The sequence below is a fragment of the Diplotaxodon limnothrissa genome, linkage group LG11 (genome assembly GCF_057381915.1).
Source record: "Diplotaxodon limnothrissa isolate DT_005_m linkage group LG11, D_limnothrissa_male_GT1.1, whole genome shotgun sequence".
NCBI classification, from domain to species: Eukaryota; Metazoa; Chordata; class Actinopteri; order Cichliformes; family Cichlidae; genus Diplotaxodon; species Diplotaxodon limnothrissa.
In genome coordinates, this window is record NC_140606.1 from 36825609 (window position 1) to 36969787 (window position 144179).

Sequence of the window (144179 nt, forward strand, 5' to 3'; positions counted from 1 at the left end):
CATTGATGTAGTGAAGCAGCAAAAGCAGAAGGCTGCTGTGATAGAGACTCCCTAAAGGGACCAGCTGAAAGAGGAAAAAGAAAATCTGTTAAGCCCTTTAATGACTTTCTTATTGTCTGCTTTTATGTCCCCCGAACTATAGTATTTTGTTCAGTCGCATCAGTCTCATTGTGGCGTCATCTGTAGCTAAAAGCTCTAAACACCTAAATGACAACACGAGGGATAAGTGACGATCAAAGCAGTTAGCATCTAAAGAGCTAGACATTTCCCTGAGGAGGTACTTTAAGCTACATGATAATTAAATATACTGGACTAAAATTGTAAAAAAAAAAAAAGTTAAAGAAAAACAACCAAAATTAAAGCTAACATTGTTTTATACATAACTTGATCTAATAAGGCGGTAATACAGTAGGGCTGTCTTGTATCTAATCATGAGTTACATGTTCATTTTTACTTGTTCGGCTGCTATGTCACTACAAAAAAGCTTTGACTTTTGTAACCTGTATTTTCACGGAGCTCGACAAATGCAGCTGAAAATCTCAACCACCAGTGTATGCTGTGTAAATGGTTTATGAGAACAAGACAAAGTCAAAGTTCATTTTTACTTTCATTAATTTCCTCACTTGTTCTGTCTTTCTGTGATTTATATCTGCATGCATGAAAAGGGCCAGGCCTGAAACTCTTTACTGAGCACACCCTCCGGACACTTGATATACCGTGTAGAGCAATGCATCTCCAAAACTAATATTGTAATAAATTGGATCTGTGTCTACGTGTGTGGCCCAACAGTGGACTGTTTGTGAAGATGTCCCAAAAGCAATACCTCCATTTCCAGAATCAACAGACCCCAATTTAGCATTCCCAGATCCCCTGAAATGAAACTTTCATTTTTTTCCCCACAACCATCATCTCCGGCAAAGCATTGCGAGGGAATTGGATCTGTCTCAGCACAACCCCTCTCCACTCAGATCTCATCAAGCGTGGGTTGGAGTCACCCCTCTCCCACGGAAATTGCTCTGAACGGCAGGAAAATGTACACCATTGAGGTGCCGACCAAAAACGGCTTCGCTCCCCTTCTCACACAGACAGCAGCCCCCCACTCAGCATTCGTCTTATAAATCCTTAAAAAGGGCCCTGACTCCAATGTATGGCAACACCATCAATATTGATGTGGGAGAAAGTTCTTCCAAAGCCGCCTCAGTCACAGAACATTAATATTGATAGTGTTGTGCACCAGCCCGGACGCTCGGTGTGACTCTAAAATGGTAATGGCATCTGGACCGAGGGTTAGAGGCCAATATCGTTGCTGAATATGGACATAGCTGTTTAGCTGCAAGCAGGACAGGAGGCCATGCCAATCACTGCGTCCTCTTCGTCAGCCTGACCAACCCAAGAAAACTATGTCGGGGTTGCTGACAAACTTTGACTTTTACTTCATTTGATTTTATTCTTCCAGCGAACTTTCACATCGTGGACAGGCCCTGTGGGCTTACAGATGTTTTTTCATAAGGGGGATTCAATTAAGGTGTTGCATTATGGCACAGGCATTGACTGTGTCAGTGATTAATTTACCTTTTTTCTCTTGTGGAGTGCTTCTAAAGCACACATGTTACTATGCACATGGAGTGTTTAAAAGGAAACCAGTGCAAAGGTACTAATGGGCAGTTGAGGCTGGGTGTAAAACTGAATTAAGTGTCACAGAGACCAACATACGATAGAATAGCTTCATATTGTCATTGTACATGTACAGTAAAACAGTGGGTGCTTCAGACTAGCTGTGCAGGAAATTTAGATTTAAAGCATTAAAATCAGCCTAGTATAAAAACGGTTTTCGGTTTTATGGATAGTTTCATCCTTCATAACAACTGCACAGTAGTTACATTTTTATATCATTTTATTTTTTACACTAGACTGTACCCGTTATCCTTGTATGCGCTGGCTGTCCGCTAGGTCGTACCTTTTCTAATCCAGTTCCAGCTCCAAGCTGTTACTCCATTCATTAAAGCTGCTGTCCCTAAAATAATCAGGGGTCACTGTCGGCCTCCCTGGCTTTTTATTAGAACTTCATGTGCAGCACGTCTTTAAGCTCAGTTTTTAAAACCATATGATGCAACTGCAGCTTGAACACTCACAGTTTGCCACCAAATATTTGAAAAGTTCAAAAAAGCTAAGTGTGATTTCAATGCGTACATGAAGCTCAGGTAGGATCAGGAATTTTTCATATGAATCATTCAAACCACACAGCAGCATATTAATGACTAACCTTATGTTAAGGATGAATCACTTCAGATGTTCTCGTGTCTGAAGTTTGGTCCATTTTCAGAAATAAAAGAAATTTGAACCCAAAAACTACTACTAATGAACTAATACTAATAAAATGCTAATAACTACTAATGACATAAGACTCAAGACGCTGGCTGAAGTCATTGAACTGGACTGCTCCAATCTCTCTTTGGTGTTTTTACATAATTATTTGACAAATAGTAAGACTAAGGGCAGCACAGTGGCATGGTGACTACCACTGTTACCTCACACCAAGAAGGTCCTGAGTTCGACTTTACCATCTCAGCAGGGCCTTTCTGTGTGGAGTTTGCGTGGGTTCTCTCTGGGTACTTTAACTTCCTCCCAAGTATTTGATTAGTCTGTTACCTAGCACTAATTAGAAGACATACTTAACCTACATAACCATGCACCTGCACAGTCTCTAGGTGCAGGTTGCTAATCCAACTTATTAACATTAGCGAACTTAGAACTGCAACTCCAGTCTAACGCGTCTAGCTCCAAATACAGCTTCAGTCAGAACACTAATGTTAAGACTTTAAAATGCACAATACAGAAACTAGTGGGCGAGTTTATGGATTTTATGCCGCTGTATCCTTTTTTTTTTAGCATTTGAAGATGCAGACTGAATCATGATAAATGTAGAGTGCATTTTCTTCAGGTTGAGCCGTTCTAGGGCTCTAAAGTCATAACACTATGCCCTGATTTTGGCAATTTGTACTTTATTCTATTCTCCTTTATTTCAAGAATGTAGGAGTAGTTATGGCTTGGGAGAGCGGTCATCCTCAAGTCAGAAGTTTGGTAGTTCTATTTCTAGCTCATTCAGTCTTCGTGTCGATGTGTCTTCGGGCAAAATACTGAAATTCCTAAAGTTTACTCCGTGTGTCAGTGCATGTGTGTTGTATATATAAAAAGTGCTTTATGAATAGTTGAATGTGACTTTGTAGGGATGCAATATCCTTTAATGTTAATCACTAGACGACCCTCTGAAGAACATTTTACAGCAAATACCTGATTTAATCATTCACTGCATGATTTTATCAAACTTAAATAATTGATAGACATGCTTTGTTTGCATGTGACTTCAGTGCATTTACCTGTGATGCATACTATTAAATATACTGTGCTTTTCATAATAAGAAATAGCCCACTGGCCCCAATGATATCATGGCTCCATGTTGTGTCCTCTGTTTGTGCAAACATTAGATTATGCTGAGGTTGTTTTCTGGGTCAGTAAGTTAAATATTTCAGATGGTTTATTTTTAGCGCCGTCTGTTTCCACTTTGTGCATGCTCTGCACGTTTGCGTGTTTGTGTGTATGCGTTGGTGCATCTCTTGCTCTGTCTGCAGGCTGCATTTGACCCAGTAAGTCATCTTCACGTGCCCCTGGGGTTTATCAGTTGAGTGTTGTATGCAGAAACAGGCCATCACAATTAGTGGCCAAATAACTGTTAACACCTCTGATAGGGTACAGTGGGGTAACAGAACTCTTGAAACATCACATAGATCTGTACAAAGCTACTTGTATTTATTGTTGTTCTGTTGCTTTCACCAAACTAGTGCAATCACAACGCACCTCGGTATAAAATATCCAGTGTGCTTAAAGCAGTGGGGAAACCAAATCCCATTAGATCACTTGTACATGGCATTGAACTGTCACGGTGCAAAGAGGGCACTGTAATTGCTGCACAGACGAGTGGTCATTGAACTGTAAAAAGCAGGGAGGGTTTTCCACAGATTATGAAAAACAGAATGATTGGAAACTGCCCAGAGGCAGAGCTCCCATGATAATTTCTGACCCTACCATGTATGTGGAATCAATGCAGGGCTCTGTTGTTGACCTTTGCTGTTCTCTGCAACAAATACCGTTGCTATGTTCTGTAAAGACAGCCCTCCTACAGTATCTCTCCTACTCCTTTCTTTTCTCTTCTTCAGCTAACCTTTCTCTGACTTTCTTTGTTTGTAGTTGCTTTGATCCTTTGATCTGTCTCACTTGAAACTTTGTGGAAATCAGGTTTTGTATCTCTCTGAAGTACACCTCTCTTATCTCTGTTCATTCTATTGTTTTTTTTTGGTTTGTTGGGTTTTTTGTGTATTTGCAGTGAAGGAAACAGTATTGTTTCTGTGGCTTAAAGTTCAGAACAATGTATTGATTGTGTTGGAATATTACTTAACAATTAGATTCTGCTATTGTATTTTTTATTACTGAACAATCTGAAAGAAAACACATAAATAAAAAGGAAAAAATGCTTTGGAGCAAATTTAAATGCAGGAGAATGACTTGATTTAAGGGCTTTTAAAAACACTATGGAGTTAAGTATGACAACACTGTATATTTGCAAAAATGTTTTAGCAGAAATGAGCATACATATGTTTTTAAAGGGCAACAGAAAAAGGTTGTTTGTCCCACATTTATTCTGGCATTCTCAGCACAGGTAATCCCTGAAGTCTACATCATAATTTGTTACTGTGACTTTATAACACTAACTGTGCATGATTCAAAGGTGAAATAATCCTGGGTGTACATCTTAACCATTAACAATCTGAAATGAGTTCCTCCTGCTTTCAGGTCACCCTCCCTTTACACCAGCTTTCATCTCATTGGCTGTGCTTTAAAAACAGAAGGATGAACAGCAGTTAGGTTTCCTGCTGTACTCAGAGAGAGATTTGTGAGATACCTGAGATAGCGATGTTAGCAATATATTTATTCGCTCTTATCTGAGTTCGTGCACATCTAAGAGTAGAAAGTAACTCTCTGAAACAAGCATTAAGAGCAGTCAAGCTTTTGGCTTCCAGGGATTGTTAGATACATAGACTTACCTCATTTTAAAGTTTAAATATCTTCCTTTGGCCATTTGTTACAAATGCAGTGAAATAAACTGATATCAAGAAACCTCGAATGAAGCTGTCTGTTCTTAAAAGCCCTGTTTCTAAAGTAGTTCTAGCTGAGCAGTTCTTCTGTGAATGGCCTTGCAGCCGTTCCAGGCGATGCCACAGGGCTCCATTGTGCCTCTGCCAAGCTGTGACAGAACCATGTCCAACTTCTCACCTGCAGCATTGTGCACCCGGAGAGCTCAGTGCAGAATAATTGGGAGCTGAGATTCCAGGACAAGTTCCTTTTTGTCCATTTTGTGGGAATTACTGACCCGGATGTTTGAGGTCACAGCTGTGGTAATTGTTGTTGGGTGATGCAGCTGTGTGTATCTGTCCCTACATGTGTGTTTGTGTGTGTATACTTCCATCTGTGTACTATTTTTTCTACATTACACAGGGTGTGTATGGACAGTATTAGCAATGCAGACTTTTTTTTAGATTGAGTTTTTCCCAGATTTGCTGCATCTGTCTTTAATCTGCAAAGATGGGAGCTGATTCTCTTTATGTGACATGCTACATTTTAAATTCAAGGAGAACCAGCAGCGAAGTAAATTTGTTCCACTAAATATGATGCGATGTACAACACAATCACTTCTTTATCCACTCAAAAGTGAACAGAATGATGAGAAATTAGACTCTTAATTATGGGGAAAATCAAAAACCGAGCCTGGCTCTTTTCCAAACGGTGTCTTCTCCATCTGCGCTACTGAGTGTTACTCTGCATGAAGTCACACTCGCAGCAGTGAAGGACACTCCAGATTAAGGTTAAGGGTATAAATAAACAGGTACTGTGGGGCACACTCGCTTACTATTCATCATGAGCAGGAAACAGTATACTATAGACATTCACGGACTCCTTGACTTTATTGTTATTCATTTTTTCCTGCTCATACATGTAGATTAAATGCAGGATAACAACATTTGGGGTTTCTTTAAATTTCTTGCACTGTACAGTTAAATGTGTTGTTGTTCTGCACTTTTAAACAATTTAAACTGTTCCTTAACCTCATCCTTAATTCCTTATTGTACATTTTAGTTTCCTACACTTGTTTGATCTTGTCAGCACTGGCTGGATATTTGTTCACACTAGTTTGGCAGTCTTTTTTATGAAATAGTGGCATTTTCTCTGACTGTGTCCAACAAAAGACATACTAGTGATGCACAAGTGTCATCAAAATCCCAGCTTGTTACCTCTAGTGGCCCTGTTATACTATTAGCACCCTTATTCCTATTGTTCAGACTTTGGTGCTGTTAATGTGGTACCTGATGTCATTAAAACTCCCCCGTGTTTGAAATAAGTAGACAAAAGTGAATAATCTCCATGATTTGCATGTAAGCAGCTTTAACATACATGAGACACATTGTAAAGTTGACTTTTTAAAAGTCATGCATTGTTTGCATCCAGTTATTGGCTTCCTCACCTCCTTATAATTATATATGATTAGATTTCTTGGCACATTACTGCCACAAACTGTCAGTCTGAGGAACAGCACAAGGCCAACATCAGGATTGGGATCATGTTGTGCTCTGGTCTCATTATGTTTGATACAAAGAAAACAGATTGTCCTAGCAAAAACATCGTTTGATGACATTACCAAGAGTCAAAAGGGTTATAGAATACCTTTAAATACCTTTCATTTCCACACTTTGGCAAAGTTTGAAAATTGATCCATGAAGACGCTGCAGCCAGCTAACTGTTTGGCATAAGATGGATGGCCAAAATCCCTGTTTGAGGAACTGGTGTGCCATCTGTAAAAGAGAAAATGGGGCCAAAGTAACATCATACAACAAAAAAAGAAATATACATAGACATATTCCAAATGATGAACAGATTAATTAATAATTATGGTGGTTTATGTGTTAAATCTACACAAATCAGAAAGTGTATAGATGGATTAGTGAAAAGTTTTCTATGAGAGCTGCATGGTTTTAACACAGTGGAGAGGTGGGTGGGCAGAGACAACCTCAAACTAGCCTCTCTCCAGGCCCCAAAGCATGGGACACCCTGGTTCTGTAGGTGCATGTGTACCACTGATGATATTGCTAAAGGTCTGTAGGTCTGGAAACAGACCACAAATCAACAGTAGGGCAAGTAGAAGCTGTCAACAAAAATTATACACATGCAATTGAAGCCATCTGTTAGCACAAAAATGTTGCTTGACGATGGAAACTTCTTGGACCTGGACGCACTGACCCCTCTTTGGCCCTGGAGGTGAAACCCCATCCCAGGTCAGGATAGCTGCTGCTGACACCAGCCTCCCCCCTGTCAGTCTACATGTAGCCTGGGTGTTCACTGCCTGATCTCCTCAGCAGTTGCTTGCATTAGCACGGCTTTGGGACACCACCACCTGTCATGACCTAGGGGAAAACTAAATACCGCTTTATTTTTAATTTCAACATTTTGCCTATAAACAAGCATCTCGCTATATGAGTGAGGCTTTGCTCTAGAGATGTTTACAGTAAAAATCTGATTTTACTTGATTCAAAAAGATCTGTTCAAAATCCTGTACTGAGAAAAAGACACGATTTTCTATGTATAGACTAATCCACTTTACATTATGGGATCAGGGTTTAACAGGGTATTGACCCGTGGATGGGTCAGTTTACCTCGAGCTGTCAACAAAGTTGCCAGGTCACTGCCACTGACAGGCAATCTCTGTGCTCTGTAAAGTAATAATGGAAAAAATGCTCAAAAAAAAGGAACCACTTTTTGAAAGGTTTCATCACATGATAAATCTGACCAGCCAAAACTATTTAATTTTGATCTGCAGTGACCCTTCCCTGTGCTATAGAAGTGGGAAATTAATTTCCCCACAGAGCTACAAGTACATGTTGGTATATGTTTTTCCTTTATTTTGACACCTATCTGAATATTACAGCTGCATCATGTTAAAATGTGGTGATTAAGAGCAGTGTTTATAAAGGCTGAGGTACTCACAACATGGTGCCAGAAAACAGTAACAAAAGAAAAACAAGGTAATTTTCTGCAGCAGAACCATCGTGATTACACCGAAGACAGAAAGGAAGAGGGATACTGATGTAGCACTCTCATGTTAATGGACATAATACATTACACAAAGGCTATTACGCATGACTGGCAATTTGAAAAGGGCATAATGTAGCGCAGTCAGAGGATTTTAGCTTAGTGCAGTTCACAAAACAAGGAAAAAGCTTGAAAATATACATTTTTATAGTTTCTGTTTTTTTTTTTCATGGATTCTGGGATTAATTCAGTTAAAATATTCATGATATGGTGCATATTTAAAAACACTTTGGTATTAGTATTGTAGCCTGTGGATCCACCGGGCATTTTCCCGGTGGGCTGACAAACTTTTGGGCCATTGGCCCGGCCCGCTGTGCACCGGCCGTACAAGCACTGACAGCAGCTCATTGGCTCATTTTTATTAGTGACACTGTATTCTCCAATCTGATCTCTTAATACGAACGGCCTCTACCCTGCCTGCACTGTGCACTAACACAGGTTGCAGAAAAGGTTTAATGTGGAAGAAGGTGGAGCTGAAAATCTGAGAAAAAACAATAAAAACTAAAAATAGATGCAGCAAAATGTGTCAGATTAACAGACATGTTAGCTGTAGTAACAACAACAACTAGTAACCTCACAGTCACTGTAGGCTGCTGCTGCTGGCACCAGCTGTGGAGAAGTGAGGGAGATGAAATTAATGCAGTACGAAAATAGATGAAGGGACATAATCAGGAAGGGAGAGAGTCAAGAATTCAGGTAAAATGAGCCACTGCTAATAGCAAAAGTCTAGCTTTTAATTATTGTCACATGCCGCAGTGCAACTAAGAAATAACCTGAACCAGATAACTGTACCAACCTGATTAAAACCTGTTTCAATATGTGTAATCAAACAAAATGAAATATATACTTAACATGTGTCTGCATTATCTATATAGCATTTAAGGTGGGCCACCTGGACGGAAAATGCCAGGGCTCTGACACACACTGTCAGTCTATAAACAACAGGGTCTCCCGGCCATACCTCCAGGGATGGCTCGGTGACCTTTTCACATACAATGTGTGTAGTCGCACAAGTAACACAACTTGTTCTGGCAGAACTGATGGCCCCCAGGCTGGACACCAGCATGAGGTCCATGTGTGACACACACACACACACACACACACACACACACACACACACACACACACACACACACACACACACACAGACATGCTGTCACTGTCATCTCTGCATCTCTGGCTGACACACTCTGTGACCTTAGAGGAGACCAATGTTAATGCAAAAGACAAGAGATCAATGGGAAACAACTGTCTTAATAACCATGTGCACGAGTCTGAAATGCATAATATCCTTATGCTCATTAGATCTAACTAATATAATGTAATCTACGGTTGTCTAGACCACACAAACCCTTACAGTTTAATTAGCTTTGAATATTGTTGAAAAATGTGTGTCTGCTTCTATCTTAGGAACGCAGCCACAGTAATCATTTTGAATTGTTAGGTTTTTATTTTTGTTACTATAATTGTGTCGATGGCAGTAATGTTATTGCACATCTTAGATTTATTTCTCCACTATAGAGAAATATGTGCCATTTATTTGTCTAGTACCATAGATATCTGAAATGCTACACTCTAACAGTAAAGTGTTAGACTTCACAATTTTAAAAATGAAGCCATAAAAATTAATTTCTCATTCCTGGTGGACTCTTATTGCCCATCCTACTTAATTATTCACATTTATTCTTATTTTTTTTTTAACATATCTTTTCTAAAGTTCTTAATTATCTTGTTTTTTGTGTTTTATTGGTAAATCGTATGACAAAATAACTTTTATTTACATTATTTTCAACATTTAGCTTTTTGTAAAGTATATATTTTGTGTTTTCATTAATAAATAGATCCTAGGTGCATTAAGATACACTGACATTACAAAGATGTGGGATTAAATGATAGGTCAATGTTTTAATTAGAAAAAAATGAGGTTTAATCCAGTGTCTGTTCAGGTGTGTGCAGCGAAGTACAACTACTTCACATGTACAAGTAAGACAATGTAATTGAAAGCCATAATTCAATGGATGTTTATGTATTTTTGACTTCCTTAAAAAACATAAAATCAACCTTGCAGGCTGACAGAAGATGTGAGTACACCCGGAAAACAGCTGACTCAGACTCATCTGTAACAAAAGCAGAACAAAAAGCAACATTTTAAAAACAGGTGGCTGGGAATGCAGTTATTTTAAGCTCTTGCACTCTGAGTGCTGTATTTGTGCATGTTAGACTTCTCTGTTTCATGGGTAGATGTTGAAATGGCAAATACTAGAAAGCTGAAAACGCTCAGCGCTCAGCCATAAAAGCTATAAAAATAAAAGAGTTCTGAGACATTTTACTGAGCGTGAAAGCCCATCATTGTCTTTTGATTTTCCTGCAGAGCTGACCTTATCTGAAGCAGCTGGTATGAACATTAGTTAGTCCTACCCCCGGTTTCGTTAGTCTTGGAGTGATGGCACACAGATGGGATAAAGCCTCGATCGCCATTGGATTATTAAGGTTTAAATTCCAGACAGTTTTTATTTGCCCACAGGGATATTAACTCCGATAAAATTAACTAACTAATAATTTTTTTTTCTTTACAAAATAATTTTAAGACTAATCTGCCAAACCTATCTTGTCCTGATTGCCTTTCTTCCTTTTTATCTCCTTTCGAAACACTTTGCTGTGCTGCTGAGTGTTACTATTCAAATACACTTGCACTGCCTCTGCACTATAACCAAGGACATTATTTCTGTCTCTGGAACAGCTCTGCCTCTAAGAAATGTTTGTATAACTGAGATGCCAGTCTGCCCTTCGACAGCCACCATCAGGATGCCCTTGACCTGCCAGCTGCTCAACTGGAGCTGGACACCAGCCTGCAGTCGTGCACTGTGGTTGTACCGAGCAGCTCCCTGGAGTGAATTTGTGTAAATGTACCACTGCCAGGTATAGTGGTCCTTAAAATGAGCATGCATGCTTGAGAAAGCTGTTCTCCGGGTAAGGGTTGAACTTGAATTACCATTTCCCTTTAAGGTCCATTTGTTGGAATATATACCTCCACTTTCGTCCTCGAGTTGAACCTCCGGGATATAAAATCTGTCATTAGAGGAAAGTCTTATTTTGCCAGTCAGCTGAATACAAAAGTCAGGTCACTTCTTGTTTCAGAGAGTAAGGTGAGTCACTTGTATGCTGTAAGAGGAACCCTTTGATATATTGCCACATTTTCTTAAAGTTTGCTGTCTGTCAAACAGAGAAAGAGAACATACCACAGAGCACATGTCACAGAGTAATTTTAATTCAAAATATTCTAACCAAAATTATTTATCATTTATATATTTCTCCTGTACTTCTTATCTAATGTAGCGCCAGCATTAAACGTCAAAGATCTGAAAATAGTGGGAAAGAAGATTATTTATACATATCAGTTTTAATTAAGTAGCAATAATCTGATGCAGAATGTAATTTTTATAAGTGTTAAAACGCTACCAACAGGTTTTAATCAAGGAAAACAGAAGGTTTTTTTCTACCCTGAGCTATATTCATCACTCCTCTTCCTCCCTGTCTCTGTCTGTCTGTCTGTGTGCTGGGCAGAAGACAGAAGTGGGATCATTATATGGTGTGGTGGCCTGTCCATGACCCCACAGTGGAGTGCTGTGCCCTACTGGGTGTGCCACGGGGGGTGGTGGTTAAAGAGCCAGCGCAACCTCTGAGATGTCTGGTGGAGTGTTATGTTATATGTGCAAAAATGTGTGTGTGTACTTTTTTTTTTGTTTACACGTATATTTGTGCGTGCGGATCACACGTCTTTACGTTCAGTGTGTTACTTTTCTACAAGTTCACAAAGCCCTATGGAATAACATGTACCAGCTAAAAAAAAAAGGCATGCAGGGTGAAGGTCACGGCTAACGTGCGTGCAGTGAGGATCAATATGTGGATGTTTGGGGTTGTTTTTGTGCCTGTGTGCAAATTAAGTGGAACTGGAATAGTTTCAAGTGGATTTGTTTACGCTACAATGATGATGAGGATAGAATTATTGCTGGGTAACACTGTAAAGTGTGTGCGCTTATTGTCAGCTTGTACTGGATGTGTGTGACTGTTGTGTTGTGTGTGTGTCTGAGTGAGCATCATTCTGTGGGCTAGCTGCCGCAGTTTGTAGCTCCCAGGGAGATCTGTGATGCTCAAGTTTAGGGTTCATCTTCAGTTCAGAGAGAGGTTCAACTGCCGGTCAGCGGGCCACTGTTAAAGCTTGTTCTCTCTCTCTGCTTTGATTCCCTAATACCAACACCCCCCCCAACTCCAACACCACCACCACCACCACTGCATACTTTCTCTCTCCCTTTCTGTACATGCAGCTCTCTGTTTTATTCAAATTCCTCCCCTCTCTGTTTCTCTTATCCGATAATTTGCCTTCTGTTTGAACCAGGTTGAGGGCCAATCAGTGGGCAAACTAGCTCAACAAAAACAAGATGATGCATTTTGTTAGGCTACCTTCTTAGCTGAGATCCTAAATGCTGCCAGTTTGCTTCATAAGGCGATAGTCCAGATTTGCCTCGTCTTAATATAGCAAATATGGCTCTTTAAGAAAGCAAATATGTGCGGGTCTCATGCACAAAGTCCTTCACTGCCAAGTTATTTGGTAAATTAAGTGTATTTGTTCATGCCTTAACATGTTTTCACTCTGACTTGCCCTTTTCGGTACATAAAGCATAAGCATAAAAGCAAAGTGCTTTTCACCGAAAGCCAAAGGTTTTGATTTGTTGACTTGAATTGACTCAGCATTAATCCCTTTTTTCAGGTCATTTATCCACATCATACAAATGGACCTGAAAGCTTTTGTTTTGGTTTTATGATTGGAATTTTGATGAGGACATACAGTCCTTTTCTGCTTCACTAACATGTGCCGTGAGCCCGATGACCATTATGTCTGCAAAATTTAATCAGAAACCCCTTTGTCTCTCATTACAGGAGCTGACCTCAAACAAAGTGCAGCTGAGAGTGTTGAGACTCGATTTGTGGGCTGAGCCACGTAAAGTGGCTGACCGGAGCTGGCTCACAAGATTAAAGCCAAATGGAGCAAATCACTTTAAAATACTGCGAAACATTAAAATCTATTCAACTATGTGTTCTCTACTTATCTCTACTGATTCTGTTTTTCACTTTGCAGGGTGTGCTTTGTTGGTGTCAGAAGCTGAACAGGTGTTGCCCTTGTTGACTTTATCGGTAAAACAGACTGGTTTTCACCTATTTCTCCTCTTGATGTTAACGCAGCTTCTGCCCAAATGCAACCGCTCTATGTGCAATAACCAGGTTCATTATTTCACAGCAGCTGTTTCCAGTCTGAGCAGAAATGTTCGGACAATTGCCGTTATCTCAGACCCGAACACAGAATAAAGATTTAATCAAGACTATTGTTCCAAAGCATATAACATGAGAGCACTTACAGAACAGGACCCAATTAAATCATTTTAATTGGTCAGGTGTTTTAGAGATTACTTAAGACAGACGACCTAGGTGCGTTTGAATGCAAAGCCTTTTGGAGATTATCTATTATGTCCTGACATTTAACCTGTCATCTGGCCTTTTCTTTTGGACAAATTGAGCTCCACTATGTTGCTCTTGGGTGAATTTTATCACCACCCCTGCAGCTGAAAAAGTACTCAGTGAAGAACAAAAAGGAAAATCTAAATTATGTGTCTATGTTTCTCTTGTCAGTAGAAATGCCTTCCTTCTCTTGAATAGAAGAGAACTAGAGGTCTCTTCTGGTGCTTAACAAGTTTTCTAAAAAAAAATCCAAAACTTTTGTTGTGAGCAAATTTGCATAGGAACTATTTCCTTTCTATTGAACTACACCTGCAAAAATCCAGAGGTTAAGAGGTCCCTGGTTGTGACAAGATGTTTTAGAAATGTTTCACTGATGCTTTGAGCACAATTCAGGTGCATTATATTCAAAACTCATTCCTATCCCTGCCACCCCCAGTTTTTGCCTTTTGAGAAAGGCCAGTGCTGTTTCAGCTTCAGCAAATCACAGCTAGTATCACAGCCAGTATCACAGCGGGCTTTGCCATTACATACAGTGCATATTTGCTTGCTGTGCTCACCCTTCACCTCATCTCTCCACCCCTCCTGCCTCCTGCTTTTCTGCCCTGATGTGGCCTGGCTTGTTAAACCAGCCCACTGGCTTTCATCCAAGAGGGATAATGCCAGATTGAGGGGGTGAGAGGCAGGGTAAGAGTTTACCACATGATACAGCCAAGATGTGACAATGGACAAAACAAACCCAGTCTCACATTATTGGCTTAGTTAAGATGAGATGCTGGACTCTTAATGCAGCGCACTGTGGCACTAGTGTGCAAAACAAAGAGGGAATCATACAAAATATTCAATACACTGGTTTATTTTCAAAGGTAAGATATACAAACAACAACAACAATAACAATGCCCACCAAAATATAATATACATTTTGGCATGATTTTGAGTTGACAATTTTGAATTTTAATGAAGCATAACATTACATCAGCCAGGGCGAAAAGTCATCACAAACCAGCTGATTTCAGTGCATGCCAAAATCAGCTGACGGCTCAGCTACACATTCATTTAGCAACCTAAATGCTAACATTTGACATTGGTTCAACTTAAGTTGCTTTAATCTGCAAACTGCTTTGCAACCTACACCCACAAGCTAGTTCTGACTTAATGTCAGCTACACCACTGATCATTGATGTTTGGTATATCCTTTGCTCGTGCTGCAAACGATTTTTAAAATATTGAAAAAAAAGATTATTGATAAATTATTTTATGATAATTGTGCGGACAGACATGGAAACTTTATAGGGAGATTTCTTTAAACATACATTTTTAGTTCAGAATGAATATTTCAGAGTTTTAGGCATGCAGATTTTAGACAACATGCAAACATTATTCCAAGTCATTAATTCGACCACCTCTATGCACAGGCAGCATTTTGTGGGGTTGGATCAAACTATGGGCTCAGCATTGGCACCTGGCGATGGCGTTGAAGCCATCTTATCAGAGCCCAACCTCTGCTGCCTCTGCTCTTTGGCTCCCACCGTGATATCGTATTGCTGAGTCTCACTTTGCATGAGAAATCGAAGTGCTGTCCTGTTCTTTATGGCTGCTGCCCGCGACCTTTTTCAGCCCAGCGAATTAACCTAGAGGCGTATCAGCTGCGCTGGCCCTTTTCTCCTACAGCCCGTCCTATTAACTGAGTGAGCTGCACGGTGAGGGTCACACTTAAGTAACCTTATCTTGTAATTGGGTTCAAGGTTAAGTGACCCTGGAGCATGGAGGTCTGGGGGTTAAGGTCACAATGTCAGGCAGAAGGGGGAACTTTTAATCACTGATGGGGCTCCAAATCAAGACCCGGGCTTCTGCTATCTGGGTAAGCCTGACCTGCCACCCCCGTCCCCTCAAGCCTCACCCTCACTCACCCATGTCCCACACAAAGATGTCCATGCACACTGGAACAGGATGGAGTTTAGGGGGGTCGCACAGAGCAGTTGCCAGGCAACCCATATTTAAACCAAGGTCTCACAAGCTTTTAACCTTAGCGCAAATCGATATAGACAGCAATTGGTCTAATATTCATCGAGCAGATGGGAAAATTAGGTGCAAGTCTGCCTGCAGGAGAGGAGACATGCTGTCCACCCAACGGTCACTGCATCGTTCAGTATACTCAAACTGAATGTTTCTGCAGCGAAAGAAAGGTTTAGAAAGGATGACAGCATGAAGAAGATGTGACATGCTTTTTACATCTCATCGGGTTATTTTCTTTTTCTCCTAAATTGTCTTTCTTTTCATCATGCATATGACTTTTCTTACATCGCCCCTTGTTTCTCCCTCTTCTCTGCTGTTACAGCCTCATTCATTTTGTATTTCAGCTTTCCTGTTGAGATTCTATGAGATATCCAAGTTGTTCTTTTTTTCTCTAGGTGAAATTTTGCTTTTTCACAAAAATTCAGAAAGGATTAGCAATAAATCTGAGACTAATTAATATCTAAAACCCCCCTCATTTTTACGTGTTTTAGTTTTCGGTTCATTCTGCAAAATTGCTTTGTGAGTATCAGTCAACTGCTCTCTATACAACATTTCACAGCTGTCTTTAAATTTTTCTCAACCACACACTCGTCCCTCCTTCCCTCCCATACCTCTCACTCCCTGTCTTTTAAAAAAGGAGATGGATGACCACTGATGGAGGGGTTCATGCAGCGTGACCCACAGACCTATCCATTGCCAAGGGCGAGGAAATCGCCCAGATTAAAGAGCTTGTAAATAATGGCCCATAAACATCTGCCTGTTAGTTTGGCCAATCCATCTCCGTCTCCCATCTGGTCCTCTCTTTCTCTCACACTCACACTCTCTTTTGATTTCCTCACTGTGAATGGTCCACAGGGCAAATGCATCATCAGACCAAAGTCAGTCATATTCCAGTACAAACAAACACTGAGACTGACCCTGGGGTCAGGTACAGTTCACATCCCCACCAGTCGATGCACCCGTGACTCAGCCCAAAGATAACAACACAGAGGATTAGCTTTGTTTTCTTTCCTTGGATTTCCTGTGTATGTTGTTTTGTTAGAATAGCTCATATGGTAAACGTGGATGCATGCATGTATTTATGTGCAACTAATTATTACTGCATGATTACAGTTATTTTTTTAGTCCGCCCTACTCTTTGCCAAACCTTGACTGGAGGCCTTGTTAACAGGGTTTCATTAGAACCCCACCCTAATTAGTAATTAGGTATTGTTAATGTCTGGATCCCAACATCTGCCTCAAGGACTGACCACTTCACTCTCAGTTCACGATGCAATCTGGCTCGAGCTGTGTGAATAAATCCCCAGCACAGATATTAACTACCTCAGATGTGGCCCAACTGCAGGTGGCAAATTAGACCAAACAAAGGGCAGATTGCCCACAGACTGAGGCTGCGTTCCAGCCGAAAACCCAGTAAATGCTTCGCCTTTTCTGTTGCATACAAGTTCTGAACAGTTTCCCAGCTGATTCAAACATTGTGTTTTGTATTTTTGTTCAGCAGGGACTATGTCAAAACAGGCACAAAACACCAACAGCTATTTGAATTTTTTGTCCAGTCTTTATTGGGCGGGTAAACAGCTCCCTGTGGTACGTGTATGCTAACAGCAGTTGCAAAGGCCATTGATGCTTTAACAAATAAGTCAGCGAGGCTCGCATTATACTGAGCATTTGATTTTGTTTACAGATGTGCCAGTGGGTCTGTGGGGTTGTACTCAAGCACACCACTGACCTAAACGCCAAGGCAATGCTTGGATGTTACAACAATGACAATGATAACATGCTAATCTTTAGCAGGTGTTACATATTTTGGTTTATGGTTTTCTAACATCTGCTGTCTAACACGTAACACAGTATAACTGAGGGCGATTGCAGTTGATGGCATTCATTTTGCAGGTGTTTGTGGATCATAAACCAATGTGGGCAACATGAATGTCTGCTCCAAAGTTCACACTAATCCTAACAGATCATTGTAACACAATGCTGCAAACACACGGGTGTTTTACAGTGATATAGCATTATCTGATATTACAGTTCAGCCTATTTTAAAAGTGTTTGTTTGTAATCACTTATTGCAAACCACAGTATCCTTTTTGTAAAATGTAAAATAAGTTTCAGTTAGCTGCCACTACAACCTCAGCATTGCAGTGTCACAAAAGAAACTCATTAACATTGGGGGCCACAGAGACACACTGTCATCCTCAGTGGGACCAGTAAAACTCCCCTTTCTGTCAGTGTAAATAGGTTTAGCTGCACATTTAATCTCAGTAACCAAAAGAAGTGCAATTTCAACAGCACGCCTCCGTTTTACTACATGATAACGAAATGCTGCTCTGATGTTCTGGTAATTTACTGCCCAGAGAAAAAAATCTTATCTATTTATTTTACTGTGGACACATCATAAAACACTGAAAGTTGTGTTGAAAAAACATAATTTTTTCTGTCATTGTTTATCTTTTACACTGTGGAGTTGGAAAAGCTGTTAATTTGATCAAAATACAGTTAAAAGTCCAAAATGTATGCCCTCCACCTTTTCCAAAGGTGTCCAGTTTGCCGGGCTGATTCTGGCCCGCAGGCCTTACGCTTGACAACCCTATAATAGAGTAAAATCACATCCAAAGTCCTTTGACAACCATCTATGACTGCATCTGTGTTTGCAACAGTTCATGAGATATTTTATACTGGACCAAATAACCAGCCAATATTTGTTGCTGCTAGTGTGGTTGAAATTAAATACAAAGCTATAAATTAGTGGACAGTGTGTGAGATAAAATTTGCATAAAATACGTGTCACCTTACATCAGTGCCATGTGCATGTGCGTGCACACACATGCAGTTATTGTGCTTACACTGGCAAAGCAGCTCATTGGCATTGGAGGGGAGTGGTGTGGAAGTAAATGTGATCTGCAACGCATGCAAAATTGAAAATGAGTGAAATGCAAGCTTGGAGAATCATCAAATAATGTATTGATCTCACTGAACTTCTTAATTGTAAAAGAAGCAATCTTTTTTTTTTTTTTTAATGGCTCAGCAAACGGTGTTCAACTCAGTATTACATGTTAAAGACACTTTTTATCTGTCCTGTGGAAGAACAGTTATCTGACCTAGGCTAAATACATAATCTAGAATTAGATGTTAATTTCTGTTTTACTTCTGTTAAGGAGCTTAACAGGAACCATGAAACCATGTTTCACAAACACCCCTCAGTAGTTTTAGAAGAGCCAGCCACTTATCATTCTGCTCTCTGACAGTCAATGTCACAATTGACAGCACACACTTACCTCAACAAGACTTATAAGTTTGAATGGGAGGCAGATTTTCCAGGCAGGTGAGCTGCAACTAAAGCTTCATGATCTCACATCACTGAGGGGGACACTGTCCTTCACTTCTCAAATGAGCCCTCTAACCTCACACTGTCAAAATGACTGATATGGCATCTTAGCTCTGGGTCTCACCCAAGGTAAGGTGTCCAATGATGACATCTTATGTGTCTTGCCTTTATTCAGCTCAAAAACTGCACAGTATTCTGCTCCAGATAGTTTAACTTTTTTTTGAAACGTCATCCAATTTTTCATTGTGAAGCTGCTTTCTCCTCCAAAGCCCCATCTTCTCACTTCCCTCTTAAAGTCATGCTTAGCTTCAATTTATGAGGTGCCATTCGTGACCTAGTGAGTGACCCCACACCTTAAACACATTCCAAAGGAGCTAACACATTTATTTGGCAGATAAATCATTGCTTACCCAATGCTGGTTGTGTGCAAGGTCACAGTTGTGGAAGGGGATAAAAATGAAATTATAGAGACAGTAGGTCAAGCTGAGTGCCAATATCAACGTCCTATGTGTTGGTGCTCATAAACAGTTTAGAAAGAGGTTTGATCCTCCCACTCTTTTCTATGGATTTAAACAAATGAAGCTAACAGCGAGCAGGTCATGGTCGGTGTCCTGTTGTAGAACTGAGCTTCATACAATAAACGACTACCGTATTGATCTTGATTTGACTGCACGAAGCAAAATTAACACATTAATTCCTGACACAGGCCCATTTTGAATTTTCTCCTGCCCAACAGTCAATGTGACTGAACAATGGACTCTAACAGTAACTCTTTAGTCTGTTTCATATGAGAGCTATATATAGTTGTAATATAAAGACATGTAAAAAAAAAAAAAAACTCCAGATATTTTAATTAATGAAATTACAGGAGATATATATGTAATCAGGCACATAACACATAATTTCCAGCTGCAGCTAGGGCTGGCTCTTGAAAACTCCCAGTTTCAGCCTTATTTGCATTTTTCACCTTGGCTCTCTACCATCACCTGTCTTACTGATTAATATTTTTCTCGGTTGCCATAACTCTGGTACTCTGATGATTTTCTAATGCCAGTGCTGTTTCCTGCCGTGACTCAACTACCCCAACTTCTTTCTCAGTCATGAAGCAATTTCTGCCCTTCAAGGGAGCTCTGTACTCTATAATTGTTTGTAATAAATGGTTGGTTGTTATAAAGCGTCTCTGACTGAACTGTGGGAGGAGGTGACTAAGAGTTTGATATCTAACACATTACAGTTGCTGTATAAACTGCACTGTTTTTCAGTTGTTGTTCACAGAAGGTGGGCCTGGCCCAAAGCAAACACCTCATTATTATTTATTTGACTCTTAATGTTTACACAATTTACAAAATGAACACTGTGTTCTATTTAATAACATTTTAAACCAGCGACTGTCGTACATCAAGTAGACAGTAGGGTCTTTCCCCCATAGACTATCTCTTTTATTTGTGTAACCAAAGCCCCCCACCCACCCTGTTTGGCCATTTAAGGCACTTCCATTTTGGCTTATTGGACCTTAAAGTACTCGCTGTATTTAAAGCAAGTCACAAGCTACATAATGGGAGTGATCGTGGCTCAAGAGTTGGGAGTTCGCCTTGTAATCAGAAGGTTGCTGGTTTGAGCCCCGGCTTGGACAGTCTCGGTTGTTGTGTCCTTGGGCAAGACACTTCACCCGTTGCCTACTGGTGGTGGTCAGAGGGCCCGGTGGCGCCAGTGTCCGGCAGCCTCGCCTCTGTCAGTCTGCCCAGCTATAATGTAGCTGCCATCACCAGTGTGTGAATGTGTGTGTGGATGACAGGTTGTGTAAAGCGCTTTGGGGTCCTTAGGGACTAGAAAAGCGCTATATAAATACAGGCCATTTACCATAATCATCTAGACTTCTTTCCATAGCATTTTCTTCTTGTCATCATTTCTTCTCTTTAGAAATTTTTGAACTGATACTTGATTGTGAGCTTTACAAGACTGCTATGAAGCAATGCTAATTGAAAAAGACATTGTTTCCTTGTCATAAGCACAGCATTACCCATGATAGTAACTGGTTGCATAATTATTATGCAATACTTTTTTTTTCTCGAAGTCCCATGCTGTGGTTTGCGTGCTGTGGTAAGCTTATTCTGACACTTGTGAAAGTAGATCATCCTCTTCCAGGGACAGAATGACAAAGCGAGTAATCCTATAGCTTTATACATTATCCTGTGCTGGTAAAAACCCTAGACTACAAATAGTGTTATGTCTGAATGATTGTACCATTCTCGGTAGAGCTACAGATCAAGATCTACATGCATGAATCCACCTCACCTCATTCTTCCTGGGTGGCGGTTTGGGGCGGGATCACCAGTGAATGCTAATTTGATTTGTCTGACCAATCACCCGACAGCATGGCTTATCCATGACCTCTGAACCAGTGAGTTTTCCAGTTGGCTGATCACCCCGACAACCTTCACTTGACCCGCTTTAGCCTGCATGGTAAATGGTATACTTGGGGGAGGGGCACTGATCAAACTGGGTCAGTGCAGCAGAAGCTGAAGCCCAGTAGCATAACTCAATTTGGGAATGTCCAAGTAACATGATGTCTGAGAAAAGAAAACATTTTTATTAATCTGATTAAAAGAATTTCAAAGTGCAAAACTGCAAAACTATAAAATGATTACACATGAGACTAATATTAGTGATTTAAAAACAAATGTTAAAGAAGATTGGATATTTTTGCCATATGACATGCTGCAGACATCATGCGGAAAGTCCTGTTTAAATGCCAGCATGCTTCTAGTTTACGTACAGCCACAAGCAGCAGTTAATGACCAATCTGTAAACTTATCAGCTAATCAGCTGACTCAGCCTCTGGGAGAATGGCTGGAGAACAAAGAGTAAATATCCATTTCAAGACTTTCAGAATGCAAATAAAATGTAATAAAAGGCTAAATTGTTGTCAGACACTAGCTGATGGTTTCCAGATTCAGCAGAGACTCTGGCCAGAGTCATCCCTTGCACCTGATTTGTACTGGCCCTACAAAATGTAGCCTCAAAGCTAAATCCCCACCATGCATCTGATATTAAATGCATTAATGTAGTTTTTGTTTTCCTTTTTGTTTTACAATTTGTTTTGTTCTTTTTCATTTGCTCTTTCTGTTTGTTTTCAGTCATTTTTTCACAATAAAAAAAAGTTTTAAATACGCCCCTTCACAGAGGTCCCTTGCAAACCTCCACATATGATGAACTGGGGGTAGCAGACACCTTTCATTATTGCCACAACTTAATGTACATGTCAGCATCTGCATAAAAAGCAAGAATCTACTGCACAAAATACAGAGATGTCTACTGAGGCACTGGAAATGAGAACTGGCTGATGCAGGCTACGGTTAAAGCTACAATATTTTTTCTATTTGCAGAAGACTGTACTGAAATAGGGGAACTGCTGCATCCAACTAAAAAATACCAAAACATAACCATAACAAAAACACATTATATAGGCACACAATTGTAAGCACAGACAAAACAATGGATGTGTTCGAGGATGTGTATAATCCTCTGCCCGGTATCGCTGATGATCGCAGGTATACAGTAAGAGGGATTTCCTGGTCATAACTCCAAAGCCCTGAGAAAGCATGCACGGCTTTACATGGAAATGCTGCGATCAGAGTGCTGGCACTCAATTAGCTACTGTTGTGGGTGGGGGTGGAGAGTGAGCAGAGGTCCAAATCCTCTCTTGCAGGCCCAGCTGGGGGGATTAAGAATGGTTCCTGTCCCGTGGCTGACCTCTTCAAAGCCTGTGCAGATGTCTTGATCCCCCCCCACACACACCCACACCGCACTCAAAAAAGCCCTCTTCTTTAAGCTTTCCCTCGACTTCTCAACCAAAACAAGCACTCAGGTGACACCTCTTATCACCCGGTGTTTGTGTATCTAATATCTCATCTGCTCCCACATGTATCTTGCTCATCAGTTCATATCAATTTAATTCAAAGATGCTTTTTTGCCCGGGATGCAGACATTACATTACTAAATTAAGCATATAATATTTTATATACAATTAAGTAAAATATAACCAAAAATGTAGACTTGCAGTTGAAAGGATGCGAAAAGAAATAATTAAAAACAATATAAACACTGAAAATATGGAATTTTTTATGTATACAAACATATTTAATGATAGGGTTGTTGTTTGTTGTTATTTTTGTGTGTACAGTAAGAATGGCCATGATTGATTTCCACTTCTTACAGTGGCTGCACATTTCCAGGGTTAAACTGTTGAATAGTTTTTATTTTCATTTCCTATCAGTTGGCCTACCCTGAGCTTTCTCTGCCTGTTTCTGTCACAGCTTGTGTTTGGGAACTTATCACAATATCAATTGGGTAATTAAGTTGGAGACAACAAAGATGGACGGGCTGGGAGGTTTTTTTGGGGTTTTTTTTTTGGAAGTTTACTTTACTTATAGGTAACAACAAAGTTCTGTGTGATACAGCAGAGTAATCCAAAACACAATAAAATCCTAAGAGCAAATGAATTGAAAATAAATAAATAGATCTAGCAGCCAAAAACCATAAGAGGAACTCAAGAACAAGAAGCAGCTGACTAAATACACACACCAGGGAGTGGGAAAATAAGATATGGGTGCACTCGAAGTAAAACGGAACAAAGGAAGTAAAAACACAGAAGAAAACAAAAACTAAGACCTCTACAGAAATCCAAGGAGAGTGAGGAATTTGGACTGAATGTAAGAAGCATGAAAAAAATAATCAAATATCAAAAACACACAGATGATAAGCACAAGCAGTGGCAGTATTGGGTAGTTTTCCTTGTAACACATGGTTTCACTTCACTCTGAAGAAGTTCTTCTATCTTCTGACTTTTGCTATCTCTGCAGCAGGGGCTAAGGTAAAGGACCAAGCACAAACATATTTGGACACTGCCCCCGGTGGCAGTACACAGCTACAACATTGAGACAATGGTTTGCTAATGTCAGCAAAGGACAACAAACACACAACCATCACAGGCTCTTAAGAGTCTTTCTGCAGGAGGACGATTCCTTTCTTTTCAGTGAGTTAAATTTTAATTCTCTCTTTTGAAAAGGGTATTTAAAAATGTAATGGGAGTCAGAACTTTCAGTGTTCTGGCCCCTCTTAAAGATTAGGGTATAAACTTTCATTACTGATAAAGTTTATTGTTAGGATCGGCTCAGGTGACCCTGAATCCTCACTTAGTTCAGCTGCTATAGGCTGGGGGCTTCCTATGACACTCAGAGTGTTTCTTCTTCACTCACATTTCACTTTCACTGTGCCTCCCTGAGCCTGGTTCTGTGGTTTCTTCTTGTTAAAAGGGAGTTTTTCCTTCCTGCTGTCACCAAAGCGCTTACTCATAGGGAGTCGTATGATTGTTGGGGTTTTCTTCGTATTGTTGTAGGATCTTTACCTTGCAGTATAAAGCACCTTGAGGTGACTGTTGTCTGGATCTGGTGCTATATAAACAAAACTGACCTGAAATGAACTGAAAATGGAATTGAATCTGTATAACTTGTAGGTATTTTGTAAATTAGCTTGTGAGCCTCTGACCTTGCCCCCAAAAATAAAGGAAATGGAAACAGGTTCTGTGACTATACTCTAATGTTATAAGCTAGTTTGTGATATCCAAACTGATGATCCTTTAATCCAAGGATCAGGTTTTGTTAAAGTAGTACAAACTTTCTTTTTCTTGATCCCTTTTTGTCCCTCTCTTCCCAAAAGAGGTTCCTTCCGGCCTCAGCTGTCCTTTAATACTGAGCATGGTCAGATTTCTCAATGACTGTAGCATGGAAATGAGTCTGTCACTTTCAATACACTGCTGCCCTTTGGTTTAAGTGTGTTTTCAAAAAAGAAGCCAAGGTCAAGAGGCAGTGGCAGAAACACTGAGTGATGCTGAAGGGCACATCTAGGAAATAAACACTTTCTATGAAGGTTGCTGAGTGGCCCGCTGAGATCAGGGGCTACGGTCATATGTTTACCAAGATAATGACCACCCAATCGGAGCGCCATTTAACACTAAGACGGACACAATGAACAATGAATGGATTTAATCCCTTTTGGGTGGCGTGGGGGCACAATCCCAGATTACTTTAATCAAAAGACTCTCACAAATCTGAAAATAATCCAAATGTGAGATTAGTTATGTAGAAAATTATATTTCGTTTAAGTCCCTGCCTCGATGGGCTGAGACTTCAAAGATGGCGCCGGTGAGGTCGGCTGCCGTCACGACTGCTCCGACCACTTTTTCTTTGTCTTTGTTTTTTAAGTTAGTTTTCAGCGTTTCTAAATCGGCAAAATCACCACCATTGGGTACATTAGGTATGACAGTGACACTCTTGTTTCTATTGGTTTACAATGTACTCACAATTCGAAGTTTTTAACTTCGGATCCGAGCTGGCCGAGTGAGATCTTGAGGGAGAACAAAGGGAAGCGGCGGCGGCCTAGAGGGAAGCGAGCCTGCGTCAGGAACAGGCTGAGAGCTCGTGCACACCGCACACCTCTGCCTAGCATCCTGCTCGCCAACGTCCAGTCACTGGAGAACAAGCTTGACGACCTCAGGGCCAGGGTAAAGTTCCAGAGAGACATTCGGGACTGCAATCTCCTCTGCTTCACCGAGACATGGCTGAACCCAGCGGTGCCGGACCACGCCATCCAGCCGGCCGAGTTCTTCTCGGTTCACCGCATGGACAGGACACGGGACTCGGGGAAGTCAAGGGGAGGCGGCGTGTGTTTAATGGTGAACAACAACTGGTGCAACAGTGCGAACGTTGTTCCTCTCACACGCTCCTGCACACCAAATCTGGAACTACTGTCCATCATGTGTCGTCCTTTTTATCTACCTCGGGAATTTACATTGGTCATTATAAGTGCCGTTTATATTCCACCACAAGCGGACACGGTCACCGCCTTATGCGAGCTGCATGAGGCACTCACACAGCACCAGACACAACACCGGGACGCTGCGCTTATTGTGACGGGGGACTTTAATAGCGCCAACCTCAAACGCGCAGCACCGAACTTTTATCAACACATCACCTGCCCCACCAGAGGTGAAAGGACACTGGACCACTGCTACACTACGGTCAAGGACAGCTACAAGGCACAATCCCGCCCCCCGTTTGGCAAATCTGATCACGCCGCCATCTTCCTCATCCCAAAATACAAACAAAGGCTGAAACAGGAAGTTCCGGTTCAGAGGAAGGTCGCGCGCTGGACGGATCAATCGGTGGCCGCGTTACAGGACGCACTCGATGACGCAGACTGGGGCATGTTCAGAAACAGCTCCGATGATGATGTCAACGTGTTTACGGAAGCGGTTGTGGGATTCATCGGGAAACTAGCGGATGATACCGTGGAGACAAAGACTATCACAACGTTTCCCAACCAGAAGCCGTGGGTGGATAAAACCATCCGCGACGCTCTGAGATCCCGCACCGCTGCCTACAACACGGGACTCACGACGGGGGACATGGACCCGTACAAAGCCGCGTCATATAACGTGCGGAGGGCGGTGAAAGAGGCGAAGCAGCGCTACGGGAGGAAACTAGAGTCACAACTCCAACAGAGTGACTCTAGGAGCCTGTGGCGGGGACTAAGGACAATAGCGGCCGTGACTCTGGCAGACGAGCTGAACACTTTCTATGCTCGCTTCGAGGCTGCAGCTAAGGTCTCCAACAATGCTAGTGTTAGCGGCGCTAACGGCTGCAGACAGGAAGATACTGCCAGCACCGGAAACGTGCTCGTCATCTCCGAGCATGAAGTAAGGAGAGCCTTCAAGAGAGTGAACACCAGGAAAGCAGCAGGACCAGACGGCATCCCAGGTCGTATCCTAAGAGACTGCGCATACCAGCTAGCTCCTGTGTTCACTGAGATATTCAACATCTCTTTATCTCAGTCGGTGATCCCCACATGCTTCAAAGAGTCCATCATTGTTCCTGTCCCGAAGAAACCCCACCCTGCTTCTCTCAATGACTATCGCCCTGTAGCCCTCACCTCAGTAGTGATGAAGTGCTTTGAACGCCTGGTCAGAGACTTCATCATTTCTTCACTACCAGACACACTGGACCCACTACAGTTTGCTTACCGTCCAAATCGTTCCACAGACGATGCCATCTCTCATCTCCTCCACACATCACTCACTCACTTGGACACTAGAAGGGGGAATTATGTTAAAATGCTCTTCATAGACTACAGCTCTGCATTTAACACCATAATTCCCTCCACACTCACCACCAAGCTGGAGCATCTGGGACTCAGCTCATCTATGTGTCAGTGGATCTCCAACTTCCTAACTGGCAGACCACAGGCAGTAAGGATGGGCGGACATGTCTCAGCCTCCACCACTCTCAGCACTGGAGCCCCCCAGGGGTGTGTTCTGAGCCCCCTGCTGTACTCTTTGTACACATATGACTGTGTGGCCACTACCAGCTCCACCACCATCATCAAGTTTGCTGACGACACCGTCGTGGTGGGCCTGATCTCTGATAACAACGAGACGGCCTACCTGAAGGAGATTAAGAATCTGGAGAACTGGTGCCAGAGGAACAACCTCCTTCTAAACGTCAGTAAGACAAAGGAGCTGATAGTGGACTTCAGCACTAAGCAGGAGAGGAACTACCAGACCCCTGTCATCAACGAGTGCCCAGTGGAGAGAGTGGACAGCTTCAAATACCTCGGAGTTCACATCACGCAGGACCTGTCATGGTCCTGTCACATCAACACCGTGGTGAAAAAGGCCCGTCAGCGTCTCTACCACCTCAGACGCTTGAGAGACTTCCAACTGCCCTCCAAGGTGCTCAGGAACTTTTACTCCTGCACCATAGAGAGCATCCTGACGGGAAACATCTTAACCTGGTTCGGGAACAGCACCATGCAGGACAGACGAGCTCTACAGAGGGTTGTGCGGTCAGCTGAGCGCACCATCCGCTCCGAGCTCCCTGACCTGCACTCAATCTACAGCAGGCGGTGCTGGACCAAGGCCAGGAAGATCGTGAAGGACCTCAGCCATCCCAACAACAGACTGTTCTCTCTGCTGAGGTCAGGAAAGCGATTCCGCTCCCTGAAGACCAACACAGAGAGACTGAGGAGGAGCTTCTTCCCGCAGGCGATACGGTCTCTCAATCACACCACCACACAGTACTGACCCACACATACAGTTCTTACACACACACTGGACATTCTGGACATTGTTTTCACTTCATTACTTAAATCACGCTGCTGCTATTGTGTATATGCTGCTGTTATTGTGTATATATTTATTTATATTTCTTCATACATTCTTATATAGTTCTATATTGTGTATTTTGTTGTACAGTTATTTTATTTTCAACTTTAATTTATATATTTTATCTTATTCTCTCAGTTAAATTTACCCTTCATTCTAATTTGTGTTGTACAGTTATTTCATTTTTAACCTTAATTTATATTTTATTCCTTCCTAGTTAAATTTACCCTTTTTAATTTTTCATATTTATTTCCTATCTTATTCATAGCCTTTTCCTTTTTTGTTTTCTTTAGGTCACGAGCAGTTGTCCAAGCATTTCACTACATATCGTACTGTGTATGACTGTGTACGTGACAAATAAAATTTGAATTTGAATTTGATTTGAATTTGACTTTACCCCCAAAGATTCGATAGTTGGCAAATGTCAATACACGATAATTATACAAAATGTCAAATTTTGTGGTAACAGTGAAAAACCTGCAAAAAATGTTCACTTTCCGTCTAGTAGTGCATGAGATCTGTGGTTAAAGTGAGGGACATATCATGCTTATAGTTGAAAAATGCTGCAGTCAAATCGCATGTCATTACTTAATTGCCACTTGTAGAACTTTAAATTTAATTTAGGTCTTTAGTTTTTATGCTTACACTGAGCTATCTATACTTTTGCATCTATACTTGTTTAATTTAATAATTTGTGCTTTGTTTTTTATGAATTTGGATCTGTTCCCTACTGGTAAGCACCAGCGTTCAAGTTAAAAAAATATTAGTGAAGTCTGGTCATTGTTTTTAGTTAAGCTGTGTTTAGATTTTGATCGCTGTGAAGTGTGAGTGACTTTGTCACTGAGAACAGTGCTAAGGTTGATCCAAGTGACAGGCATAACTGTAGTTCCTCTAATGGCCACTTGAGAATTGGCCCAATTGTCAGTCATTTATCAATTCATCAATTTAGTATTTAAAAACTGTAACTCTAGATTATCCTTTTATATCCCATTTGGGTGATTTCTTTTTAACTGACCCGTTTTTTTAATGGTTTAATGTTAGGGTCATGGCCAGTATGACTGACAGGCTGACTTCTGCTAATTTGACCACTGTGGTGGTGTGTTTGTGTGCTTTGGAGTATTTTTTTTTATATAACTATATGACAAAGATTATGGGTTGCTATAAAGTACAGATCATCCGAGAAATTTACACTTCAGTTTTTGTGAGTGATTGTGGTTTCTGGCTCTAAGAAAAACAAATAGCCTGAGGCTTTAAATTGGTCATCCCATTTTATGTATATAGTCTGTGGGTTTAGCTAACGACTGGCAGCCATGACCAAGATTCTTGTAGTGACCTCTGGCCTGGTTTCCTATTTTGTGGCTATAGATCAAAAATTAATTAAAGCATCTCCATCTCACATTATCCCTGACATCCTCCTCTGCCACACCAACCCTCTGCATGTCCTTTGCTACAACCACGAAGTTTCTGTGGTTTCCTGTTTTCCTCCTTCCTGGCAACTCAATCACTTAATAACTCAATGTCCCTCTGCACACGTTCAAACCATCTCAGTAAAGTCAATATTATTTACTTAGTATGTTTAAAACCTTTACATTGAAAACAAAAATAAAAATAAAGACAACGCTATAGTCATAGTTTTTAGATGTAGACTACAATACATTAAAAATATTTAGAAAAAACTCTTTGCACCTTTGTCTATTTATGAGCAACGGTTTCTCAGGAGAAAAAGCCCAAATGAAGAGAAAAGACACTGCAGAATGTGGACATGACGGTGAATGCAAGGATGAGACAAAGTCTGTCCAAAAACAGTGACTCGCCCCCATCTCTAACAAAAAAGATGAAAGCATTAGCATAAGAAACACGAGTTCCTGCTGTAGTTGGCCAGTTTAAAAAGTAACAAGTGGGTTTTAAATAAAAGGTATGCAAACATCTCGTCTTAGTCAACTGCAGTAAGATGGTGAGTCAGATAACATGTTTGCTTTTAGTGTGTGGTATACTGTAACTAGCAGCAGCTATTACTACCTCCCACCTGTAGGTGGGGCAGTGTTATTGTATGTGTTCTGAGCTTATGGAGTAAAAGTCCGGACCTCCACCATAGCCTCGTCTCAGTCCTCTGTGCTTGGTCTAAAGTTATTATTGACCACAACCCACGCTACACGGGCAGTTGGAGCAACACTGCATAAAGTTACAACATAGTGTGCACTTCAGAAATCGTGTTGCCCTGAATCCAAATGATTTTTTAAATTTTAGTCTCTCTGTCATTTGTCCAATGTCAGAACAAAATCATGTGTTTTTCTCAAGGTTACGATTGACTCAGTCATTTTGATCATTCGCTGTCTGGTTATATAGTCTATAACCAGTCTGCCTTTTAAAAATGTTGTTAATGTCCCCCAGGGAGAGATCACATTCATGCATCACATTAAACGATCGTGGCTCAAGAGTTGGGTGTTCGTCTTGTAATCGGAAGGTTGTCGGTTCGAGCCCCGGCTCAGACAGTCTCGGTCGTTGTGTCCTTGGGCAAGACACTTCACCTACCGCCTACTGGTGATGGCCAGAGGGGCCGATGGCGCGATATGGCAGCCTCGCCTCTGTCAGTCTGCCCCAGGGCAGCTGTGGCTACAACTGTAGCTGCCTCCACCAGTGTGGGAGAGTGAATGAATAGTGGTATTGTAAAGCGCTTTGAGGGGTCCCGAAAAGCGCTATATAAATGCAATCCATTATTATTATTAAACATGTTTCACATCAATAAAAGCTTTTGTGTCTCAGCTCATGAACAAGGTGACGCTGAATCATGTGAGCATGTCATTTTAAGTGGGAGCAGATGGAGTTGGAAACACTTCTAGAATAATTTAGAAGTGCAATATACAGATCTCTTGAGTGCCTGTCTCTTCTCCTTCTGATCAGTCGTCAGCTGCTTGTTTCTCTTCCAATCTGTCCATCTTCACTTTCCACTGTCACTTGCGTGTTTGTAGCGTCTGCCGCTCCATCCGTCCATCTCTGCATTTTTCCTCATTCCCTCCATCTCTCCCTCCCACCCCTTCATTACCCCACCTCAGCACAAGGCTGTCAGAGTTTTAGGGATTCGGTGAGCTGTGAAATCGCACAAATTGCTGTTGCTTTGCGTCTGGCCCAGCAAGAGAGAGAGAGAGGGAGAGAGAGAGATTTTATGCTTCAACACTTCTGAACCTGAATCCCCCCTCCCTGGCTGACCCTTCCTCCCCTTATTCACTCAGACATGGACAAGCACACGCACAGCTGCAACACCGCGTTTCTGCCCACTACAACCCAAACACCCTCCCCCGGCACACACACACACAGTCAACTTCTTCACCCCACCATTACCACCACCTCTGAGCATGTAACAGCACCACCGCCTTTGCCACCCTCACGGTAAAGACACCTCCACCACTTTGCTTTAGTGTGCGGGTCACTTCACAGAACAACTCAACGAGAGCCTGCAGCCCTCGAGAGGGATAAAAAGCCTTCTCAACCTGAGGAGTGCTGTTTCAGCCACCTCGACTAAAAAGAGCAAACTCCCCCTCAACCTCACCCCCCAACACACACACACTGTGCCCCCAGGAGCACCTCTCAGATATGACAAAACTGACAAAGGTCACAAACATACATGTTGTAACTGTTTTTGAACTCTTTTTTAAATGATTTCTTTGGTTTTCTTGTTGCCATTGAGAAGTTTGTGCCACAGAATGTGGACGGGCATAACTTAGCTTACACTTTTTGGTCTCTGGTATTCTTTTGTTTATTCAAAATACTGTGAAGACTACTTTTAATTTACAGTGTCTTAGTTAGGTTACGTTTGACCTTGTGCAGCAGTGGTAAATAAGACACAATGGGCTCAAAGAAACAAATAACAAACATTACAATTCAAAGTCAAACTAAAGAAGGAACCAGCAGTTTGTGGATTGTTTTCATTTTTAAAACGTTTTGAATTAAAATAAACACCCCCCATAAAAATACTACATGAAGAACTTTTCTTGTTATTCACTAAAATAAGCACGGCGGTGTGCTGATTAGCACTGTTCCCTCACAGCAAGAAGGTTCTGAGTTGGACTCTCCCACCTAGCCAGGGTCTTTCTGTGTGGAGTCTCCATGTTCCCGCCATGCCTCCGTGGGTTCTCTCAGTGTACTCCAGCTTCCTCCCACAGTCCAAAGACATGCAATTAGTGGGGTTAGGTTAACTGGTGAATCTAAATTGCACATAGGTGTGAATGGTTGTGTGTCTCTTTGTGTTACCCCTGTGACAGACTGGTGACCTGTTCAGGGTGTACCCACCTCTCGCCCTATGGTAGCTGGTATAGGCTCCAGCCCCCCTACAACCCTGTTAAGGTTAAGGGGAAGAGAATGGTTGGATGGTAAGTCTTGTTTTCAGTATCCTGTTACTGAAAAGACACTTTTCCTCTGTTTTGGATCCCTTTTCACTATTCTGTGTGAAAAATGAATAAAACCTGAGTAATTAGTCACTGGAGCAAACACAAACTATTAAAATAAACAATTTAATTACTATCTGTGTGTATGCACAAAAAGAAATAAAGCTGTAAAACTACTTGTGGTTTTACTTCCCATAAAACAAAACTGTCTATACTGCCACCCAGTGGAAAAGGTTGTCTACTGCTCCAGGCGGAGATCTTGTCACACGAAACTTTTGCTTTATGGTCGCTCTGAAAGGAAAAGTCTGAAACATTTGAGTTTGAAATTTTTTTTATTATCTATCTTATTAACATTATAATTTATATATGCATATGCGTGCATGTATAAAATAAGAACTCTGCAGACTTCAGGAAAAAAAATTAATGAAACAATGAAGTTGATTAGACTTTCCAGGAGTTTCTCTGACTACTGTTCCGCATTTATCGTCATGAAAATATTTTTAACACCTCCAAATAAAAATATTTCAAGATTTTTTAAGAACTTCATAAACCTGCAAGTTTACATAAGTAAAATTTAAAGGGACGAGCAAAGGTAGATGCGGTTATTTGTAAGTAATCACTTTCAGGGACAAATGATGAGCACACATAACATAAACATAAACATAAAGAGCAAAAGCATTTTAACAGATGGGATGGTGAATTGTTTAAGACATATCTACTACCGAGATGCAATGTTCTTCTTCTTCTCGTGTATTATTAACAGTTTTGTCACATGAAAGTTTGGGGCTATCCAAAAACAAAGGGACAGAGAAGGGGAATAACATCGCCACAAAGGACATGTCACGAGTTTCCCTGTATGACTGGGCATCAATCTTTATTTATACAGGGAAAATTCCCAAACCATACTTAGTTTTCTAGTTTAATCTTTTTTTACTTTCTTTCTTCAGCAACTCTAAGACTGAGCTCAGCACTTTACCAAAGTGTTTTTGTTTTGTTTTGTTTTTACTATAGATAGAATCATGAAATGGAAAAATAACACAATGACAAAAAGTATATTGCTGATTGGTACACACAGCAAAGAGTGTTGCACTTCCACCGTGGAGGTGCAAAACTTGCAAAGTAAGAAGCAAGCTAGAAAGGAAAGGTGCAGCAGAAGGAGGAAGCTGATCTCAAGAGGTGAGGTCTGAGAACCTCTTTACCTCCCAAATACATGTGCAAGAAAAAATACAAATCATGACTAATATATAGTATAATATTATCAATTTTTGCTTCAGCACCACATTAACTTAGTTTAACTGACATATTAATTAAATGTTTAATAGACATTAAATATTAACTTTTACTAGAGTATTTTACATGCGTCTCCAGACATGCCAGAGCCTCCTGAATGTCTCTCACTAATAAAATCAAAGGTTGTCAAGTTGTTGCTGACTTATTTTGGCCCGTTTGTTACGGTGGAATTTGGTAACTTTAAGGAATGTCGTTGCTATAACGAGACTGGACCACACATGGGCGCTGTGTATTTCATATAGGGTCTGTAAACTGATAAACTGATAGGAAGGGGCTGGTACGTGCACCAAAGGTTCTCTTCCACTTTTTGGATTCTCAGTCTCCAAAAAAGTTTGGAGTCAAAAACGTCCCAGAGTCTCCCGGTAGATACAAATATCGTGTCTGAAAACAAGAGGTTCTCTTTAAAAAAAAAAGCTGCTAATAAATTGGTGAGTACATTCAACAGGTAATTACGTGAAATTACATGAATGTCAGGTGGTGGTGACGGGATGGGGGGGGGGGGGGGGGGGGGAGAGAGAGAGAAATTATAGAGCAAAATTTTAAAAATTAAAAAAGCAACGAAAAGAAAGAACTGCTGGGACAAAACGAGTCTCAACATGAGTCCACAAAGTGAAAACGAAACGAGGAAAACATCGTTGCGGGCTTCCCCGGTGAGTACATGAACCATATCCAAAATTAGGTCTGCGCGTACTGTAAGAGAGTGTCGCGCGAAAAAAAGGCCCGCCAGTAAAGTCACGCATGCATTAAAACAAAACAAAAAGAAAAACAGTTTTACATATTGTATTATTATTGTATTTAAACTGTTATAATATGATTAAATGCGATTTAACCGCTGGCTTTTACAGCCGTGGTTTGTGTGCTACTATTTTCACATCTCTGATAACTAACATGGTGGCTCTTTTAATGTGACTCCTGAACGCCTTTTATAAGCTATAAGCTGAACCTTTTATATTTGTTCGATAAAAACGCAAATGTCCACGTAAAAGCTGGGAAACGCAGCAGAAGCAGATTTCAAGTGTCGAATTATTTTAAAAATAAGCAGTACAAGTCTGAATTCACTGCCTTTGCTTTTTTGCACATACTCTCTAGTTTCTAAGGAAAGAAGAACCAGAACTCAGTTAATGTGTTGGTCAAATCAGCAGTTCACATTAAAACCTGGGGGGGCAGGGGGGTTTAAAGTGACGCTCATGTACAGCGCCCTCCAGTGACTATGGAGCGTTTGTGCAAGCCTCAGCAGCTGCGTGTAAACATTTCCTGATCAATCATTTTTCAATACAGAACAGCGGAGCAGTTTATTGGATTTAGGTTTTGAAATTTACAACAAGGTAAAATATAATAATTAAAGTATATTTTCTGACAGAGCAAAAATAGGAAGAACAACCTTGTGTCTCGTGTTACACTCGGTCACAGCCCAAGAAGAGGCGAGACCAGATAAAGTGGTAACTTCAAAAATGATACTTTGTAAAAACATATTTGTCAGTGGTGTAAAGCGTACACGTACACATGGCAGAGTGTGTCTAAAACACAGAATCGTGCTGTTGCTAAGCTGGTGAACATCTGAAGGCTGGCTGTCACTGCAGGAAGGAAGACGCTTTTATATTGCTGCTCAGTTACCTGCTGCAAAACAAAGCACAGAACACAACAAACGAAGTGGAGATTCCTAGAGATCAACACAGCTGTTATATGAATGTGATACTACCCGGCACATCTATATACTGATGATTTTCTCTTGTATCAAAAACGTAAAGCACTTCTCACTATAATGCAGAGGTCTGGGAAATCTAAAAGGCCAGCAGGCCCACTGCAAAGACAAATCAACTGTCTTTTAGATTTATAAAGAAAGCGATCTATGTGCAAAACACAACAGGATTGTCCTGTGTCTGAATTTTTATAAGTAAAAGGTCTAAATATACTATTCGTGTTGTGTGTTAGCAAAGAGGGCTGCACATCAGCTGGAAATTTGTGCCCGGTGTTTTCACTCCCATTTTCTCAGCTGCATGATTTCATAAGATTAAACTTGGTAGATTTTGTCTAATCATGCTGAGAAACATGTGGACAGACAGACAAACCACACAGGAATTACAGGAGCCATCGTCACTTCTTTTCCTATTTACATTTAGGTGTCTAACCGCTAAATGGTGGTTAGTGTTTTGTTTGAGAGTTGCACTTGAGGAAGAGGAAGACGAGCAGTGCTGCTTTCAGTGAATGCTCGGTTTGCTTGTCAAAGCTCCATTTTGCTAATAATTTGGCTTTAGCCCTTACTAACCTTTAGACTCTTCAGACAGAGTAATAAAGAAAGATATATGACTGTGCAAACGTATTGTTTATTGTATTATGCACGACTTCCCTTGCACATCTTTTGCATGTTTCTTTTTTTATTTTATTTGCCTGTCCTGTCCGGCACTGGAGCAATCAGAATTATCGTCTGAAGGCTTTAGAAGAAGTCATGGGGTGAAGTGATATTTTAAGCTTTGCTCTGTTCCACTGACTCTTTGTTATTTTTTTCACTTTTGTCTTTTAACCTAGTTAAAGACACTGCAGATGCTTGGCTTTGTGTAATTGTGTGGTAAAATGGCATTTGGATTTGACTAATATTGATACAATGACATTAAATAGACATGTCTGCACACCCACACGGTGATGTCAATCTGATTACACCCCCCTGATATAAAGCTTGATACTGTGCTCTTTTATATTTAAGATAATAAACTGTTTACACCTGGAATGCGACTCGAGAAAGCTGCTATTAAATGGGTGAGCTGCAAATATTTAGAGCTAATTTGATTACTGAAAGCGAGTGCCGAGGGGCTCAGCATCAGCATTATGACTCATATGGCTAGACGTATTGCAGTTTGCTGGAATCTTCTAAAAAAGCCCCAATTAAGTGTTATTAGGTGGTAAGTAGGTGTGTGATGGGGTCTTTTGGAAGGTGTCAAAATTATTACAGGAATGAAACATGTTTTGAACAAATGATGCATTATTAAAGTTATATTATTATATGATATTCTTCTAAGAGTAAAACATTTTACGACAGTCGGTAAAAGAATAAAATGTTCTGGGGTTCTAAATATGCTAAAATGGATTCACCCCTCGGTCTTCAAAAATCTATTTTTGTCCTGCTTTTTGTTAAAATTAGGTGACACAAATATGGCAGCATTGTCTTGATGATAATTTCAGTTTCCTGTTGACGTTTTCTCTCTAGTTGTCTGTTGCATATTCATAGTGGTGGGAAGCACCACACTGACTCTGCTCAAAGAGTCTGAAACCACATCCTTAGTCACGCTTGTGACTATGACGCCCGACAGCCTCAGCTTTGTTCCGCTTGGCGTGCTCACACAGACATCAGCGCATCTGTGACTCTGACGCTTCGCTCACCGGTAAAGTTGCTGGAGTTTTAATTAGAATACGGTAAGATCATAATTTATTTTTCTCAGTGAAAAACTGAAAATGCCAAGATTATGATCATCCAGTATTAATTTGATTATTTTTGGATTTAGAATTTGTTAAGAAAAGTATACGGTGTAGTGTTCTTGCTAAACCTGACGCTCATCTCGTCGGATATTCATTTTTAGCCACTTACTCACTTTGTCCAAGTTTAGAAGTCAGTTACAAAAAAGCTATTTATTTATATCTTTTTAAAACACTTTTTTTCTGCCACACAACCACAGCTTTTTCTAAATTCTTCTGTGTTTAATGCAGCTGTTAGCAGCGGGTGGCCCCATGGCTCCCCAACATGTGTTCTTTTTCTTGCTGTGGTGCCTCGCTCTTTTCCTTCATGGAGGTAAGCAAGCTCTTTGTAATCTTTTTGTTTTCTTACTTCATTGATTTCTGTAGTTATTGATCCATTTATTGTATTTCGGATGCGCTGACTGTACGCTGTGGGTTTGTCTTGTCGTGGTTTTTGTGGCTACATTTTTTATTAAAATTAATTTCTTCAATTGAGTAAAACTGAGTAAAACTGCAAAAAAAGAAATGCTTTGATTTTGAAGAATATTGTTAAACTGGAAAACTAATAAATGTTAATGTTTTTTTTTAGCATCTACATCATTTTGCAATGTCACCTGCTGGACAGACTACGATGAGTTGTTGAACTGTTCGTGCGCAGCCTCTGTGCCGATGAATCCCCTTAACATCAGTGTCATTTGCAGGTAAAAGTTGCAGTGTGGCTATTTATGCAAACACTTTGTGGAGGCTTGTTTGAAATGATTGATTGGTTTATGCATTACCAGCTTCAGTAACTTTTTTATGGTATAGATGTGTTGTCAAATCGTCCAGTTTTAGTGCATAAACTGATTTTCATCTGTTTGCCATAGTTGGCATGAGGAGCTGATCGACCAGTGTTGCATTTATACCAGTGTTTGTGAATTAAATACAACAATAATAGGCTATCTTAGACTTTATTTCTTGGTCAATCCAACCACAAGTGGACACATCAGAACTTTCTTGTGTCTATATCATTTGGGTCCAAAATTCCCTGACTTTTGGTGTCATTTCAACTAGAAGGTTGAGGATCTCCCCTGCACACTTTGCTTAGGGAGAATTATGCAAAAAAGTTTTCCCATCTAATGTGTGTGTAGCCCTACAGGCCACTCCAACTGGTGACACTGACATCGCAATTTGTGACTTGCAATAGGGTGCAGGAGATGCCAATGAAGGACCACCACGTCCTGCACTGATGACGTATTTTGTTGTTGGGGTCTCGTTGGGGACACATCAGGACACATTAGCTTTTAGTCTACAAAGCAACCCTTACTTAGCCTATTGGTGGTTGTTTACACTTGCACGAACAGCCGTCTCCGTGTGAACTGATTGCCCAAGATGGGTTTAAAACAAGTGTAAGCCTTTAATCGTTATCTGTATGTCACAGAAAACAGGTGGCACGAACAAACATTTTTAGATTTATGTCTCATTAAAGAGACAGTATGTAGCATACAGTGTATGTACCAGAGAGACAAACTGCACTCCCTGGCGGCGACACTGTTTCAACACCACTGAAGTTTTAATCGCTTTAGTTCATATTCATTATATTTATTAAATATTTAGCGCTCCTCAGTTGATCAGTTGATGCTTTTCTTTTTCATATATGATAATACAAATAAAAAATGTTTGGGTTTTTAAAAATCACTTTAAATATTTAACAGTGGGCTTCAAAAAATGTTAATGGGCTAATGAATATTTATGTTTTTATTCAGGTGTATTTTGCTTATAGAAATATTAGCGCATGACTGAACCACCTGCAAATCATCAGGACACCATTAAAAACAGTCAGTTTTGTTTTTTTAGGGGTGAAGATGAAGACGTTGATGGCAGCTGTGTTATCCGACCGCCTCAGTCCTGGTGTCAAATTGATAAGCCCTTTATTGATGTTGCATCAGTTGGAACAGTCTGCAGCACGACAGTCAGTGAAGAAGGCAGCTCATTCATAAATGAGTCATCCAGCTGGAACCTGAGTGAAGTGGGTAAGTAAAACTGATAACTCCTCAGTCTGACATTTCACTATTTGTCATCTCTGCTGAACACATAAAAAAGTCATCAAAACTGTTACAGAAAACAGCCTGTTGGTCCTCCAGTGACATTTCAGTCGCATCAAAATGTGTGTTAAAGACAAATTAAGGCATGTTAAATATGTTCCCTATTTTGGTTATTGATCACCCTCCATACATTAAACAATTTTCAACACAGATTGAGAGTTCAGAAAATCCAGAAGTTACAAGAATCATTCTGGCAACTTTCCCAATTTACCCGAATTGTTGTTTGCCGGTGAATGCCCACCTGTCTGTTTTATACTCGAAATTAAAACAAAAGCTAAAAATAATGTTCAGCTGCCATTTCTGGGCATGCACACATTTTCATAATATTCCCCTGGGGCTTTGTTTTCACAGTGAAACTTAAGCCTCCTTTAAACGTTCAAGTTGAAAACGCAGCGGAATTCTACAACATAACCTGGAGCCATGACAGCGCTGCCGCCGACCGCCTCAGATACAGAGTCCGCATAAGAACGAGCGAAAACTTGTTGAAGGTAATAGCAATATAAAAACCAATAACTTGGACGTGAGATTGAAAAAAACATTACTGTGAAATTTCTCAAAAATTCTCACAAAATTCTGATGTTTTTTTATTTTGTTCCTAACAGGATCCAGTTTTCTCCAAGGAAAGAGTGTCAGAAATGCAAATTCTGATAAACCACAATGAACTACAACCACATACCAATTATACTGTGGATGTTCAAGCCACATTTTGTCCTACATATGTCCTTCAGGGTCCATGGAGTGAATGGAGTTCCACTACAAACTGGAAAACAGAGGCGTTAAATGTCAAAGGTAGCCTTAATGTTCAAAGTAGCATCAATATTGAAGGTGAAAACTTATCCGAATTTATTTGAAAGTGTTTTATGCGTTTACGTTCTGCATGTGTCTTCGTGCATACACTTCAGTAACAGGAAGGGTGTCATTTGTTTGTCTAAGACTAAAAATTTTAAATGCCTTCTTTCCAGGTACTTGGTGGCACATCTTCCTGCCCATCATTATGGTCTTCTTTTTTTGCCTGTGTCTGTGTTATTCACAGAAAACGTAAGTATTTGAAACACTGTTTTGTTTGTCTTTTCTTTTTTAAACCCCAGCAAACAATCACGATTAAAAACGTAATCGTTTGCATTGTCAGATTTCCGCTGAAACTTCATTAATTGCACAAAAAAGAAATAACTCAGCAGAGTTGAAACAATTTAATACTGGAGGTCAACAGTAACGCTTCCAGTAAATGATTAACAAAGCTTTAATCTGCATTTTCCTGGCATCACCTCCCACATATAGAAAAACCACTGCAGCATGTACGTGTGCAGCTCTTGCACTGAAAAGGCTAGCAGACATAGGAAGTTATGCAGAGCATCAGTGTCAGAGAACCGAGAACACCTCGCTTATCAAGTGCACACGGTTACAAGAAACCTACACAAGTTCACAAAAGCACATGAACTCTGTGCTTACATTTGTTCTGTTTGTTTTTTTTGCTTTCTCTTTCTTACCTGTTTCAAATAATGATGATGAAATGTTCTTCTCAGTGGAGTGATCACACCTTTTGATATTGGGTTTTTGAAATTATTCTAACGCATCTCTCTCGGGTACAGATGAATGGCTAACACTGTGCCAGTGGCTAACACAGTGTTAGCCACTGGCACAGTGTTAGCCACAGCTGAAAGTGATTCTACACTGATAAACCTTGAACGATCAGTTTTAGTAGAAACTGTTTCAGGGACAAACTGTTGGATTCAGCTTTGTTTATTTTAAACCTGTGGCTTGTTTTATACCGAAAAATGCTCCAAGTGACACGACATGTGTCACATGTCATAATTATTGCAGAGAGCTCTATAATAAAAAAAGTCCTTTGTTATCATTCCAGCCCAGAGAATCATCTCAGTTTAGGCAACAAACAACGCTGAAACGTGCGTCAAAGTTTTCCTCGTCTTACGGCGGTAAAGAATCCTTTCAAAGAATAAATCTAAATCCAGACAAGGATTAGTCGGGTCATGTCGCAGCGCGGTTAACAACTTTCAAGTGTTCATTTCATAGAAAGGAAAATTTTCTCTACTACTAATAAACTTATCATTTTGTCTTATAGATAACAAATAGTCAAATAGCAAGATGTGACTAATGAATTCTGCTTAACTCTGTACAGTCTTTCACATGACATCTGTTGTGTTATCAGCATTTCTAGTTTGTAGCTGTTGCCTTTGACCACAGCTTCATAACTGCTCAGCTCACGTACTGAAAACGAAAATCACCTCCATAAGACGTGACACTGAGCTATAAATGTCATTTTCCCTTCTCTGCCTGTTGTTTGGTTTTAAAATCATTTCACATTTGTCTCAGGTATTGGCAGAGAAAACTTCAGGTGATTACGTACATCCCGAGGCCAGATGAGTTTTTCAAACCCCTGTATCACAACTACGAAGGGAACTTCAAGGTAAGACAGCAAAACAAGGTCACTCATTGCGTTTTTGTGTAATTTCCAAATTAAGCCAGCAGGTGCTGCCACAGGGGGGACTTTCTGCACATCTGGACCCTGTTTTGTGGGACTTTCCCCAGACTTCACACTAAGGGACTCCGTGATGTGAATGAGTCAGTGTGTAGGGGCTTCAAGAACCTTTTCAGATATCAGTATGAAATCTTGTGGGTTGATATTTGTGTATAAAAGTCAAACCTGTTCCACCCCAGTGGAAAATACCACCGGTGAATCTATTTTGATCTTTGATTTGACATAGTATTAGACTAAAAACAGCCTGCTCTTCACCTGAAAGGCACACAAGTGAAAAGGTTGTGGTTTGCACTTTTGAAATAGTTTTGCTGTTTCTTTATGAATCGCTTCATCTTCTATTACCCTGTGTATTTACCCTAATGTGATTTATGCTATTTTTCTTTCTAAGCTTAGGGAAATGTTGATCGTTATTTCTCCCTTTTCTTTATGTTAACTCATTTCAAATCCAAGCGGATAGAGTCTGCACTGTATTTCTAAATAGCTGGGTTAAAATGTCTCTTACATAAAGCACCTTATCATGTCTGCTTTTGCTTCTCATTTGCTGCTTCTTTAGAATAAAAACAATCCAGTACAGCAGCTTCACCACATCTCGCTTATAAAGGAGTGTAGAGCACATTGAAAGAACCTGCTAGTATAATTTAAACATACCTTTAAAATAGACCTTTTACCGCAGAACGGTTCTTCCATTGCAAATGTTCCACATCCCCAGAAAGTATAAAATTAGCCCCGCAGCAATCTTGGTGACAGACCAAAAAAAACCCACACCTCCGCCTCAGTTCTCACTCTAGTTGATGAATTTCACCCGAGTACGAGCAACAAGTTGAATTTATTAGCTTTGGCCATGAATGCAGTTGCACACATTGTTCAGTAGAGTGCGCTGCTGCAGCAAATGTCAGAAACAACATCAGGCAAGAGGAGATTATTCTTACTTGGTTTGATAAACAGTAATTCTTTTATTTAACTTTGAGGAATGTAGCTGATAACATACAAGATATAGTAGTTTAAAATTACAACTTTTAAGTTACTGATTTAAACCCATTTTTACAGTTACTTTTGTTTTGGAAACAGAGTCAATGTTGACTGCATACTGTCCCACTGTAACTCTTTATTTGGCACCAGTTCTTATCAGAAGGTGGCAGTATTGTTATTGGTAATTGAACCTTTTTCGGGGGGGCTTAAAACACACTTTACTGCAAACCACATTCACCTATTCCCACACGCTTTCATAAAGAATGCCTAGGGTGCTTTAAGCACCAAACAGAGTTGATTATTTTGCTCAAGGAACATTTGAGGAGTGGGGCTTTGCACTGCTTCCCTTCTAATTGTTGGGTAACCCACTCCACCGCCACTTACCCACTTTAAGTTCTTAAAAACAATCTTTGATTTTAAAGACAGTGTAGTCTTTTTCCTTTCTTTCCGTCCTTCTTTTTTTTGACTCTGTATTACGTCTTTCTCTCAGATATGGTTGTAGTTTGTTTGCAGTGTCTTTCACCCTTGTGGTGCAGAGTGCTTCCTTTCTCTCAGCGATTTTAAAAACATTGTTGTGCTGAAGAGCTTTTTTTCCAGGATGTGGTGGCCTATGCTTTGAGAAACTGATTCATGCTTATCTGGCCATCAGCTTGCTGCAAGCCAGTGGTAATTGCAGAAAGTTTACACCTCATTGCCACATATGGGTTGCTGTAAAGGAATGTGCATTTTAAGAAAGAGATATACTTTAGTAGTGCATTAAAGTAAGAATCACTAATATTTTCTTAGAGGATAGGACATATATGCTCCTTTTGAGCTACTCCTGCAGTCTTTCCACATGCGACTAGTCACAGCTTAATTCCTGTTTGTCTAGTTTGCTAAAAAAATAATGATTTCTAATGGCTAAAATGTCAGATATTTTCAAACTGTATTTGTATTAGTAGGAACAAAAAATTTCAGGACCTGTACCATTTTAACATTTCTGGTCCTGGCACTAACAGTTAAATCTTTTGATCCTGTGAAAGCCCCAGACACTTAGGTACTTGTCCGGATGTCTCAACCACACTTGCAAAAGAACCTAAGATAAGGACAAGGTTCTCAACATTAAAGCGAACTTGTTTTGCTTTTTTAAAAGGTGATTTTTAATTAAGTATTAGTTCTTTGGTAAAACATGGTAACAGTGAAAATACTGAAATCCATTATCTACCACAAAAGTCAAATGAACTGATATTTCCGCCAGCAGTCTGGCAGCTTTGCTCTCCTCTGGGACCTCCCCATCCTTCCACATACATACACTGAAAGCTGGAGGTGGGGAGAGAAACGGCAAGACCCCCACACATTAGAGCAATGATAATAGATATGATATTCAAATGCAAACACTTCCTGAGTGGAAAAGTGGATGTAGTGGGTTGTAAAGCAGCTTCTGCACGACCTTTTGGATGTGCAGAAGGGTAGCAGCATGCTTGGCAGGCACTCACACTGCAGCCAGTGAATGACACTGTTAGGAAAGAGAGAAAGACTTTTAATTCTCATGCAAATCATTTGGTGCACACTGTTTCCTTGAGAAGATGACAAAGCACACTCTTAAACATTCAGCTGACACTTTTTTAGCATTTCTTTAGTCCAGCATTTTGATGTTTCCCCCTTTTTTTTTCTCTTACAGGAATGGGTGAAGCCTGTATTCAGTGAATATGATTACCTGAGGATCAGTCCAAATGTTCAGATGATGAGTGAGAAGCAGCATGACATACTTCACTGGAGCGACGAGAAGCAGCGAGACAATGAGGACAACGAGACGAATCAAGGTGGCGACATCCACCACATGCTGCAGCCTCACAGCAACATGCTGCTGCACTTTCCAGACGGTGACAGTTCACAGGGCAACAGCCACTCCACTGGACACATCTCCATCCATACTGTAACCTTATCTGGAGAAGATTTTGATGAGGAAGTTACATCACAGAGCTCCCTCAGAAGTTACCAAGATGGAGCAAGCTTGGGTTCCTTTGAGGAAGACAACAGAGAGCATGCCAGCTATGCTTTAGAGGAGCCTCACATGTCCAGGATGAACAGACAAAGTGGGGTATTACCACAGCATGAAAACCGCATATCCAATGACCTACTAGTGGAAAACCTAAACTTCCAGCCTCATGATCAGTTTAATGAACCAGAGAGGGTATCCCTTGACTCGTTTGAGCAGTCAGAAGATGGCTACCCTCATGTGGACCTGGACACAATTGATAGTGGTTTTGGGGAGTGTGGCAGCCCCGGAGCATCAGACTCAAATACAGCAGATCAGATCAACTCTGATTTATTTCATCAGCACACGAACTCAAATTCAAATTATGTTAAGCAGTGGATGATAATGTAGCACTATTCAAGAAGACTCAAGCCACCTGGAGAATGAACTCCATGAATCACAATGATTCAAAGTCGACTGACTGCTACCGTTTCAGATTGTTGGGCTGTGGGGCACACGTTTATTTAAGACTTGGATTTGTTGATGATATTTGAATTAGAAAAAGAACCTAGTTGAGTGGTCATGCTGTAATGTTGTGTATTTTTTATAGTTGAATGTTTTTTTTCTTGCACTATAGTCTTGTTCCGTTATTTTAAAAGAACAGCTCCAAGGGAGAGGAGAGAGAGAGAAAGAGACTCTATGCCTGAAAATATCAGTAGATAAAAATAAATGAAATAAATAATATTTAATAAAAATACAGTGATTCTGTGAAATGCAAATTCATTTACATACATACTTATAAGTGTTGATTTAATTTAATAATAAAATGCTGCAAAAGTCTGATTAGTTCCATGCTGACTCAACAGAATTTAACAAATCCTCAATCAAAATTCTGCTTTGATTTAGATTGCCTGAACATTTTTTGAAATCCAATTATTTTCTCATGGTCATGCATGCTTTGTTAGTTTGTTACTATCAAAGCATGGTTTGTTAGCATGCATGCTGCCTTATCAAGATATTGATAATGTCTGTTTTCCTTGCAAATGCATTTTGGCAGAAACCACTGAAAGTCATGCTTTGTGCAATGTCAGACAAAAGTGCAAATTTGGAGCAAAATGTTATCTGAGGATGATTATTTCACTGGTCTTCATCTCATTCATCAGCAGGAAGGAGACAAATGCGTCAGAAAAACTTCATCTCCTGTTGTAAAGAGTCTGCTTGTGTGTCTTCTTTCTTCAGACATTGTGTTTCACTTGAAAGTGTTAAATGTAACTTCATCCATATTTAAAACAGTTTAAAACATTGATCAGTAAAATAAAAGTGTCAACACAATCAATGAATAATAGATGAGATGTTCTATGGTAAATGTTTTTGCATTGTTACGGAGATGTCATTGCACCTCAAAATTTAATATTGTGTCAATTTTGCATCATACAAAGTTTAAGCATGAAAGTGCAAATTTTCTCAGACATAAGTCTGAAAAAATTTGTAATACATGTTACTAAATTTTTTTAGTATCTTCTGCAAAAATGTATTGGGTTAAAGTAAATATCTAGATAAAGTTGATTAATAGTGCAAATTCATGGTTTGCAAATCACTGTGACATTGTGTAACTTTTAACTGATCAAGACGGAATCAAATAAGTTAGAAAGGATATTTAAAGATGAATTATGCTGCGATCACAATATTGCTTTAGCATGTCATCTTTTAGCATCCATATAATTTTCACATTCTATCAGTGATAGCCTTGAGGCGCTTTTTACTGTGACATAAAGACCCTGCAATATTAGAGAACAAGCCCCAACCATCAGAAGGTCCCCTATGAGCATCAATTAGAGACTTTGTGAAATAAGAACTCCTTTTTATTGACAGCATCTCCAGCAGCACCAGGCCAGAAAGGGCCAGCCAGAAAGAAAAACAACTTAAAACTAGAGAGTGAGATTATACAAATGCTACTGGCATGCAATAGTTGCATATAATGGGGCTACAGATGTAAGGTACTTGCAGTCATATAGCTCTTTTCTGTTCTTATTGACCACTCAATATTTGGAATGGTAAATGGACAGATTCTTATTTAGCTCTTTTCTACTCTCCCAGAGCACTCAAAGCACTTTATAACACATGCCACATTCACACGCATTCATCAGAGAGCAACTTAGGATTGCTTAGGTTAGTGACTTGCCCAAGGATATTTGGCATACAGACTTGGGGGAGCCAGGGGTTGAACCACCAGCCAAAGAGAGCTCCCGAGCTACAACCACCCCAGTGGACTGCAAGTCAAGGTGAGAAGGCTCCTGGTTTGACCCCGGCTGGGGTCTTTCTGTGTAGCAGTGGTACAACATTTTCTACCACCTTGCCACTCGAGAGGGAAGTAGGCATGAGTGGAGTAAGGCTTGGTGCATCATGGTCCCCAGTAACTGAGAAGCGTAACTTTGGGATGGTTCAGGGTCAGTTGATCCATTTACATATCTACTATTTGCTCGATGATATTCGAATGCAGTTAATAGGCTTGAAAACTAAAATAATACTTTATACACAGAGTTTTGTGTTGGTCATCCCATGAAAAACCTTTACAAGTCAGCTGATTTTTATTTAATGTTTTTGTACAATAGCTTTATTGAGTGTACCCATGTAAACATTTACCTCCACACTAAATATTTTGAGTTACAGGTTCTGAAAGTACATGTGAATGGGTCAAATTTTTAAAACAACTCTTGATAAGTACAGGAGACTTTTCAGGGCTGAGAAACACTCTGTTTAAAAGAAAAACAGTGCAACCAAATTTACACCCACTCCAAGTATCACAATCTGAAGCCAAAATCTTGTTTCTGTTCAGCACGATTATTTCTGTAACCGACACTGAGCATCAACATCATGTATATCATAATAGTTTCAGAATCAAAACATAACCAGTTTTTTAGATTTGTGAGGGGTGGACTAGCAAAGCAAGCACTGGTATTATAAGAGATAAGATAAGATAAGATAGAACTTTATTAATCCCTCGGGTGGGTTCCTCTGGGAAATTCGACTTCCAAAAAAGCACAGCAACGACCGAAGTTACAGTTACAGAATTGTTATATATATATATATATATATATATATATATATATACACACACACACACACACACACACACATATAAATACAGAGACAAATATAAATAAAATATACGAAGGGGATAAATAGAATAAATAGGAATAAAAAAAAAAATACAAGTGAATTGCACATTTCAAGTATTGAGTCTATTGCACTGTTGACTATTTACAAAAGTATTGCACAAGGTATTGTACAGTGAGGTGAAGAGGCACTACAGCTTAGTTGTTCCCCCCTCCTTTGTCCTCCTGTCTCCCCTCCCTCTCCCCTCCAGAGAGGAGTTAAACAGTCTGATGGCGTGTGGGACAAAGGAGTTTTTAAGTCTGTTAGTTCTTGTCTTGGGGAGAAGCAACCTGTCACTGAACAGACTCTTCTGATTGTTTATGGCCATGTGCAGAGGATGCCCAGCATTGTTCATAATGTCCATCAGTTTCTTTAATGTCCTTTTCTCTGCCACTGTCACCAGAGTGTCCAGCTTCATGCCGACCACAGAGCTAGCCTTCCTGATCAGTTTCTCCAGCCTGCATGAGTCCCTCTTTGCTGTGCTGCTCCCCCAGCACACCACAGCATAGAAAAGTACTCCAGCAACCACCGACTGGTAAAACATCCTCAGGAGCTTCCTGCAGATGTTAAAAGACCTCAGCCTCCTGAGGAAGTACAGTCGGCTTTGGGCTTTTTTATACAGGTGCTCTGTGTTGCATGACCAGTCCAGTTTATTGTCCACCCACAGCCCGAGGTACTTGTACTTGTTGACCACCTCCACCTCCTCCCCCTCTATCTGAACCGGCAGTGGACCTTCTCTGGACCTCCCGAAGTCCACAACCAGTTCCTTAGTCTTTGAGGTGTTGAGTTGCAGGTGGTTTGTGTGACTCCATGCGACAAAGTTCCTCACCAGACTTCTGTACTCCTCTTCCTGATCATCCCAGATACACCCCATGATGGCCGTGTCATCTGCAAACTTCTGAATATGGCATAATTCAGAGTTGTAGCAGAAGTCAGAGGTGTACAGGGTGAAGAGAAGAGGGGACAGCACAGTTCCCTGTGGTGCTCCTGTGCTGCTGACCACAGTGTCAGACGTGATCATTTACTGGAGCCGACTTCAAAAAGTGTATTTCTGAGTATGAGCATGTCGTACTTATATGTTACAGCAATTATATATGAGAGTAATGTTTGGTAAAGTGAGTACAAGAGACACCACCTTTAGCAAAAGGTAAGCCGAGCAGGTAATGAAGCAACAATTGTGAATTCACCATCTAATGGTGCACACTCTTCTGTGTGTTCAAATTGCATTCAGGATTTTCTCTGTGCATTTATCAAATCAGAATGAGTGATGGACATTAAAAGTGAAGTAAGTGAGGGAAAGGAGAAAACATGTGTGACCATAGTCAGTCTAATAGTTGCTTCAACAGGACTTTTGGACCTGGAATCCACAAGTGGGGATAGGTTAACTGCATCAAAACATCTCAGTTTAGTCTTCATGATTAATTTGACACATTACATCCTTTAAACATAATCTCTGGCTCTCTTCCACAGCACGTCTTCCTTCTCTCACCCCAACCGGTCGCAGCATATGGCCCCTCCCTGAGCCTGGTTCTGCCTGATGTTTCTTCCTGTTTCAGTTTCCTTCCCACTGTCGCTAAAGTGCTTGCTCAGAGGTGGTCTCATGATTGTTGGGTTTTTCTCTGTATGTATTATTACAATACACAGCCCCTTGAGGTGACTGTTGTGAGTTGGTGCTGTATAAATAAAATTGAATTGAATTGAATTAAACTTTCACCTGAGGCCACAAGTGAGTGAAGGATAATAAAACCAATAAAGATTCTGAATTATCATTGCCGTAATTGCACGTGTTTTCTTTATCAAACACCTGGAAAAATATGTGAACTACTGATATTTTTAAAAATGCATTTAAAAGTTGTTCAAACTTTACCCTGGAGGTTTTCTTTTGTTTTTTTTTAAAGAATGTGCTCACAGTATCTTAATTTTTACATTTAGCTGCATTCACACTGTTACTTCTGTTTATTATGAACATTTCTGACTTTTCAATAAATATTATTTACCTTTTATAACATAATGAATTAACAGCAAGGCAAAGAAGGCAAGAAGAAATTGTTAACAACCATCAATAAACAGCTGCTATAAGAGAGCTGACTTCACATTCTGATTCATGAACCTTTTTCTGAAAGAAAATCAGGAAGGAAAAACTGGGAAAGTGTGACTAATTATTAGTGCCACATTAAGAAAAAAATGTTGTCCCTTTTGAAATTTTAAAGTTAAACATGAAATGGTGTTTTCAGAGAAAAGAGGGGAGGCTATTTTGAGGAAAGAAAGTAAAAATATGGAGATTACAGTTGTCCTTTCAACCCTAACAAATGCCACGGCTTGAATAACCTCTACAAAAAGACTTGTGTCCATCTTATTGTGTCTTGTGATACATACATCCCCTTTATTTGTTGTTGGCCAGAGGGGCCGATGGCGCGATATGGCAGCCTCGCTTCTGTCAGTCTGCCCCAGGGCAGCTGTGCCTACAACTGTAGCTGCCTCCACCAGTGTGTGAATGTGAGAGTGAATGAATAGTGGCATTGTAAAGCGCTTTGGGTGCCTTGAAAAGCGCTATATAAATCCAATCCATTATTATTATTATTATTATTTATTGCACTAGGGTGTAACCATCAATATTAATGCAACTGTCCATTGTCAGCGACATCAACGCTCTCGTTCAGAACTGAGGAGAAAAAGTCAAAAATATCCACTTTTTGTTTTCTTCCACTGTAGGTCCAGATTTTCTGTTCCAACACATTTACAATGAAGCTGAATTCACTTAACATTACAGGAAGTCTGGTTCAGCGCTCTAATTAAAAAGTCCTATTCTGATTCTATGAATATTATGGCAACACAGAGTTTAGATGGAGCCTAAGGATGGGTGAGGGGATTCACCCAGTACTAACTACCCTGTTACCTACCCTGCCCCTATGGTAAAAATGAGCAGAGAAAAAGTCAAAAATAATAAAACCAACTTGTAGGTCCACTATGGTTGGGTGGTGGTGGCTCCTCTGGCACTACCTGTTGGCACTACCATTTCTAACTACGGACCTCAGGGACTGAATCTTCAGATGATGTCTTCTGCTCATCGCAAGAACTAGATGAAAAAGCACAGCAAATGCCCATTTGCCTCCCCATCTCTCTTTCCTATCTTGACGGTCACCGATGTCACCTGATATCCAGCCACACTCTATCATCACCTCCATCTTCGACCTTTCACTTCTAACTAAGGCAAAGGTTGCTTCATTGATATTACGTCATTACGTTTTACTCTTTTCCATGTTATACTTAACATAATTCGTCAAGTCAGTAACTATCAGTCACATATGAATTAGGATTATGTATTATCATTACAACACTTAATACCATTTCTCTTATTCAAAATCATGTATAATGACAGTTTGGCGACAAAGTTCTTATATTTTCACATTCCTGCAGACACACACAAATCTACCAAGGTCACAGCTGGATCCTGTCCACACACAAGATTAAGACATTAGAACAGTGATTTTCGCATTTTACATATTGGCCAAACTTACATTTTGATTATATATTTGATTAAGAATAAAGATGATTTACTATTAACAAATATGGTCGAGGTCGTTTTTAGCATCTGGTATCATTTCAAACATGAAAGTCTGGATGTTGTTTTAGACTCTTAGATGCAGGGAGAGGAAAGCTACAGGGCTTCAGCCACTCTCTGTCCCACCTCTCTCGATGACCTATCTGAAAGTGATACTTAGGTATTTCAGTGATGGAGTGCCTTCAAACAGTGATGTTGATAGCTTTGGTATGACGCTTGACCTTTGATTCTAGTCTAGTGTTTTGATTTTCTGTGGCTCATCTGCATGCATTTGCAAACATGCAAACAAAGCAAAGTTTTTTTTTACATGTACTGAGCGATGTCTGTTTACTGTGAATGTGTCTTTTCTCACAATCTGATGTCTATCAGTTTCCTCTCCATGTCTAGTTCTCATTCCTGGTTTGTGAATTGTTCAACAAATGAAAACCTGCTCTTTGTAAAGTGAACATCCAAGTCTAGAAATAATAAGAAATTAAAGGGAAACCAGTGGAGGATCTCAGTCATCTGTCAGGATTATATAATAAATAAAATAAAGTGTCTAATGTAGAGAGGAGCAAGTGTATTTAAACTTTATAGACAGTTAAAAGAGCTTTTGAATAATTTCCTACAGTTGCTTAGTGCAGCTTCTTTAGCTGTGGGGAAGTGTGATCCATTTTATGTGCTTGACAGCTAGAATCTAATTTTTGGGGAATGCAATTTTTGTTTTCTAACTTCTCCTCTCTACACCAGATAGTGCCAGATAAGTATTCCCAAGAAAACTTAACAAGAAATGCATCTTGGGACTTCCTGTTTACTTTTATTTGTGGTTGTGAAACGGGAATGTTGAGTTTAATTGTTGAATTGTTGTTAAATATGCACATAACTCATTGAAACATATTGGTATAATTGCAGTGCAGTAGTAAAACGTCAGTATTTTAACAAGATGATGTATTTCTGAAATGGATGATACAAAGGACCTGTATGTGCAGCGCGGAGCAGCCATTTTCTGGCGAGGTCATCTGTGTGTTCCGGTATTGCAAGTAAACTGAGATTGATGTGGAATATAAGTGTTTATAGAAAATGTATGTAACACTTCCACATTTTTTAAAGGAGCCTTGTGTGATTTAGCTCTTTGTAATTTGTTCTGCACAGAGAGAGGCCACTGCCGTATTTTTGTGTTTGTATTTTATTTCATTTCCCTTATTCCTCGCACTGGCGCATCTTTTTATTTATCGTTTATCCTGTTACTTTGCCACGTTACCTCTCATACTGTTGATGTTCAGTACAAGTCCATATGGCTGCCGTTTCACAAAAGTGAAGGTCAAAGGACATTTTTGTTTATTCAGTTGCCATTGGCAATAAAAACTGCACATTAAGAACCCCAGTAATTGTGTCCTGTGTGGCTAAGCATTTCCCAGGCTACATTTAAAGGACCTTGTAATAAGAATAAAAAAGAATCTAAATCTAAAGTCCCCGCCAAGCTTGTTTTTACAGTTTTTGCAAACAGCTGTGTTGTTCAAAACTTTTTCCACACCAAATGAGATTTAAATCTTGATAAGGAAAAACGTTCAGAGACAGCCATCCTCTCGAGCCTATCTCTATCAACTTGTGGTTGGTAGCTTCACTGAAGTGTGAGAAACCCAGCAAAAGTCACAAGCAAACCAGTGCAGTAGTTCTCAGATTGGTATTTGTGTTCAGAGCTGTGTCCAGGATCTTCACTTGTTCTAGTGCTTAATTATCATTCTAACATGAAGCATTAATTCTTGTTGGGTTTTTTAGTTCCCATTTATGGGTTTGTAATTGTTGAGCTTTGGATGCCCATTACTTTACTGCACCAGCCCTATTTTGGAGTCTTTGAGTATGTTATAGCTCCCTCATGGTTTCCCTCAGTGTTCTCTCTGTCTCATCTTCCTGCTTCCCCTCTGATGTGGTTCATTCATGTTTCATTCCTTGTTTCATTTATCTAAGCTGTTATTTTCTTGTTTATTTTCTGATAACTACTTTCCTCTTGTGCTTTGTTCAGAGTTTTACTGGAGGTCTGTGCCCGTTCCTTAATCACCGTTTGTGTGTACACCGTCCATTGTTTTATCCTGTTGGTTCTGTGTATCTTTTCTGGTTTGCTCTCTATATTTTGCTGAAGTGTTTGACTTGTTTTATTTTGTTTTTGGACCTTGGACTCATCCTTCAGCTTAATAAAAAGCTTTTTTTTCCTGCATTGGAGTTCCTTATTCTGTAACCTACAGCACACAGAAATTACTTGTTTGGCTCAATATTTGAAACCTTAAACAAGCATAAATTGTAAACTTGTTGCACTACATTATGGAAGACCATCAAACCACCAAAAAGTAAATACATTTAGGAAGAATAATTATCTTTTTTTTCTTTTTTGACAAAGTTGATTTTTAAAAAAAGAAACTTGCACGTGCACTAAAGCGAATAAAAATGCAACCCTAAGTGACATAAAACAATGTCTCTTTAGGTTTTGTATCACGGAAAAAAAAACTTTAAAGAACCGGATAATCTTCAGAGACTGAACAGTTTTATTAGTACAATGAAACTAAATCAAAAGCACGTGCCCAAACCAAGAAGGCAAGAGGGGGAAAAAAACCCAATGACGTAAAAAAAAAAAGACTTCCTGTGATGTGATTGATAAGTTTAAACCTCAGCTCTATGTCTCATTCACCGTCTGAGACATCAGTGGCACCACAGAGCTGAGGTAATGGCACATTTACTAAAATATCACTGAACTCATGTCAGCTGGTGAATTTATTCATTATGAAAAGTTATAAACTTGATGCATTTTATTTGTTATTTTCCTATGACAAGTGTAGTTTACGAAAAGATAAATTCTAATCAATTGTAATATAGATGAAATGGTACAAATTTCATAATACTGAAGAAATAGATACATTGTAATGCAAAATTCAAAGAGGCTTTAAACATATATGTTTTATTCATATCCACAGAACAATACCTGTGTTCAAAAAGACATGAAGTGCTGGCAGCTCCTGTTTGGGCTTTGGTGCTGCGGCATCCTTGCAGTGACCAGCGGGATCGAAGGTATTGCTCATTTGTATGGAGATGTTTTTCACTTAGCTATGGGAAGTCATTAGTAAGGCAGCTTATGGTTTATCTCATCTTGTGGCTGTATCATATCATCCTTTTCTTCCTACTATGATTAACTGCATAGCTTTTAATGTCATACATTCCAGTTGTCAGTAACAGTAGGAGGTTCAGAGGTTATGTTTAAATGTCAAATAGTCACACATGTTAGCTATCATCATATCACATGTTGTTGGTTTTGAGCTTTGATTAATATTTTGATTATTAAATATGGAAAGTAGCTTGATGTTTATCAAGTAAAATTGATTTTTATTTCTATTACTGTGGAGAAATGATGTACTTTTTTACTCTGCTACATATTTGACAGCTGGATATGCTGGTTATTTACCAATCAAGGTTTTAAATAAAAAAATAAATAGAGTGCCTTCTTAAGGATTGAACCTTTTAAGGGAGTGTGCACATGGGATGACTGAGCTGCTAGCAAGAGATTTACCCTCTAAACTGGTGATTATCAAAATTCAATCAATCAAAATTTATTTATATAGCACATTTTAAAGACCGAAGTACACCAAAGTGCTTTCCAGTAAAATCATGATACAGATAAAAAATCACAATATAAAATATAAATTACAGATATAAATAAAATAAATAAAATATAAAATAATTACATAATCTAAATGCAAAGCCAGATGTAAATTACCCTAATTAGCCCTGAATGCCAGGTTAAACAAATAAGTTTTTAGACGTGATTTAAAAGACTGAATGGAATCTGATGCGCGAATATGAAGAGGAAGAGTATTCCATAAGCTGGGTGCAGCAACGGCAAAGGCACGGCCTCCTCTGGTCTTCAGCCGAGACCTAGGTTGCACTAAGAGCAGTTGGCCCGATGATCTTAGTGCTCTCTGAGGGCTATACAGACAGAGGAGATCAGCTAGGTAGTCAGGTGCCATATTGTTTAGGATTTTATAAGTAAACAATAAAATTTTAAAATCAATTCGGTATTTAATAGGAAGCCAATGTAAGTTGGCCAGAACAGGGGTGATAGAATCATACTTTCTATTGCCGGTCAAGAGACGTGCTGCAGCATTTTGGACCAGATGCAATCGCTGAAGAAGAGAAGATTGGAGGCCCAAGTAGAGAGAATTACAATAATCCAGTCTTGAAGTGATGAAATCATGAATGAGTTTCTCCAGATCTTTGCGTGGTATATAAGGTTTAGCCTTAGAAATTAGGCGTAGTTGGTGAAAGCTGGTTTTTACCACAGTAGAAACCTGTTTATCTAGTTTGAAGGAACTATCCATGAAAACTCCAAGATTCCTAACAGCATCAGTGAGGTGGTTAGCAACAGGCCCGAGTGTGCCGGTCAGTTGTCCCAGAGGCATATTTCTATCAAAAACAATCATTTCTGTCTTCTTTTCATTTAAAGTAAGAAAGTTACGTGATAACCAGTCTTTGACATCCCTCAGACAATCAAACAGAGGATGTAGTGAAGATGAAACATCCCCAGTCAGGTGGAGGTAGATTTGAATATCATCAGCATAGCAGTGAAAAGAGACATTATGTTTTTCAAAAATGGAGCCCAAGGGCAGCATGTACAGAGAAAACAACACAGGACCCAATACCGAGCCCTGGGGCACACCACAGCGAAAAAGGGCAGAAGAAGAGGAATATTTTCCCATCATGACAGAGAACGACCTCTCAGAGAAATATGATTTAAACCATGATAGAACATTTCCAACCTTGCCAAAAGGATATCATGGTCAACCATGTCAAAGGCTGAAGTCAAATCCAATAGAATTAAGACCACAGAGCGCCCAGAGTCAGATGATTACAAGGTTAATTGTATAAGGCACAAAAACATAGGAGTATCCAGTGTGTGTTACCTTATCATACACAAGTATAGCATTGAAGTAATCAATACCAGAAACTGTGAAATAATAATTGAATATTTCTTTTCTTCTACTTTTTCTTTTTCTAGCTGATGTACCGTCATGGATGTGTGTGACTGACTATATACACAACATTACTTGTGTCTTCAACAACATCACTGCTATTCCATTGGGAAAGAACAAAACGAACTACAGCCTATATTTCAAGAAGAACTCCGAACACAAGTAAGTTTTTCTTAAATAAATACATAAAATACTTGATTCTTCTTACAGAATTGAAAGTGTGTGTTTCTGCTTCTAAATTCACAAACATGTCCATGTTCTGTTTTTGCTCCAAAAGCCCTTCTTGTCCACTTGTGGTGATGAATCACAGTTACTACTGTGAATGTCAACTCAACAATAAGCCTTGGGCGGATTATAATTCCTATGAAATTGACATTTGTGATGAATCTCAATGCATCAATTTAGAAAATAAATTTAATTTAGCAAATCACAGTAAGTATGAATTACATTTGTAGTTGTTGATTTTGTCTTAATATGTTAATGTGCTTCATTTTTAATGATAGTCTGAAAAAAATATTATGCACCCCCTTGATGCTTAGAGGAACATTTTGATATACCTAAATATGATTTGATTGATATTTCTAATCAGTTCAGCTGAAACCTCCGCCTGAGCTTGTGGTCCAAGAAACAACAGAGACTCTCAACATTACATTTAAAAGTCGATATGATAACCATTTATACCTTGGTGGTTACCTCATGTATGAAATATTACTTCAAACACCTGAAAGCAGTGAGAACAAAGTAAGATGAACTGTTATGTGCAGTATATTTACTAAGAATGTGTTTTATTCTAAAAGAATCAAACAATAATTGTTTCTTTAAACATTTCCACAGACTTTTACGGTTCCACCCCAAAAGAAGTTTGAATCTATTAATCGGAAATTGCACCTGAAAAATAGTGAATATTGCATTAAAGCAAGATATAGACCTCAAACATATAGTGAAACTTGGAGTGAATGGAGTCAACCAACATGCTGGGAAAACAAAGCAGAAGAAGGTAAAGGACACATTTTTCATAAGTAAAAAAAGGCCTCTGTTATCTGGAGCTTTCTAAAAATATGCTAACAGTAAAATTCAACTACATTTGCTTTAGCAATTTTATGACAATGATAAAGGAATGGATTTTTAGGTTTATTTAATGCTATTCATAATCACAAACATAGGTGGGACGCTGCTCGTGTGAAGCAGCCTTTTGTTGTCTTGTGAGGTGTTTTCTCTGAACAATGTTTATCAAAAACAAGTGCTGCTCTCTTCCCTTTCTCTCAGCGCTTTTGTAAAATAGCACAGATACTTGATAGATAATGGACTTGCTGCCATCTTTGTAGTGTGAGTCAATAATTCTGTGTAATTTCAGAACCAGAAACTTTATTATTATTATTGGCCAAATATCTGTTCCCACTGTGTCTGGTTTTGGGAGCTCTGCTGTTTGTATTCTACAGTCCAGCTGCAAGGTAATTCATCTAAGCTTTGGAATGATTGCATGTCTGATGAGGATAATGTGCCTCTTATTCATATTTTGTGTCTGTGTGGCAGGATGAAGATAAAAACTCTGTCCCACACGCCATCCCCGGCTCCTTTCTTTCAGCCTCTGTATCAGCAACATAAAGGTGATCTCCAGGTAAGGAGATAACATGAGTGATTTCTGAAGAAGCTTAATTTTAACTTCTGTTAAAATCAATTAAGTGCAGGAATCCTAACATAAGGGTCACAATGGAAGCACAGTGCAAAATGACACGTTAGAAATGAGATGTAAGAAGACCACATAATTAATGATAGATGTGTATAAGCTTTATACACATCTATCACATAGTAATGATAACTTCACAGTGAATTGGTCAAGGTCCATGGGTAGGCAGATAATCTGCTGTGGTTACCCCTAACAGGAACATCTCTGGCATCCTTATTTATTTGATGTGTCAGTCAAAGACAGCGTTCATAGTGTTTGTGACACTTTAGTAACATTCTGATGCTGCAAAAAATGTGAATACCAGCATATTGTCAAACTAGAAATGCAAACATGCTGAGTTTAGTGTAAGGATGTGTTCTGTCTATCATGTTGACCATCTGGTAACTGGTGATAAAAGAAAGCATTCAGCAAAATAGGATTTTGACAGTTCATCAGTCTTACTGAAATAAACCCAGTTGCTGGTAAGCAAACCCTCAATCGTGTGACGCAGAGCTCCAGATCTTTCAAAGGATAAATAAACTCTAACTACAAGTGACTTTAGATAAAAAGTCGGCGCATCATTAAAACATTCGTCCTGTGCTACCATATTCATACCAAGTTTTATGGCAAATCACACAATTTTTGCTAACACGATTCAGTTAAAAACAGTTCATGGAAGCACAATACTCAACTCTGCACTAGAAATATGAGTTGAAGAGTTCAAGGTAATCCCCTCAGAAGCAGAATGAGACCTTTCAGTCAGAGCAGGAGTGGATGGCCAAATGATAACAAACAGTGCTAAAGCCTCACAAACAAGCATGAGAAGTCTGTTTCTGTTCATGTAGCGGTTCTACAAATGTCCCTCCTTGAGTTAGTTGTTAGACTTTATGATACTGTGTATCTGGCTGCTGTGAGAAAAAGCTTTCCCCGGTCAATAGGACCAGAAATGAACCACTCAAATATGGTTGCAATGACAGATGGTAAAAACTGCAAGTAAAAAAATAAACACCCTAAGTCAAATTTGTAACGGCAGCATGTTACCATGACAAACCATTAAACATCTATACTGCATTGGTGCTTCATATTCTGAGAGTGCAGGTAGTACACAAGTGTGCTTTTTTCTACTGCGTCACACCTGATGCATCTTCATTTTGTTTAATTTGCAGGAATGGCTTTCTCCGAAAGGTAAAAATGTACTAATGCACAAAGCCGATGAGGGCATGATAAGTGATAGAGTGGCTGTTGTGCCAAAACCCAACACGAAGGACCCAGAAGAGACCCAGACCTTCCTAAACCCTCCAGTGATTCAGCTGGCATTCCCTCAGTGCCAGACCTCCTACGTTGGCCTGCCTGGGATGGATATGGCTCCTGCTCCTATAGCTATGGTCTGTCCAGCTAACACCTCTTATACTCAGCTCCCCTGCTCCGTCTGGGAGAGGGGCAGGGAGGCAGAGATTGCCTCCTCTCCACCTGAAGATGTCCTGGATATCAGCTGTGTTGACTCTGGCTGCAGCTTTGAGGATGTGACACAAAGCCCAGAGTGCAGTTTACCAAGCAGTCCTGTTGTTGAGACTCTAGCACCATGTTACTGTAGTGATTACTGCATTCTTAACAAAACAGCTGAAGGTGTTGTTCCTGTTTTACTGTCTAAAGAGAGCAATGTAAAAGTTTCATCTGATTCCCAGCATGAGCGCGAGAGTTAAAGCAGGAAATGGTTCTGTCAGTTTGTTTGGAGCCAGAAAAATTCATAAGAGTGGTGGCACTGACAGCCACGGCTGTAGACCACATGGCAGGAGAGATTCCATGAAGTGGCTTGAAGCTGGCCAGTTCACTTGTTGCAAGTTGCTGTGTGTTCTTGATAGCAGCGGGTTTGTGCTTGAACTTCATACAACATTTACATCTGTTCAAATGTATGTGATTATCATTTTTTATGACAAAAACATAAAAAACACCATATAACACATAGAGTAGGCTTCTGCTTTGGCTGATTTGCATATGTTAACACTTGACGCATTCTGACTGCAGAATGTTAAGACGTGAATGTTTGTGAATTCCACTAGAGCTTTGGATGATATGATTTTCTGTAGCTGTATGGGGAAAGTGTTTTGTTCTGTTTTTTTTTTTTTAATTTAATCTACCTTATTTGCAATATGTTTATACTTTGCATTTAGCTTTTACTAAGAAATCAACAATAAAAGAGATAAAGATCCATATCTATGCTTAAATCAGTAACTTTGTTCTTGTTTTACTGACTTATGAGAGATGTGTTTGGATCTTTCCTGGATCATTATCCATCTCCAAGTTGTTGTGCAGGTGATGCAAATATTCAGTGGAAACGATTGTTTTGAAATTTTCCTAAGGGAACAATAAAGTGTAACCTCAATACGAAAGTTTTACTATTTATTTCTCCAGTCAACATAACCAGTGCTGTTTTTGTGGGTCTTTTAGTCTAAAGCAGCTTTAATTTTTAGCCTGCAGATGACAGTCACCATGGTGGACTGGGATGCTTTGTAACAGCCATGGAAATTGCTTTTTCGTTTTATTCAGCACACATTGGTTTCTTTAACTGTCACTTCTAAGGTGAAGAATGATGTTAAATGTGACAGATTGAGAGGATACTCTTTTCATACACATGCGTACAGCACACGGTGACAAATTTCTCCAGTTTTTCACACCAAAATGAGATCATTCAGAACAACTTTCTATTGATTTTCAGTTATTTCTACCATTTAATGGGATAAGTGGCCCCAAATAATGCCAGCAAAATTCCCACTCACAGCATAACAGAGCCTCCAGAGTCCCTCATAGTACTGATAGATTTCTCGTCTCTAATTAGTATGTAGCTTGGGCAGCAACACATATGTACCAAAAAAGTCCTTCTAGAAACAAATAATAATCGCACTTGCAGACAATCCAGGGGCAGAATTATTAGTTTTAGTGTATTTTATGTTTGTTTTAACTTTTGTTTTTAAATCACGTTTGTTTCAGTTAGTTTCCAGAGTGGATCTTCTTGTTTCAGTTAAGTTATTTATTTGAGAATATTTAGTTTTAGTTAGTTCAGTTTAGTCTTCTTAATCATTACTGTATGGAGAATATATGTCAGAGGTAAGATTTAGGAAAATCTGTAGCTATTACAATAAAGAAAAGTCTAACTTTTGAAATCAAGTGAAGGTAGTTTTAATGTTTTAGCTTTTTTAATTGTATTTTTTAATAAACTAAAATATCATTCACATCTAGTTTTAATTTTCACCTCGGCTTTAATTAACTATTACAACTTTGATGAGAGCATATACAATCCATTTGTAGAATCACCATCAAATTGACTTTAGTCACAAATAAGGTTTTGATTTTTTCCCATCCTGAAATTATATTTCTACCATCATTCACTGATGTTGTGCGAGTGTGTTAAAGATTTAAACTTAAAACTACAGTTCCCTGTGACTCCTTCGGCGGCTGCGGCCGAGCGGACGTTCAAACACCACCGAAGAAGAAGTCATTCGGCAGAATGGGGTGATTTAAATGTGGAGGTTTAACTGAGCTTTATATCGTATTTCTGGCCTCTCTAAGAATTTCAACACCAGACTGTGGCTGTAGATACTTTCCTTTCCCCCGGTGCTGTTGTCATCTGTTGGCGGCTCGTTGTGTGAGTAACTTTGGGTAATAACAAGCCCGACTTCTGCGGTTGTACACCATATTTGGCCGAAGAGGAAGCCGCGGCTGTAAACACTGACCCACGTTATCTGCGGCACCTGAAACGGAAGGGTGCAGGAGCACCAGAGGATGGTGGCCGAAAGGGACAAAGACATAAGAAAGCTGGGGTCCAAGTCAGACAAAAGTAAAAGTGAGCCGAAGGTGCTGCGGCTTTAGGTGGGCAGAGTGCGGCAGGATGAACTTTCCTGCTCTGTCAGCAGCGCTGAAAACAGCCGAACAACCACTGAGTCAAGTCTGGTGGTAAGTACAATGAGTCGATATTGAATTAGATGGAATCCACCCACTCATTTTTCTATTCATCTATCTGTTCATCACATGTAGGTGCAGCTGCTCCTGCACAAATTTCCCCCAAATGCCATGACACAGTGGCGGCTTTTCCCCGTCAACACGCCCACTCTGGTGAGCCCTCACCTGTTAAACAGGACCCCAGTGGCTATCATTGGTTGCAGGTGTGTGAGGCCAGTTTGCTGGACCAGCAGGGAGGGTAAGCATCAAGCCAAGTAACATTTGTCAAGAAAAACTATAAGAAAAAGATAAGCTGGGGCTGACTGAGTAATAACACTGACTAGGCAGAACGATGCTTCTCATGCGTGTTTGCAAAGTAAAACCCCCAGATAAGGCTGTTACAGTAGAAATACATTACGTGAGAAACGTGATTCGTGGACAGACGCCTGAAAAAACAGTCAGGTTTTAAAACGAACGAGGTAGTAACAGGTAATTTAGCTTCCCTCCTACACAACTACAGGTTTCAGTCGTTTGTGGTTGGCAAAGTGTGCATAGATTTACCCATGAAGAACCTGGGGCAAAACAGTGAGCTGAGACTGATTTACTGATACTGCAGTTTTAATGCCAGTCTTTAATCAGTCCGAGGAAGGACCTCCAAACACACAAGAACTTATCACATGATTTTCACTACACAATACTGCCCAAAGAACCCTAGAGAAAATCTGCAAAAAAAATTTCTACTAGTCTAAATTATCCATTCATTTATTCTCTTCCACTCATCCTTGTCAGGGTTGCAGGAGCCTATACAAGCTGTCTTCAGTTTGTACAGGTTGCCAGTCAGCCATAGGCCTAACACTTAGAGACAGACAACCATTCGCACCTATGGGCAATTTAGAGTTACCAGTTAACCTAACCTCACTAACTGCATGTCTTTGGACTGTGGGAGGAAGCCAGAGTACCCAGAGAGAACCAACACAAGCACGTGGAGAACATGCAAACTCCACACAGGAGTTTGCATGATGGTGGAATTGAACTCAGGACCTTCTTGCTGTGAGGCAGTAGTTCTAACCACCATGCTGCCAGTCTAAATTATGCTTTTTAAAAAAAAAAAAAAAAAAAAAAAATTTATATAGTAGTTTCATGCCAAGAGAGAGCATTTTGCCTTCGTTGATGGAGCAGTGTAGATGCACTGTGTCGTTGTGGATGTGGTGCAGGTTATGGATGAGGACGGTGAGAAGGACAGTTGTGCAGCAGAAGTGACAGATGGATTCAAGGTGAGGTGGGATTACATCAGGTTTTCAGGTCTGTAGTCAGATTAAAGAGGAGGTGGAGGTATGCACTGAGGAGAAGAGGAATGAAAGCCAGCAGAAGCATGACAGAATTCATGTGTGCGAATGAGACAGGGAGACAGATGTTAAGGTGAAGCAGCAATGAGAGGGAGTGTTCGCCCAGGGCGCCAAACAGGCTAGGTCCGCCACTGAGCGGGTTGGTGTGGCAGAAGAGGATGCTGAGGATTGAGTGAGGTGGAGGCTGAAGAATAAAAATGAGAACTTAATGTATGCAGTACTCATTTTATACAAAAATTATCATGAAGCTAAAAAAGAGCATCGTGACAGATATCTTGAATGCTAGGAAAACAGGGAAGTGGAAAGAAAGGGAAACGAAACATGACTTAAGTGAGCAGCAGTCTCCAGTGCTTCACCTAACGAAGCAACAGCTGAACTGTTTTTCTAGAATTGTCTTATCTCACGTGTAGCAGAAAGGAGGAAATAGTCTGCTCAGACAAACACTTTGCACTACTGGAATCACTGTGCATGGTTTAGGCCAGGGAGCGTTCCCAGTGTGCTGGGAGGGAGCTCAGCAGGGGTCTTGGAGGTTAAAATCGGCTAATATCCGATTCGACCGCACTGGGTATTCACAATCTCTCTTCAGGTAATGTTTAGAAGACTTTACGGCTGCAGTGAATGTGTGAAAACTGCTTTCGAGTAACATTATGAAACTTTTGAGGGAAGTACTGAAAGTGGCTTCTTCATTTTAATGATTCATCGCATCGATGCTGAAGCACAGACAGCGCTGTGTGTCTAGGTGGAGGCTTTTCACACCATCTTTGAGTGCGACCTGCCAAAAGAGGTTTTAGCACAAACGACAGCGCTGTTGAAAAAAGATTTTTTTTAATGTATTTAGATAAACATTTCATCCTCATAACTGTGCCCATTATTAACGGCATTTAATTTTACGACATTTTTTGATCACTTTAAATACATAAACAGCACATCAGTCAGAAGGAAAACATAAGTACACTTCTAGATTTAAATTGGAGTCATTAGTTCCAGATTAGGTGACACTGTCTAATTTAAATAATGTGCATCTAGGCTTTACTGCCACTTTAAGGTACTGGGGGTAAAAAAGTGTGGGGGCATTTCTTAGAATCTGGTCAAGAGCTAATAACATGTCTAAAATATATGAAACATATCATGACACTGTAAGAAACTCTTTCTTTTGGGCTGGCTTCGTTAACGATGTAAATTTCATTAAAATGTTGCAGGAGGATTTAAACAGCAGGAAGAAAATCCTCAAACATGTTGCAACAGAGACTGGTGCACATTTATGCAAAAAACTTCACGGAAATTAGGGCCGATTGCTTTCGTGGAAATAACCTCTGGTACCAAGAATATACTAAAATGAAAAATGTAACATGTGTTTGTGTTTTTGTTGAAAACAAATTTGAGAATATAAATTTCTCTTGCAGTGCCATTTAACGATCTATAGGCACTGTTTTAAACAGAATTATCAGTTTGCTTTTCTAGTTGTGGTAAAGAAGCCAAAATTAAAGCCGTAGGGTTTATTTCTTTTTAACATAGCTGAGTTTCAAACAGCTCAGTTTGTTTAAAGCTTATACATCTGACACTGTTGATGGCTGTCACTGTAAAATCAGCCTGTGAAATACATCGTCTTTAAGTCCAAACCTCTAGAAATGTAGCTTGAGGAGTTAAGTCACCACATGATCGTAAAACAGTGGTAACAAAGACATTTAAATTATAAACATAATGCACAAAATATACATTTTTAATTCAGTTACTTGTATATTTTTTAACTATCAGCCAGAACTACAAGCACCACCGCAGAATGTGTAGTCTTTAAAGTAATCTTTGTGTGTTATTTTTGCATTTCAGGTATTAGATTGTCAATACAAGTATCTAAAAATTGTCTTTTTTCCTGCATTCCTTGAAGTCCTTCAAATCTTTCATTTCAGTGATGTGTTGTGTCATTAAAAACAGTGATCATGGAGAAGCCTGTCACTGAGAAATGCATCCTTTCTTTTCCCAGTGATGCTAATGACATATCTTTACAGCCTTCTTTCTACAGCCCGGTGCACAATCTTCATTTATTTGAGTTTTCGTCAGGATTTTCTCTTTATTGTCTCTGAATATTGAGTATTTTTCTTCATCACTTCGATGAATAAGTCACTGTTGCTAACAATCGGGCTATCCTGCCTACTGCCTTTCTAGCTTGAATACTTGGAAAAAGAACGATGGTGGGCCCGCTTACTTACCCAACAAAATTTATTCTACCCTTTTGACATTTGCTGAGTCAGAAAGATGTAGGTTGAAACCTCTTTATCAAGATGCCTTTTATTAATTATAAATATTTGATTCATAATTAGCTTTGAAACCAGCTAGTTCACAGAAGATGTTATCACAGTCACTACTTAGAAAACCACCAAGTTACTGTCCCTTAAGAAAGAATTCAGACCCCTGTACTTTAAAAAAAAAAAAATCTGTTTTGGTTTTAGTGACAAAGTGAACTTGTGTTTTTAGAAATGTTTTGCAGGTGGCTTTAAAGGTCACAGGTCATGTTCTGGTTAAATTCTGGTTAAGTAAATTCAACCAAAAATTAAAAAGACATCATCAAAGCACAGATCTCTGGTGGTTACAACACCATCACAACCAGAGATCTGTGCTTACTGTTAAGAAATAAATCATGATACCACTACCATGCTTCAGTGTAGTGATGCAGGTTTTGGCACTACTGATGGGAAAAATAAAGAATTTATATCCCTTTAAGAGATAAATGATAGATGGATCTGAATACTTTTGAAATGACTGTAACTTCAATTGAAAAACACAATTAAATATTGAAACTTTTAAACACTTGTGTTCAGACATAAAGATTTTTTTAGATTCTCATGAGCACTGATCAAGGCCCACTGATCAATGGCCATGACTACCATTCACAGATACTCTGAAGCTCCATTTCATAGATTTTTTTTTTTTTTTTTACTTACAAAACTTTTTGTATGAGGTCACAGCAAATGAATCCCCCCAAAATGGGCATATATAGATGTGACTGTGAGCACAGCAGCTTGAGCCACGTGCTTTTCAAAGCTTCTGTCTGTCAAAATGCTTCAGAGAAGATAAACTGAGGGGCGTGCTAAGCCCAGTATAAAATAAATAAGGATTATTTTGAGCACTGAATAATCAAAAAATACTGCACTGTACAAAAGTCTTGAGTCACCCCTCATTTCTTTATCTTTTGTTTCCAGTAAGTCGGGCTTCCTTGTGATGGTCATAAAGTGGTCTCGAGTGATGGATCTCCAGGTGTTTTGAAGGTCTTTCCAAGTTTTTCCTTTTGACATTGGCTGTTTGTTTTTTTTTTTGGGGGGGGGGGGGGTTGGCTCATTTTAAGCTCAGTTCCTATACCAATACATTTTCAAAGGAATGTTTGTCATCACGTAACAGACGGCTTAGCAGAGATCTATGAAAAATTCCAAAGATAATACAGTATAACAGGCATAAAATAATATTTTGGCATCAACAATGGATTTCAACAGAGCTGCTAATCTCAGCATTGTGTCCGTCATATCCTTGGACAAGTGGAGAACAAAAGAAGAAGAGGGCTGGTCTAAAACGCTGTCTAGGAAACAATCCAGCAAATATCTGACACAGAACCTGAAAGATCCATCTGACCCTTCAGATCCGGGGTCCCCAATCCCAGTCCACGAGGGCCGGTGTCCCTGCAGGCTTTAGATGTGTCCTTGATCCAACACAGCTGATTTAAATGAATAGATTAACTTCTCAACATGTCTTGAAGTTCTTCAGAGGCCTGGTAATGAACTAATCATGTGATTCAGGTGTGTTGAGCCAGGGTGAGATCTAAAACCTGCAGGGACACCGGCCCTCGTGGACTGGGATTGGGGACCCCTGCTTTAGATGATCCATCTGCTGTTCACTAAAGCCTCATCAGTAGAATGATGGTAGTCAAGAAGTCATTTTTAAGAAAGTGGGTTACGTTCCACCCTTAAAGTGGAACAATTTCCTAATGTTGTAAACCTGCTCAACATTTGGCAATAAAACCCTTTCTGATTTTCTGATTTTCTGATTTTCTAAAGGACTGGGGATAAGGGAAAGTTACAAAAGGTTTCTGTGTTGAAAAAAAGGAGACAGGGAGCCAAAATGGTTCAATTAAAGGGTTTTAGTAATGTTTCTATTAGTAATTAACCTAAAAGAGATAGACAATCCACTATCACCTTTTAAAGAAGGAAAACAAAACCCAGGAGTTGGTCATTAAACTGAGAAGCTAAAAAGGGTTAGTAACCAAAACGGACTCCTCTCCACAGAGCAAACAGCCACCACGCACAGCTCACTAGCTCAAAAAACCAACAAGGCTCTCCAGTGCTAGAGCGCACCTTTTTCAATTAAATACTCTTAATTGCCGATTAGTCAGCTGTACAAAAAGGGCATCGCCTAAGGCAGGAGAGACGGCAGGACACGCCCACACGAGTTGTGTCATTTATAATCTTGGCTGTATTCTGTGTGCTGTTGTTATATTTTTAGTTCTAAAAATTTTTATTACCATGAGTTTTCTCAGTTAGTAAAAAAAAATGTTGGTCTTGTTGAGGGTGAAAGGTAAGTTTGTATTCACTGTGAAACCATGAAGACTCTTTGTGTTTCCCTTCTGTAAAACCCTTTGCTTGGCACTCAGACATGATTCTCACCTCCTCGGGAGAGTTTGGATAAGCCATTCTTTAAATAAAGCTGCATAATGTATATCGCTATTGTTGTTTTTTACATTTTCGATGATCAGGATTCAGTGCAGTAGCAAATTCTTTACTACTGTTTGTTTCAGTTTGATTTTTCTCACAGGGGTCTGAAAGACTGAAACTCCTGAACTTGGTTTAAAGTTTTTCTAAGAAGTGTGAGTAGGTTTGGTTTGCTTCCTCTTCCTCTTCTGAAAAGGTGGTTACTGTACTTCCTGCCTTTGCACTCAGAATACACCAAGCAAAAGTGACTCAAGGATGTGTACTAATTTCATTCAGAAGTAATAATAATAATAGTAATAAGATAAGATAAGATAACCTTTATTAGTCCCACACGTGGGAAATTTGTTTTGTTTTGTCACAGCAGGAAGTGGACAGTGCAAAAGTTATGAGGCAAAAATTAGAATACAATAAGAATAAATACAGTACACAGCTGTACAGAATAGAATAAAATACTATATACAGTAGAATAAAATAAAATAAATATACAATAAGATAAAAATAGAATACAAATACAAATACTATATACAACTGAGTAAAAATACAACGATGACAGAAAGGATTATTGCACTTAGTATTATGGTATGGTTACTGTGTTTAACCATGAGTTTGTCATGTCTTATGTTTTTAGGTTTTCTAGAACATGCATATATTCTGTGTTGTCCACAGTTTATTGTCTCTGTTTAATTTATTTGCTTTTAATTCCTCCTTTTTATAATTTTTTGGTAACTTTAAAAAAAAAATTAATGCTGTTTTAAAAAAAGTTGAATAAAAATGAAATGTAAAAAACAAAAACAAGCATATTTTGAATGTAAAGTGGTTATTTTTTTCTGAGTTTTCTTTATTGTTTTACTTATTTTACCTAGTGAATAACATTTATTACTAAAGATCACAACCTGTAGATCCTCTCTAGATATGACTAAATGTAACTGCTGGTTCAGATTACAGTCTGTATATCCTGTAGTTACGCTGTACTGATAGTTACATTAATTGTTAACCACATGTCCATCCATCCATTTTCTTCTGCTTATCTGGGGCCGGGTCGTGGGGCAGCCCAAGCAGAGAAGCCCAGACCTCCCTCTCCCCAGCCACCTCCTCCAACTTGTCCGGGGGAACACCGAGGCGTTCCCAGGCCAGCCGAGAGATATAATCTCGCCAGCGTGTCCTGGGTCTGCCCCGGGCCTTCTCCCGGTGGGACATGCTGGAAAACCTCACCCAGGAGGCATCCTTGCCAGATGCCTGAACCACCTCAACTGGCTCCTTTCGATGTGGAGGAGCATCTCCCGAATGGCCGAACTTCTTACCCCATCTCTAAGGGAGAGGCCAGCCACCGTTTGGAGGAAGCCCATTTCCACCGCTTGTATCTGCAATCTCGTTCTTTCGGTCACTACCCACAGCTCATTAACAGCACAGTTAACAAAATGTAACAAAAATAATCCAGATTAATGTCCTATGGGGGGGGGGGGATGAAATAAACTGCATAACCATGTGTTTGTGCTAGCAAAATGCTATCAAGTATCAAACCTGGTGATAAACGTCTGTTAAGTAACACTTCTAGCACGTTTTAAAATGTTGACTGCTTATTGGTTCTATATTCTAAATCTAAATAACTTTTTAGACTGACAGACTGAATGTGAAGCAAAAACTCCTCATTCTCAGACAAACAAGTTGATGTGTGAAGGTACTGCTACAAGAGTCCGTCTGAATTATACCGGATCACAACAGCTACGGAGCACAGCTCCAACCTCTCCGTATCATCAAACATTAATGCACAATAGACCTTATCATGTCAGTAGCAGACGTACATCCCTATGTCAGCTCCACAACCCATGTGTGACCATAACAGTTTATATTATATTTTTGCATCATTATTCCGTATTTTGAAATCCTAATGGATTAGAATTGTTGAGATAATCTGTGGTTCTGTTCTTACAGCGTTACTGTAACATCAGGTTTCATTTTAATTTTCAGGCATGCAGAAGTTGGACCCCAAAGGCTTTCTTCCTTTGACCACAAAGCAGTGGACCTCCACTGCTCACAACAGGGTGGACCCTTGGCTGCTGATTCTTACCTTCATGCAGTTGCTCTGACCCTTCAAACAGGACCAGTTTGCCTTGAGAGCCCCTGCCATCCTCAAACTCCCTCAGAGAGTGGAGCTCTTTGGCTCACCCTGACACTCAAACCCCTCTTAGAGTACAGCTGCTGCTCTGTTTGAGATGGTCTGGGCATCTGCTAAGGTGTAAGTTGTTTCAGGCAAGTCCTGCTGAAAGGAGACAGATCCAGGACAGACTGAATGCATTATGGGGCACATTTACAAACAGTCTGTACCAGAACAAAACCCTCTTTGGCTGTTGAAAATCTACTGTCAATATTTACTAAAGAGCTGCAATGTCACTTTTCCCACGGCAGGATGGTTCAAAGCTCTGAGTGCAGTGCCTTAGCTTTGGCTGTGCCCTGTAGCGCTTCACTAATTCCTCTTCCTGAGTCTTTAGTTTTGTTTCCTTTGCCCTATCAGTGTTGTGTGAATTTGCCCAGCTTAGTATATCAGGACGTGCATCTTTTGCCTGTGCATTCTGCTACAGGAGCTGAAGTGACAGATAGGCAGAAGGAGGTCAGACTGCTACCTCCATGACTGGACTATTGTTCCACATAATTCACACATAATTATCTACTTTCTCCATAACCAACCAACCAAATATAAGGCTGCTGCTACCTGTCAGTCACAGCTTAATGAAACTGCAGCCAAACAGGAAGGAACATTTACAAATACGTAGTACTTTGGTAGATGCAGCTCCAGTCAGTCTAAGAATAGCACATAAAAGGCTTTCTGGTATCTGACAACACAAGTGATTATGTATCTCTTTTTTAAGCAATACTTCTAGAGGTTCTCGTTTCACTGGAAACCATCAAAAAGCAAAACAGCACTGTTCTAAAAATACCGCGGTCACAAAATGCATCTGCTGTGTGAACCTCCAGATGCTGAGACGCTTCCTCTGCCGCTGCAGTCGGTACAGGATTTAAGAACGTTGGATCACAGACTCTGCACTGAGCCACAGCTGAAGAAGAAAATGGTAAGTATCACCAGATGTTGGAATTTTATCAGTTTTAACTTGTGTCAGTTTTCACTAACGTTTGCATGTGATGACTGGGAAATGTTTTCTCTTTATAAGGTTTATTGATAATTTTAGAAAACATAATTTGGGCCACCATATAATGCAAGTCTTAAATTATATTTACTCCTCAGTTGTTTTTGTAGTTGTCCTTTGCTCTTGTATGCCAGTGCTGTTTTTTGGTACTTTAGCATTTTGCTTGGTGAAGTCTGATGACTGGTTGATTCTCATCTTGACTTTCTGGGCTTGGCGGGTCAAACTGAAGATGATGTAACTTTAATACAAATAAGGTGGACTGTGCCACAAGGAGGGGAGGGAGTTGTAATTAGGGCGGCTGCTGTGTTCGCTTCGTATTACTCCTCACCCCCCACCCAATCCTGTGGCTTGTCATGTCTTTCACAAAGTTGTGCTGTGGACATTTATGTGCTTTTTGTGCAGAGGAGTTTTTTTGTTTCCTGTTCTTATGCTGTCCTACCATGGAAGCACAGCATGAGTAGAGGTCTCTTTTTTTCCTCTTGTACTTTCCCATTGTTGTGTATATTTCAGTGTTTTTCTGTAACGCTGCCGATCTCCGACTTGTATCCCCATGTAATGTCTGTGTTGTGTCTATATAAGGTCGGGGGTCCCATTTCACTGCAGGGCAACCTGCATGTGGCGAATAAAGCTTTGATTGATTAATTACTGTGAGACTCTTTCTTCCTGTGGTTCTGCATTCTGGGTCTTTGTCAAAATAAACTGAATTTTTACCAATAAACATTTCTCTTTAATTGTAATAACAGTTTAGCGGTTTATGTACTTCTGCAAATGTAAGCAGCTGTTAGATGTATTTGTAATGGTGTGTTGATATGGAGTAGTATTAGTCTTGTCATTTTTTGTCGTATTCTTTCCTGGTTGATATGAACCATGTAGGACCAAAGTTTGTTATTTATAGCAATTATTATATATAGTTTTTTGGGGAGGGGGAATGCCACATGGCGTATATACTAATGAGTTAATGTGCACGTCATTCTTTCTGTGCAGATCTCTTACTTCGACCTGTCTGGAGGTTTGTCCAACAAACACAGTGTGTGGAGGACAATGACAAAGCTTTTTACTAACGCTTTGGCCAAAAACATCAACTGGAGGGGAAGAAATAACAAGCACAAAGTAGAGAACCTCACCATCAAGAGAGTTATCCTCAGTGAGTGTGCTTCTACAGGACACACAAGAAAATATGGTGTATTTTAAACAGTTAAAGCATTTACTTACTTTCATGTGTTCACTTTGCTCCCCTTTTACCCCTGCAGACGCAGTCAGGCAGAACTCGTTCTGTAAGGATGCCGTGGACGAGGAGATAGAGAGGTATATAAAGCGATGGCTGCAGCTGGCAGGAAACCGAGATGGAGGAAGAAAAAGAAGACAGGAAAAGGGAAAGGAAGCGACCAGCATGGGGAACTACTGTGTAGAGTAGCACAAAATGCATCTGCAGCACATGTTATTTTGACTCTTACATCTACAGCATGAGATGAAAAGAAAAATACTATCCCTCCAATGAATGCTCACAAGGCTGGATTCATCATGTCGTGTTTACCTGTCATGTGATGCTACATGTAAGTTAGGACCTGATGGACACAACCAGAAACACAAACACAGTTACTTTTTAAAATATTATTTAAAAAATGCTTGCACTTTTACTGTTATAGCCATTGTAGTTTGTTCGAGTTCATCATGCATTACACTACTATGCATTTTAATCATATCTCGGCATCAGTTTATAATGCCATTTCCTATAATCATAATCATATTTATTCATTTTACTCTAAAGATTATTAATTTCATGCAGGAAGATCTTGTAGTCATCACTATTAAAACATTTATTGTTTGGGACGTTTAAGGATGCTGTCTGTTTATGTCATGTGTGAGCATGTCAGTCCCAGCCACGAAACTCACTAAAGTGGTGATATCAATAAAATTACATCTTGTTGTTAATTTTTCTACATTATTTGCTAGTTGCTTATATTTTCTTCATAAAAACGACTTCTCCTTTTGCACTTGGTTTCAAATGTGCACTGTGTGGAAACTAGTGACATCTAGCGGTGGATTCGTGAATTACAACAACCCAAGCATGTGGTAAATCAAATTCAAATTCAAATTTTATTTGTCACGTACACAGTCATACACAGTACGATATGCAGTGAAATGCTTAGACAACTGCTCGTGACCTAAAGAAAAAAAGAAAAGGCTATGAATAAGAGGAAATAAATATGAAAATTAAAAAGGGTAAATTTAACTAGGAAGGAATAAAATAAAATATAAAAATTAAAGTTAAAAATGAAATAACTGTACAACACAAATTAGAATGAAGGGTAAATTTAACTGGGAAAGAATAAGATAAAATATATAAATTAAAGTTAAAAAATAAAATAACTGTACAACAAAATACACAATACACAGTATAGAACTATATAAGAATGTATGAAGAAATATAAATATATATATACACAATAACAGCAGCAGTAGATTATCTGGTGACTGTTTATAAGTTTCCACTAGTGCCATCCTGGTGTTCTCGATGGGAGAGATTCTGCTCACTGTGCAGATATGAAAGGCTCATTATCAGCTTACAACAAAAAGAAGCTCACCAGTATTTTCAATTATGTTTAATGTGACAGCTGACATAATTGAAAATACTGCAGAATTATTATAACTATATTCCATTTCTGCTAATAGAATCCTAAATCTTACACACTGTCTTCTTTTAAAATGATCCAAGTGCCAGTCAGTCTACATCCATTAAGCCCATATTATCAAATTAAAAATGAAAATTAATTCACCCCACAATTGTAGAGTTTCCAGGTAGAAGCTTTGAAGCTCCCTCACATTGGACAGGAAGTTTCAGCTCTGAGGAGTCTGCTTGTCCCAGCCACTGAAAAGCATCAGTATAGCACGATGCTGGCTCACAGAGTTTTGCACGTTCGCTCATGCTTGTGCAGATTTTGTCTGGGAGATTTGGCTTCATCCATCATCGGAAAATGTCATAGATTGCTGCTACCCAGGACACTCAGAAGAGATCTCCAGAGTTTCACTTCATGGTAAAATGAATGAAGTTTTATTTTTTATTTTTTTATAAATTCACAAATGTGCCAGGAGGATTTCCAGGACTTATACATCGGGGAAACCAAACAACCTCTGGCGAAGCGGATGGCACAACACAGAAGAGCCACCTCGTCAGGCCAGGACTCTGCAGTCTATTTACGCCAGTGATGAGGATGTACACATCCTGGACAGGGAGGAACGCTGGTTTGAGCGTGGAGTCAAGGAGGCCATTTACGTGAAAAGGGAAAGACCATCTCTGAATCGAGGAGGGGCCTAAGGGTACATCTTTCGCCATCTTACAGTGCTGTGATTGCAGCCATTCCCCAACTCTCTGTGAATGATACTCATGGCCATTGATCAGTGGTCATTGATCAGTGGGTTTTGGTCAGTGGTTGTTGATCAATGGTCATGAGAATTTGCATAATTAAGATTAAGGAACTGACCTCCCAGCCCATTGTTCCTTCATTGGGCTGGTTTCAGTCATTATGCAAATGTACTGTTTATAAGATTGGGGACACCTGCAGTCAGCTGAGACTGAAGAAGTCACTTGGATGAGTGACGAAACGTTTCCCCCACAAAACGCTACGTCCAGATGAACAGAATCAACTTTTGGAGATTTACTTTCCTGGATGATTGAGAATGCATCAAGAAATTCACAAATACTTATGATTTCAGAGTGCATGGATCATTGCAGAATAGTTTGGCCAAATGAAACCAAAAACAAGCGAGGCCTCTGAAGCAATTATTGGCAAAGCAAGGTACATTAATTTATATAGCTCGATTCAAACACAGCAATAATTTAAAGTGATTTACAAGAAGAATTAAAACAACTTATTTTCTTTTTAGAAAAGAAAATATATAGATTAAGAATAAGTAGAAAAAAAAGATCCATCCATTCTCTTTTGCTCCTTTGCAGTTAAACAACAAACAACAAACTGATCTGGATGATTTTACTTCAGAAATATTTTAAAGATTGCTAAAAGATTTAAAAAACTTGACTGTGGTATGGGTGATGAAATTATGCTAATTCAAAAGGATTAGGACATAGTTTTATCCCCAAAATAAACCAAATAGTGCTGAAAATGTTGATAACCTGTGAGTTTTGGATTGAGTTATTTCCTTAACTATGAATTTTTAAAAAAAACAGTCTGTCAGATAAATCTCTAGGTTAAAGAAAAACTGCTAATAGTAACTGTTAGTGTAGTTAGTCAAATGACCAGTAGTCGGTGCTATCACCGTCAAGTCAATATTTATTGACCGCCACTTGTAGGCGAAGAAGATAATGATGCCCCTGCTGCTTCTGTTGTTCAGCTAGCGGTAATAGACACGGCATCAGTGACATTAAGAATGTAACACTATCATTTTATATTTTTAATCACTAAAAAAAAGCTTTAATTGGTGTGTTAATTGTTGTTTTTTGGAGGGCGCATGCGCGCGGCTTATCGCTTCAGTGAGCCAGCGCATCCTCACATTTAACGCTAGCATCTCCCTCTAGCACAGCCTGTCAGTACAAGTCAGTTAAAGGAAACATGGATTTGGTCAAAAACAGAACTTTGCACCCACATCTCCGCGACGACGAGGCTCTGGTGGTGGAAAACGCCATCCGGCTGGCCATAGACTCTGTGATAAACGTTTTGTACGGCGTAAACAGCTCCAAGAATTACGAGTATGAGCGGATGGTGGCCGACAGGGACAAAGAGATCCAGCGCCTGGAGTGCAGACTGACAGAGATGGAGCACGAACTGCAGGTGCTGCGCCGGCAGGGATGCACTTGCGGGCTGTTCAAGAACGAGCACAGCCTCGGCAGGTCCCGGAGCTCCGGTGACCGGCAGAAGGGAGATCAGAGCGACTTTGATCCGGGATGCGTTGACACCGAGCTGACAGCGGAGCAGCAGGACTGTGAGACGAGTTTATCGTGTAAGTAAACACGAGCGTCACTTCTGGCTTTGCAGGTTTAGGCTGGTGACAAATTACAGCCTGTCAGCTGTTGCCTTGCGTCATCCCTTTGTTAGACCCACTACAGGCCACTAGTTCACAAGAAGATGAGAGTAATGTCTTTGACAATTCATAATTGCCTGTAAAGTCCTCGGGATCATTGACCCCGAAACGCTTCCAATCCCGACTGTCTGATTGGGATTTGAACCGAGAGAGGTTTTGTTGGAATTGCTCCATGAAGGAAAGTAGATGAGAATATTAAAATGAAGAAAAAGAAAACTGATCTTCCCAAAGGCCAATGGCCATGTCCTTTTACCCCTGCACTTCATTTGTCAGGGCAGGCTAGAAAAGAGCAGCTAGTGCATGCTGTGCAGATAAATCAATTTAAAAAGTTTATCTACTCGACTCATTGCCACCCACCACCTTATTACAGAACATTTCTATAATTTCCTCTAAGATTTTGTCTGCTGTTGGGGACAGGAGTCTGTGACCTCTATGTCAAGCACCGGTTATGCAATCTATATGAGACTTGCTGTAATGTCAAGGGGCCATCCTGGGCTTTCTATTCATGCCATATTCATGGGGGTTAGATTTGCAGTCCATACTTGGGGTGGATGTAATTCTGGAGGTAGAGCAGGCAGTGTTACTGCTGTTAAGAGAGGGGGTGGAGGAAGGCTAGACATTATAGCAGGAAGGAAAAAGCTCAAAGGAAGATGTATGAGCTTCTGACCCCCTCTCCATTATATGGAAAATTGTTTAATGTAGGGCTCTGAAGTTTTTAGGCCCATATGATAACTAGAAGGGGAAACTAGAACCTTTCCAGTGGAATTCATACACACCCAGTCCCACACACACAAGCTAGTTTGAGTTCTTCCTTTTTGCTGTTGATTTATATAATTAATATATAGAATAGAATTCAACTTTATTTATATACTAAAAGTGCACTAAATCCTATGTCTCCTGTCTTTATCAATTCACTTCCAGCCATACTGAAGTTGGGCAGATATTATTTTATTTATTTATTTTTAGCATGAAACCGAAAAACAGGGCAATGCTAGCCACGGCCACCAACCAGGTTTTAGAAGAAAAAAAACAGAGCCCACAGACCACAGGGAGGTGCTCATTTCTGAAGGTAGCATTAATACCATACTGAAAATGGGTTGAAATTGTTTTTAATATGACACCTGAAAAAACTACCAGCGGCCACAACTACCAAACAAGTGGTTATAAACTGAAACTAGGCAACCGGGTTTGAGAAAAGGAAAAAACAAAAAATCAGAGCACACAAACAAGTGGGAGGTGCTCATCAACAAGACTGCCATGGAAAGATGATTCCCTTCACAGGCTGGTGTCCTCTCTGACAATTTCAGAGCCCTAGCTTACACATTTTGCCCTTTTCAGGCTCCTCAAAGGCATGTCCTCCTCTCAGCTCTCCTCGCTCTCATGTCTGGTCCTCCTCCACCTCATCTCCTGAAGTATTATTCCACTTCACAGTTTTGAGTAAAACCATTTCTCACTGAGCCCTGAGATTTTTTTTAAATATATATAGAACATGAAAATCCATTGTAGTGAGTAATGATTTACGAATATCAGAAACTTGAGTGATTTTCTATAGAAGTCTTTTGGAGTATATCAGGGAAAAGGTGCCTGTTATTGTCATTTCAAGCTCTTGTTTTTAATGCTAAACTCTACTCACACTGAGTTGCATGTTTCATAATTTACATGAATCCATAGTTGTGTTATAAGCCCCCCAGTTCATCTTCTGTGTAAAAGAAGCTGTTGTAGCTCCTCCCTCTTTAAGGAGTACTGCCTTTTGATTGGTTGCATCTAGAAAACACAGTGTTTGAACGACTTGAGTACATGTGACTGTGGATATTATGGAAATATAACACACAAAATAAGCCTTTGTTTGTTTCCTTTCTTTACAGTGGGTTTTTTCACAAGACCCCCCTCACATGTTTCCTCCCACAGCCAGGAGTCAGCTCTTCCATCTTCCCCCAGCAGAATGGTCCTGGAGCACAGCTGCACCTCCCGCTCCTCCGAGGTTTCGGGTGTAACAGAGTCAGCCAGAAATATGCCGACATCTCCCAGCAGCCTCGTGGTCAAACAAGAGCCATGTGACGTCGACACGGTCTTAATCAAGTGGGAGATGAATGAACATCAGCAGAGCACGGGCAGTCCGTGTCAGGACAAAGAGAGTCTCAGTGTAAAAAGTAATGCACTCTGCATTTAATTTATTCACATTAATATTCTCAGCACTGGAAAAGCAAATCCTCTACTTCTCTTTGTTTTGCTGTTTGCACAAATGAGAAATATTATATAAATATAGGGCATTTTTTCCACCCGGTCCTGTCACATGGTGCCGTTGGGGGAAAATGACTCGTCTGTTTTAACAATGCTAAACTCGTCAGTATCACTGTCTTCTAACTGACCCATCAAACACTGAAGATCTAACATGGAAGTCTGGTTTTGGAATCTAGCAACAGAGAAGCTTGAAAATAAATACAGCCAAAGGAAAAAACACTGTAATTAAATACAGTCATAGTAAATATAATATCAACATTGGAGTGGTACGACTAAAAATATGTTCATCTCTAATGATCCATGTAGAAAAAATGGAGACCGGAGAAGGAAGGACGTTCAGGGAGAAACCACAGGCAGACCCGGGCGGAGCTGCAATGACTGAGGCAGAGCACATGAGGTGAGTTATATCAGAGAAACTAATGAGCTGATAATCCAGCGACGCCTCAGAGGGGATGCTAATACAGAAACATAATAATTATTTACTCGGGGACTTGATGATTTGTTGTATTTTTCTCTATAGTGTTGAAACCAAAGTGCTTGTTTTTGTCTAACTAGCAGTCAAAATGCAAAAGATTCAGTTGAATAAAAGAAAGAAAAGCAGCAGATTATTGATTCATCGTCACTGTGGGAGTGCAGACTGAAGTTCTCTACAACAGCAGCGTGCAGCCATCACCTTTAAACTCATCTGTTACTGAAAGTAACGCTGTCAAGGCTGTAAAGGTGGTTGTGAGAGTTGGGCACCTGTGATGCAATTGATTATAATTTAGTATCCTCTCATTTTGTTGAACTTATGAACTCATTATTATTATTATTCCACGTTTCTTATATCTGTTTCAAATGAACATCTCTGTAAGGATTTACTGGAGACAACCTTTTACTTCTTTATTAGGCTTTTATTGCGATACTTCCAGGAACGTGTTATGAAACCTCTGACCAACTTTATTTGAAGAGATATGGTGCATTAGATCATCTGTGGACCCTCTGACGACAACTTAAATGTTATTCTACCACAACAGAGAACAAATGAGTAAGAGAGCGAGAACTGGGGGAATATAGGGCAACCTCAGCAGTGCAGGAACTTAACACATACAGTGTGTTTCCTGTCTCAAAACGGGACTTAGTGGGATGATTACGCATGTAAGCACAGTTTCTCTGCGGGCTATGAGTCTGTGTTACCCTACTTAACCGAAGTCCGTGCCTCGTATCTTTTTTCTTTTTTTGGCTTTCAATTTTAAAAAATGTTTAAAGGTAATTCCTTGAGACACTGATACAGGACTACAGCTTGGAGGCTAACCAAGTAAACACAGAGCACAAGAATTCCCAGGGTGTTTTTCAGTTGATTAATTTATAATATCTATTAGTTTAGAAGAGTCTAACAGAAATAATTTTGGTGTAAAATCTTTTACCTCCTCAGGAACAAGAAGAAGAGCGTGCCAATGTCGGACCTGCCAGAGGAAGCTCAGAGACTGAAGAGGGCAGCCTGGAGAGCAGCTTCCAGACGATATTATGCTCGAAAGATAGCTCGCCAGCAGGCAAACCCATCACGATCCAGCCCCTTCCCCCACATCGCAAACTCTCAGTATTCACAGCCCAGCTCTTTTGTGGATAAGAGGAGGAGGACACTGATATCGGAGCTACCCGAAGAGTCTCAGACGCTGCAAAGGGAAGCTTGGAGAGCCGCATCCAGGAGGTACTACGCTAGAAAAATCGCTTGGCACCAGACGGAGACGACACAGTACAGAAACCTGCTGGAGAACATAAACCCATCTGGAGACACGCAGGGACCCAACAGGGAAGGACCTCACATGAACACTGGAGGAATAATGTGCAGCTGATAGACAGCAGTTTTACATTTTAGATGTTTCTGTTCAGCAGATTGGAGGGTCCCTTTTACCGCGGTGTGAAGAATAATGAAATCTGACTGTTTGTGTTTTGGTGGCTTTGAATTAATGATGGGAATTGTCTCAGGTCTGAATAACATGAACCTGGTGTTTCAAATGAGTCAGCTGTGCATTTCCTCAGTTCATGACCTCTTGATGATGTGTTAGGCAGCAGGATTCATCAGAATCCTAGTACTAGCAACATCGAACCTTCACATATCACACATTTCAAAAATATATCAAACAAAGAAATATTGGAAGAAATTGTCTTGATGTTCTTTAAAAATTATAAATTAATCCGGCTCCTGTCATCCTTCTGCATCCAGGAATTTTTGGTGGAGTCATGCAGTCTCAGACTGTTATTGAAGTTAACCTTCATGAGATCAACTCTACATTCTGATCTGTCTCCCTTCATGTCAGCAATATTTGCATGTACGAAACTCTTACTGGAAAAGAGCCTGAATAAATGTATCATGACTGAGGCAATATGCATAAATCCATGGCACTAACTAACATGGCAGAACAGCGCCCCTGGAGTGTAACATCTGTAACTACAGTGTGAGTGCATCAATTGTGGCTACAATTTTAGCTCAACATCTTTGATTTCAGTGTCGGGTAAAGAATTATTAGTTCAGACAATGCTGGTAAACTTTAAAGTGTATTTTTGGACTTTGTCAAATATTAAAAACACGATTACAAAAACTGTCCCTCCTGTTAGGTATTTTAGTACCATGGGAGCATTTACTGGATATTGTTTTATAGTGACATTATACAGGAAAACTCTGTCATTCAACAAGGTTGAAATACCACAGAGATCACTCCCTCAGCTACATTAGTTTCTTAATCTTTTAGACGCCTGTTGAAGGCCAAATGGTTTGTTTCAGATTTCACTAATGAAAGAACTCTTCGTTTTGTGCCTTGAAAATATGTCGCTGAGATAATCACAATTGTAGCTGAACTGATACACTACACAAAGGATGCTTCTTCACCCAAGGGCAGGAAGACGCTGCCTTATCTTGGTCTGTACTGGTTTAAACTGATAAATCTGCTGTCTCATGAATTTTACCCTCTATATAAACTGTTGTACTTGTGAATAAAGTTGAGTCACTTTGGGAAGACAATCTAAAGCAGTCTCTGTTTTCTTGTTCTCCCAAGCTGCTCCCGAGCTGCTCGTACTAACACGCTGAATGGCATGCTTGAATATTACTTGAGAATATATTTGACTGTGTTACAGACTAAGGGACATTCTCTGCTGATAGGTGAAGGTACATTCTCTGCTGATAGACGTCCACGCCTCGGAGGAAGCCGATCCACGGAGTAGGCCCTGGAAACAGTTTCCTTCACCTCCCCTTTTCCCGTTGAAATGAACTCTCAGCAGTTTCTGGGTTACACTTCAGTATTTGAAGCAGGCAAACAGGGTGAACACAGAAATGTTACATTTCTCATTTTGCAGTAAATGTGTACAATAAAACAAAGTGACAACGTTTCCATTTGTTTGTATTTATTTATTCTAGAATATTAAACACATCCGCAAACAATATCTGTCTGGAGTCCCAAAGTTTACAGCACACAGAGCTGCAGTAAAGCAGCTTGTTTAATCTAGAACATAAGAATGGTGACACTGTGCATGAATATATTTCGGTGTTCTGTAGTCGAGCCTCTGCCCCGGGGCTTCAATATTGTGGCTTTCAACGTGTCAACAAGGCGCTCCTCCTGCCCCCCAGCTAACAAAAACCAAAACAAGGTCTTGCAACAGAGGTTTGTCACCGCGGAGCGTAAATATTACGCACAGCTGATCTTGCACAAATGCGGTTACTAGAGTATAGTATATGGCTGCGTGTATTCATCACACAGTCTGAAATGTGAGCCGATTGACAGCTGCGGTGGCAACTGTTCACTGAGGACAGGCGTGCGTCCGGCTGCAGTTCCGCCTGCAGCTGCGGTGCTGAATAAAGGCTGTACTGGCTCACAGACGCGCTACTGTACGACCAGCACGCCCTGAGCGTCGATGCGGACCGTTTTCCCAGCAGATAACTGAAAGCTTTGTCGTTTCTAGTGAACAGTCGGCTTTTATCTCTATTTTTCCCACTTCACAGCGCGGGGAGGACAGGGATTCTCTTGTGTTGCTGCTGCCTGAGGCTGGATGTCTCAGTGAGGGGATGCGGGGTCTCTAACCCACTCGCGGCTTGCTCAGGTCTGGACATGCTGGGAGGCAAACGCCCATCATAACTGTGGCTGTGTGCTGCTCTAAAAAGCGACGCAAGGAACAGTCGGGTTAAATGAGGAACAAGTCTGTGCTTTAACGCTGTGTCGTGCTGGTCGCTGGCAGCAGGATTTGCATGAGGTTTATTTCGGGGGAAACAGCTTCAACCGTCGGCGCAGCAGGCTGATCCTCACACCAAAGAATTCACCGGATTTGGCTGCACGTTTTTTGTGCCTAAGGTTTCCATTTATTCTTATTTAAGGCCGCATGAAGGACCAAATCATAACTATACACGATTACTTTGGCGCACTGAATGGGAGCGCCTATAGCTCAGGCTTTTTGTCTGCTAGATAGCCCTTGTTGGTCAGACAGCTCATCTAAATTTAAAAACATGTTCTACGGTGCTGTTAGTAATAACAAATGTATTTTTCAATAAATTATGTATTTAAATAAGTTAGATTAAAAAAATATTGTCGACAGTGCCATTGCGCATTTTGGACCATCTTTCTGAATGCCCTTCACTTTTTTAGTAGACTTTAAATTGGACATTTTTAAAATGCAACTTTTAATTTGTATGTACATTTGGCAAATGTTGGTTATATTTAGGATTATATTTACCTTTTACGCTGGATACAATTTTCTTTTATACTCCTGTTGCCTCTTGAGAGCTCCCTGAGCATTTGGATACACCTGTGCACTTTTGGAGATGTCCATTTGGATTCGCGGCTCACTTTTGGTTTTGTTGGATTTTATTCACGTGAAAATAGTTTTCTTCGGATTCTTTTGATCTAGTCCATAAGAAAAGGGTCCGTTTTACCAATTAATCCCACCAATGGAGTCTGTGTAGCCTCTCAGAGATGCTCCATGACTTGGCAAACGCACGAAAAGCAGCAGCAAGTTCCTAAGAGTTCAGTTGCGCACTCACGGACAATCCCTCTTCAGTATTAACTGTATGACTACTGAATGGACCAAAATAAGTTGAAACCATAGGGGTAGAACAGTATATTTCTGAGGAGGGGGCTTTACCTTTTAATGCCATTTTTTAAATTATTTTTTAATGGGATATTGGAGGTCATGTTTATTTAGGGCCCAAATGGCCATTTTTAGATTTGGGGGACTTTCTGGGCTTTTTAGAAATGATTTTGTCAAATTTGTTCACCCCTACATGAGCTACAGACATGGAAGTGTCCTTTTTGCAGGGATTGCTGGGAAGAAGAAGGAGGCTGTCGAGGTTGGGACTTTGGAGAGGAAGGTATAGTTAGAGCCATTGTCTGAAAGGTAAGCAATCCTCTGTTCTGATGTGGCCAATGGTGCCTAATGTTGGCTGGAAGGCAAGTAGAGCCTCTATAGTTATTATTTAGACAGAGAAATTTAGGTTTTAAGATGTATTTTGGTGTTTTTACTGTATAATAGATCAGGGAGGGTCAGGGCATTATGGTGTGCAGTAACAAGGAAATATGGAGGGACTGCTAGGGGGAGCCAGAGCTGGGGCAAGAAGGCAGTGTGCCGGGCCTGTGCTGTTAGGAGAGGATGTTATTCTTGTAGAACTACTTACAAACACGGACGAGAACTCCGGATGGCTCTTCATTGTTGTATGTTTCTTATCAAAGTAGTTGTTTGGCTGTGTTGGCCATCAAGGGAGCACTTCCCCAGAGGAAAGCCCCACACAGGCTGAGCTCTGTGAAGGGAAAGTATCCTGTCATTTAACACGAATAAGTAGCACAAAAATAATCAGAATAAGCATTGAAAATGTAAGTGGCGTACATTAGGAATAATATTATTGGAGTTTATTGTGTAAATTTGTGCTAGCCTAGCATTGGTGACGTTATAGAAAACATTCAAGATGGCCTCTCCTCTGCTTGGAAACAGGTGAGAGCCGTTTGACATTTCCTGATTACGTCACAGAGCTGCTTTGGTTACAAGGTGTCGCCAAATGTTTCTTTAAAAGTAAAAATAAATAAATAAATACAATTATTATAATTGTTCCTTTGCTGGTTTCTGCTCAGACGCACATTAATGCAGAAGCTGAGTCACAACTACTGAATCACAGCTTTCTGTCAGCTCCTGAGAAGTGTGCAGCCTGCTGGCTGTAAGGGCCACGCTGCCACTCAGCACTGATTGGTTAACCCTTTCAGAAGGCTTTAACCTCAGGAGCTTTAGCTTCTCCACTTTGTTCACATTTAATTAGGAGTTTTATTAATTGTCCTAAACTTATATACTTAAATATGATTGAGTTTCTTCTTCAAATTACTACGAATATCTTAGAATGATGGAGACCACTTGCTAAGAAAAGGTCAAAGGTCAATATAAGATTAATTTCATTAACACAAAGGGTTAATTTAATGCCGCTAATAGAAGCACAGCAGTCGTGCTCTTTAATTGGTGCACAATTGACTGAGTTTGTTATTAATACAGCTCAGATTATACAAATGACTTCACATCAGAAACTGATCAGGAGGGCTAGCTCTGTGGTCGGCATGAAGCTGGACACTCTGGTGACAGTGGCAGAGAAAAGGACACTAAAAAAGCTGCTGGACATTATGAACAATGCTGGGCATCCTCTGCACACGGCCATAAACAACCAGAAGAGTCTGTTCAGTGACAGGTTGCTTCTCCCCAAGACAAGAACTAACAGACTTAAAAACTCCTTTGTCCCACACGCCATCAGACTGTTTAACTCCTCTCTGGAGGGGAGAGGGAGGGGAGACAGGAGGACAAAGGAGGGGGGAACAACTAAGCTGTAGTGCCTCTTCACCTCACTGTACAATACCTTGTGCAATACTTTTTGTAAATAGTCAACAGTGCAATAGACCTCAATACTTGAAATGTGCAATTCACTTGTATTTTTATTTTTTATTCCTATTTATTCTATTTATCCCCTTTGTATATTTTATTTATATTTGTTTCTGTATTTATATGTGTGTGTATATATATATATATATATATATATATATATATATATATATATATATATATATATATATATATATATATATATATATATATATATAAAAAAAAACAATTCTGTAACTGTAACTTCGGTCGGTGCTGTGCTTTTTTTGGAAATCGAATTTCCCAGAGGAACCCACCCGAGGGATTAATAAAGTTCTATCTTATCTATTTTGCTGTAGTATTAAATAATCAAAGCTTTAAAACTGCAGTTAACCCTTTCATTACCTTCATTGCTTCGCGTAGCTTGTTGTATTATGTTGTGAAATGGGGCATCTTCTCCTCCAGATCACCTTCTGTGAAATTAAGGACACAGGTTGGAGACACAATACGACATCAGTGCAAATTTAGGAGGATTTAATTGCCATCAGATACCAAAAATGAAGCAGAATAGGCCTTTTATCAACGTCATGGTAGGAAAACAGAAAGTGGAGGGACATTTACTGACAGAAAAAATGTATTTCAGCCAAAAAATGAAGAAAACTAACCACTTAAAAATTGTAAATTCCTGAAAAAATGACATTTAAGAAAGTCTTATGAAGCTCTAAAATCATTCAACGTGATTTTCTAAGTGCAGGTTTCACAAGTACTTAGATTAATCAATCGTTTCCTGTTATTTTTGTTGATTACAAGCATTTAAACTGAACATTTAAAGTTATCCTAAAGCTAAAGGGTTAAAAGTGAGCGTCAGTGCTTTTAGTCCACAGTGGTGGTGCTGAAATCAGAAGGATGGTTGCTATGGGTGGTGTTTTTATTGTGGGCATATTACCGCCCCCCCCTGGTGGTCACGGGGATTTACAAAGACCGTGCAGTGAGTGTGGGGCCTGTTTCCACTCGCTCAGGCTTCTGGTCACCACAGCGCCGCTGATGTGATTAGCTATATTAGTTTGAGACGCCACGGCACCCAACAGGTCTTTTCTGACAATTGCAGGAAAATGAGAGGGCTGAGAGTGCAGTCTTTGTAGAAAACACCCACATATAGTTCTGTTAATAACAACTGGACGTCATCAGCTCTTCACAGCAGTCAGTTTAAACTTTAAACTTCCACAATCTTCCTCTGAACTGAAGACTGAAAGCACTTCCAGAGAAGCTGCTGTTACACAATGAACGGGTTTGTCAGCTCAGTCGGCCGGGCCATGTTTGTTTTTGTTCCTGTACTGTGGCTGAAGAGCGTCTCTGTCCCGCCCTGAAGCTACTCCGGCTGTCTCGGTGCGCGTCCTGTTTGCTTCTGAGGAGCTATCTGCTCGGGCCATAGAAACACAGAGAGAGCAGCCTGGTGCTGAATGCAGCTGAAAGAGAGAGAAGCTGTTAACTCCTTCACTGCTGAAAACTGTAGCCAGCGAGGGACAAAAATCTGTTTACTTCCTGGTTCAGAATCAGTGACATGAGACGTCTTTGTTGGATCCAAGCGTGCTGTCTGAATCTGTCTCTCTGTCTTTTGTTTCAGGAATCATCTTCATCAGGACCAGCATCCATATTTTCATTGTTCCAGTGTGAACTTGAAGAAAGGAAATTTGATGTAAGCTTCAGCAGCACCTTTGTGTCACTGTCGACACACAGCAGTCCTCTGTGACGTTGGAAACTCTGTGAAACTGCCATGAAATGCTTATTTTCTGTGGCTGTCACAGCACAGCGAGCGGCAGCTGTAAATAAATGCTGCTGTTACATCTGCTTTTCTATCAAACAGCTGAGACGTTAGACTTCTGCTACACCCAATTTGCCTGGTGAATCACAGCCAGGGGACATTTATTATTATTATTATTATTATTATTATTATGAATGAAGGATCCACACTAGGCTTCTATGACATAAATTATATTTCACTGCATTCTTTTGCACTTTAGCATCACTTAAATGTGTTTATACAGCATTATATTTAATTAGTGTACTACAAATTGTTGACGGGTCAACCAGCATAATATCACCAACCATGATCGGGACATTTGGTCTTTGCCTCACTGAAACAATAAGCTTTTTTCTTTATTAATATATTCATTAAATTTTACATGAATGCCATATATGGGAGCCTAAATATGTTTGTTTTATTAAAAGTAAAACTACTTAAAAAAATCCATCATAGTGGATATCAGTGAGAGCAGATATCCCTGCTCCACTCAGGTATGCAGCTTTGGTGATAACCACACAAGCACCACCCACTGGCTGTTGGTTTTGGTTGGGGACATAGCCGGTTAGACTGACTGTGAACTGAGGGAGCTACTCAAGATGAACACGAACCCTTTAGAACTGTGGATCATGCAAAGCTGCTCTGGTACAGGCTAAGGATAAGACTGAAGTTGGAAATGAGCAGAATAATGAAAACATAATTCCTTATGTTTGCCTTTTTTTGCATGTTCACCTTTTAGATCCATGGCTCTCTGACTCATAGCCAGAAACTTGTGTTAATAAAACAAGCACATTATGTCGATAACTTCCTCTCATGTCAGTCATATTGTAGTCAGTCTCATTATCAAGTGACACAAAGCCCACTGCAAACCAGGGTCACTGGCCCTGAGAGGTTTGAAATCCTCTTCTTTAGCTAACTCAACAAAATAGATGGTGTTTTCTTATCTTTGTTTAAGAAAAATATTGAATGTACCAACTACAGATCAGGGAAATCTAAAGCACAAGAGTATATTTATGTCACAGTAAATTCAAAGACTGTAATAATCCAACTCTGAGGTCAAACATGTAATCTAATCTCTAACTGTCACAGATCACGTCCCACTTCTTGACTCTGACCTCAGCACCTGCACCTCAGCCATGATGGATGAGGAGATCATCGAGGAGAAGGCCAAGCTGAAGCAGGGTCTGGTCAAAGTGCTTCAGTGTGTGGCCACCATCTCTTCAGCTGCTGCTGTAGTTAACCCCATCTTTGGTGTTGCCGGTTCCCTGATCCGGGTGGTGCTGCACCACATCGATGATGAAGACATTCGTACTCTGAAGCGCGAGTTTGCGTCAGTCAACCGAGGGCTGGACCAGCTCTCCCAGCTGAACCGCAGCACGCTTGTGCAGATCAAGAAGGAAACGCTGGACGGCCAGTACAATCAGGTTGAAGAGAACCTGAAGCACCAGTTCAGAAAGTTCATGGAGATGGTGGAGGCGCGGCCGCAGCACCGCGAGCGCAAGAAAGACGACTTTGAGGAGAGTTACGCCAACGATCTGGGTGACCAGAACCTGCACACGCTGTACGACGGCGTGGTGGGGAAACGCAAGCTGTTCAGTAGACCCATCCTGGAGGTCTACTTGAAATACTCCCAAGGCGATCGCCAGACAATGGAGCGACTGTGCACGCGCCTCACCTACCTGTTCTGCATCGGGCTCATCGCCCTCATGGGGTACGCGGCCGTCATCGGAGACGACGAGGAGGGCCTGAGCGAGGAGTGGGCTGAGAAGATGGAGCACGTACAGGAGAAAATGCAGGAAGCTCTTAGCAGGTGCAAGTGAAGAACCGTGAAGAGTCGTCGTCTCTGCTTCATCAGTGCTTTTCTTCAGTTTTCGGACTCGCCGGTCCACATTCCTTCTTTCATTTTCTCTCCCAATGACAACGTCTCCCTTCGCTGCTTTAAAAGCCTGGTGATTGCTGCACATGTGAGCTGTGTGTGAGACGTGAGCATGGCCCGTTTCCTGCTGCTTTGACATCGACTGGCTGATTCTTCAACTTAAAAAAAAATGTTACTGCAGTGGTTTCAGCTCATGGCAAGAAAAGATATGTTAATCATCCATGGGTTCAGTATGCTGCGCTAAAGAAATTGCACACACATAATTATACAAAAAACATTAAAAAGTACATTTTTTTTCGTTCCAGGGCATCAAATACTCCCGTTCTCAGTTGCTCACACAAGGTGTGCAGGACTTTGCCAGATAGAAGACTTTAGTTCATGTCCTTCATTGGACATTTTTGCTTGCTGATTAATTTGCACTTGGCTTAGTTTAAGCAGAGTCCCTGTGGTTATTTATCTGGGACCAGTCTAACCTGATTTAAAAAAAAAAACACACACAAAACACTTTTAAAAAGTTTAACAACTTGACGCCAAAATAAGAAAAAGCTTTAAAAAGCTTTCCCTCCATTGAAGTTGCACATATGTCTCTGAAATTTCTGTTCAGGATTCTTTGAGCACCACAATCTTAGTTTGGTATCAAATACAGCCCCCTACCCAGTGTGTTTAAATGTGACACTAAAGTGTCCTTTACAAGTATCTGCATGTGACGTGTTGACAGTGAGTGCGCCGCCTTGTTATAGCTTTAACCAGTGCTCGTTCACATCTGCTCTGTCTCTGGGAGAGTCTGGTGGCTTTACGGGAAAATGAACAGAAGCATTTGAAACCTTTGGAATGAGAGCTGACTGTCAATGCATCAGCTCCATATTTAAACGTAATCTATTGCAGAGCTTCCCACAGCTTTACATGCAGTCTATTCCAGCCAAATGCAGTTTGTGAAAATATATTACACTACAAGAAAATCAGTGTGACGGCAGGAGAAACCAGCCTTCAGATGAAAGAGTTCAACTAGAACTAGAGACAAGCATCTCAAAGCCTCATATCTATGAATCTAATAACCGACTACTGTGATATAATCCTTTATTGAATATAATCAATCGTGTCATCTTAAGCAAATTATCAAAATCTGTGCCACAAATGTGTTTTACTTGTTCTTACGTTAAATTTATTTTACACTAAAGTGATGCTGCTGTGCTGAGTTCTTTATTTTCTTTCCTAAGTGCAGAAAATATTTGAAACATTAAGACACTACAGATTTTTCATGCAGCACTACAGCTGCCAATAACGAGCACTTCACTGGAGCAAGAAGCACTGAATATGTCATTATTTACCATTTATGAGGTCAAATTAAGCAATGGCTGCAGTTCAGTTTCCCCAACCTGTAATACACACCTGTGGTATTTGAGTTTCTAACAGAGCTCTCGTTCTGTGCAGCTGTGCCACTCTTTTCTATTTAATGTGCACTACAGCTTTTTAGCGATGCAGGAAATGCACCAAGTATGTAAGGAGATATCAGAGGGTTTCTTTGGTGGGAGGTTTTTAACATCTGTTGAGCCGTCATTTTCTTTAAGGCCATCCTGAGCAACTATGTATCATTTTTAGCGTTTTGTGTCCTTTCCTGTCTGAACAACAGTGCCTGAATGTCCCGTTTTTTTTTGTATTTTTTATTAAGGGGTTTGTTTTAATGCAGTCTTCATGTTTTGAACAATTTCTCTTATTTTTCTAGAAAACTGGTGATGCCAAGAGTATCAGATGGTTGGTGGGTTTACTGCATTAGAACACAACGTCAGTTGTCACAGTGTTTGTTGGAAAAGTTATCCAGTAACACCTCAGTTAAAATTATTTTTTTAGTATATATATATATATAGCCATACTTTTCTCCTACTTTTTAAACACACAGACTCTGTTACAGACTGGTTTATGGTTCTGTTGCAGTGTGCCGCCATCTTGTTACAACACTATATGCTACGTAAATATAGTTAAAATTCTGTTGATATTTTGGGAGATCATATGGCCCTCTTTTTGGTATGCCCTGTATGTGAACATGTTGCCTTTTTAGTTCTGCAAATTTGATGCCTGATTGTATATGCACCATAAATAAACAATCAATAATACTGACTTGGCATATTGAATTATTTAACAGCATTAAGAATCGATCGGTGTGTTTGTGATTAAGAAAAAGTCTATTTTCTTATGTTAAAAAGCTCCTGCCACTATGAAAGTGTGCATGTATTCGCACATACAGGTGACCAAACTTCCCTTTATTTGTGGGACGCATCATGTTTTTGTTAAAGCTCATCTGTTATCCTACATTTTGATTTGATCTAACAGTCTCTTTTCTGAGTTAACACTGCTGTGAAAAAAGCAGGTATGACTGACACGATCAGGTTAATCTGTCGCCCTCTACAGCCAAAGGGAGAAGATTACAGGTCACCGCAGTGTCACAGGTTTTGCAGTTTACAGCAGAACATGATGGAAACTGTCAGTGCGCCCCAGGGCGGCTGTGGCTACACTGTAGCTTGCCATCACCAGTGTGTGAATGTGTGTGTGAATGGGTGGATGATTGTGTATAGTGTAAAGCGCTTTGGGCTCCTTAGGACCAAGTAAAGCGCTATACAAATACAGACCATTTCTGGACTAGAAACCTACTTATAACTGAATTAACCTATTTTCTGATATTCGTGGATGGAACAGCAGATTTGCTGTATAAGATGCTCCTCTTTGTGCTGATTATATTTACTTGGAAGGTTGGCAAAGTTAGTCTTTTTGAGTCTCTGTTAGATGTAAATGGCCTGTAAATGGCCTGTATTTGTATAGCGCTTTACTAGTCCCTAAGGAGCCCAAAGCGCTTTACATATCCAGTCATCCACCCATTCACACACACATTCACACACTGGTGATGGCAAGCTACATTGTAGCCACAGCCACCCTGGGGCGCACTGACAGAGGCGAGGCTGCCGGACACTGGCGCCACCGGGCCCTCTGACCACCACCAGTAGGCAACGGGTGAAGTGTCTTGCCCAAGGACACAACGACCGAGACTGTCCAAGCCGGGGCTCGAACCGGCAACCTTCCGATTGCAAGGCAAACTCCCAACTCTTGAGCCACGATCGCCCACAAGATGTAGGAGGACTTAGCTGGCCTGCACAGAGCCCTGACCTTTTACCCAGTACTAGTCATCAGTACCGGATGTGATTTACTTTCTACAACAAGGTTCTGCAATCTGATGGAAAGCACTTCCAAAGTAGAAAAGGTTTGGAATTTATTTCAAGAATTTTTTTTCAGCAGATTTGGGACGATTTTAGTTATTTATTTATTTCTTTTACTTTTTTGTAGTCTAAAAATGCTGAACGAGCCAAAGAACTGGTTTAGATGTGTAATAAATGTGGCATTTAAAATGTATAAACTAAGAAAATGTGTTGTGGGAACACAAATGTAATAAATTGAATGCCATAAAAAGAATGTTTTTGGTCCCAAAAATTAGATTTTAGATATATTGTTAAAGATATACAAAGATGTAACTCATTGCTCAGTTACATTAAGGTGTGTAGTGCACAAAACTAAATAAAAAAGATCAAAACTGAAAATAAAACGCTCTTTAGTAATGTATCTGTGACATGAATTATTGTTTTGTTCCAGTTTCTTTTTTTTTTTTCATTTTAGTGAATATTTTACTCTTTAATAATGCTGACATTTTTTTTTAAATGTATTTAACATTTTTTGAGTTTTTGTTATTTTGTCCAAATACATAAAGTCAAAACCATCCATCAGTCATCATCATCTCCTTACACAACGTGTAAATTTCCCCGAAAACAAGTTATACCTCGTTTAATTTTAGCTATGAATAAGAACTTTGTTATTACGGTTCCTCTGTGCAGCAGGCGTAAGCTGAAGTGCAGTTTACTCATTTGTACGCAAGAGGGCGTTAGTACTTCACTTGTGTCATCATTACACCTGTTTTCTCGGCGCTCCTTCAGGGTCCACGGAGTCATATCTGTGTATCAAAGCTGTCAGCCTAATAAAAGCTGTTTCCATTTTTAGAGGCCAAATAACTCTGCTGGAAAACCCGAAATTAATTTACAAACTAGTGAAAAAAAAATCGCTTCAGGTGAGGTAAGCAGGGCGCATCGCCGAGCTTAAGTCCCTCTGGTATGGCCCTCATGCATTATTATCCAGATGAACAGGTTTGACTCACAGCTCAGTGTTGGGGGATCAAAACAGGAAAATGCGCATTACGGGCATTTGCAGTGCGGATTACTGAGACACAAAGATTTTGAGGCGCTTACCTGCGCTGCAGATTAATGAGTGCTTGTGAACCACCGACGCACATCCTCCGTCATGTGATGGAGCTTTTTCTTCTCCCCTCTTCGTGATACGAGGTCCTTTCGAAGAATCTAAAGAAAATTTGTATTATTTGAAAACTGTAAGAGCTCTCCGTCACATAGCGAGTATGAATCCGTACATATGATGTTTTAGCCTCGGCGCTCAGGGCGCGTCGTGTGCGCACTGAAAAGGCGGGGGTGTGAGGTTTAATTTAATCTCAGCCTCATGAGAATGATGAAAAATGACAACATATGGTCTTTAGTTTATAAGAGATGTTTCACGGATGTATATAAATTTATGGCAAATCTGAACAGAAAATGATGACATAGTGATGCGCAGTAGTTCTAAAAATATACAGTGGGTAGTTGTCAGATTCCCCTCCCTGATTATTTAAAATATCCTTTACCGTGATGACATTTTCACAGCAGTATCAAAGCTCTTAAAGGCTCTGAGAATTGGGGTTTCTAAACCTGCAGAAGGTCAAATAAATGCGTTAATGATCCGAAAACGCGGTTGAGGTGAAAAGGAAAATCAGTGCATCGTATTCAGACGCTAAAGAGACAAAAGACAACAGTTTTTCGATCGTCTTACCTCAACTTCTGGATCATTTTCACAGCGGCTGAGGCATAAAATGGTGAAATATCTGCGACAAGTGTGCACGAACGCTGCCCCAGAACAAGAAGAAGAAGAAGAAACGCCCACTAGAAAAGCAGTTTGATTAATTTCCATTCTGTTGAAGAAGTTAAACCTTCCAGTCATTGTGACCTGACTGAAAAGAAAATGGACCCACCACACATTTCACCCTGCGCAGTTTTGCGCTTTCCTCCTCCTCCTCTCTCTCTTTCCATCTATCTCTCCTTCTCGCGCGCTCTCTCCCCCTTTGCAGGCATTCAATGCGCATCTCCGCTCTCAGTCCGGTTTTGGACCCTTCTCAGCAGTGCATGAGAGAACCGTGGGAATTTTCTCAAACTTGAAGGGGGAAACGTGTCTGCAGCTGTTGGAGCTTATCAGCCGCGAAGGAGCAGTAGAAGCATTTCATTCAGGTACAGAAAAAACACTGTTACTATAAGAATGTCATGAATGTTTATCTTCCTCCCTCATCAGAAGGGTTAACATGCTCCAAGGTGTGTCCGATCCTCTGAGGGGATTTGCGCGTAAAAAGATCCACGTTGCGCATTTCTTTTGAGCGCGCATGGCAGATAGAAATGGTTCAGTTCGGGCACATGGAATTCCCATCCTTAGAATATTTACTTAAACCTTGTTGTTCATAGTTGGTATCTTATTGCGCTCATGTTTGTCTTTATTAATACAACAAATTACGAGGCCTTTTAAAATGTAAACAAAATGAATGATGATTTGTTGCAGGTTGTCGGTGACGCAGATTCGAGTTCAGACACAAATATCGTCTGAACTGGGATTGCACAGTAATTTATACATGTCAGACTGAAAGATGAAAGCGGGTTTTTAAACATCTGCGAATCTAAAATGAGTCAGAGCCAAGGGCATCTTCTCATCCAGGCCCCCATTTTGTTCACATGACATCATCATCTACATCCTTTTGGATGCGTAAAATGAAATGTAATCCAAGGACATAATGGTGCCCATCAGAGCAGGATTAAGACGCAATGTGACCAAAAAACAAAAAAACAAACAAACACCAAATCATGCTCTAAAAATACTGAATTTCATCTTGAACTCAGATTTCTCTCCTCCACTTGTGAAAGAAAGAGTCTTTGACATAAGATTAAATAATAATAATAATTCAGTGACATATTGTTAAAATAACAAGCATTCAGCAATGTCATTTGACTTGTTTGTCAGAAAATGTGTATTTATAGCATATTTACAAAATAAATATAGAGAGTTGGCTTTAATATATTTAGAAAAAAGGTCCTTACCAGTATGAAGCAACACAGTATTAAACTGTAGAGCATTACTGCTCTTAAATTCAGTGTACACACTACAATTACTAATCAGGTAAAGTTAAAGCTTTTATTTGAAAGCAACACCAGTGTCCTTCATTTTCACACACATGCAGTTCAGTTGAGCTTTGTTCCTTCAGCATCTGTTGTCTTAATATTATATGCAGATACAGAAGCGACTTTCAAAGTAAGGACCAGGGACCCCCAGGGGTCTGCAACAAATTGCTAACAAATCTGGAAATTGATTTTCTATAAATAATATGCCAACAAAACAAACTTAATGTGTCAAATAGTGTGTTCCGACCAACACAAAGCTTCACTTTGCATTGGACCATTTTGCACTCCATAATTATTCTCATCTAACAGCCAGTGGGGGAACCATCGCCTTTAAAAGTACAGCCAACAGCTGGAACAGTAACATTTCCAGAAGTTAGAAATGTTCTATACTCTTCTGTAAGCTACCTCACTTTTCTGCTCTCTTTATAAAAAGGGAAGTTGGATCATATTTCTATTTTTAATTCTTGGTAAATCCAGGTTATGAAAAAATTGCAGCTGACACGAGGTCAAAACAGTCTGAAGAGAATTATTTGCTGAAGCGGGATTTTTTTCATCTAAGCAAGCCGTTCAACAACTTTTGGTCTGAACAGTTAAATTTATTTTTATTTATATAGTGCCATATCACAACATATGTAAACATGTGAGCAGAGTGCAAAATGTAGAATCCCACGCGTGCTTGGATTTTTCCATCCTTTCTCCCTTGGCCCTTTCTCTCTTCCAAAGGACTCATTGCACAACAAAAGGAACTTTTCATTCACAGTGTGGGAATTTTTCAGAAAACTAACAAAAAAACTGGAAAAGTATTTTCATGGTGCAGAGATTTATATTCAGACCATACTCCATCTAATCTTTGACTACTGCACTACCAGTTAAATAATCTGAGAGACACTTTACGGTTTCATGGTAAAGTCTGAGAAATGACCACTTTCTCCTCATCCTAATTAAGATCATAGATGGAAAGATATTATGAGATAATTTTTTGTATGATTATGATAACAGCATAAAGAATCACCGCTTAATTTCTAAGTTTCTATCTATGTTTGACATATTTTGCTTCTCTGTATCCCAGAACATGACTAATCCACTGGAGAAGGTTGTGGCCCAGAAGAAGGAGGCCATTGAGGCAGTGATGGATATGTTTCAGAGGGGGGCCGAGGTGCTGGCCAGTGCTGTGGGTGAGCTCTTTCCTCTTTGCGAGGCTGCTGCTCCTGTCCTGCGTCTGGCCTTAGATAATGTTCAGAGCAAAGAGGTCTTCTATGTCAAAGAACAGTTCCTGACAGTAAAGAACAAACTCGATGTGCTCTCGAGTCAGCTGGAAGACATAGACTGCGAGCTCAAGAAGGGAAGACTGGACTCCCAGTACTTCTCTGTTGAGGAGAACATTCGGAACCAGTTTAGGAAGTATATGGATATACTGGAAGCAAAAGAGCAGTTTAGGGAGGTGAAGAAGAGACTTTTTTTGGAGCACTTTGCCAAAACTAGAGGAGAGAAGAACCTGCTTGTGCTCTGTGATGCTCTCATGGGGACTAACTGCTTTGGAGAGCCCATTTTAGATGTGGTAGAAAGGTAAATTGTTCTATTTTGTCACATTTATGCTTCTGGATTTACAAATCCCCACTGCACATTTCTGTGGATGTCAGATGAAAGTATGATGAAACTGCTCTTCTGTGTTGTAGGTATGTGGCACGGAACCGCCGCCTTCTGGAAGATTTCTGTGTTCGGATGAAGGAGCTTCTCTGCTTGGGTCTGATTGCTCTTCTGGGTCACTGTGCCTTAACACAGGGCCAAGAAGAAGAGCAGGAAAAAATCCAAGAGTGGAGCAGCAAAATTGAAGAAGTTGAATCCAGGATGAAGTCAGCCATTGAGTCTTGCATTGCTGCTTTCCCAGAACAAGCAAAATTAGACACCGAACGCCTCCTGAAGGAAAACCACGAAGAGAATCTTCAGGATTCAACTCAGCAGCTTTTAGAGTTCTTGGTGAAAAAGTACAACTGGGTCAGCTGGTCAGTGCGGCTGATCAACCATTCAAGCAGCACCTATCGAAACTGGCGAGCAGGGGAGCATTTTCACCATGTGGCAGGGCAGAACTGGTTCGAAGTGCTCCAGGTGAACAACATCAACCTGGTGGTGTCCTACAGCACCAAACCGCAGCCTGTGCCCCACGACTGTATCAGGCAGGTGATGGAGGGTCAGGGGAAGAAGGGAAATGCCCCAGCTGTGGTGGAGGTGTTGGAGAAGCAGCTGTGCGGGTTTGTTGTTCATGCAGTCAGTCGTCACAAGGAGTCCGCGGCTGCGTGGAGCTTTCCGGAAGACTGTCATTACTGGGAGAGGCACAAGAATGTGGCTGTGTGTGTGCACTCAGAGTAAAGCTGCTAGATAATCCAGGTTTTAAGATTTTAAGGCAGAAAGGTTTATCCGAATGAAGACATTTAACATTTTTGTTGCTGAAGGAAAAATTGATGATACTCGGCATTGATCGTCAGATAATTTATATTAACACCAATCACACAAACGAAGCATTTTCAGGTATTAAGCCCAGACCTAATGCATTAGTCGTGTGGGGAGATTTACTCATATTCTTGCTGATTATTTCCAGTCGATCTACACATTAAAGAATACGTTTAAGGGGTGAATAGATAAAAAAATGAAGTTGAAAATATTACAAAGCACTTTTGTTGGCAAATAATTATGTTGCTTCTATGCAAACTGAAACGTGCCAGCGTCTCTGACTGAAACTACATTTAATACAACAATTCTTTTAGTTTCAGCTGTAGGGTTTGTTTGTAGTGACAGCGGACTGAATCAAACTGACACTGTTGCACTTATTTTTAACATTCATTTTGTGACTGGAAGGTTTAATAAATGTGAAAGATTTCAGAATGCAGCTTGTGTTTTAAAATCTTCCTTTTTTAGTCTAGAGGTGTTTTTTTCTGAATGAGTTATGCCATAGTTTTACAGTAAAGCCCTTTTGAGAACAGAATTGATTTGACACTCCTACATTAGAGCTACACATGACTGGATCAGTGCTCTGCGTACGCCATCACCCAAACCGACACGTTAGAATCAATATTGGAAAACATCCGATCAATGCAGCTCGTTCAGAAAACTTGGTTTCACGTTTTAATGTTTTGTTAAAATAATATAACCACAAATGCACTTGCAGAGCTGCGCGAGCTCTTAGATACTCTCGGATATTTTCTACATAAACGTAGTTATAGCTCTTTAAAATCACTTGCATATTACAAACTGTATTGCTACATGTCTATCCATAATGCTAACAGTTTACTTCAAAAGCATTTTACCTCAGCTGCATGCAGTAATAACACCGTCTCCCTTGAGAAACGGCTTCTCTACCTACTTACAGCTTTCAGGAGATGGTTTTGCTGAGGCTGCATCTACAGCTCTCTGCTCCCTTTTTGTCCGTGCTCAGCAGGCTGGCCTACATAACCCTGACAGGGAGCGGGGAGGTTACTTTTTCAGGCGTGAAAAACAAGAGGCTTGGAGGTTGGAAACACGACAATGTGCCTTGTGTTCTAAACACAGTGAAAGCCCTCGATGTCGAACCAGACGCGCACTGCCGTCCAGTGCTCTGCCTAAAAATAATAACACGAGTTAACTGCTTCACATAGATCTTTATGTTTTATGCATCATTTCACCTATCTCAGTGCAATTTACTTCATCTGTTAGGTATTCTTCCTGACATTAAATATTCAGTTGTTTTGTCTGAAATTTAAAAATCAACCAAAGATTTTCCCAGGAAATTTTTATGAACTCAGTTTTTTTTTTTTAATCCACAGCATTTAGATAAAAACTATTGCTTGCTTAAACCGCATCTGCTTTGTTACTCATACCAAAACATCTTAACCCTCTCAAGGCAGACGTTGCCGATTTGTAACAGTTAAAAACTAACAACCTGATTGCCCCACACACATATTTTATGAGTGTATTTTACTCAGAAGTACCACTGCAGGACTTGGTTGTGCATTAGCAACAAAAAGTTTAATTTGAGCCTGAGAGGGTTAACAAAATTAGTGGATAATGAATGGCTAGCATGTCTTTTTATGCTTTATGATAATTAATGAGTCAAAACAAAAAGCAAATGGATGTGTAAACACGTGTAATCTAATATCTGTCTCCTTTTTCTTGTATAAATGTGATTTATGTAGCACTGTTAGTGCCTGTGCCCATTAAACCAAATCAGTGCACCCTCAGCAACACTGACTCTGGCTAATTTAATTGATATTTACACATAAGTCAGCATTTCCTGACTGCAGCTCTGCTTTGATAGTCCATGAATAACCTTTGGCTGAGCTAATATCCTGCAGACGAGCAGCAAAGTGCTTGACTTAGCAGGATGGTATCAGTCATAATGCTCAGAGTAGGTGCAGCACGGGTGGAGATGCCCTTCATGTCATATCTCAGTGGATCTGCAGGGTCTTTAGCTGCTCGGCTTGTGTGTCGTAAATCAAGCCTGTCAGAATCCATCAAGCGCTGTTCCTAAGACCCAGTGCAGTGCAGCAGGAAGTAGACTGTGTTCAAAGGAAAACAATTGATAATTCAGCTGATCAAATTGATGTATATAAAAAAACCTAATTAAAAAATTACGCATAGAAAAGCCTAATTAAAACTATTTCAGAGACTGTTAGGGTGCAGACTGTGGGGGAGGAAACATCAGACAAAATCAGAACTAAAATCAAATCAAAAATAAGTCAAGTTTCTCCCCTCAACAAAAAAATAAAATTAAAATTAAAAAAAGTAAAAGTAGAGACAGACGAGGACTCCAATGAGACCTATGTAAGAGGATTCAATTCTGTGATGAGTGTTTTTCCCAACATCAGGGCTTCATGAAGTCAACATGAAGAAACTTATTCATTTATTAAGTTGAATTGTATAGAAATTGATAATTAATTGATCATAGTGTGCAATGTGTGTTGCACTTCAGATTTACTATTTTTTTGGTTATTCTAATAACAACAGCCACATTCCTTATTTTGTTCATATGTCTAAGACCGGTAGATGAGGTCTAGGCTGGATGCTGTGATCATATTCCACTGGTGGAAATCCTGATTGGATGCAAGAGTAAAAGAGCTTGACCAGTCTTCTCCAAAGCTTTGAACATTTCTCAAATTAATTAGTAAACCAGCACTTTATTTGTCCTAAAACAAAAAAGTAATCTGACACATAATCTATCATTACATTTCTAATTGGCATTTTAGGAAAGAAGATTAAGAGGTTTTAATAAGCAGTTTATTAAAGTTGAACAGTTTCCCTCAGTTTCCCCCTGTTTGAACCCTGGATGCTACCCTAAAGAAAACCGTCTCGAGACTGTAGCTTCATATTTACCCTGCAGCAGTGGTATGTGTATTTCTGAACACTGGAAAGTGTAGCACTAGCATTCAGTCTTTAACCTCGTAGAACCTGGCCTCCACATATGGGGACATCACATTTTGGATTGTTTCGACCATAATACCAAATTTTTCTCTTTCAAATGAGCCATATTGCTGAAAGGGGCACAATTGTTGTTTCTCATTAAAGAGTTTTGCACATCTTTACTTGGTTGTGCCAAATAACAAAGAGAAATTAAAAATGCATGCCAGTTCAGGTCTTAGGGGGTTAAGCTAAGATGTTAAGCTTGGCAGTGGTATCGACTTAATTTTTCAACTTTAAGTAAAACAAACAAACAGAAAAAACAGGTTTTAGATTGGGATTGTTTCTTGTTGGGCACATCTTGTACCTGTCACTGGTCTAAGATCTGCAGTCGTCATTTAATATGGATGAGAACTCAACTATAAATAGCCTTAAACCACAAACGTCTTCACTCTAAATCAAAATGCTGGAGAACAAAAACAAAACAAAGGAAAACATATCACAGACTTCCCCGTGATGCTAAACACTCCACCTGCTACCTCGCTGGCACAAAGCCTTTTTTGTCATTACAAATCCCAGACAGGTGACTAACTGTTTTACCACCTTTGATCTGGCGCTGAAAAAACAGAAAATGTGGAGCAGACGGGCGGATGGGTGTGCCAGACAACAGTGCAGCCCTCAAACACTCACAGACACAGAACCAGTCTCTGTGTGCAGACCACTGAAACGACAACAAACAATAAAACAAACAACAAGCTTGCTAACGTTACACCTGTGTCTGCTGACGGTTAGGGGGTTAGGGTTAGACCGGTTTGTCTGTTGTTATTGTGCTCAATTTAAATTTAAAATAATCCAGTCATGTTATATTCCCTTTTTTGTTGTTTTCCTCTATGGTGGCTGGATTTGGATGTTAAAATTAACATGACCACCAGCAGTATTTAACATTTCCTTGGTTTTCTCCCCTGTGGAGAAATGGAAAGCAGATGCAGCCGGCACTGTAAGGCAGTGGATTCATTAGTGGTTGTGTGGGCTTTGCCTGGGTAACAACTATTGATCCAAGAGGCTCTTCTCCTGCATAAAAGGCTCTTGCTGTGGTAAACAGTCAATCCTGGCTGTCATTATGTGGAAGACGGAAAGCATCTGTTTACTGACCAGCTGGCATCTTGCAGCAGTCCGACTTGTAGTATTTTGTGGTTGAAAGGAGGTTAAGGCAAGATTTTAAGAATGAAAGAGTGAAACATGGCGGGGAAATGGTGGTACTAGCGGTGGTTTGCAGACAGAGGGCGCTATCAACAAACAGATCTGAGGGTAACTCTGTTCCAAAAGCAGTCTGTTGCTGATTTCAAATAAATTGCTTTTTCACCCATTTGTCGTTGTCCATTTACAGTTCAAAGCTTTTTCTGTTTCAGTATCTGGTGAACATTTCATTTCTCTCACCATTTTAAGCTGACTTTTACAATTTGAGATTAAAGTCGTCATGGATGATGACCCAAAGCCCAGCCTTAACGCCATGCTTTGGAAGCATGTACTAAATTATGCAAGTCAGTTACAATGGTTGCCCAGACTTTAGACCCCCCCCCCCCCCCCCCTTTTTTTTTCTAAGAAAAACAACCAAACTGCATGTTCAGTTAGCATATCACAGATGATGACTTATAGCAGGGCTCACAGGGTTAAGAGGAAATATTTGCAGACATTTCCCTTTTCTCTCCTGCTCCTACAGGCTGTGACTCATAAAGGGACTTTTAACAGCGGAAAGATGACTTTATAAAACAAAAAACCTTCATGGCGAAATTCCGGAAATAATAATTCTAGAAACTTGAAAATAAGTTTACAAACCTCCCTAAACAAAAACTCTTCCCAGCATCCTCTAACACAGTCCTTTCCATCAGGCTGACTTTCCTCATCTCCAAGAGGAGATACCAGCCAATATCAATATTTCATAAACAAATGAAAGACTGGATGGAGGCTAACATCAGGCTGTCCCTGGAGGAGACAGTCAATCGATGGATGGTAGGATAGCGCTGTGAGGCGGTGTCTGCCAATCCTGTCCACGCAGGATAATGGTATTACCCATCAGTCCGAGTGGCCCATCGACCAGCCTGCTGCTCTCTGAGTGGACTAATTCAATAAAAAGCATTAAAACATTTGTTCAGTGGCACACCGACTGCAGGTCCGAACCCAGATCCAAGAACTGAGTTTTTTTTAATGGTGCTGCCAGGTTTGAGTTTCTGGCTATTAATGTTTTATCCATACTGACTGCAAAATGAAGGATCTGAATTCTGACCAGTAGGGGGCAGTGACTCTGGATGCAGTAAAAGTCTGGGTCTATAAAAGTCTGAGAAAACGATCCTACTTCTCTCTTCATTTTTGACTTCAGGACACATTTTTCTTATTTGTTTATGATCTCTGTGCTTTAGTTTAAAGTGTTCTTACTACCGTACGATATAACTTAGAAAATTATGGGCAGTGGTTGAGTGAAACTCATGAAAAAGCATGGGTACCTTCTGACTGTGACTAAGGTTGCATCGCTTGCTGTCTTCTGTCAGTTATCCAATTTGGCCATGGCAAAAAAAAAAAAAAGCTGAAGTCTAGGCTTCCACAAACTATTAGGACTCAAAACACGGGAAGTTAAATGAACACAGCGGCTTTATTGCTGGAAAAACCTCCATAAAATAAACCCATAAAAAACAAACCAAAACCCTGAACATGAGAATTACGAACTGAAACAATGGGAAACTAGAACTTAAACTAGACCACAAGAAAACAAACCTAGAACTGAGAACTAGGCATTTAGACAGGAACACAAGACAAGGAACTTTCAAAATAAAACAGGATACCGGCATGGAGACACGGACTTGACAAGGAGCGACGACTGACCGGAGAGACACAGGAGATGAATGAACACAGAAACACGGGTGACTCAACAAGAAACGAGGAACGCAGGAAAGGCCCAGAGAGGGAGACAGAGACTAAACAGGCTGAGATAAACACTAAGAGAGGGAGAACGAAGATCACTGAGACTAAAGAAAACCAAACCATGAACAACAATAATCAAATAATATAATTCCAAAGTCGGAAACAGAAATACTGGGTCGCAGGCCCAGTACCATGAAAGCTAGTCAGTTTTATATAAAGAGTAAAGAGGGTCTGTCAGAAAAAGGCGTTCCAACAGATGTGATGAGTCAGTCAATAAATGCATAACTCCTAATTTTTGTTCTATTAACCTCTGTGTAGTGATACCAAATATCACGAGCAACATGGGCTATTCTATGAGTCTCAGTGGATCTCAAGGTATAGGATTCAACATAGAGGCCACATAAAGGTGGCATTTGACACATGCACAAAGGTACATCTAACCATGTAGGAATGCCATCCCACTTCTGTTACTTCAGGTAATATGCAGCTGCTAGCCACAGTTAGCCACATATTAGAAATGAACAGCTGTGAAGCTAGGACTCAAATACAGAATGGGTCATTTAGCAAAAGTTTATTTTCTCCCAAGCAGGAGGTATCTATCTATCTCTCTCTCTCTCTCTCTCTCTCTCTCTCTATCTATCCCTTCTGCAGCAACGGCCTCTTTAAAGGGCTGCAAGATGGCTGACTGCCAATGACCCAATCACAGCCTGAGAAATAAACAGTCTATAAAGAATGCTGCAAACCCCAAACACAAACATTTCAAATTAAAAGTACATAAATTTAATATGATATGCAAACAAAAGCAAACAAACAAACAAACAAACAAAAACAACACAGTATGAAAGTTTTCAGAATTAAAAAAATATTCAGAAATTACCAAAATTACAAGCTTGTATTTTATTATTTACAATTAGATATTAAATAAGCTTCATCTGGAAAGAGGAATAAATAAGGTGCAACTTTCAAATATGTAAAGCTCATTAACAGAAGGCTTACACTTCTTGTATTCATAATATAGTTTATTTATAATATATCTTATCTTATATTACCTTTTTCGCTTGAATTATGTTTCTGTAACATGTTAGAAGATTTTTAGGTTTAGTATTTTAGTTGATGTTTGTTTGATAGTCGACACAGATTCACAAATTTTTCAGTTTATGAAAAAAATGTATGGGATGGTAACATCTCATGCCTGGAAAGTCTCATACCAACACTCATGCCAAGCAGGTTCAGTTTCAAAGTTTTCAGTTCAGTTTTATTTGTGTGCAAACTGTTGCCACAGCAACAGTCGCTCGCGCCACTCTGTAGATTAACCTAAAGACCCTGCAGTAATACAGCGAAAACCCCAACAATCAAACAATCCCCTTTGAGGAAGCAGGCGTTGGTATTACAATTATTTTTGTATGTTGTTTGTTACACAAGAATTCTTAGTGTTTTCCAACAATAAGTGTTTAAAAATCTCTGCATACAATTCCTGACTATACATTACTTCACTGTAGCGTTGTTGCAGCTTTTATGTGCATGTTTTAACATATTGTTGCAGCTTTGCAGCAATGTGTGATCAGTCACAGAGGTCTGACTTTTTTAGTGAAAGCTTGAGGACTGTGGAAATCTACTGAAAATCTAAAAGATTTCATCTTTACCGGTTTTATAGATCTGCAAAGGACTTTAAGAGTCTGAATGCATCTGGGGAATCCATCTGTCAGAAAACCTTTTAAATGGAAATCCACTGGGTGGTGAACACGTGTCTTGGCCATCTGCAATGCCTCAACATTTCCCTCCCGTCTTCCAACACTCTCTTTTCTCCTCTGATACCAGTCTCCCTCTGCAAGACCCCATGTTGTCTCACTCAAACCCCCAGCGTGTTGCAGTCTGAACTCCCCCCTTGTGCACTCATACAGAACCTCAGATTCCTTTCCTCCTCCTTTGCAGCAGGTCAGCGACCCTTTCAGTAATGAAGAATCTCAGAAAGTGAATCTGTTCTTTTGCTTTCACTCTGTGTTTCTGTTGCTGACTTACCTATGTTTGCTTAATTGTGATCTACAGCTCTTTAGCCATATGTCCCCTGATTGTTAAATACATAAGCTAACCCCCCAAAAGCTGGACAAGTTTTCAATCTTTTGAGAAACAAAGAAAAAAGGACACTTGTACAGAATGTACTTATCAGGAGGATACTGATAAGTACTGACTGTCAGTGTGGGGATTATATCATTTTATATAATTTTAATATCATGTTTATTCTCTTATATCCTTTTTTATTAAGCTTTGATTAGTGGCATTTGATTAAAACGTTTATTCAATATATTACACATGTAGTTTCAATCATGTTATTACACATATTGCAAAAATGTGTTCATAAAAGAGTTGGCCTTCTGTCTGGTAAGAGGTTACAAGCTTTATCTGGTGAGGTGAGAGGTGAGACAGAGTGCAGTGAGGTCGAGACAGTTCGCCTGCATACACAGACAGTATATAGATTCATTTCTAGGGTAGAGTTAAGACATATTCTGCTTGTAACTACATTTTGTGCCTGCATAAGTAACAGTTTTTGTAGAATGTGTTTCTGATGTTCCAGAGATAAGCGAGAATAAGAAGATCAACAGGAAGCACCTGGGGTGGAGACGGAGAAAATGTCTCTTTGAGTGTGTGTGTCAAAGGTTGTCAGCAGAAGAGCTGTGGTTACTGTAACTTATGCATGTTGTGTATCTGCTTTGACACATGAGGGGGCATTATACCCTGACATATAAAAACATTTTAAGTATGCTTTTTTGGGGGATTTATGCTTAGGATTGTGATGGTGTATTTCCTCCACACATGTGTTTAATAAAATCATTGTTTTGACGCACTTGGACCAGCAGTCGTTTGTCTCACACCTCAATCATGAATCGGGACATCAGTAATTTGAAACATTTCTTGGATTAGTTGCTGGTTTTAATGTGCTGACAGAAAGCAGTAATGCTTTTATAGTTCTAAAGAAACTTTGATATTGACTAAAAAAAGCACATCCTCTTTCTTTTGCCAAATCTGTAACAGCAGTAGGTGAGTGTGGCTGTGCAGCATGATCATGAGAGAGGGGGGCGGTGAAGTTGTGTATCATGATCCCGAGGGAGTGGGAGGTAAATGAGTAAAAGCGTGAGAAAGGGGAAATGAAAAAGAGGAAAACCAGGACATGCCACGTCACAGGGAGCTATTGCCTTCAGTGGGCTAATCCCTCACAAGCGAACTCAAATCCTCATGAGAAGACCAACAAATGCAGTGAATCAGATGCAGGAGCAGCCTTAATGGTTTAAGGGCCTCAGGGAAATACCAGCATGAAGACCTCCAGTTTTAGAATAACTGAAAAATCTGAATTCTTGATAACTGGTTCATGTGCCAGTTTACAACTCTACCCAAAAAAAAATCTGTTTAACTTTCATATGTATTTGTGTAACATTTAAGTTAATATAATGTTTGTCTCCTGAATTTTTTAGAACTGGTAAAAAAAAGAAATTTCTTCCCTCATAAATATATTAATTTGTTTTAATAAATCTGTAAGTTTTATTCTAATAAATCTTATTTTTGCCAGAATCATGCTAAAATATATTTTTAGGGCAGTGCAGTAGTTAGCATTGTTCTGTCACATGAAGATGGTCATGGGCTCAAATCCAATCTGGTGGGTCTTTCTGTGTTCTTGCTGCGTCGGAGTACTCTGGATTCCTGCCACAGTCCAAAGACTGCAGGCAGTAGGGTAAGGTTCATTAGTAATTTATTAGTGACTTGCTCATAGTTGCGTGTCATCGGCCGGTTGTGTGGCAAGCAGGAAGTGGACCTGAATGCTGGACTCTGCAAACAAACATGAACTGAAATCACAACTTTTCTGGCAGCTTTAACAAAACAGAAGGCAGAGCAGAGCTGCAGCACACTAACTGGAAAAACGAACATTGGCAGACAGAAGGGAACATAACATGAGGAGAGATCACAACAAGGGACTGAAGTAAAACTAAGGCCTTAAATACACACGAGGTAACCAGCAAACTGGAACACACCTGGGAACACAGGTAAACTGAACCTGACTAACGAGACAGAAAAAACAAAACTGAATGCTCACGAGACGGGAACTAACAGAATAAAACAGGAAGTAACACACACACATACACGTTATTAAAATCAAACATTTCAAATTTAGGATATTTTCTCATACATTGTGTGTTATCTGATACTTTTTTCTGATAAAATGGAAAGTTTGTTTTCCTCTCAGAAATTTGATTTTCTTTCTGATATATTCATGAAAAAAACTGGAGAAGACTTAGCAGACGATTCTTTTGCAGCGATCGTCTTTCCACTTTGTTAAAGCAGATTTTGAAGGAACAGTTTATTTTAGTTAGTGTGGGAGGGGATTCTGTAGCAATCACACTGTGGTTTCTTTAAGCAACAGTATAATTTAGGAGCCAGGCAGAGCATGGTGATGTGTAACCTCAACATTCAGGGAGGGGCTGGAAGAGTATAAATTGTCCCCCAGGCTTATTTATGCATCTGCAGAGAGATTAGTGACTTACCGTGGTAATTCTGTATTGAATTTCCTATCCTGTATGTTAGTTTCATTTTTAAGACCTCGAAGCTTTGACATGGAAAAATAACATATGATGTCTAATTGTCGTTTCCTTTCACAGCTCCAAACTGCAATACCTTTCAGAAGTCAGTGGAACCCAACAGGAGGCTATAATGACCAAAGTAACTATAAACCAACTACAGAACAAGTTTTTTGAGGTTTTCAGAGAATTAGTAGTAAAACTAAACGATTGAGTGAAATGCCGCAAGAAGTAATTGGATTTCCAATTTACATGGAGCTTGAAGGTGGTTTGGCTCAATTTGTAGAAGGGCAATTATTGACTTGAGGTGAATTTTCTTGCAATCAATACGCTGCCTACTTTCAGCCTGTGATTCCCCATCTATTTCCTTAAATCCAACCCGAGTTTGTATCGATCTGCTTGAGCAACAGATGGATTTTTATCAAGGAGGACAGCCAGACAGCCACCAGAGTCCCTGTTGTGCATACAGATTGTTGGTACGTGACTCAGACTGGGCAAAGTTCACTTGTGTTATGTAGTGATCCTGTAAAAACTGTACACACCAACTCAATAAAAAGAAGGCTGGGAATAGATCAGGGTTTGATTCCAACGTTTTGGTCCACTGAATGTGGTTATTGTTAATTATTAAAACTCAGATTAATCTGAGACACTACTCTCAAAGTAACAACTAAGTCTTTGTCCACATGGTTCAAGTTAAGCATATTATTACTATTGAAAATGAGCAAAGGGGAACTGGTAGCAGCTGGGTCGCTTTCATTTTCCATGAACATGAAGTGAGGAAGTACTTGTTCCTCTGTCCTTGCTCTCTCTTGACTTATTTAGACCAAAGAGATGCTTCAGTCTGTCTCTTTATGCCCGCTTCTCTGTGACCTGGAAGCATCTGGACCAGAGAGGGAAAACCCAACATTACTCAGAATGCAGACGTGAGCTCCAAAACCCACACTGGACACATTCCTGTGCAAATACAGTGTATGCTGACATTCTGGGCTGACTTCATCACAAAACCTCCCTGAAGGACATTTAGATAGAGAAATTTCAGGCATCTCTGATATTCCAGGCTCAAGATGGTGTTTATATGTAAGTGTGTTTTAACCCAAACAAGCTGCATGCAAGGCGCAGGGAGCTGGTTGGCTGCTCAGTGCACTGCTTTGGCGAGGGGTGAAATATTTTAACAAATTTGATCTCTCAGGCACCACCATCACGTGCCATTAAAGTGATGATCCCTTTGAATTGTTGAATTAAATTATGCAGATGTCTTTGTATCACGGGTCAAATTCTCTGTTCATAAAAAACCCCAAAATAACAAAAACTCTCATTTAATTCTCCAGAATATTCTTTTTGCAATGAAGTCTCCAATAGTCTTTTCATAGAAGAACTTACTCTCTCCATCTCCGCTCGTTTTCAATGATCCAACCGCATTAAAACCCCTGAAATGTAGACACCATGGCAGACATAGCATGTCCAACATATCCAACATACCTGCTGTGAAATATATTTATATTTTCCTTTTCTATCCTCAGCTTTTTGGTGTGCTGCTACTTGCTCTGATAAGTAAATGAAAAGATCATTTTTGCATTGGACAAACAAAAGAGTTCAAACTAAAAAGGGGCACACACACTTTTTTTTATTTCCTTCTGACTTCTGATTTTTATTGTCCTCCTCTGTTTATCTTTAGTTTTATAATCTCCTTCATCATTTACCAGCACTGTAATGAGCAGTATAATGAGGTACCTAATTCATGTTATCTAACAGTTGTTCTAACAGAAGTTTTAAAAATTTGATTTTTTTCCTTTTTGTTTATCACCTTTAGTATAAATCACCTAAAACAAAACCTCCTGCTGGGCCGTAAATTGGCACCTGCCCATTCACCTTTTCCTCCAAACAGCTACCAATGACGGTTTCCACTATATATATTTTTTCTCCTTTAGTCAGTAACCACAAGACTTCGCAGACATCTCGGTGACTGAAAACCAGCTCGGCTGATGCTACTTTTCAGTGGCTTTGGAGGACTCAATAAAGACCAGTGTTACTAGGATTAGCTGATAAAGGAACAACCACTTAGTCTGAGATGTTTTAAGTATAGAGATGTTCAGTGTTAAAGGAAACAATGCCATCAGCTGTCCAAAGGATTAGGTGATTTTGAAATAGCTTTAGATATGAAAAACCTATTCTGCATGAGATTTTTCAAGAATTATTGCAGTGAGCCGATTGGGCAATCTGCTTACAGAGTTCATGCTGGTTTTTCAAACAGCATTTTAACTTGTTGGTTGTTGCTTTTCCTGATAAATCAATCATAATGAATCATTTGCAGTTACATCTGGCATTACGATCTCCAAATGAGTCTGGCTGGCTTTGACAGCAATAAGGTCATATTATGGTCTACGTGCATTTGTGGCATTGACTGTGTCTGTCTTTATTCACACATTACGTCACATAATGTGGGATGTAGCTCAACTATAACACAGTTCATTATGAGACATTATGGACAGTTTTAAATCGCTCATCTCTGTTTTTACTACACTGAGCTCTTCAAACAGCTAAACATATCCCTTCCTGTCATTCAAATACACACAGCGCAGAGAGAAAAGTTAAAAGGTGATAATCTGGACTCGAATCAACTTTCATTCTGCTGTTTCGTCCCTCTGGCAATATCTCACAATCAAACATCCATCTCACCAGGAAACACATTTCAAAGGACCTGTCTGCCCTGCCCACCTTTATTTTCCCACGGGAGTCAGCCAATGACGGTTACTAAATCCTGTCTTTCCCACTAAACAACTTTCTATTTATGAAGCAATCCTTCGACATACTGAGCTCATACTCTTGTGTGGATTTTCGGGACATGGTAGAAAATGGCCATAAGCACCTTCTGTCTTTTTGATGTGAGTGAAGCACGTTTATCTTGAGGCATGTATTCAACATTTTCAGAGGTTTGCTTGTAGCTCTGCCAAAATGAAGTCTGAATTTCAAATTAAAAATCGTTGGCCATCTGTCTTGTTTGTATCGAGCCTGTGTCTGCACCTCTATCTATAGTTTAATATACATAATAGAAATCTTATCTTCTGAATAAGTGCTTTCTCTTGTCTCATAATTAGAGCTATTGATATTTTGAAACACTCAACCCTTCCCAGAAAATGCTGTGCATCTTCTGCCATGAGATGAACCAATGGGGGCTTTTCCTGTGAGCTGAAGAGACATCTTGTGGCGAGGAGAAAACACTTGTCATTGACCAAGGTCAAAATGATAAAACATGGCCATGCTTCCTTGAAAAAGACAGCCGTTTATCATTTTAGCTTCCAGACATAAACAAACTCTGTGATTGGATAAGTCAAGGTAAGACAAAATGGTCATGAGCTTTGTTTAACATGCCATTAATGCATAATATACAATCTACACAAGCTTTTTACTTGTGTTTTGCTGATTCAAATATTATTCAGCAGCAGGCAATGAAGCGCAATAAGCCCAAGTTTGTACTTTCATTAAAAACAAAGGAAGGCACAACTTTCAAAGGACTTCTAATTACACAAAATCAGGAATGAGACTCCTAAGTCAGCTTTCCTAACATGCAGTGTAAAGAGATGAAACGGCCTCTTTCCCCTCAGCTGGCTGTCATTATCGCAAATATTTCAGCCATGTTTCCACCTGGCAAGCCTGAAACCACAAACAACAAAGGCCAAACTTTTCTGCAAATTCAACACTTTCTATTGATGCTGGAGCCAGACTACCTTTAATAGGCCGTGTTGTTTGTTCACTTGAAAGTAAATGTCAGGACACAGTGCATGTGTGTGTGTGTTTGCTGATCATTTTCTTTGCCGGCTTAAAGAAAAGAAAAAGCAGCATCCGAGGTCTTCCAGCTGAGCGACGTCACGCTCAGGCATCTGCAGCGAATGTTTACCAGCATCAGTCTGTACCACCCATCACACCACATACTGTTGAGTCCCTGCGAAACCCACTCTCTGGTTTCCGATGGTCACAATTAGTTCAAGTGTGAGATGTGACAGAAGGACGACACAGGAACAAGGAAGCCCAGCTGACCAGCTTCAGTTTGTCACACATTGCAGTTTCTCCTCTTCCTCCTGCCTCTTTATCGTGCCTAAAGTGGCACAGATGACTGCTTTAGAAAGCACAAAGGCTCAGAGTGAACTCTGAATGTCAGAAACACAGACCGCCTGTCTGTAGTCTGCGCTGTGACGGACTGATTCTGAAAGTGCTGCCCCTGCAGGGCAAATGTCATCCCGATTTGTAAAGCTTGACTCCACAGAGCTGTAACTTTCTATTGCTAATAATCAGATTTAAAGTAAAGTAGGTCAACATTTATAAGATCACCTAGGAGTCTAGCTAACTTGCTCTGGATCCCAACTCGCTGGGAGAACAGAGAGCTCACTTTGGTTCTCAAGCATGCAGCGTCTCACACAAGTTGGGGGAGCCGGTGCAGTGGCCATGGCAACCTTGTTCGAGCCACAACAAGAGGGGTTTTGTGCTGGTGGGCCACGTAGTTGAGCCCTACTGTGACTGGCCTCCTTTTTAGTCTCTTTCACACTGCCTTTGTCTATCTTTGTCTCTCTTTCTCTTGCATTCATACTCACGCACACAAACCAGTATTTTTATTTTTTTATCTGTTCCCAGGGTGCTTGGTGTCCCTGCATAGGGGAGTGTTTACAGGATGTTATCTGTGTCAGCGCTGGTCTCTCATCCCTCTGAGTGGGTTATTTTATGGAATGCTGGAACAGGATAGAGGAGTTGCAAAGGGGGAGTGACAAGAGCCTAGACAGAGAGAGAGAGGGAGAGAGAGAGAGAGAGAGAGAGAGAGAGAGAGAGAGAGAGAGAGAGAGAGAGAGAGAGAGAGAGAGACTATATATATATCCTAAGGAGGCTGGTGCTCACAGGCACAGCTGGACTACTGGATAACTGGACTGCAGCCCATTGGACATTTAACTAAAAAGGTGAGTTTTTTCATTCTTTTCTAATTATTTGTTGAGAATCTTCATCATTTATCATTATTTTAAAGAAAGAAAGGAAGGAAGAAAGAGAAACTCATTGCCTATATCCATATAAACATTTACATTTTTCATTTCATGCTCTCAACATTAAATGAAATTTTTAACTGGAATGCCACAGGTAGAGTGAGTCTTTCAGAGGATGTGGGCACTTGAAAAACCACATCCTAAGTGCGACAGAGCCGTTAAGTCTCCGTCGCACTTAGAGGAAAAACCGGAGTTTGATCAAGTGCCTGTGTGGGACTCGCCTTTTTCTCCTCTCTTTCTCTCACCAAAATATGTTTGATGTCAAAGAAGACTTTTTGGTTTAACAAGGGAGGTTATTACCAAGTAATTACCAAGATGTTCAGTAAATACTTACTCCCTGTTTTTGTTTTCCTTCATTAGAATGGAATCTAAATCTGTTATTTAATTCCAAATTAAAATTTTGAAAAGTTAATTTTTGTTGCTTGTCATTTGATTCTCATAGAAATGCACAAAAAAATCTGTTGGTGTGTTACCAAATGAAGTAAATCTAATTAGCACAGTGATAGGAAAGGCTGTAAAATGACACCACTGATCTCATCACTGCAGCAGTCACTGTGAGCTGATAAACTGTTGTTACATATAAACTTGTATTTTTGTGGTTTTTTACACAAAAGTAAATCCTCACAAATATTACATCTGGGTGCATTCAATTAAACTGAGGCTGTAATGAGGAGGGAAATGTGGTTGTATCACTGAACAAGTGCACTGGTGGGGGATTTTCTTCTCTCAGTCTTGGGTGTGCCTTTTTCTGAGCTCCAGGGAACTAGAAATTAGTTAGCTCATCTCTTTTGGGTATTTTACATAGAAAAATATAGAATCATCATCGAAGTAAATCCCCTTTTTTACCCATGTTGTGAACATCTGTGTTTGCTTTGGTTCTTGGCTATTGTTAGAGAAGTAAAAATGACATCCCAAAAGGCCAGCACTGCAGTGTTGCACAATATGTCCACGTCATAATTCATGAGTACACATACCATATTTGACATCTGTTCTGTTTTACCATCCATGACTTGTTTGTGTACTTAATTTTTTTTTTTTTTTGGACCTATGTCAATGCCACCAGGACTTAAAAACGAGTCCCTGTCATTAACTCGTGCTCTGAGGGCGCGGCCTGAAACTGGATGCCTACATGTGCTGACATGACCTGCTGTTTGCTTTTATTGTAGAGTTTGTTTGTCAGGAACATGTTCTTAGAGAACCTATTCCTGAGACTGCAAACACTCTCCTACACAGGAGCACCATGCATGCTGAGAAAGGATTGAAAAAGACAGAGAGAGACTTTATGTTACTTATATTTGCTAAAATAAAGAAAAAGCTGAGCCATATTTTATCTGAAATGCTAAAAAGTCTCAAATCAATGAACTTCACAAGGGTTTCGTGTTTCTTCTCCTTTCAGGCACCAGCAAAGCCTTTGGAAATCCTTTTAGATTAGTTACTGTGAAACATATAGTTCAAAGATGAACAGTGTGGCAGACTGGCTCGTGAACAACAGGGACAAGATAGAGAAAGGTGTGGAGATCATGGGGCAAGCCTCTGAGGTGCTAGCTGCCACTGTGGGCCAGTTACACCCCGTCTTGGAGGCCGTGTTTGTGGCCTCAGCCGAGCTGCTCAGCAACCCGGACAGCAAAGAGGCTCGCTACTTAACTCAACAATTCGAGATGGTGAACCAGAAACTTGAAGGAATCCAAGATGAGATTGATAAACTTGCCCTGGAGCTGCAGAGGACGTCGATGAACAAGCAAAACTTTGATCGAGAGGCACAGATGATCAGCCAGTATGAGAAGTTTCAGGTCTTTGTCAACGCCAAGCCAAAGTTCAAGGAGAAAAAGATGGAGAAATTCATCAGCCATTATGAGAGCACCGATATGGATTTAAACTTGGATGCCCTCTACAATTCTGTCACTGGGGAGAACACCTCAGGAGACCCTATGCTGGAAACTGTAGTTAATACAGAGCAGAGAAGCAGAAGAGCAGTGGAGGACTTCTGTGCTCGACTGAAGAAGCTTTTTGTGGTTGGCATTATCGCTGTCATGGGTTATGCTGCCCTCAAGGAAGGAGGAGTTGGGGAGGAGATGGTGAAGAAGTGGCAAGGACGAATGGAGGAAGTGGAAAAGCGAATGAAAGCAGCTGTGGATGACTGTACAGAGAACTTTGCCACACAAGCCAAGGTGGACATAGAGCATCTAGTTCAGGAGAACCCGGGCACTGCCGACCAGAACTTCACCAACACCATCTTGGATGCTCTTGCTAAGAAATACGACTGGGTGAACTGGTCCATCAGGGCCTTTAATGACCGGGAGCGCATTTTCTTTTTTAACTGGCTAGCTGGAAAGAAGTACCATGGAAGTGGGGGAGCCAACTGGTTTGACCTTTTGACCAAGAACAAGATCAAGATTGTGGTCTCTTTCTGTGTCAACCCCAAGCCTATTAACAAGAGTCAGATCCAGGAGAAGATTGAGCAGGAGAAGTTGAAGGGGAACATGATGGCAGTTGCTCTGTCTTTGAACAAAAGCTTCCCCAACTGCCTGGTCCATGCTGTCAGCCATTACAAGGCAGTGGTGCAGTCCACCAACTTCCAAGAGGATTGTTACTACTTTGGAAAACACAAACGAGCGTACTTGTGCATTCATCCTGAGTAGGCCAATGAAAAATGTAATGTGTACCTTCTTATTGATGAATTTATGAATGTCTTTATCAGAGACTTGAAAATATCTCCATTCAATATAGAAATGTATTCCTAAATCTTGCCTCTGTTGATGTGTAATCAGCTCTGTCTGGGTTTTGCTATGTGACCCATTGTCTAATGCAACAATTTATATTCTTATATGTGTAGCTTTGAGGTGAGAAAATTCAGAGCCAGATGTGTCCATGCCAGCTTTGTCTTAGCATTAGGGTCGTGAATCTGTTCCCACTGAATATTAGCCTGCTAAGGGTGGATGACTGAGAAATATGTGTTTGTGAGCTTTCAGAGATTTTAAGATTATATGTGAAAATCTACCCTTGGAAAAATGCTGGCTTTGGATGTTCTGAAGATGACATTCGTGACTATCAAAACTGGGTTTGGATGGGATTATTAGTCAGCGACTTGGTTCTGAATAAAAAAAATATTAAAGAGGTGTTCAACAATTAAAAGAATAGTTCTACATTTGGGGGAAATGTGTATATTTGCTTGCTTAGCCTTGGATTTCTATATTAAAAATCGAAAGAGAAATCCGTCCATTCATTTTCTTCTGCTTGTCCCTTGGGCCTACCTCAGCTGTCACAGGTGAGGGCCAAGGTAACATGGATCACTGCTATATCAGACAGAGATATATTCATGCTGAGAACCACTTAGAGTCACAATTATGTGTACTGTGGAAGGAAGCCAAAGCACTCATGAAGGCTTTAAGAATGATTTAAGTTCACATTAGAGCAGTAGAGCTCGTCTAATCTCAACAAAACAATCAAACAAACAAAAAATAACCACTTAAAAAAATTCAGGTGCCCTGTTATAAAAAGATAAGATAACCTTTGTTAGTCATACAGGTGGAATTTTTTTTGTTTTGTGTGTGCACAAATGACTAATACTGTGGTAGATAGTGCCATTAATATTACCCACTCTCCAAATAAAAGCCTATTTTAAAAAAAATCAAATATTTTGCTGTGTTTGGTGCTGTGTGGGAAACCTTTCACATACGATTAATGTTTTACTTTCATCCTTAATAAACTAAAATTACGGATATTTTGTCATCCTTTGTTATCGTCGTTACTCTCTTATTTAAAGGGTCGTGTTGCGTTCAAACGAACTCAGTCAGATTAGCTCTTTAACGGTTATAATGCTGTAATAACATGCCTTTGTTTATTAGATGGGTGGAGGCCGATCTGTATACAATATCAACTACAGACTATTATGCTCACAACTGATTTTCCCTCCACCACCCAGGATTTTTTCTTTTTTCTTGTACTTCTTCTGGGTTTGACTGGGTGTGTCTGCTCTCTGTAACATGAGAGCCACATGACCAATAGGAAGGCAAACAGTCTGGAAGTTAGAGTTCTTCCGCAAACTATATGAGGTGAGTCCGTTTCTCTTGAAAATGTTTCATAGTGGACAGGCACATCTTAAAGGCGTGTGAGCAGAGACATTATAAGGGTCCTGTGGCGGTAGTGTTAGTGCTGATGAGTGGAGGATCGATTCAGCTTAATCGACTTCATGCCACTCTCGTTACATAATCGAGCTGTTTTTTTTAAACCCGCTTTTTGTTCACTGCTGTTAAAAGTCCTCGTATATTTTGTTAACGCGGGTTGTTTTAATAAAGCGGAGTGGGTGATTAGACGAATCTGCAAAATTTAATGCAGTTCAGGCAAAACTTTTATGGGCGTTGGTTGCCAGATCTGGTGCCACCGCTTTACTTTTTCCAGGAAGTGCTTGTTTTTTTAATCCACTGACGCGGCTGCGCTGTAACGCAAACCTAATCTGTGGTGTGAAGCTGCTGTGTTTGTTTGTTTCTCTGCCCATCAGATGTAAAACGATACAATTACAACCCTCGCGCGCGGACTGATCGATACTTCATCCATTAAGAGAGCGCATTTAACAGAGCGTTAAGTTTTTTCCCTGCTCAGTGGTCAGACTGAGTGGTCAGCTGTCAGATGGAGGGTTTGTTCTACTGTCCAGATGAAGCTGGCACTAAAGTCAGTGCAGATAGCGCATGCGCGTTGTGCGTTTCTTGCCACTGCACAGATCCTCATATAAATTTGCCATTGGCATATCACAGTGTTTAAATTCTGCACAGTAATAATAGATGAGAAGAAAACCGTCACCCTGGCTGATATTTTTATTATATTGCTCTTTGAGACCGTATCAACGCATAAGCAGCATATTATTGGTCAGTTCAGTCCTGAGCTGACAGAGCCAAAGCTTACGCCTCTCCAGTGGGTCACACACAACTGAAAGGTCATCATAGTATTAATGTAATACAAAAAAGATAAAGACACTTTTATAATGTTTGCTGATTTGTAGAATATACTGTATTTACCCTCCTCTTTGGTCTTTGAGTACTTAAAAAGGAAAATTCATGTTTGTATAACTGTGAACAACTTAAAGATACCTGAAATGTAACTAAATAACCCAAAAATCACAGAAATCATTTTGCATTTTCTTTAGATTTTTAGTGTAAACGCTTGATCTGAAAAGCCCTGGAGTTAGAAAATATACTGGTCAAATAGGAGCAGCAGAAGAATGACTAAAACAGCATCTAAATGGCAGTACACAGACTGCGGTGTGCATCTCTGTTATGTGAGCCGCAGCAGCTCTTTGTCTATGAAAATGTGATTTCTTTAAGCACTTTTATGTTTGAAGCATCTGCGTGGAGGTGTTTCATGCACTCAGACTGCAGTTACAAAACCCACGAGACCCCGAGAAGTAGCGAAACCGAGAGATAACATCAGTGGAAACATTTTTTATGCTTAAATCAAATGAGATGCAGTAACTGGAAATGCTCTAAACCCCTGCTGGAATTTCCTACTTTGCTGTTTTTCTTAATTTTTAGAACAAAATTGCACAAATATAACATCCTACATATGTTATATTTGAGAAACAGCCAAGTGAACAGCCTTCCCGTTTCCTCTTTGCTTTCTGGGTTGCTGAACATATCATATCCTTTATATCACTTTTTTTGTTGAAGAGGTTTGTGTTTGTTTATTCACAGGTGTGACACTTTGAGGATAGAGTTCTTGTGGAGAGTTAGATGAAATTAATCATATTTCTCCATAAATATGAAGCAACTGATTAGCTTAGTTTGTCATAAAGACTGGTAAACAACATGTCTGGCCCTTTCCCAAAGAATTCTTGGCCGGGAGCAGTGACTTTGACTCCAGGCCAAAATGTAGCCAATAAAACATAGCTAAACCCCAAATTCTTTTGCGTTTAAGTTTTTGTATAAATTAATCAAACAAGATGAACATTTACTGGGCACTTTATTAAGTACAAGTGTAAAAATCTAATGCAATCCAGTGCAACAGCTTTCCCCTCAAATAAAGATTGAATGTGTTCAGTATTTGCTGACATTGTCAAAAAGGCAATATGTCTTTTTTTATATATTACTTAGGTTATAGTCAGAGACGATTACATCTAAGTTTCTTTCATTTCCACCACCCGTTGTGCTGGTTATAACGTTGTTTTATTGTGAGAGGATAGCTTCTTATCTGCATCCTGCCAAGAAAAACGTAGGTGTGTTTTCAAAAAAGGCCAAACTATTCCTTTAATCTGTGTTCAGATTTGCTAAATTCTGATCACCTGTCTAGACATCCTTCGTGCTGGTGTCTGATAGCTGCAGAGGTGTGAGATGCATCAGCCTGAGAAATGGTGCTATCTACTGCAGTTTAGCCACATAACCCCCCCTGGGACAGACTTGACCTCAGCAGAAAGATAAATGAGCCTACAGATTATTTTCCATTGTCTTGTTGCCGTGGTAACTTGCTGAGTTTCACTGGAAAACGCACCCTCGCCCAGCAAGTTTAACCTCTTTACGCTTAATCACTTCCCACGCCTGCTGCTCTGATATCGACTGAGGAGAAACAGCACTACTGCTTCTCACTCAGCTCCAAATGAAACACACCATGTGAACAAGACCAGAAAGCTGAACTGAAGAGTGTGACGGCAGATTCTTTACCGAGAGCTGCAAAATAAACAGTCACAGTGGACTGTTTTTTTTCCACACAAATGAAAGTTTCTCCCAAAATTGCACATTTCCAGATTTGCACCAAGGACATGTCTGAACATGCCCAGGAAATCAGTTAGTGTTGCTCATGCTGTGAGTCCTGGAATTTGGAAATGTTCAGACTAAGACTTTCCAAGTTCAACAGGGATCCGGTTTTTAGGCTGAAATGAAGGGAAAACTTTTTCCCCCTGCATATCAATAAATGCACAGCATGCTTTAATTTGTGGAAGGGTTATTGCCATCTTGAATTTAACCCTTGATTTTACTTGCTTGATTAGCTTTAGGAAAAGTTCACTGCTTCGACAACGTTAGTCCTGCATGTAGAAAAGTGAAGCCCATCCAATATATGAGACTAAAGGATTCTTTACAAGCCCTCATATGTCTGTCATGACCTGTTTCACTTCTATAAACCCAGAGCATCGAGCACACACACCTTATGTGTGTCGGTTAGCAGCTTTGGTGCTATGGCCATTTTTAACGCTTTGGAAATGACAGACTTTCACTACTCAAAGTGAAGCTTTCAGAAATATCACACCGTCTTCCTTTCGTTCAGCTTTTATGGGAACTGATCTGTTGCCAGAAGCTCATGAACTGTCCTGACTTCACGTGTTACACTTTTAGAGACTTCCTGATAATTTTGGCCTTGAGTTTTCAGTTTTTCCAGACATGTTTTCAGTCTTTATGTTAAGCTAAGTTGCTGGCTACAGCTTCAGTATAATGTTGAATCTATTTTATAATTTAACCCTTTGCAAAAAAGGCAACAAAATAATGGATTTCAAACTCTTTCGGCATTTAATTTTACTTTTAACTTGGAAAACAGCCCATTGAACAGTGTGACTTAAAGAGGAGATAGTTGCATTTAACAGTCCAAGTACATAATTTAGTTCCACATGCTTTTATTCTCTGCAAGTTTGCCATGGTAAGCATGTGAGCTCTGTGTTTCTCCGTTAGGCTTGGCTTGGCGTGGCTTGAAACCAGTCAGTGCTCCTCCATGTTGTCTTTGCATAATAGTCACTCTGTTGAGGAATAGCTGTTTAAGTTGAATGTAAATGTAAATGTTGAGCAGGTACATTTTACCTCCCAGCGGTTAACATATGAATAACATGCAGCAGTTCAGCCCATACCAGTCCTCCGTCATTACTGAACTCTCTTGGCATTGTTGAGTCATTGCTCATTGGGTGTGACTAGCAGCCAGCACTGAAGCTCACTTGGCTGTTTCTCTCTTTCCTTATCAGTGTTTGCTGCGTAGTAAGAAGCACAAGGCCTACAGTCTACAGTCCAACAACACTGGAACAGAGCTGTAAGTAGAGTTAGAAGACCAAAAACCGACCCCTCAATCTCTGTTTTACTTTGACTGTTGTTAATATTACAAGAGGATCAGTTCTGACTGTTTCTAAGAATGTGATTGTTTTTCTTCGGTCTGAGACAGACGTCAGCAAAGATGGCAAATCCACTACAGAAGCTTGTGTCTGAGAAAAAGGACATGGTGGAGACAGTGATGGAAGTGTTTGAGCAAGGAGCTGAAGTGGTGGCCAGCATCGCCGGTGACCTCTTCCCCGTCTTCTCCATCGCAGCCCCGATTGTCAGGCTGGCTCTGGACAACGTGGAGAGCAAAGAGGCCGCATTCATGAAGGAGCAGTTTCAGAAGGTCAGAGATCGGCTGGATGTAGTGTCTGAGGAGCTTCAGCGGATCAACGAGGAGATCAAGAAGAGCGGAGTGGATTCTACGTACTTCCCCGTTGAGGAAAACATTACTAATCAGTTCAGGAAGTACATGGACATCCTCAACGCCAAACCTAAGTTCCGGGAAGTGAAGAAGAAGCTCTTCCTGGAGCATTTCGCCAAGACCGGAGGCGACAAAAATATTAACACCCTATACAACGTTGTGATGGGAGAAAGTTTCTCTGGGGAACCTTTGCTCGAGATCATCCTTAACTATGAGGAGAAAAATCGCCGGGTGATGGAAGACTTTTGCGCCCGTCTGAAGAAGCTCTTCTGCATTGCGCTCATTGCACTGCTGGGCCACGCTGCTCTGAAAGGATATGACGAGGAGGACGATCTTCTGAAAGAGTGGGGTGAGAAGATGAAGGCTGTCCAGGGTAAAATGAACGCTGTCATTGAAGACTGCATCGTCAGCTTCCCTAAACAAGCTGAAGAAGACTCCCGACGACTGGTGAGAGATCAGCAAGATTTAACCAACCAACAGCTAGCTGATGCTATGGTAGAGAAGCTAAAGAAGAAGTATGACTGGGTGGGCTGGTCTGTGCGTATATTTAAATCTCCTTCAGGCCTGTTTGTCAACAAGAGGGATTTCCAATGCGCAACGGGAAAGAACCGCTTCCAAGTGCCTTCATCGGATGAGAAACTGAACGTATGGGTGTCCTACAGCTCCTCGCCTGAGCCTGTGGACAAGAGCCACATCCAACAGCTGATCCAGTCTCAGAAGAAACTCACAGTGGTTGGGGTCGCTGAGTTCCTGTTCGAGAAGTTACCCGGCGACTGTGTGGTTCACACAATCAAATCCACCAAAGACCTGGCCTGCTCGTGGAGCTTCGAAGATGAACTTCACTACTGGGAGGAGCACAAAAACTTCTACGTCTGTGTTCACTCAGCTTGATGTTTTAGACACTGAACAAAACTCCAAAAGTCGCTCATTCTGTGTTTGTGTTTGTTTGTGTACCACATCATCATTTCTGCACAGATAATTGGTGCACCTTCATCTTTAACCTTCATCTTGGTTGCTCCTCTGGGCAGTTATTTTGAAGCCCTTATCTAAATGAATGGGTACAAAGCCAGATTATTTACTTCAGTGGTCATTAGAAGATAAAAAGACGTTTCTTTCAAAAGAACGGTTAAAGTGATTTGTTCTCAGCAGTTATGCTTCTACTAATGAAAAGTTTGATAATGTTACAACTCATTTAATTGCTCAGTCTGGAGTGACGACACAATCAGTCGCTGTTCATCTCACCAGCACACGGAACAGACATTTTGCATATATAAAAGGAGAAGACATGTTTAAACAGTTACAGTGGTCATGAATATGGCTAATATGTTTCCCAGGTGTTGATTAGGGTCAAAACATCTGCAGTCTTTGCCATTAAGGAATTTCATAGACTTTCATAGATTTGTATTCACGATTCTTGTAGTACCAGTGTCTGATATTATACAGTATATGCCTTCCCAAACTGCACTTCCACAATCATTTTTTTATGCTGAAATGTTCTTTTTTCTGACATTTATCCACAAGAAGTTCACATAAACTAGACTGGAGAAAAGGCACAAAGAATTGTGAAAACAAAAATACAGAGAAATGAAACAGCAAACATGGTGGTTGATCCACGGCTGAAATGTAGTGGAGCGTGATGTTCCACAGTTCAGGTTCATGATTGTGCTTAAATTGTGTTGTGGGAGGCATATTTTTTTGTTATCTAGTAAAGCTATAGGTAAGTGTGCCATTTTCCTTTTTTTCCTGCTAACTCCAAGCATAACGATAATAAGTGTGGTATATGTGTCACCTAAAAAAGCTAAAAAGTTTTTTAAACATTATTTTGGGACAAAATTCCCAAATTCAGGAAGCACTTTCTTGCTTTCCCTTGACCACAGAAATGAATCCTGAGGCTGTCATCCTGTTCAGAGAGAAAGGTTTCAAAATAGCCCAAATGTGCCTGAAGGCGTTGCTAAGGTGGCTGCAGAGTAGTAAGACTTTTTCCAGCGTTGACCAAACACAACTGAGCTTTGTTTCTTTCTCAAGACAGATACAAGTGCTCACCTCTTGGCTTACTTTGCATTAGTGTAAATTGTATCATTTTTTATGAAAGTTGTGGGTTTGAAAATTTTTACAGAAACTTTGCCAGGAGCTAATCAGCTAATATTTTCCACTGTTATGAAATTTGGGAGGACGTGGGACTTTGTTGTTACGGTTCATCTGTCACAGAGAGATTGTGCTGGTGCTGATAAGTGCTGACGTCGCCCTGTTGAGGACATCTACACCAAAGCATTTGAGAGAAAATGATTCCAGGCAGAGAGACTGAAATGGAAACTATTCTTGTTCTCAGTTGGTGAAATAATACGGTAATAAATGTCTTCACTTGAAGCTGTACAGCACACAGCACAAGAGCTCACAAAAGAAAAGGGCTCAGTTTTTATCCACACACCCTGTTACTGACATGCTGAGGTGCTGTTTTGTTTACAGACAGGTGCCTAAAATATTCTTGTGTCACAATTTTGCCTGTGAGGTTGTGCAACATAAACTGGAAGTTTGAACGTACTCAAAACCCGACCTTCACTTTGTTGAGGGTATAAACAGTTTTGGGTTTTTTTTTTGTGAGATCAATCTTGGGTTTGGGATATGAAATTAATAGATTTTTATTTAGATTTTAATACATAAATTGTATAATCTGACCACTATATGGACTCTACTTTATAAGGACAGTAGCAGCTGCTCATAGTTTTCCACACCACTATAACCAATCTGTGTTTCTTCTGTTTCTTTATTATTTTATGTTATTATATAAGTCTAATAAATTCTACTAATTATCAATAAAATTGTATGCAACACCGATTTGAATATAAAAATGATTGACAGAAAATTCTTATGTTGCACATCTGTGTCATATTATTTCCATACAGTGTTTTGAGGAAATTAGTGTCTCAGATCAAATTTTATGCACAAAAAGCACTGAATGTAATAAAGCTTCCAAGTAAACATAATCATGCATCTTTTCTTTGTTTATCTGAATTAATTTCTTGCAGTTGCAGTTTGCGTGTTCGTTATAAGATCCAAACTGTTTCTAACTGGAAAATGTTTTAATCTGGGATCGTTTTGGCTAATTAGTGTTAAGTTCTACAAAATAATTCAAGACCTGATTTACTACTAAAACAAAAAACATTATTTATTGACTCCAATGTTGTCAAGACATTTATTCATCAGAATATGTGTCTGTTACTCAAACTTTCTATATTTTTATTGAATACTTTGCTGATTCTTGAGGGTGAAATCTCACTCAAAATCTCAATTAAAAAGTCAGCATCAGAAGCAGAGTGGCTCCAGCTGACACTGGTACTTCAGCGGTCATTCGTACTGCATTTGTTGTAAAAGAACAAACATAACTTGTGCACTGAACTATTTGTTTTGTACTTTAAAAAAATCAACTCGATAAAGACATCCTCAAATTCAGTCACTAGTAAATATGAAGATGTGAAATCAACATTTGACTGGTCCACAGAATGAAATGTGAAGCTGAAACACAATCACCAAAAAACACCCTGATAAAAGTTACAGTTTTACCTCGTTCTAATCACAAATGTAAATTAGAGAATATTTATCAATCTTATCAAAAAGTCCATAAATTTTGATCTTAGAGAATCTGCTCTGAAGCTCCAGCTCTACTAAACTTGATGCAGAGATGAAGCCCTATTCATTAAATGTGATAAGTAATTGCGTTATTAGGACAAACCCAGTGATCTTGACCACTGCATTCTATATCTTGGTATGGAATAATTTCATCACACCGGCCAGTCCATCCATTCATTTTCTACCACACAGGGAGTTAAAGCCTATTCCAGCTACAAAAAACAGGAGACATTGTGCACAGGTTGCAAGTCTGTTGTAGGGCTAAAATAGACAACCATTCAGACAGACGGAATTGAGAATCAACCTAACCCAACTAACTACATGTCTTTGGACTGTGGGAGGAAGCAGGAGTGCCTGGAGAGAACCCACACAGACACGGGAGAATACACCAGCTGGCCATCTGCTGACGTAACTACCGTGCCACCGTGCTACCTCCACCAGTCAAGATCTCAGGTAAGCAGCAGAGAGAGACCTTCAGTTATCTAGAAAGAGGAAAAGAGGTAATATTACATAAAATTCTGCCCCATTGAGACTGAGTAAGATATTTAACTCTCAGCTGTTCTGTGGCTATTTTACAGCTTAGAAAAAAAGGAAGGACATTATGGTTTTCTAGTTTGGAGACACCCAAAGTGCTCTGTAATTATGTGGTTGTGGCTTTTCTATCTTCGGCATACACTCATGTCCCAGCAGTCCTGCAACGCATTGCACTGTGGGTCAAGTGCCCCAGCAGAAATGAACAAGTGCAACAAAATTCCAGTGTGTCAACGAGATATTTATAGAGTTTAAAATAAATAAATAAATAAAATGAGTAAATGGAAACATAAGGAGTGTCACAATATATGATGCTTTACGCTTATTTTAATGGTTTAATTGAGGGCTGTCAGAAACATTTTAATAATTTATAGATGAAGGAGGAGGAGGAGGAGACCAAAGACAGACTGAAGTCCAACATTCAAATCTTTAATCAGTAATCTGAAAGTCTCAATGATTTTTGCTTAGCAAAGCGGGAAGCCATGGAGAACTAAACAAAAACTAGAAGTAAAACTAATGTGAAGGTGAATGATTTCAAAACAAAATGATCCAAGAAAACAGAGATGAAGAACCATTACCAACTGCTAAAAAATGAAGCCCCCACACAAGTCCAAAAACCTGCAGTTCCTCCAGTGTCCACTTGAGGTTGGCTCCAAAACTGAGTCAGTCCCCCACAGACTCCTGTGTTAAACTGTTGAACTTTACAATAGAAAAACTACCTTACAGGGGAACACCTCTGAAGAGGACAGCTCTCATTAGGGGTGCAATCTGGGACTCTCCACCAGCCGCTTTAAAACTGAAGAAGCAGCTTGGATGAAGGCAAAACATCTACAAAAACCAAACGAAGACTACTATTACCTGGATGACTGAGATCTTAAACAGACCAACTCTGGGAAGGTTTTACTGATCTTTGCTCAAAATGATTAAAACTCATAGAAAGATGAAACCTTTGACAAGAGCTTGTAAATTAGTTTGCTTAGTCTAGGTTGGGAACATGTGGTCTGGTGTCTCAGTCCTGTCTGTATATGCATCTACTCTTTATCATGTTTACGTTCAAGGTCGTGAATTTAATACGAGCAAGCTTCAACAGACTTTGATAGTAAAATGAACGGAGAGAAGACAAAAGGATACAAAGAGAAGTTTAAAGAAAACTCAAACAAAGCAACTGATGCAGCAAAATTATACACAACACTGCCTGTAACTTGGATTTAAAGCTTATAATATAATTTTAAAAAAGGCCATGGGAGAAAATCAGAAAGCAGAGAGAAAACTATAATTGCAGCAGGAACTTTATAATAAATTTGAAGGGCTCAGATTTTCTTTTGTTTGGCTCAATTTACCAAATCTGACATAAGTAGCAGACGGGGCCTGTTGTCAGGATACCTGTTTGCCAATGGAACAAGACTGAGACAGAAGGAGCTTAAACTTTCCCTCTGCTTCTTAGCAAACCAAATCTCTCTTAAGTGTTTTCCAAATTTCCACTGGCAATGGACTCTGTTACATCAGTGAGCTGAGACCTCACAGTCTGCTTCATCAGCAACTTCATCAGACAGTAAAGCTTTGAGAAAATGAGCCTGAAAATGATCAACATGTACTGAAGGGTTGGCCTCACAACAATAACATATCTCATTTTACGTTGACCTCGAAAACGTGTTAGCAAATAACTAACAGACTGCACTGAAGGAGATATATGAAATATGACAACCAGTGGTAAATGGGGCTGATTTAAAAGCCGTTTAGTAAATCCAACAGAAACACAATAAAATCATCATTATGATTCTCATCCAGTGAATGCAAGCTTCAGTCTTTGCTCTGTACTAACTACTACTAACTACTGACTGAAATGTCTGGACCTTACAGATATGCTCATTTACTCCTTGCTAACTGTGGCTGTCTTCTTCTTCTGCTGTTAAGCACCTGGCTGGCTGCCTGTAGGGGCCCACAATCAAGCTAAAACAGCAAAATGCAAACTGAGAAATGCTTACGCTGTTGAACTAGCACAACTGAGCTGAAAGAAAATGAATTGCCATAATTCTTTAGGTTCATTGCTACAGGTACTCCTTAAAAAAGGCACATGAAGATTTATATATGCTTACCAGCCACTTTATAAGGTTAACCTTGGACCTAGTTTTTGCTTTCAGAACTGCTTTAATTCTTTGTGGCAGAGATTCAACAAAGCGTTGGAAACATTCCTCAAAGATTTTGGTCCATATCGACATGATAGCATCACACAGTTGTTGCAGATTGGTTGGCAGCACATCAACAGTGCAATCCCCCAGTTTCACCACATTTCAAAAGTGCACCATTTGAGTATATCGTTGACTAATTTTGTATGTTCAAGACCTCCCTTCTCACCCCACATCTCCTTATCACTAAACTAAACAGCATAACTAGCACGTATGCTGAAGCATTTAGTAACAAAAGAACCAGATATGTCTTTTATAGGTAGGTGCAGACCAAAAACTGAGCTAAAAAAAAGTTAAACTGGACATATTCATCATGTGGACAGAAACACAACTCCAAAAGAACAACTATATGCAAAGATTCAAATATTTGCAAATAGAATTACTGCAAAAGGCATTTCAAACTGTATCCATGACCTTTGCCCGTTGTCCTAAAGTGGGCAAAAATGAAAAATATGTTAGTGTAAACAACTACACTGTATTTTGGGGGAATTTTACAACTTGACTTGACCAATTACTATAAGGAGAATGACTTTATCGGCTCATTGGACAAAGATATTATAAGTAAAGACCTCCAATATAAGAAACGAAAAAGACATAGTTATGCTAATTACTTTCTGAGGCAGTGATGATTTTTTATGAAACCCATATTAATCTAAGCTTTTGCTACAAAATTATGATCGAAGCTCACAGTGGAAAACTGTTAGAAATAAATATTTTCAGAATCACAAGGAGCTTTTTGACCTTACACTTGTGTTTTTTCACTTCTAGAGGCAAGTTTGTGTCTGCGCCCAGGTAGGTTAAAGGGGCTGCTGACCCAAAACAGTTGAATAGGCAAAGTGATGCTTTTAATCAGACCGGAATTACTCTTCCATGAATATGATTTGGCCACACAGTCCTGCATTGAGGCTGAACCATCAGGTGATCTCAGGAACGCAGAAAAACATCACGTGGCCACGAAAAGATTCGCCCGACTTGCAGGAATACATTGTGCTGCTACCATCACCTCGGCATAACCCACGACTCTGACTTAATTCAGTCTCAATAGAAAAAGAGGACATTTTGGTTTTAATAAAAGAAAAAAAGGTCACATATTTTAGTCAGGTGGTGCAGCTCAGATGGTGAGTGGGAGGGGCTAAGCTCTGACATGCATCCTCTGCTTCAGGGTCCTGATTGCAGCTCAGTTGAAGATTCAGACATGAATATGTTGTATTTGTGTCATGAGACCCTGAAGCAGTGTGTCAACTTTAAACCAAGTGGGAGAAACTTCAAAGAAAATCCAATGAAGTTAGGCTGTTCCTTCATGTAGTTGATGTCTGAGTCCATGGAGTCTCATCTCCTTTAAGGGAAATCTTTGTGGGTCAGCTGCTGTCTGCAACGTCCAATTTTACTTTTCTTACTCAGTTTCTATTAAATAGTCTGGCAGTGGCTGGGTTAATGCTGATTAGTTTTACAGCTTATTTTACTTCAGAAGAGCCCACTTACTAGCATTAACAAGGTTGTGTTTAATCATCTTTTTCCGTGGGAGAAAATATCGGCTGTTAATGTCAGGCTGTGTAAAGTTTGTATAGCCTTACATTTTACCTAACATGGCTTACATTTCAGATTCATGGCTCAAATTTATTTTTTAGTTACATTTAGAGTTATTACAGTATGAAACCGTGACTGTTTAAAATACTTGAAAGTTATTCAGCCATCGTATTGCAGTTGCTTTGAGCGTATAAGTGGCTTAGAAGTGGCTTACAGCTTTGCATTTAGATTTGTTAGACGAGCAACCAACATTAAATATTATCTTTATAAATACAGGAACTAGCATTATTAACTTTTAGCTCTGTTTTTGTCTCCACCAGCTCTTGAATGAATTGTCATTTTTATTAACTGCTAAATACTCCTTTAGGACCGTCTAATGGCAACATGTCATACAGCTGATCCATTAAAAGAATCACACAGTGTATGACTTATTTTAAATATTAACAATGGAGCACACAGTTAGTGGAATATGACTTTAATATTTGGACATTTCAGTCTTGTTTGGGAGTTTTAGGTAGTATGTCCAGGGTGTGTTCAGTTTGCTGTGCTGTCACCATGTGGCCAGTGGCCACAACTCAGAACATTAAGATTTAAAGGTTTTGATTATTTCCAAACTGATAAGATACTATGGTTCTGTTTTGTGGGTAAAGAAACGCAGATCACTTGACTACTACTCAAAGACTTTGCCTCCACATCTCCTTGTCCCCTTCACCTACTGTAATGTCCTTTCTCCTTACATACCAATGTCTAGGCAAGAACCAGCATGCACATGTGACACTGCTGACTGGCTGTCAAAGAAAATTCTTTACTATTGAGTGTTAGAGGTGGTATTGTTTTTTTGTTTTTTTTGCCCCAGGCTTCAGACTTTTCTTCAATTTTTAAATGTCTTTTTTAGTGTTAACTATAAAAAATACACAAATAACTCCTGGCTGATTAAATGGAAGATTAAGAGACAGTTTCAAAATAGCTTTTCATACAAGAATAAGCTGGTATCATAACTGACAAATAGAATACCTGAACAAAGCGTGCTCTCATGCTCTTATCTAAAAGATAAATTGTGTCTAATTGTTTCTAACTGTAGAAATTTCAATGAAAATTTCCTATTTTATAATTTATAAAGACATTTGCACTAACAACTAAATTTATTTCTCCAGCATTTCCAAAATACACACTCGGTTGCCACGACGCATCAAACAAAACAACTGCCCACTGTATACTCTGACTAAAATAAATGTAGGATTTGTGGTTTCTCAGTTTTTTATTACATCATGAATTGTTGTCATAGACTGATTCATTTTTGTTGTATTTATAATTTTTATTATTAAGATTATATTTTTAAGATTTGAAGGATTTTTTAAGCCCCTCTCATAGATCATTGGGTTGTTGATTTTCACAGAAAGATCAGAAACTGAGCAGCATTGTTGAATAGTGCAGTATTTGTGAGTGATTCCAACCTCCAATCCTGCATTCATTCTTTAAATACCACTTACAGAGACTTCTTACACCTCATCATTACATGAAAACACAGACATACCTGTGGTTCTACCTTAAGCCTCTGTTTGTAACCAGATTGTGTAACAGGCATTCAACATGAACCAACAAGCATCTCTGCAGCACCTGCTGTAATTTCAGTGGAAATTAATCTGAATGTCCTGATCAGTGTTTTGTAGACACATTAATTATTTCCACAGAATCCATTTTTTTTGCAGGCAGTTGAGTGTTTCTATTTTAAAACGGGATTAGTTTTACTTATTAAAAGTGGAATGACTTGTTAGTCAAAGTCATCGTGTAATTTTAAGCTGATTTAAATAAAGAAACTGTGATGACGGTTGCTGAATCAGAGTTCAAAGTTACGTGCGACATTTCACACTGGCTCACATGGTTAGCTAAGATTTGGACATTTTTCTGTTAGTTTTGCTTTAGATGGAATAAATACATGATTGAGTCATGGGCTTAAATTGTGTAAATCAGTTCAAATTGGCTTGGAAATACAAAACTGGATACATACAAAACAACTCCATAAACCATTCTCTCATTCTTAGTTTAATAATAACTATAACATTATTACTCAGAGATCCATCCATCCATCCATCCATCCATCCATTCACTTCCGCTTATCCTTTTCAGGGTCGCGGGGGGCGCTGGAGCCTATCCCAGCTGTCATAGGGCGAGAGGCGGGGTACACCCTGGACAGGTCGCCAGTCTGTCACAGGGCCAACACACAGGGACAGACAACCATTCACACTCATATTCATTCGCACATTCACACCTAGTGACAATTTGGATTATCCAATTAACCTATCCCCACAAGCTTTTAGGGGCAGCACGGTGGCACGGTGATTAGCACTGTTGCCGCACAGCAAGAAGGTCCTGAGTTCAATTCCCCCATCAGGCCGGGGTCTTTCTGTGTGGAGTTTGCATGTTCTCCCCGTGTTTGCGTGGGTTCTCTCCGGGTACTCCGGCTTCCTCCCACCGTCCAAAGACATGCAGCTTGTTGGGATAGGTACTCAGAGATATTCAGCAATAATTTTTCTTTATTATTTTTCATGTTTTTTTTTAATACTCTTCTAACATTTTGTGCTTATGCTTAGTTTAAAGGCAAAACATCTGACATAGTATATTTTAAAAGATTAATTAATTTAAAAAATCAAATAAAAAAAAATTATGGTTATCTTCTCAAAATAATGAAACTACGAGCACAGCAACTCACAGTTCTGCATGTGATATGCGGGTATACTTTGTGAAATTAGGACTCCACCTAGTGGCCATCAGTGTCATGACAAACTCACTATGAAAGAAATGCGTAAATATGTGCGTTTCTCTTTTTCCCTTCAAGCTTACAGGGAACATGTTCTGCCTGGTGGTGTAGGGTCCTGATTACCCCAAGTTTGTCTTCCAGAGTGTGTTGGGAGTCAAAGAGGAGTATGGACTGAAATGAACCACGTAAAGAAAGCTTTTCAAACACGTGGATATCCTAATTGGGCTTTCTTTAAGTCAGCAAAGATGCACAGAAAAAAATATCAGACACCAACTAGGGTGGATCAGAAAGACAAATGCAACAATATTGTCATCACCTATGTAGCAGGTTTATCAGAGAAACTCAGGAGAGTCTTCTCCAAGCACAACATCCCAGTGTACTTCAGATCCAGCCACATCCCAAAGACAAAACTCCCAAACACAAGCTTAACAACATATTGTATGATGTACAGTGTAGGGAGGAATGCCCAGACCTCTACATTGTAGAGACCACACAGCCACTTCATAAACGCATGGCACAAAATAGAAGAGCCACCTCCACGGGACAAGACAAAACGTGGCAATGTTCACATTTTGGACAGAGAAGAAAGGTGATTTGAAGGATGAGTAAAAGAAGCCATCTATGTCCACTGTGCACGACCATCTTTGACCAGAGGCGGTGGTTTATGACACCAACTGTCTGCCATCTATAATCTAGTTCCCAGATGCTTTTACTAGGGTGTAATCTAAGGGGTTAGCGAGTAGCCAGCAAGTTACCACAGTTGTTTCAAACTATAGAAAAAAAACACTGTAATGAGTTTCTATTGTGTCTCATGAAATAACCATCCCATTCCATTTTCATTCGTTGCACACACATGTGCTCAAAATCAAGAAAGAACTGAACAGGGTATTGTAGAAATGCCCTGCAATAACCTGTCCCACAACCCAATTTATTTCAAGTACATAAAATCATTAACATTTTATAGGACACTCATTTGATAAGATTCATTTCCTTCTATTCGTGTGTATTACCTGCACCATCACACAGCTAGGCTGCACTCTGTCTCAAAACTGTAGTCTGTGGTTTTTGTGCTCGCTAATAAATCATCAAATAAAGCCATTGACATCTAAAGACTTTGTCCTCCATGTCTCTATACAGAGCACTCCCAGGTCATTAGGCACTCGTCAGTCATGGTTGTTTGCAGGTGATTTTTTTAAATTAATTCGAGTTTGAAAATCTCAGTACAAGCTGCAGTCCACACTGGTATTGCAACAACAAGTGGGCTGACATTTCTCTGAGTGTACTATGTGTGCAAGGTTGTAATTATGAATACAAAGTTAATTTCTCATTGAGTTCATATGGTCTGCTGCTGTCAGTGCAGGTTAAAGAGAAGTTGAAGTCACTTCAGGCTGTAAACACATTTTCTGTTTAAAGTAGAAAATGAAGAACAGGCGGAATTTTAGAATGAATAATCACATGTTGTAGTAAAATATTGGCTTTAAGGTGGACCCTAAAATGGCCTGTATAGCGCTTTACTAGTCCCTAAGGACCCCAAAGGGCTTTACACATCCAGTCATCCACCCATTCACACACTGGGGATGGCAGCTACATTGTAGCCACAGCCGCCCTGGGGCGCACTGACAGAGGCGAGGCTGCCGAACACTGGCGCCACCTGGCCCTCTGACCACCACCAGTAGGTAACGGGTGAAGTGTCTTGCCCAAGGACACAACGACCGGGGCTCGAACCGGCAACCTTCCAATTACAAGGCGAACTCCCAACTCTTGAGCCATTCAATAAAGACACGAAGAAAACTGGTAAGTGAGTTTTTCAATTTATACAAACCCTACCCTTTATTGTGTAGATTCAACACAGAGCCTCATGCACCCTAAATCCAAAAGTGGAGAATGGATTTGTAGTGTGTCACATCAATGTTGTGGCACCTATCCCGATCATGCCATGTTTAGAGTGACATGAATTATGTAAAATGCTACTCTTTATATCAATATGTTTGGTTTGGACATTTTTAAGTGTGCTACTGGAAAGCACACAAACCATCTCTGAAATGGATGCGGAATCCATTTCAGACAATGTAAAAGTTACAATTAGTTGTGCTGCTGATTAAGGTGATGACTGCATAGGTTTCCTCACAATGACTGATCCCCATCCATATTTCCACTCTAGTGACAGCCGAAAAAGATACTAGCCTTTAAACATAGAGGAGTATTTAGCACGTGAAGAGACACATTTCATTCAAGAATTGGTGGATATCGAAAATAGAGCTCTAGAGTTATAAAGATAATTATTACTATTATTAATTAATGCTGATTGCTTAGCTAATAAATATGAAAGCCGAGCTATAAACCACCTATCCACTCCAAGTAACTGCAATACAATGATTTTATCTTCTCTCAGGTTACTTTGTGATCAAAGTCTGTTGAAACTTGCTTGTATTAGATTGCAAGACCTTGAACATGAACTTTATCAAGAGCATGTAGATACACACAGGACTGTGGCAACAGATCATATGTTCCAAACCTAGAATAAGCAAACACATTTTTACAAGGTCTTATCAAAGGTTACATCTCTCTATGAGCTGTTATCATTTTGAACAAATATCAGTTTAACCTTGTCAGAGGTTCTTGGTCATCCAGGTAATGGTAGTCTCAGGAGCTTAAAAAAAGGCAACTGGACTTCTTTAGTTTTTTTGCCTCTCATCCAAAAGGCTTCTTTCGTTCTGGAGCAGCTGGTGGAGAGTCCTCGGTAATAAACCCCTAGCTCTTTGGAGGTGGTTCTAAAAGGTTATTAAGCCACTTCTGATTTTTGTGAATCACAGGAGCCAAAATGTTAAAAAAAAGAAAACGGCATTGATCATTGCTATCACTGGGGCTGACAGGTGAAACCTCTGTGAGACATCGCCACACCATCATGTGACCTATTGTGGCCACTCGAATGGACAATCTGTTTCATCTCATCTAATCACCGTGTAGGCTACTATTGGTGTGTAATTGTCATTTTCTTGTACAAAGAGAGTGAGATAACTATAAGCTCCGTATGAGGTCACACATTTTATTTGTCCTCATTATCAGGCTGGTGTCTACACAACTGTGAGAAGAAACCTCACAGCTGGACAGACAGAGATTATGTCGACACAATGAGTGTAAAAGAGCTGATTTTTTTCCTTCCTTTATAAAGGGAAAAGTTTTGTTTTATGAATTTCACAAAATCAGTATGGTTCCAACACTCATTTTATTTTTAACACTGATTTCTTAAGTGATTTCTTCTCTGCTTTCATGCTGATAAATCTGCAGGTCAACTCAGTGAGTTTGAATGCGTGCTTACCTCAGAGCAAATTATTGAAGAGATGAGTGCTCAACAATTGAGGGAAGACAGAGCCAGTACTGAAATCTCAATTGATAAAGAAGAGTGGGGAAACAAGTGAATTTCCCCCGACAAAGGTGAAAATGAACTTTTTTGTTTTGCTACATAATTCTATATATCTTGCTTCACATATTTCATGTCTTCAGTATGTATCTACAATGTAGAAAGTAGTAAAAACAAAGAAAAAAAACATTAAATGAGAAGGTCTGTCCAAACTTTTGACTGGTAGTATATATATATTCTGTCATGGCTGTGTGCAGGCAGGCAGGCAGGAAGGAAGACAGGACCCAAAATGGAGGAATCACAGAGGCAAACTTAACTCAAAATACTCAGCTTTATTGCAGGAAAGCAACTGAACGAAAACTAACTAAACTGCAAAAACACAACAAACTAAACAGGCAGGCTGGCAAACAGAACACACAGTGAAAGTGAGGGTACAACACGACAGAGAGCAAAGGAAAACACAGGGCTCGTATACACAGGGGAGTAATCATGGAATGGGAAACAGGAGGAAGACACAGCTGGGAGAGATTAGGGCTAACAAGACAGGGGGGAAGTAACACTGAACACACTGACATCAGACATGAACCTTCAAAGTAAAACAGGAAATAAGAAACAATTTACAAAGACGCAGACTGACACTGAACTAAATCTAGAATAATAATCAACAGAAATCATAATACAGAAATATACCAAAATATAAGAAACTGAAAAAGCTGGGTCAAAATGACCCATAACCGTGACATATTCAGTTACAGTGTATTATAAATCTGCATCACTGATTTGTGTCCTGAAATTACCTCTGGATCTTCTTTCTGCGGCCTTTGGGTTAAGGAGACAAGCAGAAACGACTTACTTAGTTACTTAGTTGAGATTTAGAAGCAGGTAAAACAAGAAAGGACACACACTCACACAGAACGCATTGCCAACCTTGTTATTGTTATCTTTGTGTATCATTCAGCATCACGCAGCACAGGCACTGGTGAAAAAAACTAAGATATGCAGTGGTCACATCTTACATCAGGCTCATTAGTATCTCTTTATTCATCTTAAGTTGCTGAATTTGTAGCAATACCACAAGCTTGTGAAAATCTCTTATGGTCAGACAGTCACACTGGACAACAGAGTGAGGGGTGAAAAAGTGCCCTCCTCTAAAAAGAGTGTGCAACACTCCAATTAAGTGATGTGCAGATTGAGACTAGCTGTGTCCCAAAACGTCGGCTGCATCCTTCGGAGGCCGCATTTGAAGGCCGATGACTTCACAGCCAGGCGACGAAGGCTGTCCCAATTCGTCAACTCCTTCAAATGCGGCCGACAAATGCGTTCTTCATTTCCCAGAATTTGAAGGATGGGTCGGGTGTGTCCTTCGTGGCCCACCATATCCCAGAATTCATAGCGCGGCCCAGCCAATTCCAGTTTCCAACAATGGCGGCCGCTACTAAGTTTTAATATTACTCTTATTAATCTTTCTGGGTCACAAGATAAACTTTGAACATATTTTCAGGCGAGAAAGTAACCATGTAAACTTCAAATATCTGCTTGGTTTATCAAGACATCGCATATTTTTCAAAAGTGCTCTGACGTTTTCGGAGACATCTGTTACCCACTAGCTCGATAGCTAACCGGGGGTTTCAATGGTCACTCGAGCCAGCGAGAGCAGCGGACCCCCGGCTTCATCGTTTTCAGACCCCCACTGTCTTTCACTACTCAGGTTAAACATGATATATAAGTCACTTGGATAACTTGAAAATGTAATTGTTTGGCTTTTTTTGGTGTTTTATTTGTTCTGGAGTAAATTAGTTTAGCAGAGATCAAAGTGATTAGATGAGATAAAATAAAACTTTATTAATCCATCAGGTGGGTTCCTCCGGGATTTTTCACACAGCTGAATAAACGTCAAACAGAAAATTGATTAAACAGAAGTGTGAGACGGTCGAGAATTCACGCCACTGTCCAGTTGTATTATAGATATCAAGGAGCAGACGGCTGAGTTTATTAAACTCTACCGAGACAGCGGTGACGCATATCCAAATCTGAAGGCTAGACTGTCCCATTTCACAGCCTCGCCTTCTCGGTCTTCGAAGGACCCGGCTCACGTAGACCGCGAAGGCCGGGTCCTCTGAAGGGTGCGGCCTACATTGGGGCGATCGTGGCTCAAGAGTTGGGAGTTCGCCTTGTAATCAGAAGGTTGCCGGTTCGAGCCCCAGCTTGGACAGTCTCGGTCGTTGTGTCCTTGGGCAAGACACTTCACCTGTTGCCTACTGGTGGTGGTCAGAGGGCCTGGTGGCGCCAGTGTCCGGCAGCCTCGCCTCTGTCAGTGCGCCCCAGGGTGGCTGTGGCTACAATGTAGCTGCCATCACCAGTGTGTGAATGTGTGTGTGGATGACTGGATATGTAAAGCGCTTTGGGGTCCTTAGGGACTAGAAAAGCGCTATATAAATACAGGCCATTTACCATTTTACATTTTGGGACACAGCTACTGTGTTACCCAGAAGGCATCAACAATGGAACCCTGACAGCAGCTGTTTAAACAACTAGTCTAGTGAGGCTTGAGAAATTGATTATGTTTTTCAGTTATCTGTGATTTGTCTGGTCATTTTTACACATGATAAACATCTGCATGACTCTACAAACATTGAAAACAGGGAAAGCTTATATAAATCACTCAAGGCATTCCCTTGCTGAGAGTTTTAATTCCTTTACTAGCCCTGATATTATCAAAAATACTGTGGCTGATAGCTGTCAACATGTTCTAGACCTGAGAACAAAGCTACACACATTCGGGAGGTTGTCACAGAAGAATTTGCTCCAGGCCCAGGACCATCAGCAGCAACTGTAACAACCCAGGGGCTAGGGGCCCCTTTGTGGTCACAGTGAGTAGGTGTTGCAGTTTATTCTTCTTGACCTCACCAATCCATTTGATATCCCAGCTGGAGAAGAAGGGTCAGATGAGGCTGGAGTTTTTTTCATCACAGCTTTATTACCAATGCGCACTGGGAGACCTCTCTACATGCAGTCACAGCAAGCATCAAGTGGATCTGAGGACCCGTCCTCATACACACACCTATGTTACTATAGTGATACTATAGGTAACTGTTGTGGCTTAATGTTTACCTAGCTGAGGTAGCTTTTACTCCGCTTAGCTTTAAGGTCACATGAAATGCTTTGAGAATAAATGTCCACAATTGTCCTTTAAACAGGGGTGACAACGTCATCCCAACAAAACACACACTTACGAATCATTTCTTGTTCTTCTGATCTCCAGCCACACCCTTTTATCTAAGCAAACCTAAACACATTCTATTCTAATCGTTGTTTTATTCTACTCACATAGGGGATGTTGACTATGAAGTGGTGCGGTCAGACAGGGCTAGAGCCACAGATCATTTTTCCCCTCCACCTGGTTGCACCACACTCATAGAGCACCATTTTGATACCCGTTCCGGAGTGTTCACACCCCTATAGATTACCTGAGCATAAAAGACACATTGGTTAGTCAGAGTCCAAGTAACAGCCTTCTCCCCTATGTACACTCTGTACCAATTTGTCACACTTCTGTTAGGCATGTTTGGAGCCCCTGCCATTTTCTAGCATCTCATGAACTAGGTTTGGATGGAGGGAGGTATAGCAGCTGGGGTACCACGCAGGAGGTAGGCAGGTACGCCCCCAAACAGACAAAACAGGGGTTGACTGTCCTGTTGTCTACCTCAGCTAGAAATTGTCAGACGGAGAAACCAGGTACAGCACCAGGTAGAAAAAGAAAGCCTGGCCATCCAGTGGGTAGTTGACTCCCTTTGTGATTATCTCCTGGGGCATCCGTTCACCCTCTGTTCAGCTCATGCACGGCTGAAAGATGCCAAGACCCAGAACACCCACTGGTGTCTGGCTCTCCAGCCTTTTAAGTGCAACGTGGTGCAGATGGTCACAGCTAGACCTAGAATAGGAAGGGAGCTGAGACCACATGGTTCTGCGTGAGCAGTAACCTGCAGTGAGAGACAGTCGGTGATTACAGCCTGGAAAGGCTGAAATTGGAAGTAGAGAGTGTTGCACCTTAAACCCCTATGTGTGCATGTGTTGTGCTGGTAACATAATATCAGAGCATGTTACAACCACAGCCAGCAAATTCTGTTTCTGTTCTATCAGGATGTACTGGAGAGCATCATAAGGTATGGGATATCACTGTGATATGGCAATCTCTGCATTAAAGCAAAATACAAGCTGTCACAGTCTCCCATGAACCTGATGGGGAGGACTGAGGACCTCAAAATGCTGTCTGTGATACCAGCAGTGACCTGTGGAATTTCTTTTACTTTCAAGACTTTGGGGGTAAAAAATTGATTAAATAACTAAATAAAATCTATAATTGAAAGAAACATGTTTTTTAAGGGGTTTTTTTCTAGCCCAAACATTCATTCTGTGAATAATCAAGAAATATACTATTATATATACTACTATATACTACTATAACTATGCATAATTTTTCCGAGATTTCTGTTGGGACATGATCATCTGAGCTCCTCACACCACCAAACCCACCGTCCCCTCCCCACCTACTGCCCCCCCTTCAATTCCTCACATTTTCTATTTTTATTTCTCTCGAGTCTTGCTCTTAGAAATATTAAATGAATGTACGATATCATTATTGGATATGGATTTGTGACTCGAGTATATGGATACTAGATTTAAAAAGGGAAATTGTACACTTAATTAAACTAAAAACATGAGTTCTGCAAGAAAACCTGACAAGATGGAATTTAAAAAGTATTTTTTCCGGTTTCAGTGAGTAAAAATCTATAAAAGAAAAACAGTCGAAAGATCCTATTGTAACACAGTAAGGGGAATTGTTGAAAAGAATATATCAATGGGCCAATAGGCTCGACTATAGGAGCACAGGGGTGTATTCAAATGAGACACAGAGACAGGAATGTAACTCAAAAGAACCAGCCAACTTTAGTGACATAAACCATAAGGTTGACAAGCACAGGTTAAAGACACTTTACAATGGTAGAAAGGAAACTTACAAAAATTAAAAGAAAAGTAAAACACAAACTACTAAAGCAATGACTTGGCCAAGTGTCATTTTTGGTTTCAATGTCCGGGTTTCAATGCACGGGTTTCAATGCTCGGGTGCACCCTAGTAACCTGACTCCTTAACTCTTATAGAAACAGATTACACAAATCCAATGCACATTCAAATGAAAATTTCACACTCTTTTCACATGTGGAGAATGCTCTACACAACAGCTCATTATTTAAAGTCCCAAATAAAAAATGTCCAAGGGGTAAAGTCCAAAAAATTCCCAGGGTGTGAAAGAGAATAGGGATGAGAGAATGTCAGTCAGTGGTCTTATGTATAACCAGCTGTGCGTGAAAGTGTGAGTGATACAGTCCTACCACACCGCAAGGTGCAGCAGATCATCAAGTGGAAAAGAAGCGAATCTCAGTCTCTCTAAGTCCAGGTGGGAAGGCTCGCCATCTATTTCACTGGAGGAATCCACCTCAGGAACAATTCAGCATACAAAAAAAACCTGACCTGTCAACAGACAGGGTCAGAAGAGCAATTCAAATATTAATTATGCTGTTCTAGCTATAATTCACAACTTAGGATTTTGTTTAAATCACATTCAACATAAATTTGCAATAAAAATACTCAATTTTGCAAAAATAAAACATCTCTCTTACACAAACTATGCATTAAACCAAGTAAAGTCAGTGCATATGCATATATGTCACATAGTCGACAATTATTAATCAAACAATTGAGATTAATTCAGTTTCTCAACAATAAAATGTGAAACAGACATGAACTAACTGAGACATACAACATGTGCTCACCGATCTCAGCGCATCACGGCCGAAGACAATGGCATAGTGTCTCTCGGTCGGAAAATGCAGGGCTCTAAATAACGTAACAGGACATGTTTTCTCTTTAATAACCGTAATACGACATGAAGGAAAAATAAACATAAGTTGCGCTTCAAGTGTTACCTTACTTCTGGAAGCAGATTGAGATGAACTTCCAGGCAGTTGATAGCAACCAGAGCTAACAAAGGCTAACAGTTTAGCTCCACGCGGTACTTTTTAAAGTCACCAGAAAAATGCAGCATTTGCCTGCTTACTCACTGTGGCTACTTTTAACATGAAAGGTAGCTGATAACCAGTGAACTTATGTGCAACACAGTTGGTTGCAACTTATATCTAATACTTTTTTTCCAGCTCAAAAGCTTCAGTCTCTCTTTTCTCCTGCCAGCACGCGACTACCTCCACACATAGCAGCAAACACAGAGCACGTAGGTGGGACATACAGCGGCAGACTGCTCTCCCATTGGTCAAAACATACTGGGACCTGTGCATTTCGATTGGTTGGGCAGGCTGTCCATCTCTCCTCATATCAGTCCTTAAAGTGGTACCCCCAGTTTATGTGGGTTACACCCTCCCCTCTTGATGGTATGCCCGTCCCTGGGCATCTGCAGGGTGGCACTGAGTTACACTGCTTTGACCTTTCCAACATAATTACTAGTTGGATCTTCAAATCCATTTAAAGAGCTAGTCAATGCCTCACTTAGGCCTTGAAAAAGAGAATTCACCACCGTTATCAGAGGATTCCCAAGTGTCACATAATGCAGTCTCTTGGGCTTTGCTTGCAATCTGTTAGAACGACGAAGAGATGGCTCAGCATCTTGAAGTCCATTATTCTGGATCATCACAGGTTCAGGCTGTTCAGTAACAGGTCTGTTCACATCACTTAATCCTTCTTCACATGCTGCATCAGAGCTCATCCCATCATCTTGAGGAGCTTCCTCAGACTGCTGCAATTCTGAACTTTGAGGAAGTCCTTTGGCTGAGTCAAGCCCATGCAGTATGTTTGCTTCAGGTGAGTTGTCACGTTCAGGTGAGTTGTCACGGTCAGGTGAGTTGTCACGGTCAGGTGAGTTGTCACGGTCAGGTACATCCTGAATCATTCCTTCACCTTCCTCTACAAGGGATTCAGTGGCAGGAGGATCAGGTGGAAGTGAAACTGTAGGCACCTCTGGTTCTGCTGATCTTCTGACCACACAAGGAGGTTTACTCAACTTGTGAGTTTCATGTACTGGGACATATACGTCGGACTTTGATGTAATGAGAGGGCGAAATGTCCAATCAGATACATCATCCATATCAGAGGGAATTTCATCTTCCCCCTCGACAACAGAACACTGCCTTGTTCTGGGTCTCCTGTTTGGATGGGTTTTGACTGTCTCGGGTTCTGCAGCTGCTGACAGAAATCCACATGGGAGAAGCAAGTCACGATGTAGAGTCCGCACAGGTCCATCTTTACCCTCAGGTTTAACTGTGTAGACCGGCATTTCTCCAGCTCGCTTAAGGACAATGTAAACATCCGTTTCCCACTTATCTGCCAGCTTATGTTTTCCACGCAGCTTCACATTTCGTACAAGAACTCTGTCTCCACTCTGCAATGTTGATTCAACCACTCGTCGGTCAAATCTGGCTTTGTTGCGACCTGCATTCTTTTGTGCATTATTGGTGGCAATCCGGTAGCTTTCTTCCAAACGAGATTTTAGGTTACCGACGTACTGGGAATGAGTCTGCTTAGTAGCATTAGTGGGCAACCTAAAGATTAAGTCAATGGGCAGTCTTGGTTGCCTCCCAAACATCAATTCATAGGGGGAAAATCCAGTCACGTCACTCTTCGTACAATTATAAGCATGTACCAGAGACTTGACGAAGTCTCTCCAGTGGAGTTTATCTGACCGATCCAGTGTCCCAAGCATCTGGAGAAGAGTGCGGTTGAATCTCTCAACCGGATTCCCTCTAGGGTGGTAGGGGGTTGTACGCACTTTCTTCATGCCAGTAAGTTCACAGAGTTCCTTGATGGTCTTTGATTCAAAGTCAGGACCCTGATCACTAAGAAGCTTTTCGGGAAAACCATAATGGACAATGAAGTTGTCCCAGAGACACTTTGCTACAGTCTGTGCTCGTTGATTTGGAGTTGGCACTGCCACAGCATACTTTGTGAAATGGTCAGTTATGACCAATACATCTTTCGTGTTTGAGCGATCTGGCTCTATTGATAAAAAGTCCATGCACACTAGTTCGAGAGGTCTGCAGGTCTTAATGTTTATCAATGGAGCAGCTTTCTCTGGAGGCGTTTTTCGACGAATACATCGCTCACAAGATTTGACCATTTTTTCTATGGTCATGTGCATTTTCGGCCAATAAAATCTGGCCCTTGCCAAGTCTACTGTTCGTTCGACTCCAAGATGGCCCATATCATGATGAAGGCTTGTAAGTGCTGTGGCTCTTAGCTCCTCAGGGAGCACAAGCTGATATGAGGTGTTGGGACCATCTTGCCGCTTACGGTAGAGCACTCCGTTCTGTATTTCAAGCCGATTT

General features: G+C 40.1%; 7 protein-coding genes across 7 annotated transcripts; all 7 read left to right on the top strand.

Moving 5' to 3' along the window:
* The first annotated feature begins 37665 nt into the window (after nucleotides 1-37665).
* il21r.1 (interleukin 21 receptor, tandem duplicate 1) lies at nucleotides 37666-45310 on the top strand. Its single transcript, XM_085365937.1, has 8 exons — nucleotides 37666-37726; nucleotides 37982-38093; nucleotides 39229-39404; nucleotides 39828-39964; nucleotides 40079-40265; nucleotides 40439-40514; nucleotides 41808-41901; nucleotides 44603-45310. The coding sequence occupies exons 1-8, from the start codon at nucleotides 37666-37668 to the stop codon at nucleotides 45308-45310; spliced, it is 1551 nt and encodes a 516-aa protein (XP_085222063.1).
* A 9276-nt stretch (nucleotides 45311-54586) lies between these two features.
* Nucleotides 54587-59980, top strand: LOC146623492 (interleukin-21 receptor-like). The gene is made up of 8 exons (XM_085365938.1): nucleotides 54587-54656; nucleotides 56638-56773; nucleotides 56889-57043; nucleotides 57201-57352; nucleotides 57446-57608; nucleotides 57966-58062; nucleotides 58145-58229; nucleotides 59444-59980. The coding sequence occupies exons 1-8, from the start codon at nucleotides 54587-54589 to the stop codon at nucleotides 59978-59980; spliced, it is 1395 nt and encodes a 464-aa protein (XP_085222064.1).
* Nucleotides 59981-75964: 15984 nt separating this feature from the next.
* On the top strand, nucleotides 75965-80509 carry LOC146623493 (uncharacterized). The gene is made up of 4 exons (XM_085365940.1): nucleotides 75965-76352; nucleotides 78299-78583; nucleotides 78981-79071; nucleotides 80089-80509. Exons 1-4 carry the CDS (start codon nucleotides 75965-75967, stop codon nucleotides 80507-80509), a joined length of 1185 nt encoding a protein of 394 aa, XP_085222066.1.
* A 3468-nt stretch (nucleotides 80510-83977) lies between these two features.
* Nucleotides 83978-91303, top strand: rpz (rapunzel). Its single transcript, XM_085365941.1, has 3 exons — nucleotides 83978-84035; nucleotides 87154-87225; nucleotides 88420-91303. The coding sequence occupies exon 3, from the start codon at nucleotides 88467-88469 to the stop codon at nucleotides 89148-89150; it is 684 nt and encodes a 227-aa protein (XP_085222067.1). The 5' UTR covers nucleotides 83978-84035; nucleotides 87154-87225; nucleotides 88420-88466; the 3' UTR covers nucleotides 89151-91303.
* Nucleotides 91304-96577: 5274 nt separating this feature from the next.
* On the top strand, nucleotides 96578-97872 carry LOC146623495 (protein rapunzel-like). Its single transcript, XM_085365942.1, has 2 exons — nucleotides 96578-97071; nucleotides 97182-97872. The coding sequence occupies exons 1-2, from the start codon at nucleotides 96578-96580 to the stop codon at nucleotides 97870-97872; spliced, it is 1185 nt and encodes a 394-aa protein (XP_085222068.1).
* Nucleotides 97873-113211: 15339 nt separating this feature from the next.
* On the top strand, nucleotides 113212-116985 carry rpz5 (rapunzel 5). Its single transcript, XM_085365943.1, has 2 exons — nucleotides 113212-113296; nucleotides 114774-116985. The coding sequence occupies exon 2, from the start codon at nucleotides 114835-114837 to the stop codon at nucleotides 116014-116016; it is 1182 nt and encodes a 393-aa protein (XP_085222069.1). The 5' UTR covers nucleotides 113212-113296; nucleotides 114774-114834; the 3' UTR covers nucleotides 116017-116985.
* A 396-nt stretch (nucleotides 116986-117381) lies between these two features.
* rpz4 (rapunzel 4) lies at nucleotides 117382-124523 on the top strand. The gene is made up of 3 exons (XM_085365944.1): nucleotides 117382-117429; nucleotides 121308-121372; nucleotides 121502-124523. The coding sequence occupies exon 3, from the start codon at nucleotides 121514-121516 to the stop codon at nucleotides 122687-122689; it is 1176 nt and encodes a 391-aa protein (XP_085222070.1). The 5' UTR covers nucleotides 117382-117429; nucleotides 121308-121372; nucleotides 121502-121513; the 3' UTR covers nucleotides 122690-124523.
* Nucleotides 124524-144179: the final 19656 nt, after the last annotated feature.

Bases quoted from the DNA above. Each gene is read 5' to 3' on its own strand.
- il21r.1 (XM_085365937.1), top strand. From the start codon at position 37,666: ATGGCTCCCCAACATGTGTTCTTTTTCTTGCTGTGGTGCCTCGCTCTT. The intron at 37,727-37,981 runs GTAAGCAAGCTC...GTTTTTTTTTAG, and splicing joins CGCTCTTTTCCTTCATGGAG to CATCTACATCATTTTGCAAT. The intron at 41,902-44,602 runs GTAAGACAGCAA...TTTCTCTTACAG, and splicing joins ACTACGAAGGGAACTTCAAG to GAATGGGTGAAGCCTGTATT.
- LOC146623492 (XM_085365938.1), top strand. From the start codon at position 54,587: ATGAAGTGCTGGCAGCTCCTGTTTGGGCTTTGGTGCTGCGGCATCCTT. The intron at 56,774-56,888 runs GTAAGTTTTTCT...TTGCTCCAAAAG, and splicing joins AAGAAGAACTCCGAACACAA to CCCTTCTTGTCCACTTGTGG. The intron at 57,609-57,965 runs GTAAAGGACACA...GTGTAATTTCAG, and splicing joins GGAAAACAAAGCAGAAGAAG to AACCAGAAACTTTATTATTA.
- LOC146623493 (XM_085365940.1), top strand. From the start codon at position 75,965: ATGGATTTGGTCAAAAACAGAACTTTGCACCCACATCTCCGCGACGAC. The intron at 76,353-78,298 runs GTAAGTAAACAC...CTTTCTTTACAG, and splicing joins CTGTGAGACGAGTTTATCGT to TGGGTTTTTTCACAAGACCC. The intron at 79,072-80,088 runs GTGAGTTATATC...TTACCTCCTCAG, and splicing joins ACTGAGGCAGAGCACATGAG to GAACAAGAAGAAGAGCGTGC.
- rpz (XM_085365941.1), top strand. From the start codon at position 88,467: ATGATGGATGAGGAGATCATCGAGGAGAAGGCCAAGCTGAAGCAGGGT.
- LOC146623495 (XM_085365942.1), top strand. From the start codon at position 96,578: ATGACTAATCCACTGGAGAAGGTTGTGGCCCAGAAGAAGGAGGCCATT. The intron at 97,072-97,181 runs GTAAATTGTTCT...TCTGTGTTGTAG, and splicing joins ATTTTAGATGTGGTAGAAAG to GTATGTGGCACGGAACCGCC.
- rpz5 (XM_085365943.1), top strand. From the start codon at position 114,835: ATGAACAGTGTGGCAGACTGGCTCGTGAACAACAGGGACAAGATAGAG.
- rpz4 (XM_085365944.1), top strand. From the start codon at position 121,514: ATGGCAAATCCACTACAGAAGCTTGTGTCTGAGAAAAAGGACATGGTG.